General features: G+C 40.9%; 3 protein-coding genes and 1 pseudogene across 3 annotated transcripts in view; 2 read left to right on the forward strand and 2 right to left on the reverse strand.

Moving 5' to 3' along the window:
• Nucleotides 1-7466: 7466 nt before the first annotated feature.
• Nucleotides 7467-15406, reverse strand: LOC129860112 (gastrula zinc finger protein XlCGF17.1-like). The gene is made up of 2 exons (XM_055930431.1): nucleotides 15340-15406; nucleotides 7467-9351 (listed from the first exon to the last, which is right to left on the reverse strand). The coding sequence occupies exons 1-2, from the start codon at nucleotides 15404-15406 to the stop codon at nucleotides 8435-8437; spliced, it is 984 nt and encodes a 327-aa protein (XP_055786406.1). The 3' UTR covers nucleotides 7467-8434.
• A 12545-nt stretch (nucleotides 15407-27951) lies between these two features.
• On the reverse strand, nucleotides 27952-70630 carry LOC129860113 (gastrula zinc finger protein XlCGF17.1-like). Its single transcript, XM_055930432.1, has 2 exons — nucleotides 70590-70630; nucleotides 27952-28959 (listed from the first exon to the last, which is right to left on the reverse strand). The coding sequence occupies exons 1-2, from the start codon at nucleotides 70628-70630 to the stop codon at nucleotides 28158-28160; spliced, it is 843 nt and encodes a 280-aa protein (XP_055786407.1). The 3' UTR covers nucleotides 27952-28157.
• An 18049-nt stretch (nucleotides 70631-88679) lies between these two features.
• LOC129860114 (oocyte zinc finger protein XlCOF7.1-like) lies at nucleotides 88680-90725 on the forward strand (annotated as a pseudogene).
• A 45282-nt stretch (nucleotides 90726-136007) lies between these two features.
• Nucleotides 136008-144179, forward strand: part of LOC129860179 (zinc finger protein 271-like) — a 9866-nt gene continuing 1694 nt past the window's right edge. The window contains exons 1-2 of the mRNA XM_055930557.1: nucleotides 136008-136237; nucleotides 143780-144179. The exon at nucleotides 143780-144179 is cut by the window's right edge and continues 1694 nt beyond it. Coding sequence (XP_055786532.1) covers nucleotides 136135-136237; nucleotides 143780-144179 — 503 coding nt within the window. The 5' untranslated portion in view covers nucleotides 136008-136134. The remainder of the gene's footprint in view (nucleotides 136238-143779) is intronic.

Below are 144179 nucleotides of genomic sequence, written 5' to 3' on the forward strand. Positions count from 1 at the left end.
AATAAACTAGAGGGTAGCTTAATTTGTCTGATATTCTGTAATAATGGTATGGGAATAATGCATTTTTTGTCACCTCCTTGTCTGAAGGACAAGTGGATAAACAGATTCATGTCAAGCCCTGCATGTTTTTTTTTTCAAAAGTCTCATGGAATGTAGGCCTACATCGAACACTCATTGGCTGCTACTTTCGGCTGAATGATAGAACAGCTATGTCCATGTTAAAATGTTATGGGATGCATTTTCTCCATTGTTTTTGATGGTAGGCCACTCTGGTAGGCCCATATTATGATCAAATAGTCACAGTTGCCTACTGGGACACGGTTAAAACTGTAACTTAAAGTGAGTACAGCCTCTGTGCTCACAGTAAACAGGCACTGGAAGTTGAACAGAATTTTCACAAGACCTGAAATTTGCTCAGTGGAATTGGTTGACACAATTACCAGGACGTGTGCTCCGGGCATGTGCTGACTAACTGGTAGGTGTCTTCACTGACATTTTCAACATGTCCCCGATTGAGTCTGTAATACCAACATGTTTCAAGCAGACCACCATAGTCCCTGTGCCCAAGAACACTAAGGCAACCTGCCTAAATGACTACAGACCCGTAGCACTCACGTCCGCAGCCATGAAGTGCTTTGAAAGGCTGGTAAGCTCACATCAATACCATCATCCCAGAAACCCTAGACCCCCTCCAATTTGCATACCGCCCCAACAGATCTACAGATGATGCAATCTCTATTGCACTCCACACTGCCCTTTCCCACCTGGACAAAAGGAACACCTATGTGAGAATGCTAATAACTGACTACATCTCACCATTCAACACAAAAGTGTCCTCAAAGCTCATCAATAAGCTAAGGACCCTGGGACTAAACACCTCCCTTTGCAACTGGATCCTGGACTTCCTGACGGGCCACCCCCAGGTGATAAGGGTAGGTAACAACACATCCGTCACGCTGATCCTCAACACAGGGGCCCCTCAGGGGTGAGTCCCCTCCTGTACTCCCTGTTCACTCATGACTGCATGGCCAGGCACGACTCCAACATCATCATTAAGTTTGCCAATGACACAACAGTGGTAGGCCTGATCACCGACAACGACGAGACAGCCTTTAGGGAGGAGGTCAGAGACCTGGCCGTGTGGTGCCAGGACAACAACCTCTCCCTTAACGTGATCAATACAAAGGAGATGTTTGTGGACTACAGGAAAAAGGGGACCGAGCACGCCCCCATTCTCATCGACAGGGCTGCAGTGGAGTAGGTTGAGAGCTTCAAGTTCCTTGGTGTCTACATCACCAACAAACTAACATGGTCCAAGCACACCAAGACAGTCGTGAAGATGGCACGACAAAACCTATTCCCCCTCAGGAGACTGAAAAGATTTGTCATGGGTCCTCAGATCCTCAAAAGGTTCTACAGCTGCACCATCAAGAGCATCCTGACTGGTTGCATCACTGCGTGGTCGGCAACTGCTCAGTCTCCGACCGCAAGGCACTCTAGAGGGTAGTGTGAACAACGGCCCAGTACATCACTGGGGCCAAGCTTCCTGCCATCCAGGACCTCTATACCAGGCGGTGTCAGAGGAAGGCCGTAAAAATGGTCAAAGACTCCAGCCACCCTAGTCATAGACTGTTCTCTCTGCTACCGCACGGCAAGTGGTACCAGGGCACCAAGTCTAGGTTCAAGAGGCTGTCATGTAAAAACGTAAGAGGTGAAAATGGACAAACTAAAGAATGTGCAATGTGTAGGCCCACTGAGTGTACATTCTGAACCTATGTTGAAGTCCGTAGGTCACATGACCAAGGAGCTATTTAAATGTGAAAGTTAAAAAAAATCCTGTAAAATTGAGTGAGATGAAAATGGACAAACTAAAGGGTGTGCAATGTGTAGGCCCACTGAGTGTACATTCTGAACCTTGGTTGAAGTCAGTAGGTCACATGACCAAGGAGCTATTGAAATTCTATAGTAAAAAAAAGTTTTACTTTGTTTACGCTCCCTAACTAATTCAACTAGGAATACAAAATGCTGCTCACATTTAGACATGTTAATTAGCTTTGGAAAGTGAATTAATGTCCAAATCGTGAAAATAAGACCTGTGCAATGTTGTGCACAATTTTTCCAACATCATGACACTTATTTGGAGTCTGTGGCTCAAGTGGTTTGAAAGCGTGAATATAAGTCGAATATCCAACTTGAAACTGTCTTTACCTCGGTCACTGTGGTCACTGCATGCCTGCACTTTAATCCGTTTAATCCGGATTAAATATCAGGAGTTGTGAAAAACTGAGTTTAAATGTATTTGGCTAAGGTCTATGTAAACTTCCGACTTCAACTCTATATAGAGTATTTCACTTCAAACAGTTTATTTCATTTAATTATACACAAGAGAAAAGAGGTTGCCCAGCATAAATTCATGTACAAACATTATTTTTAATTACATTCTTGTCATTTAGCAGACTTACAGGACAAATAAGGGTTATTTGCCCTGCTCCAGGGCACAATGACAGATTTTTCACCTAGTCAGCTCGTGATTCAAACCAGCAACCTTTCAGTTACTGGCCCAACACTCTTAAACGCTAGGCTACCTGCCACCAGATCAATTAACTTCAATACAGTTATTCAAATACATTCATCATCAATGACTAAAATAATGAATATAGTATTAAAATACAATTTAATAAACACAAGTAGTTGATTCATAGCTTGTTTATAATTAAACAAAAGTTGTTTAGTAATAAAATAATCCACCCAAACTAATGCTAAAAACTGATCATTACATCATCTTTATATGATATACACAGAGTGTACAAAATAGGGATGCACAATTATCGTTGAGCATATAGGAATCGGACGATATTAGCTAAAAATGACAACATCGCCCGATGTCTAATTTAACACCGATGTGCAAAACCGATGTTAATGCTGACATGCATACCTATATAACGTAGGTAGATGACGTAATGACGCCACGAAAAATACAGCACTACACAGAACAAAAGCAGAAAATTCTAAGCGCACACTTCCAACAACTAAACAAGTTCAAGTCAAGCAGTCATTTGAAAAGAGTAAGAAAATTTCAAAGAGACAACTCAAAGGCGAAATCCATTAACGCCAAGATAATGGAATTCATTACCCTTGACAATCAACCGTCGTGGATGACGTTGGCTGGTCGAGCCCCACAGTATTTTTCAGATGGTGCCCTACCGGAGTTACACAGTATTGTTAAAACGCATATCTATGGGCGTCACTGCTATTAGCTTCACAACTGATATTTGGACCAGCGATGACAGCCCCATGAGCATACCGAGTCTGACAGCACAGTGGATTTCGTACTGAGGAAAGCCGTATTGCATGTTCAATAATGTGCTGGTTCTCATACCGCTGCTGCCATTTCAACGGTGTTTGAAACATAAACACACTCCTAGCGCCATTAGAACAACTGCGCCTGCAGCAGACGTGATACCCTCTGTCATGACATTGAAACCCCTGCTCAACAAAACCACAGACTGTGGGGTTAACTTACAAAAGTACTCGATGCTGTGAACAAGGGATTTGGTGGCATTCTCTCTGAGCCTCTTTACTGTGTCGCCATCATGTTCGATGCTAGGTACAAGGACCGCTACTTCGATGCAGACAAGAAACAGGGTTTACGTGACATGTTACATAAACAGCTGGACAAGATGGAAATGGACACAGTGAAAGTGCGCATGAGGAAGAGAGGCTACGGACAGACAGAGCTGAAACTTCACTGCTTGACATGTATGATGAAATCCTGGTTGAGAATGAAAGACTGAACAACAAAACAGCACAGCAAGTGAAAGAAATAGGTTTTGATTATGTTTTACTGGTAATGGGGACATACGTAAATGCCAACAAAATAACTTGTTGGTCGTGTGGTGTGTGTAACCTTTACTTAACTAGGCAAATTAGTTAAGAACAAATTCTTATTTACAATAACGACCTACCCCGGTCTACGCTGGGCCAATTGTGTCCTATGGGACTCAATCACGTCCGGATCTGATACAGCCTGGATTCAAACCAGGGACTGTAGTGACATGCCGCGTCCGTGTGTGTTTTAACTATTTAACCGTATAAGAATGCTCAAAAGGCCGTTAACATTTTAAATATCGGTATCGGTCTTTTGGCAAGGAAAATATTGGATATCGTATTGGCCAAAAAATTCATATCGGTACATCCCTAGTACAAAATATTTGAAACACCTTCCTAATATTGAGTCGCACCCCCCTTTGTCCTCAGAACAGCCTCAATTAATCGGGGCAAGGACTGTCCAAGGTGTTGTGTGTTCCACAGGGATGCTGGCCCATGTTGACTCCAATGCTTCCTACAATTGTTGGCTGCGAATGGATCTACTCCGAATAGCTCGTTCCATCTCCTCCCACAGATGGACAAAGAAGTAATGTTCTTGGAACCATTCCTGGACAAACCTTGTGGCATAAGACATAATCCTGCTGAAAGAATCCATTTGCAGATGGATACACTGCTGCCATGAAGGGATGCTTTCAAACATTACTTAACTTTTATCAAGGGGCCCAATGTGTGCCCTGAAAACACACCCCACACCACCGGCCTGCCACATGGCATTGATGCATGCAGTGGTGTAAAGTACTGAAGTAAAAATAATTTAGAAGAACTATTTAAGTAGTTTTTGGGGGGTTCTGTACTTTACTATTTACAGTGGGGAGAACAAGTATTGGATACACTGCCGATTTTGCAGGTTTTCCTACTTACAAGGCATGTAGAGGTCTGTAATTTTTTATCATAGGTACACTTCAACTGTGAGAGACTTAATTTGCATTTTATTGCATGACATAAGTATTTGATATAGAAAAGCAGAACTTAATATTTGGTACAGAAACCTTTGTTTGCAATTACAGAGATCATACATTTCCTGTAGTTCTTGACCAGGTTTGCACACACTGCAGCAGGGATTTTGACCCACTCCTCCTACCTTCTCCAGATCCTTCAGGTTTCGGGACTTTCAGCTCCCTCCAAAGATTTTCTATTGGGTTCAGGTCTGGAGACTGGCTAGGCCACTTGTTACGTTCCCCAGTTTCTGTGTTGTAGTTTGTATTTGAGTGTGTGTGTTTCAGGAGATGGCTTCCTGAAATTCTCACCAAGCAGCTGATTGGTCGGCCCCAATTGATGATTGGAGAGCTGACCCCGCACCCTCGTCAAGACGCAGCTGTTTCTAATTACCCATTCCGTCTGAAGCTATATAAAAGCCAGTGTTCTGTTGTTCAGAAGAGAGAGATCATTGCAGGCTGAGGAGATTGCAGAAATATTGATTGTGATTCAGAGAGATCATGGCTGAGGGTTATAGCATGTTGGTCGTTGGTATGTACTGTGTTAGTTGTTGCTGCGAGCAGTTGGTATGTTCTGTGTGAGATTGTTGCTCAGAGCTTATTTGATGTCCTTTTGTTTCTTAGTTTGTTTGAGTAATTGTTTCATTTGTTCCCAGGGGGGAAGGGGAAGGCACCTAGGGAGTGCTTAGGCAAGAGGCCCGTGGGCATACATATACCCGTAGTATATTCAATGTCTAGGCACACTAGGTAAGACCTGGACGGACCACCCCCTGTATTTTGGTTAGTGCACCAGGTGGTGCTAAGTTAGGTGGGTAGGCAGGTTAGATATTTACTTTCTTTGCTTTGGTTCCGTCCAGCCCCTTTTCCCCATATTACCATGTAAAAGGAATAAAGTCCTAGTAAACGGTCAATTCTGCTTTTGTGTCATCCTTACTCGCACCTACAGCCCATACCTATTTCACTTCACGGTGTTGAGTTGCAGCAGGGTGTTGCGTTCCCTCTTCACAGAGGCGTGCGTAACACCACTCCAGGATCTTGAGATTCTTCTACGGAGCCGCTCCTTAGTTGCCCTGGCTGTGTGTTTCGGGTCGTTGTCATGCTGGAAGACCCAGCCACAACCCATCTTCAATGCTCTTACTGAGGGAAGGAGGTTGTTGGCCAAGATCTCGCGATACATGGCTCCATCCATCCTCCCCTCAATACGGTGCAGTCGTCCTGTCCCCTTTGCAGAAAAGCATCCCCAAAGAATGATGTTTCCACCTCCATGCTTCAAGGTTAGGATGGTGTTCTTGGGGTTGTACTCATCCTTCTTCCTCCAAACACGGCGAGTGGAGTTTAGACCAAAAAGCTCTATTTTTATCTCATCAGACCACATGTCCTTCTCCCATTCCTCCTCTGGATCATCCAGATGGTCATTGGCAAACTTCAGACGGGCCTGGACATGCGCTGGCTTGAGCAGGGGGACCTTGCATGTGCTGCAGGATTTTAATCCATGACGGCGTAGTGTGTTACTAATGGTTTTCTTTGAGACTGTGGTCCCAGCTCTCTTCAGGTCATTGACCAGGTCCTGCTGTGTAGTTCTGGGCTGATCCCTCACCTTCCTCATGATCCCCCACAAGGCGAGATCTTGCATGGAGCCCGAGACCGAGGGTGATTGACCGTCATCTTGAACTTCTTCCATTTTCTAATAATTGCGCCAACAGTTGTTGCCTTCTCACCAAGCTGCTTGCTTATTGTACTGTAGCCCATCCCAGCCTTGTGCGGGTCTACAATTTTATCCCTGATGTCCTTACACAGCTCTGGTCTTGGACATTGTGGAGAGGTTGGAGTCTGTTTGAGTGTGTGGACAGGTGTCTTTTATACAGGTAACGAGTTCAAACAGGTGTAGTTAATACAGGTAATGAGTGGAGAACAGGAGGGCTTCTTAAAGAAAAACTAACAGGTCTGTGAGAGCTGGAATTCTTACTGGTTGGTAGGTGATCAAATACTTATGTCATGCAATAAAATGCAAATTAATTACTTAAAAATCATACAATGTGATTTTCTGGATTTTTGTTTTAGATTCCATCTTTCACAGTTGAAGTGTACCTATGATAAACATTACAGACCTCTACATGCTTTGTAAGTAGGAAAATCGGCAGTGTATCAAGTACTTGTTCTCCCCACTGTATATTTTTGACAACTTTTACTTTTATTTCACTAAATTCCTAGAGAAAATAATACTTTTAACTCCATACATTTTCCCTGACACCCAAAAGTACTCAACGTCATGTTTTATTATTAGCAGGACAGAAAATTGTCCAATTCACGCACTTATCAAGATAAACTCCCTGGTCATCCCTACTGCCTCTGATCTGGCAGACTCACTAAACACAAATGCTTTGCTTGTAAATGGTGTTGGAGTGTGCCCCTGGTTATCCGTAATATAAAAAATAACACACACAATTGTGCCATCTGGTTTGCTTAATAAGGATCATACACTTAAAAAAAAAATCACCTTATACGACATACCCAAATCTAACTGCTTGTAGCTCAGCACCTGAAGCAAGGATATGCAAGGATATGCGTATTCTTGATACCATTTGAAGTTTGTGAAAATGTGAAATTAATGTAGGAGAATAACACAACACATTAGGTAAAAGATAATAGAAACAAAATACCTGTAATTTTCTTTTTCGTCCTTGAAATGCAAGAGAAAGGCCATACTTTCAGATAGGAGTCTAGGTGTAATTTAGATTTTGGCCACCAGATGGCAGCAGCAGTGTGCAAAGGTTCTGACTGATCCAGTAAAGAATTACATTACTGCACTGTATCAAGTCTGCCAGGAGGTTCCCCAAATGTGCTGAATTGGTCAATTGATACATTTAAGTACAAAATTATAGAGAACATACAAAAATGATAGGGTAATAAAACATTTAAGTTTACACACTGCCAGGAATGTCATACATAATGGATCATTAGCTTATACACAAACTTTCACACATCTAGATGGCTGGGCAGGGTGGGTGTGGTGCCAGAGACAGAAGGGGTTCAAAATGTAGAACACAGTTCCTACATTTGAACATAAAAATAGATTTTAGCAAATTAAACTATATTACATTTTATCTCTGGGACCCTCAGGATGACAAATCAGAGCAAGATTACTGAACATAAGTACATTACTGACCTTCAGAGGTGAATGTATTAAACCAGTTGCCATGATAAAAGTTGTGCACTCTACTCAAACAATAACATGGTATTTTTTCACTGTAATAGCTACTGTAAATTGGACACTGCAGTTTGATAAAAAATAATTTAAGCTTTCTGCCCATATAAAGACATGTCTATGTCCTGGAAAGTTGGCTGTTGTATACAACATAATTGTAGTCACATTGGAGCACGTTAGCAACAACTGTCCCGGTTAAGGGACACCCATCACGTAGAGGTTCATTTAAGGAATTTTAAATGATTCACTTTTACTTTTGATACTAAGGTATATTTACAACCAAATACCTTAGACTTTTACTTGAGTTACTCTTGCCAAATTAAGAGCAGAAGTAAGGCTTCTCTCCTGTGTCTGTTCTCTGATGACCTTTTAGCTCAGCTGTTTTAAAACATTTTCTACAGTCAGATCAGTGGTTAGGCTTCTCTCCTTTATGTTTACCTTGGTGTCTTTTTAAGTGGCACATTTGAGAGAAACTCTTTCCACAGTCAGAGCAGGAGTAAGGCTTCTCTCCTGTGTGTGTTCTCTGGTGAACTTTTAGCTCAGCTGATGTTGTGAAGCATTTTACACAGTCAGAGCAGGAGTAAGGCTTCATTCCTGTATGTATACGTTCATGTGTTTTTAAGTTGCACAGTAGAGAGATACTCTTTCCACAGTCAGAGCAGGAGTAAGGCTTCTCGCCTGTGTGTGTTCTCTGATGGACTTTTAGCTCAGTTGATGTTGTGAAGCATTTTACACAGTCAGAGCAGGAGTAAGGTTTCACTCCTGTATGTATACGTTCATGGGTTTTTAAGTTGCCCAGTTGAGAGAAAATCTTCCCACAGTCAGAGCAGGAATAAGGCTTCACTCCTGTATGTATAAGTTCATGTGCTTTTAAAAAACCCTGTCGAGAGAAACTCTTCCCACAGTCAGAGCAGGAGAAAGGCTTCTCTCCAGTGTGCACTCTCTGATGAAGTTTTAGCTCAGTTGATGTTGTGTAGCATTTTACACAGTCAGAGCAGGAGTACGGCTTCACTCCTGTATGTATATGTTCATGTCTTTTTAAGTGGCCCAGTCGAGAGAAAATCTTCCCACAGTCAGGGCAGGAGTAAGGCTTCTCTCCAGTGTGCACTCTCTGATGAACTGTCAGATTCCCTGATGTTGTGAATCTCTTCCCACAGTCAGTACAGGAATACGGATTCTCTCCTGTGTGTATTTTTAGGTGTATTTTTAGCTTTGATAGAATTGGGAAAATCTCATCACAATGTGGGCAGCGGTGAGACCTCTTAGCTCCATGATCTTCCTGCTGTTTCTCTCTGGATATAGAGAATGTCTCAACATGGTCTCCTGTGTGAACAACATCAGAAGAACCAGTCAGTTGGTGTGATATACATGTCAATCAAATCGATATTATGAAGCCCTTTTTACATCAGCAGATGTCAAAGTGGTTTACAGAAACCCAGCCTAAAACCCCAAAGAGCAAGCAATGCTGATGTAGAAGAAAAACTCTCTAGAAAGCAGAAAGGTAGAGAGGAACCAGGCCCAGAGGGATGGCCAGTCCTCTTCTGTCTGTACCGGGTGACATATGTATTCATATCAGTAGGCTGTACATCACAAAAGGGAATTAAACTATTGTAAAAGTGGATAAGAGTCCTCCACTCACTATCACAAGGGTTAGTAACTACACAGACTCATTTCATAGAACTTTAAAACACTGGCAGTTTGTCTACTTCACCTCTTCAGTCTACTCTCTGATCACTCCAGATAGCCCAGTGAATAAAACAAATGCTGGCAATACTGGTGCCAGTCTCAGTAGCATGAAATAACATCTACCTTCTCATTGAAACAGTTCTACAGCAACTTTTCATGCACAGTGGGAAGTTGGAATGAACAACAAACAGATAGAACCTGATCTTACCATGAGAAACAGATTTCTCAATCTTCTCCTCCTCTTCTTCATCTTTAATGTTGGCATTCAGCTCCATTGTTTGACTGCAGTCTTCCAGCTTCACTGATGCCATCTCTGGATCCTGCAGTGCAAACTGGGCTCCACTGTCACAATCAGGACCCAGTGACTGTAGGTTTGGACTCAGTGTGGAAGGAGAGAGGCAGGCTGGGTTTGTCCCCACTGTGGATGATACCGGCTTCAGACTTAATTCTAGTCGTCCTATAGTAACAACGAGAAACAGAAAAAAAAAGTTATTGTCTTGACAGTTCAGGCACTTTCTTTACTCTCAAAAATATATATTATATTTCTTCTTGTTCAATTATCTAATTCAGTGCTTAACTTGGACTGAAATAGGTGCCGGTACTGTTTATATTTAGGGGCAGGAGCTCCACAATACTGTTGAGCTAATATTCTATAAGAGGAACATGAGCTCAAACACTAGAAATATGAGGTGGCGGTAATCAGCTCCTGTCCAATCTCCTGTCCATCTCATTTCAAAAGATGAAGTAGGTAACAAAACATTAATTCATTCAAATTGGACAAAGTACACGCTTAAAATTAGTCTACACAACGTAAATGAACAAAACCTATAGTAGATTTCCCAAATGACACAAAATATTTAGTACAAATGTTGCAGTATGTTTTAGGCAGCACTATGACCTATTTTCCTGAATAGCCTCGTCTTCACTGTATTTCACATCAAAAACCAATCACATTTCCCGTTCACACCATAATTTACAGATAAATATAGAAACTGAACGTGTCTGAATATTACTACACATGATAATCATTGCATTCAGCTTCAAAACGGTAGTGCGACTGTGAAATTGTCTCTGCACCAGCACTGAAGTCTGTTGACGCAGATAGAATGGGCGCCACCATGTTACCAGCTTGTGAATTTCAGTGCTCTCACAGAACTAAAATGAGATTCACTTTCTCTGATCTCTCTCCCTCTCTGTGCTGTTATAGACATGAGCCAGCAACTCATCTCTCCAGCATTGCACTTCATCATTTATTTTTTGATAGAATAAGAGCTGAGAGAAGTTGTTTTTAATTGATCTCAGTGTCAAAGTAGTCTGTTATTTTTGTCATTTGTGAGGTATTAAAAAAGATTCTGCAAAAGTCTCCAGTCATCTAAAATGATGTAGAATTGCATGAAATCCATTTACAAAAGGCCACATTTTTCCCGACTCTGGGCTACAATAAATGTACTCCATGTGTTCAACTTCTGCAAGCGGAGCCACACCACTGCGCTATGCCAGTACGCTAAAGCCATGATAATGCATGCAATGCTTTATTATAAAGGTATTTTATTTAATATGTGCTCTGGTTCCTCAGACCCCCTCTCTCAGGCTCACATTTGGTTCCAGCACCTCCCAATTTACAAATGAAGCACTGGAAAAGTGGGTAGCTGCTGCCTCCCCTGGGACACATCTCCATTGCCTGGAGTTCATCAGGCTGTTGATTGTGGCCTGTGGAATGTTGTCCCACTCCTCTTCAATGGCTGTGCAAAATTCCCAGATATTGGCGGGAACTGGAACAAGCTGTCATACACATCGATGCAGACCATCCCAAACATGCTCAAAGGGTGACATTTACATTTACATTTAAGTCATTTAGCAGACGCTCTTATCCAGAGCGACTTACAAGTTGGTGCATCCACCTTATGACGTTAGGTGACATGTCTGGTGAGTATGCAGGCCATGGAAGAACTGGGACATGTTCAGCATTTTCAATTGTGTACAGATCCTTGCGACATGGGGCTGTGCATTGTCATGATGAAACATGAGGTGATTGCGGCGGATGAATAGCAGGACAACGGCCCTCAGGATCTTGTCATGACATCTCTGTGCATTCACAGGTGTGCCAAGCTTGTAGCGTCATACTCAAGCTTCAAGGCTGTAATCGCTGTCAAAGGTGCTACAACAAAGTACTGAGTAAAGGGTCTAAATACTTATGTAAATGTGATATTTCCGTATTTGTGGTTTTTAGAATGTGATTATTATAAATTTGGTAAAATTTCTAAAAACCTGTTTTTGCGTTCTCATTATGGGGTATTGTGTGTAGATTGGTGGGGGACAGAAACAATTTAATATATTTTATAATAAGGCTGTAACGTAACAAAATTTGGAAAAAGTCAAGGGGTCTGAATAATTTCCCAACGCACTATATGCTGAATCCTTTCAGCAAGGTTGCTTCCCCTCCTCTCTAAGGAGTGTTTTACTCTCATTCTGAAGCCTGATAAATCCCCAACAAAATGTGAAAGTTACAGACCAATTTCCCTTCTGAACTCCGACTCAAGAAAGTGCTAAAGCCTTGGCCAAGAGATTGGATAGACTGCTCCCATATCTAATACACCAAGACCAAAATAGCTTCGTGAAAAACCATCAAGGTTTTCACAATGTGAAGAGAGTACTAAACACAGTGCACATGTCAAGTGTCCCCTGAGGGTTTGGCCGGGGTAGGCAGTCAGTGTAAATAAGAATTTGTTCTTAACCGACTTGCCTAGTTAAATAAAAGGTTAAATAAAAAATTAAATAAACACTGCAGAAATGTTTTGGTACCCTCCCCCAGACCTGTGCCTCGACATAATCCTTTCACGGAGCTCTACGGACAAATGTGTCTGAATAATTGTATACATGTAGAAAACCAATAATCATTACATTTAGCTTCAAAAAAGCATGAAAAATGTCTCTCTGCTGCACCCACACTGCCTGCACTGAAGTTTGTTGACGCAGACCGACTGGGCGCTGCCATTTTACCAGCTTGTGAATTTTTCCTTTCATGGAGCTCTACGGACAATTCCTTCGACCTCATGGCCTGGTTTTTGCTCTGACATGCACTGTGTCAACTTTTGACATTATATAGACAGGTGCGTGCTTTTCCAAATCATGTTCAATCAATTGAATTTACCACAGGTTGACAACAATCAAGTTGTAGAAACATATCTAATGGAAACAGGATGCAACTGAACTTAATGTCGAGTCTCCTAGCAAAGGGTCTGAATACCTAAGTAAATAAGGTATTTCTGTTTGGGCTTTTTTATGTATAAAATGTGAAAACACTTCTAAAAACCTGTTTGCGTTGACATTATGGGATATTGTGTGTAGATTCATGAGGAACATTTTTAATTTAATCCATTTTAGAATAAGGCTGTAATGTAACAAAACGTGGAAAAAGTCAAGGGGTCTAAATACTTTCCGAATGGAAGAGGGGAAACCTAGTCAGTTGTACAAATGAATGTATTCAACTGAAATGTGTCTTCCGCATTTACCCCAACCCCTCTGAATCAGAGAGGTGCAGGTGGGCTGCCATAACCAACATCCACATCTCCGGTGCCGAGGGAACAGTGGGTTACCTGCCTTGCTCAGGGGCAGAACGATCAATTTTTACCTTGTCAGCTCTGGGATTTGATCCAGCAGCCTTTCAGTTACTGGCCAAATCTCTAACCACTAGGCTACCTGTACGTATTCATGTGAGAAGGTTGTGCAATACAAAAGGGGAATAAAAAAACTATTAAAGTATCTCATAAGTCATGAAAATTATGAGGTATAACATCAACTCAACATCACAAGAGATAGTAACTACACACTCATTCTACTGCAATGTGTCATGCACAGTGGGAAGTTGGAACAAACAACAAACTTAGTTAGTTAGAACCTGCTCTTACCATGAGAAACAGATTTCCCAATCTTCTCCTCCTCTTCTTCATCTTTAATGTTGACATTCAGCTCCAGTGTTTGACTGCAATCTTCCAGCTTCACTGATACCATCTCTGGATCCTGCTGTAAAAACTGGCCTCCACTGTCATTATCAGGACCCAGTGACTGTAGGTTTGGACTCAGAGTGGAAGGAGAGAGGCAGGCTGGGTTTGTCCTCCCTGAGTCGGAAAGTGGTATAAGAGAAATGGACACAAACATTGTCTTAAGTTCTGGCACTTTCTTTATTCTCTAAAAATATATTCAATTTTTTCTTGTTCAATTATCTAATTCAGTGGTTGACTTGGACTGAAATATTTGTCGATACTCATTTTGGGTGCCGGTACTGTTTACATTTAGGTGCAGGAGCTCCACAATACTTTTGAGCTAATATTTAACCTGTAGTAGAAACATTTATAAATGCCTCAAAAAACATTTAGTACAAGGTTACAGTGTGTTTTAGGCAGCACTACGTGCTATTTTCTTTAACCTTGCATTCAATGTTTTACTTCAAAAACCATTTGTATGTCCTGGTCACACCATAGTAACATTTATAGATAAAGACAGAAACAACTGAATGTTTCTGAATATTATGACACAATATTATGACACACAAAACAGATAATCATTACATTTTGTTTCAAAACAGCAGTGCAACCGTAAAATTGTCTCTCTGATGCATCCACACTGCCTGCACTGAAGTCTGTTGATGCAGATCGAGTGGGCGCCGCCATTTTACTAGCTTGTGAATTTTTCCTTTCATGGAGCTCTACAGACAATTCCTTCAACCTCATGGCTTGGTTTTTGCTCTGACATGCACTGTCAAATGTGGGACCTTATATAGACAGGTGTGTGCCTTTCCAAATCATGTCCAATCAACTGAATTTACCACAGGTTGACAACAATCAAGTTGTAGAAACATCTCAAGGATGGTCAATGGAAACAGGATGCACCTGAGCTCAATGTCAAGTCTCATAGCAAAGAGTCTGAATACTTATGGAAATAAGTTATTTCTGTTTTAAATATTTTATAAATGTGAAAACAATTCTAAAACCCTTTTTTTGCTTTGTCATTATGGTGTGTGTGTAGATTGAAAAACATTTATTTAATCAATTTTTTAGGAAAAGGCTGTAATGTAACAAAACGTGGAAAAAGTCATGGGGTCTAAATACTTTGCGAATGCACTGTATGTATTCATATCAGTAGGCTGGTACTGTATGTATTCATATCAGTAGGCTGGTACTGTATGTATTCATATGAGTAGGCTGGTACTGTATGTATTCACATCAATAGGCTGGTACTGTATGTATTCATATAAATATGCTGTACAATACAATAGAGGAATAAAACTATTCTAAAAGTATCTCATAAGTCATGAAAATGATGAGCCATATCATCCTCCACTCACTATCACAAGGGTTAGAAACTACACAGACTCACTTCATAGAACTTTAAAACACTGGCAGTTTGTCTCCATCACTTATTTAGTCTACTCTCTGAACACTCCAGATAGACCAGTTAATAAAACAAATGCTGACAATACTGGTGTCCTACCATGCAAGTCTGAGTAGCATGAAATAACATCTACCTTCTCATTGAAACTGTTCATCATGAAACAGTTCCACTGCAACTTTTCATGCACAGTGGAAACGAATGACACAAACATAGTTAGATACAACCTGCTTTTACCATGACTAACAGACTTCCCAATCTTCTCCTCCTCTTCTTCATCTTTAATGTCAACATTCAGCTCCATTGTTTGACTGCAGTCTTCCAGCTTCACTGATGCCATCTCTGGATCCTGCAGTGCAAACTGGGCTCCACTGTCACAATCAGGACCCAGTTACTGTAGGTTTGGACTCAGTGTGGAAGGAGAGAGGCAGGTTGGGTCTGTCCTCAGTGTTGATGTTACCGGCTTCAGACTTGACCCGAGTCGGCCTGTAGTAATAAAGAGAAACAGACACACAAGTCATTGTCTTCTCAGTTCTGGCACTTTCTTTACTCTCAAAAAATATTGTTTATATTTAGGTGCAGGAGCGCCACAATACTTTCAGGTACTTTTATTGAAGTGACGGTACTGAGCTCCGGTGAGCTCCTGTCCAAGTCAAGCACTGATCTCATTTCAATAGATCTGGTAGCTCAGCATTGACAACAAAACATGAATTCATTCACATTAGACAAAGTTTACGCTTTAAATCAGGCTACACAACTTAATCTATGGTAGATTTCCTGAATTCACATAAATGCATAAATGACTCAAAAAACATTTAGTACAAGGTTGTAGTATGTTTTAGGCAGCACTATGTACTATTTACCTGAATAACCTTGTCTTCACTGTATTGTTCCAATCAAAAACCAAAAGGATTTCCGTTCACACAATAGTAATATTTATAGACAACGATAACTTAAAGTGTCTGAATATTAGTACACATGTAGAAAACTGATAACCATTACATTAAGCTTTAAAACAGTAGTGCAACCGTGAAATGGTCTCTCTCTGCTGCACCCTCACTGCCTGCACTGAAGTCTGTTGACACAAACCGAGTGGCGCCGCCATTTTAACAGCTCGTGAATTTTACACAAAACTAATAAATTGTAAAACGAATTCAGAAATCTCAAGTAAATATATTCTTTATGAAATGACCTTGAGAAAACGATGTACATCCACTCAGACAAACCCCAAAGGCTCTAACTATGTAACTTGTAAAATAGTTAACGTTATCACGTTCTTCACTCGGCTTCACACACAAATAACACATCACACCTTTACCAAACGTGATAATACATTAACGGATGTATTACCTAAAATGGTATGACATGTTCTTTCGATATTAGAAAGTTTAAACGTGCTATTACATACCTGTAGTAATAAACAGGTAAACGAATGTTTTCTTCCTGACTGCACCGTTCTGGCGCTTTCTTTACACTGAAGAATGTTTCGCTTCTGTCCGGAACTTCCTGTTCCCCCACTAACACCGTCCGTGCATTCCGGGATCCTTGGGATGGCCCTACCCCATTACATGAGAAGGGGTCGCTGCCTCCTCCGGGACACATCTCTTTTGCATAGAGTTGATCAAGCTGTTGATTGTGGCCTGTGGAATGTTGTCCCATCCCAGCTAGCACAGTGGATCTGGGCCGATTCCGGCTGAGAGTCGCGGCACTCCGCTGAGTCAGACTCGGCCTACGTCTTGTGGCCCGAGTCTTGGCCGCACTAAGCAGTATTACCTATGGCTGGGTTTGCGGGGATTGAGCTCGGGCGGATTCCGGTGTGAGTTATCTGGCCCAAATGTATTACTTGGGACTCGGGCCATATTTTCTCATTGTTTCTGTGATAAAAAAAATACTATTTAACATTTTCATTAAATTATTTAAGAGTCCTGTTTAAGTTATATTTGAGTATTTTGATACTTTGTGCAAGACAATTGATAAGCATTAAGTGTCCCGAGTGGCGCGTTACTAGTAGTAACTGCGTTACTACAGATGGTAGTACAACTTCCGGCGCCGAACAGGATGGCTGCCTCGCTTCGCGTTCCTTGGAAAATATGCAGTATTTTGTTTTTCTATGTGTTATTTCTTACATTGGTACCCCGGGTGATCTTAAGTTTCATTACATACAGCCGGGAGGAACTACTGAATATACGATTAACGTCAACTAACCACCCTTCCTACCAGGAATATGACTTTCCCGAAACGGATCCAGTGTCTTGCCTTCCACCCAATACAATGGACCTGATCCCAGCCGGCGAAGCTACACGACGCCGAAAAAGGGGCAAACGTAGCGGTCTCCTGGTCAGGCTTCGGAGACGAGCACATCGCGCTCCACTCCCTAGCATACTACTCGCCAATGTCCAGTCTCTTGAGAATAAGGTCGATGAAATCCGAGCACGGGTAACATTCGAGAGAGACATCAGGGATTGCAACGTGCTCTGCTTCACGGAAACATGGCTAACTGAAAAGACGCTAACGGAGTCGGTGCAGCCAGCTGGTTTCTTCACGCATCGCGCAGACAGAAACATACATCTTTCTGGTAAGAAGAGGGGCGGGGGGGTATGCCTCATGATTAACGAGACTTGGTGTGACCATCATAACAACACTCAGGAACTAAAGTCATTCTGTTCACCTGATCTAGAACTCCTCACAATCAAATGTAGACCGCATTATCTACCAAGGGAATTCACTTCGGTCATAATCACAGCCGTATATATTCCCCCCCAAGCAGACACATCGATGGCCCTGAACGAACTCTATCTGACTCTCTGTAAACTGGAAACCACACACCCTGAGGCTGCATTCATCGTAGCTGGGGATTTTAACAAGGCTAATCTAAAAACAAAACTCCCTAAATTCTATCAGCACATCGATTGTCCGACCAGGGCTGGCAGAACTCTGGACCATTGTTATACTAACTTCCGCGACGCATATAAGGCCCTCCCCCGCCCTCCTTTCGGAAAAGCTGACCACGACTCCATTTTGTTGATTCCAGCCTACAAACAGAAATTAAAACTACAAGCTCCCGCGCTCAGGTCTGTTCAACGCTGGTCCGACCAATCTGAATCCACGCTTCAAGACTGCTTTGATCACGCGGATTGGAATATGTTCCGCACGGCGTCCAACAACAACAATGATGAATATGCAGATTCGGTGAGCGAGTTCATTAGGAAGTGCATTGACGATGTCGTACCCAGAGCAACGATTAAAACATTCCCAAACCAGAAACCGTGGATTAACGGCAGCATTCGCGTGAAACTGAAAGCGCGAACCACTGCTTTTAACCAGGGCAAGGTGACCGGAAACATGACCGAATACACACAGTGTAGCTATTCTCTCCGCAAGGCTATCAAACAGGCTAAGTCCCAGTACAGAGACAAAATTGAATCGCAATTCAACAGCTCAGACACAAGGGGTATGTGGCAGGGTCTACAGTCTATCACGGATTACAAAAAGAAAAGCAGCCCCGTCGCGGATCAGGATGTCTTGCTCCCAGACAGGCTAAATACCTTTTTTGCCCGCTTTGAGGATAATACAGTGCCACTGACACGGCCCACTACCAAAACCTGCGGGCTCTCCTTCACTGCAGCCGAGGTGAGTAAAACATTTAAACGTGTTAACCCTCGCAAGGCTGCAGGCCCAGACGGCATTCCCAGCCGCGTCCTCAGAGCATGCGCAGACCAGCTGGCTGGTGTGTTTACGGACATATTCAATCAATCCTTAGCCCAGTCTGCTGTTCCCACATGCTTCAAGAGGGCCACCATTGTTCCTGTTCCCAAGAAAGCTAAGGTAACTGAGCTAAACGACTACCGCCCCGTAGCACTCACTTCCGTCATCATGAAGTGCTTTGAGAGACTAGTCAAGGACCATATCACCTCCACCCTACCGGACACCCTAGACCCACTCCAATTTGCTTACCGACCCAATAGGTCCACAGACGACGCAATCGCAACCACACTGCACACTGCCCTAACCCATCTGGACAAGAGGAATACCTATGTGAGAATGCTGTTCATCGACTACAGCTCAGCATTTAACACCATAGTACCCTCCAAACTCGTCATCAAGCTCGAGACCCTGGGCCTCGACCCCGCCCTGTGCAACTGGGTCCTGGACTTCCTGACGGGCCGCCCCCAGGTGGTGAGGGTAGGTAACAACATCTCCACCCCGCTGATCCTCAACACTGGGGCCCCACAAGGGTGCGTTCTGAGCCCTCTCCTGTACTCCCTGTTCACCCACGACTGCGTGGCCATGCACGCCTCCAACTCAATCATCAAGTTTGCGGACGACACTACAGTGGTAGGCTTGATTACCAACAACGACGAGACGGCCTACAGGGAGGAGGTGAGGGCCCTCGGAGTGTGGTGTCAGGAAAATAACCTCACACTCAACGTCAACAAAACAAAGGAGATGATTGTGGACTTCAGGAAACAGCAGAGGGAGCTCCCCCCTATCCACATCGACGGGTCAGTAGTGGAGAAGGTGGAAAGTTTTAAGTTCCTCGGTGTACACATCACGGACAAACTGAATTGGTCCACCCACACAGACAGCGTTGTGAAGAACGCTGGAGGCTGAAGAAATTCGGCTTGTCACCAAAAGCACTCACAAACTTCTACAGATGCACAATCGAGAGCATCCTGTCGGGCTGTATCACCGCCTGGTACGGCAACTGCTCCGCACACAACCGTAAGGCTCTCCAGAGGGTAGTGAGGTCGGCAGAACGCATCACCCGGGGCAAACTACCTGCCCTCCAGGACACCTACACCACCCGATGTCACAGGAAGGCCATAAAGATCATCAAGGACAACAACCACCCAAGCCACTACCTGTTCACCCCGCTATCATCCAGAAGGCGAGGTCAGTACAGGTGCATCCAAGCAGGGACCGAGAGACTGAAAAACAGCTTCTATCTCAAGGCCATCAGACTGTTAAACAGCCACCACTAACATTTAGCGGCCGCTGCCAACAAACTGACTCAGCTCCAGCCACCTTAAAAATGGGAATTGATGGAAATTATGTAAAAATGTACCACCAGCCACTTTAAACAATGCCACCTAATATAATGTTTACATACCCTACATTACACATCTCTTATGTATATGTATATACTGTACTCTATATCATCTACTGCATCTTGCCATCTTATGTAATACATGGACCACTAGCCACTTTAAACTATGCCACTTTATGTTTACATACCCTACAGTACTCATCTCATAGGTATATACCGTACTCTATACCATCTACTGCACCTTGCCTATGCCGTCTGTACCATCACTCATTCATATATCTTTATGTACATATTCTTTATCCCTTTACACTTGCGTGTATAAGGTAGTAGTTGCGGAATTGTTAGGTTAGATTACTTGTTGTTATTACTGCATTGTCGGAACTAGAAGCACAAGCATTTCGCTACACTCGCATTAACATCTGCTAACCATGTGTATGTGACTAATAAATTTGATTTGATTTGATTTGGTAGTTCGATGACGGTGTTGTGCCGAAAATCTGCCCACTGCCAGAATATATACAGTTTTGAACTTCAAACAGTTTATTTCATTTAATTACACACGAGGAAAAAGGTGGTTGCCCATCATAAATTCATGTACAAACATTTTTCATTTAGCAGATGCTCTTATCCAGAGCGACTTACAGAACAAATAAGGGTTATTTGCCTTGCTCAAGGGCACAATGCCACATTTTCACTTAGTCGGCTTGGGATTCAAACCAGCGACCTTTCAGTTACTGGCCCAACACTCTTAACCGCTAGGCTACCTGCCACCAGATCAATTAACTTCCAATATAATTATTCAAATACATTCATCAATGACTAAAATAATGAATCAAGTATTAAAAGTCAGTTTAATGTGGACAAAATGGCGCCGTAGAGAGAACACTGTGTTTCAGCGAGCTCCCGTGGCATTCGTACATTTATATTTTTACATTAATCTCCTAGCTTGAAAAAGTTATAAGTTATCCTACAATTATCCTACAAGTTATCCTACAATGAGTCTTGACGGCTATTTCTCAAAAATCTCCGACAACATGCCCAACAGAACTAAGAACTCGACCAAAACCACCATCCCTGTAGATGTGCAGGAGGAGCTAGCTAACGTTAGCGACGCTAACACTATTGCGGATCCAGGCACAATGGACCTAGTGATTCAAAGGATGACAGATAACATTACTAAAGTGATCGATGTTAAGATATAAACGGTCTTGGAAGCAATAGCAGGCCATTCAGCTGAACTACAGAGGGTTGTCAAGCGTGTGGATGAGGCGGAAGGAAGAATTGCTACTGTGGAAACTTCAACTACATCTATGGACACTAAGATAAAAGCACTCGAGAAACAGGTGCGCGAAATGGCGGAGCACATTGACGACTTGGATAATCGAGGACGAAGATGCAATATCCGTGTTGTGGGACTCCCGGAAAACTCTGAAGGGACGCGTTCAGTAAAATTCTTTGAGGAATGGATCACTGGCTACCTACAAATGGACACTAAGGCTGGTCGTGTGAAGCTGGAGCCCATCGCTCTCAAGCACCGATACCTGGTCCCAACCAGTGGTTATAAAGTTCCACAACTTCACCGACCAGCAGCGCGTCATGGATGCGGCTAGAAACATCGGTTATTCTGACTGTAGTCAACGTAAAGGTCCAAAGGTCTCATTCTTCAATGATTATTCCACAGCGGTTGTACGAAGACGCAAAGCGTTTGATGAGGTGAAAGCTCGACTCAAGACAATGAAGATGGACAACGCACTGCTGTACCCGGCCACATTGAAGATTATGGTCAACGGATCGCCTAAAAAACTCTACACACCTGAAGAGGCTGCTGCGTTTGTTGACTCTCTCGGGTAAATAACTGTAAACTGCTCCTCTGCAGCATTGGATAACTTTTTTTTATTTTTTATTTTTTTATCTGATCATGAAACAGTGGTGTGAGTTCTCACGTGTTCCTGTTCAGTAATATTCGTATCTTTATTATTTTTCTTGCCAAAGTAACTGCCACTATAGCTCAGACTGAGATATGTGTGAATCTATATTGGTGCCCAGGCTTGGTTTAAGGTGGAAGAGCCTCAATCTTCTTCTATTGATTTTAATTTCCATTTATATAAAGGATGAGGCTATTGGGTGGCAATGCGGACTTAAGAGTCTACATTGGAAAGTTGAAATCCCCTGCATGTTAGCTAGTGGGAAAACCCCCTTTTGGATCTTTACATGTTCACATGTTGGGTATAGTTTCAGTTCAGGGTTCATATCGTTTGTTTATGCTCGGTGAGATAGAGGAGAGTTCAACACATGGAAAAAGGTACCACCCCATTTTTACAGTAGGATTCAGTCTGGATATTGAATGGTCAAAGTGCAATGGCAGGTAACAAACTTTGTGTATGTACATGGAACATTAGAGGGAGCCATAACCCCATTAAAAGGAAGAAGGTACTGTCTTTTTTGAAAAAATAAAATATTGATATTGCCCTGTTGCAAGAAACTCATTTGGATGATAAGGAGCATCTGAAATTGCAACAAGGGCGGTTTGGTCAAGTGTTTTTCTCATCATTTACATCCAGAAGTAGAGGTGTAGCAATTCTTGTGAAAAAGAACCTACCCCTTAAGGTGTTGAATAGTGTGAAAGATAAATTTGGTCGCATTGTTATAATTAATGGTACTTTACAAGGGCAGAACATTTCCATAATGAATATTTACTTCCCCCCCTGCCCAACCCCCTGATTTCTAGGTATTTCTAGACTTTTCAGAATTAAACTCAGACACTGCAGTGGTTGGAGGAGATTTTAATTGTTTGTTAAACCCCCTTATTGATAAGTTTCCCAGCGGTATAGCTTCACTCTCTCCTCGAGCTAAGTCACTTAAAGCTATTTGTGATGATCTGGGGTATGCTGATGTTTGGAGAACTTTTCATCCCTTCAACAGAGTTCACTTTTTTCTCTGCACTGGATGTCAGACTAGAATAGATTACTTTTTTATGCCCAGGATGTCTTTGCAGTCTGTTTTATCCACTAGGATAGGAAGCATAGTCATATCTGATCATGCGGAGGTGATCCTGGACATAAAACTCAATGGGGCATTCAATCTGTCAAGACATTGGAGGTTGAATACAACCATTCTTAAAGACCATACATTCACATATTTTATCACAGCGTTTAAAGCTAACTCTCAATCAACAGATAACCCCTCGCTCCTTTGGGAAACCTGTAAAGCGTACGCCAGGGGTCTGATTATGTCATACACAGCCACTAAGAGGTGGAAAAAGCGTGAAAAGCAAAAAACGTTAGAGGGTGAATTAGGAACTAAAGGACTACATTAAAACTTCCACTCCTGCCCGAATATAGGAAATATCAGTCCTTAGATTAACGTTGGACTCTCCTAACACAGGACGCTGAAAAGAAAATGAGATTTGTCAGGCAAAAGCTATATGAACATGGCGATAAGCCAGGAAAGTACTTGGCGTACCTAGCTAAAAAGAGAGCTGACACAGTCAATTGCTACTATTACTGATCCTGATGGCAATCATTTATATGAAAATAAATTGATAAATGACTCATTTAAGAAATTCTATGCAAATCTTTATGCCTCAGAACTGACAAATGACGCACCCAAATTAATGGAGAACTTATTTTCTAAGATTGAGCTCCCTACTATCTCCGAAGAACAGAGGTCTCTCCTTAATGCCCATATTACAGAGGAAGAGATAATATTCACAATTAAGAATCTGCACAATGGTAAGGCCCCAGGACCAGACGGGTTTTGTAGTGAGTTCTATAAAGAGTTCCATGGCCTGATCCTTGAGCCATTGCGTGATATGTTTAACCACTGATTTTCAAATGACCAGCTCCCTCAAACGCTGAGAGAAGCCAACATATCACTTATTCTCAAAAAGGGAAAATGTCCAGAGTCTTTTTCCTCGTACAAACCCATTTCCCTTCTGAATGTGGATAGAAAATTGCTTTCTAAAATTCTAGCCACAAGATTAGAGGACTCACTGCCACTAATTGTGAAAGGAGACCAAACTGGCTTCATTAAGGGCTGTAAGTCATGCAACAATGTCAGGCGGCTTCTTAATGTAATTCAAGCCTACCAACGAAGTGCTATGGATGGTCTTGTGCTCTCCCTAGATGCTGAGAAAGCATTTGATCGTGTGGAGTGGTCTTACCTATTCTTTGCTCTAAATAAATTTGGTCTAGGGGACAACTTTATAAAATGGGTGAAAGTTTTATATGATGATCCTCAGGCTGCTGTCCTTACTAATGGGCTAAGGTCAAATAGCTTCTCTATACACAGAGGTACCAGACAGGGCTGTCCTTTGTCCCCTCTCCTATTTGCACTAGTTATGGAACCACTGGCCCGAGGCCATCAGGGTAACGCCTGCTATACAGGGGCTGCTCATTAATGATGTTCACCATAAAATAAGCTTGTATGCTGATGATGTCCTGATATTCATCTTTAGTCCCGAGACTTCAATTACATTTCTTAATTGGCAACCCTGATATGTCTGTCATTGAAATAATGTTTTTTCCCCCACAAATGATGCTTTAAGGTCCTTTTCTGCTGTCGACACACAGAGGGTGAAACAAGTGTGGAAGAAAGTATTGTCTGTTACTATTGACGAAGAGATGTTTGAGGACATTTGGAGATATGCAAAAACAATATGTAATCGTACTAGAGCAATCTAATTAAGAATAATACACAGATTGCATATATCCCCAAATCGCAGACATGCTTTTAGCCCCTCTTCCCCTCAGTGTCTTAAATGTAAAACTGATACAGGCACCCTAACACATTGTTTATGGTCATGTACCAAAATACAAAGATACTGGTCTGGTGTTCTGCAAGAAATTGAAAAGATCCTAGGGGTTGATCTAGAATTAGACCCAGTTTCTTTACTGTTAGGTCTCCCTAGTAGGCATGTTACTTCTGTGGGTAAGAGGAGGCTTTACAACATCCTGACCTTCGCAGCGAGGAAAAACATCCTTTTATAGTGGATTAGTGACAAGGTTCCTTCTATTAAAGATTGGCATAAAATACTATTTAAATGGGTGCCACTGGAATATCTGACATGTACATTGCATTCTAAAACAGATCAGTTCTACAAAGTATGGGAACCCTATCTAAATTACCTAGAACCTGAGGTATCAGCTATTATGCTGCAAGGATTCTCTTTGAATGGTGGTGATCTATGTATTTCAGAATTACACTGTAATTCACTTTTATGGGTGAAAATTGTGAAATTCCAATAAAAATACTGTTACAAAGTCAATTTAATAAACTATTAGTTGATTCAAAGCTTGTTTATCATTAAACAAAAGTTGTTTAGTAATAAAATAATCCACCCAAACTAATGTGAAAAACTGATCATTACACCATATCAGTTAAGAACAAAATTCTTATTTACAATGACGGCCTACCCCGGGCTACACTGGGCCAATTGTGCGCAGCCCTATGCGACTCTCAATCACGTCCGGATGTGATACAGCCTGGATTCAAACCAGGGACTGTAGTGACACCTCTTGCAGACCGCTGCGTCCGTGTGTGTGTTAACTATTTAACTGTACTAGAATGCTTAAAAGGCCGCTAAAATGTTAAATATCGGTATCGGTCTTTTGGCAAGGAAAATATCAGATATCATATTGGCCAAAAATGCCATATCGGTGCATCCCTAGTACAAAATATTTGAAAGACCTTCTTAATATTGAGTTGCACCCCCCTTTGTCCTCAGAACAGCCTCAATTCTTCGGGCATGGACTGTCCCAGGTGTCGAGTGCGTTCCAAAGGGATGCTGGTCCATGTTGACTCCAATGCTTCCTACAATTGTGTCAAGTTGGCTGCGAATGGATCTACTCCGAATAGCTCGTTCCATCTCCTCCCACAGATGGACAAAGAAGTAATGTTCTTGGAACCATTCCTGGACAAACCTTGTGGCATAAGACATAATCCTGCTGAAAGAATCCATTTGCAGGTGGATACACTGCTGCCATTAAGGGATCCTTTCAAACATTTCTCAACTTTTATCAAGGGGCCCAATTTGTGCCCTGAAAACACACCCCAACCATCACACCACCAGCCTGCAATGCTGACACACGGCGTGGATGCATGCAGTGGTGTAAAGTACTTAAATAGTTATTTAAATCATTTTTACTTAAGTAGTATCTGTACTTTACTATTTATATTTGACAACTTTTACTTTTATTTCACTAAATTCCTAGAGTAAATAATACTTTTTAATCCATACATTTTCCCTGACACACAAAAGTACTCATTACATTTTTTATGATTAGCAGGACAGAAAATGGTCCAATTCACGCACTTATCAAGATAACATCCCTGGTCATCCCTACTGCCTCTGATTTGGCGGACTCACCAAACACAAATGCTTTGCTTGTAAATGGTGTTGGAGTGTGTAAATGGTGTTGGAGTGTGTAAATGGTGTTGGAGTGTGTAAATGGTGTTGGAGTGTGTAAATGGTGTTGGAGTGTGTAAATGGTGTTGGAGTGTGTAAATGGTGTTGGAGCCCCTGGTTATCCGTAATATAAAAAATAAAACACAATTGTGCTGTCTGGTTTGCTTAAAAACTTCTTAAGGATCGTACACCTTTTAAAATTTTGGCCTAAAACGACATACCCAAATCTAACTGCTTGTAGCTCAGCACCTGAAGCAAGGATATGCATATTCTTGATACCATTTGAAGTTTGTGGAAATGTGAAATTAATGTAGGAGAATAACACATTAGATCTGGTAAAAGATTATACAAACACAAAAACATGTGTTTTTCTTTTTCTTCTTTGAAATGCAAGAGAAAGGCCATACAGCCAGCAGCATACCACCCTGCATACCACTGCTGGCTTGCTTCTGAAGCTAAGCAGGGTTGGTCCTGGTCAGTCCCTGGATGGGAGACCAGATGCTGCTGGAAGTGGTGTTGGAGGGCCAGTAGGAGACACTCTTTTCTCTGGTCTAAAAAAATATCCCAATGCCCCAGGGCACTGTGTAGGGGGACTTTAAAACGGGTGTCCTGACTCTCTGAGGTCATTAAAGATCCCATGGCACTTATTGTAAGAGTAGGGGTGTTATTCCCAATATGGCCCTCAAACCATCATGATCACCTAATAACCCCCAGTTTACAATTGGCTCTATGTGTAATTTAGATTTTGGCCACCAGATTGCAGCAGTGTGCAAAGGTTCTGACTGATCCAGTGAAGAATTACATTACTGCACTGTCAAGTCTGCCAGGAGGTTCCCCAAATGTGCTGAATTGGTCAATTGATACATTTAAGTACAAAACTATAGAGAACATACAAAAATGCTATGGTAATAAAACATTTATGTTTACACACTGCCAGGAATGTCATACATGATGGATCATTAGCTTATACACTAACTTTCACACATCTAGATGGCTGGGCAGGGTGGGTGTGGTGCCAGAGCCAGCAGGTGTTCCAAATGTAGAACCCAGTTCCTACATTTGAATATTAAAATAGATTTTAGCAAATTAAACTATGCTACATTTTATCTCTGGGACCCTCAGGATGACAAATCAGAGCAAGATTACTGAATGCAAGTACATTATTGACCTTCAGAGGTGAATGTATTAAACCAGTTGCCATGATAAAAGTTGTTGTGCACTCTCCTCAAACAATAGCATGGTGTTTTTTCACTGTAATAGCTACTGTTAAAGTGGACACTGCAGAAGATTAACACGAATTTAAGCTTTCTGCCTATATAAAGACATGTCTATGTCCTGGAAAGTTGGCTGTTGTATACAACATCATTTTAGTCACATTGGAGCACGTTATCAACAACCGTCCCGGTTAGAGGTTAATTTAAGGAATTTGAAATTATTCACCTTTACTTTTGATACTAAGGTATATTTACAACCAAATACCTTTAGACTTTTACTTGAGTTACTCTTGTCAAATTAAGAGGAGTAGTAAGGCTTCTCTCCTGTGTCTGTTCTCTAACGACATTTTAGCTCAGCTGTTGTTTTAAAACATTTTCTACAGTCAGATCAGTGGTAAGGCTTCTCTCCTTTATGTTTACCTTGGTGTCTTTTTAAGTGGCACAATTGAGAGAAACTCTTTCCACAGTCAGAGCAGGAGTAAGGCTTCTCTCCTGTGTGTGTTCTCTGATGGACTTTTAGCTCAGTTGATGTTGTGAAGCATTTTACACAGTCAGAGCAGGAGTAAGGCTTCTCTCCTGTGTGTGTTCTCTGATGGACTTTTTGCTCAGTTGATGTTGTGAAGCATTTTACACAGTCAGAGCAGGAGTAAGGCTTCACTCCTGTATGTATACGTTCATGTGTTTTTAAGTTGCCCAGTTGAGAGAACATCTTCCCACAGTCAGAGCAGGAATAAGGCTTCACTCCTGTATGTATAAGTTCATGTGCTTTTAAAAAACCCTGTCGAGAGAAACTCTTCCCACAGTCAGAGCAGGAGTAAGGCTTCTCTACAGTGTGCACTCTCTGATGAAGTTCTAGCTCAGTTGGTGTTGTGTAGCATTTTACACAGTCAGAGCAAGAGTAAGGCTTCACTCCTGTATGTATATGTTCATGTCTTTTTAAGTGGCCCAGTCGAGAGAAAATCTTTCCACAGTCAGGGCAGGAGTAAGGCTTCTTTCCAGTGTGCACTCTCTGATGAACTGTCAGAGTCCTTGATGTTGTGAATCTCTTCCCACAGTCAGTACAGGAATACGGATTCTCTCCTGTGTGTATTTTTAGGTGTATTTTTAGCTTTGATAGAATTTGGAAAATCTCATCACAATGTGGGCAGTGGTGAAACCTCTTAGCTCCAAGATCTTCCTGCTGTTTCTCTCTGGATGTAGAGAATGTCTCAACATGGTCTCCTGTGTGAACAACATCAGAAGAACCAATCAGTTGGTGTGATATACATGTCAATCAAATCGATATTATGAAGCCCTTTTTACATCAGCAGATGTCAAAGTCCATTACATAAACCCAGCCTAAAATCCCCAAAGAGCAAGCAATGCAGATGTAGAAGAAAAAAATGCCCTAGAAAGCAGAAACGGAAGAAAGAAAGGTAGAGAGGAACCAGGCCCTGAGGGATGGCCAGTCCTCTTCTGTCTGTACCCGGTGACATATGTATTCATATCAGTAGGCTGTACAACACAAAAGGGGAATTAAACTATTCTAAAAGTGAGTAGGAGTCCTCCACTCACTATCACAAGGGTTAGTAACTACAAGGACTCCTTTCATAGAACTTTAAAACACTGGCAGTGTGTCTACTTCACTTCTTTAGTCTACTCTCTGATCACGCCAGACAGCCCAGTGGATAAAACAAATGCTGGCAATACTGGTGTCAAACCATGCAAGTGTCAGTAGCATGAAATAATTTCTACCTTCTCATTGAAACAGTTCATCATGAAATAGTTCTACTGCAACTTTTCATACACAGTGGGACGTTGGAATGAATAACACAAGCTTAGTTAGATACAACCTGCTTTTACCATGACTAACAGATTTCCCAATCTTCTCCTCCTCTTCTTCATCTTTAATGTTGACATTCAGTTCCAGTGTTTGACTGCAGTCTTCCAGCTTCACTGATGCCATCTCTGGATCCTGCAGTGCATACTGGGCTCCACTGTCACAATCAGGACCCAGTGACTGTAGGTTTGGACTCAGTGTGGAAGGAGAGAGGCAGGCTGGGTTTGTCCTCACTGTGGATGATACCGGCTTCAGACTTAATTCTAGTCGTCCTGTAGTAACAACGAGTAACAGACAAAAAATTATTGTCTTGACAGTTCAGGCACTTTCTTTACTCTCAAAAATATATATTATATTTATTTTTGTTCAATTATTTAATTCAGTGCTTGACTTGGACTGAAATAGGTGCCAGTACTGTTCATATTTAGGTGCAGCAGCTCCACAATTCTGTTAATATTAGCTAAAATTCTATAAGAGGAACATGAGCTCAAACACTAGAAATATGAGGTGGCGGTAATCAGCTCCTGTCCATCTCATTTCAAAAGATGAAGTAGGTAACAAAACATTTATTCATTCAAATTGGACAAAGTACACGCTTTAAAATTAGTCTACACAACGTAAATGAACAAAACCTATAGTAGATTTCCCAAATTCATAAATGACTCAAACCATTTAGTACAAGGTTGCAGTATGTTTTAGGCAGCATTATGTACTATTTTCCTGAGTAACTGTCTTCACTGTATTTCACATCAAAAACCTGGGGCTGTGCATTGTCATGCTGAAACATGAGGTGATGGCGGCGGATGAATAGCAAGACAACGGCCCTCAGGATCTTGTCATGGTATCTCTGTGCATTCACAGGTGTGCCAAGCTTGTAGCGTCATACTCAAGCTTCAAGGCTGTAATCGCTGTCAAAGGTGCTTCCACAAAGTACTGAGTAAAGGGTCTAAATACTTATGTAAATTCCATATTTGTAATATTTATAAATTTGGTAAAACTTCTAGAAACCTGTTTTTGCGTTCTCATTATGGGGTATTGTGTGTAGATTGGTGGGGGACAGAAACAATTTAATATATTTCATAATAAGGCTGTAACGTAACAAAATGTGGAAAAAGTTAAGGGGTCTGAATAATTTCCCAATGCACTGTGTGCTGAATCCTTTCAGCAAGGTTGCTTCCCCTCCTCTCTAAGGAGTGTTTTACTCTCATTCTGAAGCCTGATAAATCCCCAACAAAGTGTAAAAGTTCAGACCGATTTCCCTTCTGAACTCCCACTCAAGAATTAGTGCTAAAGCCTTGGCCAAGAGATTGGATAGACTGCTCCCATATCTAATACACCAAGACCAAAATGGCTACGTGAAAAACCATGAAGGTTTTCACAATGTGTGGAGAGTACTAAACATAGTGCACATGTCAAGGGTCCCCCGATACTGCCATACTCTCACTTGATGCAGAAAAAGCATTCCATAGAGTTGAGTGGTCGTATTTCAAGTGCTTAAGAGATTTGGGAACTATATACTGACCCCACTACAGATGTTGCCACTAACAACTTGATTTCACAACCTTTTAAGATTTTTCGGGGCACGAGACAAGGATGTCCAGACAGTCCAGGACTCTTTCTTTTAGTTATATCAAATCAAGTTTATTTTATATAGCCCTTCGTACATCAGCTAATATCTCGAAGTGCTGTACAGAAACCCAGCCTAAAACCCCAAACAGCAAGCAATGCAGGTGTAGAAGCACGGTGGCTAGGAAAAACTCCCTAGAAAGGCCAAAACCTAGGAAGAAACCTAGAGAGGAACCAGGCTATGAGGGGTGGCCAGTCCTCTTCTGGCTGTGCCGGGTGGAGATTATAACAGAACTATGCCAAGATGTTCAAAATGTTCATAAGTGACAAGCATGGTCAAATAATAATCATGAATAATTTTCAGTTGGCTTTTCATAGCCGATCATTAAGAGTTGAAAACAGCAGGTCTGGGACAGGTGGCGGTTCCATAACCGCAGGCAGAACAGTTGAAACTGGAATAGCAGCAAGGCCAGGTGGAACCCTTTACCATTGCAGTAAGGGCCCAACCGTCAATTAGTGGAATTAAAACCGATTTTGAACATTGAGTGGACCTGTATGGTGATGATACCCTCTTATTCCTAACAGATCTAAAGAACTCTTCCTTCTCCAATTTAATTAATAACTGGTCAGTTTTTTGGGTTTAAAGTTAATAAAACCAAATCTTCCATCCTTTTCCTCAACAAGAAAGATACTGAATCCAGTTGTACAGCATCTATTTGTGAATACAGAATAAGGTTTCACATATCTTGGTATTAAAAATCACACCAGAAATTAGCTCCCTGAGCTCAACAAATTATGAACCCATGGTAACGAATGCAATATAATCCATCAACAGATGGACATCATTGCTTGTATCTATTATTGGTAGAATAAATAGCATTAAGATGAATATTCTGCTCAAATTCCTTCGTCTATTTCAATCAATTCCTCTGGCTCCACCAAAATAAAATAGTAGGTCTGTAATTGTTGATTGTCCTAATTGGAACTAATAAATGTGTAAAAAAAATAAAAACAATGAATGATGGAGGCCACTGTTTTCTTGGGGACCTTCACCGCTTCAAGGGGCTCCCGAGCGGCGCTGCGGTCTAAGGCACTGCATCTCAGTGCTAGAGGCATCACTACTGACACTGGTTCGATTCCAGGCTGTATCTCAACCGGCAGTGATCGGGAGTCCCATAGGGGGGCGCACAATTGACCCAGCATCGTCCGGGTTAGGTTTTGGCCGGGGTAGGCAGTCAGTGTAAATAAGAATTTGTTCTTAACCGACTTGCCTAGTTAAATAAAAGGTTAAATAAAAAACTAATAAAAACTGCAGGAATGTTTTGGTACCCTCCCCCTAGATCGGTGCCTCCACATAATCCTTTCATGGAGCTCTACGGACAAATGTGTCTGAATAATTGTACACATGTAGAAAACCAATAATCATTACATTTAGCGTCAAAACAGCAGTAAAAATGTCTCACTGCTGCACCCGCACTGCCGGCACTGAAGTCCGTTGACGCAGACCGACTGGGCGCTGCCATTTTACCAGCTTGTGAATTTTTCCTTTCATGGAGCTCTACGGACAATTCCTTCAACCTCATGGCTTGGTTTTTGTTCTGACATGCACTGTCAACTGTGGGACCTTATATAGACAGTTGTGTGCTTTTCCAAATCATGTCCAATCAATTGAATTTACCACAGGTTGACAACAATCAAGTTGTAGAAACATATCTAATGGAAACAGGATGCACCTGAGCTTAATGTCGAGTCTCATAGCAAAAGGTCTGAATACTTATGTAAATAAGGTATTTCTGTTTGGGGTTTTTTAAGTATAAAATGTGAAAACATTTCTAAAAACCTGTTTGCGTTGACATTATGGGGTATTGTGTGTAGATTGATGAGGAACAATTTTTAATTTAATACATTTTAGAATAAGGCTGTAATGTAACAAAACGTGGAAAAAGTCAAGGGGTCTAAATACTTTCCTAATGGGAGAGGGGATACCTAGTCAGTTGCACAAATTAATGCATTCAACTGAAATGTGTCTTCCGCATTTAACCCAACCCCTCTGAATCAGAGAGGTGCTGGTGGGCTGCCATAATCGACATCCCCGGCGCCGAGGGAACAGTGGGTTAACTGCCTTGCTCAGGGGCAGAACGATCGATTATTACCTCGTCAGCTCTGGGATTCGATCCAGCAGCCTTTCAGTTACTGGCAAAAACTCTAACTACTAGGCTACCTGTACGTTTTCATGTAAAAAGGTTGTGCAATACAAAAGGGGAATAAAAAAACTATTAAAGAATCTCATAAGTCATGAAAATGAGGTGTATCATCAACTCAACATCACAAGGGTTAGTAACTACACACTCATTCTACTGCAACTTATCATGCACAGTGGGAAGTTGGAACGAACAACAAACAAGGTTAGATAGAACCTGCTCCTACCATGAGAAACAGATTTCCCAATCTCCTCCTCCTCTTCTTCATCTTTAATGTTGACATTCAGCTCCAGTGTTTGACTGCAGTCTTCCAGCTTCACTGATGCCATCTCTGGATCCTGCAGTGCAAACTGGGCTCCACTGTCACAATCAGGACCCAGTGACTGTAGGTTTGGACTCAGTGTGGAAGGAGAGAGGCAGGCTGGGTTTGTCCTCGCTGTTGATGTTACCGGCCTCATACCTGAGTCGGAAAGTGGTATAAGAGAAATGGACACAAACATTATTGTCTTAAGTTCTGGCACTTTCTTTATTCCCTAAAAAAATATTATATTTATTCTTGTTCAATTATCTATTTCAGTTCTTGACTTGGACTGAAATAGTTGTCGATACACATTTTGGGTGCCGCTACTGTTTACATTTAGGTGGAGGAGAATCACAATACTTTTGAGACAATACTTAACCTGTAGTAGATAAACGCATAAATGACTCAAAAACCATTTAGACCAAGGTTAGTTTGTTTTAGGCATCACTATGTGCTATTTTCCTTAACCTTGTATTCACTGTTTTACTTCAAAAACCAATTTTATGTCCTGTTCACACCATAGTAACATTTATAGATAAAGACAGAAACAACTGAATGTGTCTGAATATTATGACACATGTAGAAAACAGATAATCATTACATTTGGTTTCAAAACAGTAGTTCAACCGTAAAATTGTCTCCCTCTGCTGCATCCACACTGCCTGCACTGAAGTTTGTTGATGCAGATCGAGTGGGTGCCGCCATTTTACTAGCTTGTGAATTTTTCCTTTCATGGAGCTCTACGGACAATTCCTTCAACCTCATGGCTTGGTTTTTGCTCTGACATGCACTGTCAAATGTGGGACCTTATATAGACAGGTGTGTGCCTTTCCAAATCATGTCCAATCAACGGAATTTACCACAGGTTGACAATCAAGTTGTAGAAACATCTCAAGGATGATCAATGGAAACAAGATGCACCTGAGCTCAATGTCAAGTCTCCTAGCAGAGAGTCTGAATACTTATGTAAATAAGTTATTTCTGTTAAATATTTTATAAATGTGAAAACAATTCTAAAAACCTGTTTTTGCTTTGTCATTATGGCTTATTGTGTGTAGATTGATGAGAAACATTTATTTAACCCATTTTACAATAAGGCTGTAATGTAACAAAATGGGGAAAAAGTCATGGGGACTAAATACTTTGCGAATGCACTGTATGTATTCATATCAGTAGGCTGGTACCGTATGTATTCATATCAGTAGGCTGGTACCGTATGTATTCATATCAGTAGGCTGGTACCGTATGTATTCATATCAGTAGGCTGGTACCGTATGTATTCATATCATTAGGCTGGTACCGTATGTATTCATATCAGTAGGCTGGTACCGTATGTATTCATATCAGTAGGCGGGTACTGTATGTATTCATATCAGTAGGCGGGTACTGTATGTATTCATATCAGTAGACTGGTACTGTATGTATTCATATCAGTAGACTGGTACTGTATGTATTCATATCAGAAGGCTGGTAATGTATGTATTCATATCAGTAGGCTGGTACTGTATGTATTCATATCAGAAGGCTGGTACTGTATGTATTTATATCAGAAGGCTGGTACTGTATGTATTCATATCAGTAGGCGGGTACTGTATGTATTCATATCAGTAGGCTGGTACTGTATGTATTTATATCAGTAGACTGGTACTGTATGTATTCATATCAGTAGGCTGGTACTGTATGTATTTATATCAGTAGGCTGGTACTGTATGTATTTATATCAGTAGGCTGGTACTGTATGTATTTATATCAGTAGGCTGGAACTGTATGTATTCATATCAGTAGGCTGGTACTGTATGTATTCACATCAATAGGCTGGTACTGTATGTATTTATATCAGTAGGCTGGAACTGTATGTATTCATATCAGTAGGCTGGTACTGTATGTATTTATATCAGTAGGCTGGAACTGTATGTATTCATATCAGTAGGCTGGTACTGTATGTATTCACATCAATAGGCTGTACAATACAAAAGGGGAATAAAACATTTCTAAAAGTATCTCATAAGTCATGAAAATTATGAGCCATATCATCCTCCACTCACTATCACAAGGGTTAGAAACTACACAGACTCACTTCATAGAACTTTAAAACACTGGTAGTTTGTCTACTTCACTTATTTAGTCTCCTCTCTGAACACTCCAAATAGCTCAATGAATAAAACAATAGCTGGCAATACTGGTGTCAAACCATGCAAGTGTCAGTAGCATGAAATAACATCTACCTTCTCATTGAAACTGTTCATCATGAAACAGTTCTACTGCAACTTTTCATACACAGTGGGGAGTTGGAATGAATAACACAAACTTAGTTAGATACAACCTGCTTTTACCATGACTAACACATTTCCCAATCTTCTCCTCCTCTTCTTCAACTTTAATGTTGACATTCAGCTCCATTGTTTGACTGCAGTCTTCCAGCTTCACTGATGCCATCTCTGGATCCTGCAGTGCAAACTGGGCTCCACTGTCACAATCAGGACCCAGTGACTGTTGGTTTGGATTCAGTGTGGAAGGAGAGAGGCAGGCTGGGTTTGTCCTCACTGTGGATGATACCGGCTTCAGACTTAATTCTAGTCGTCCTATAATAACAACGAGAAACAGAAGGAAAAAAAGTTATTGTCTTGACAGTTCAGGCACTTTCTTTACTCTCAAAAATATAGATTATATTTCTTCTTGTTCAATTGTCTAATTCACCACATGACTTGGACTGAAATAGGTGCCGGTACTGTTTATATTTAGGTGCAGCAGCTCCACAATACTGTTGAGCTAATATTCTATAAGAGGAACATGAGCTCAAACACTAGAAATATGAGGTGGCGGTAATCAGCTCCTGTCCATCTCATTTCAAAAGACGAAGTAGGTAACAAAACATTAATTCATTCAAATTGGACAAAGTACACGCTTTAAAATTAGTCTACACAACGTAAATGAACTTAACATATAGTAGATTTCCCAAATGCATAAATGACTCAAAAACCATTTAGTACAAGATTGCAGTTTGTTTTAGGCAGCATTATGTACTTTTTTCCTGAATAACCTTTTCTTCAATGTATTTCACATCAAAAACCAATCGCATTTCCTGTTCACAACATCATTTACAGATAAATATAGAAACTGAATGTGTCTGAATATTACTACACATGATAATCATTGCATTCAGCTTCAAAACTGTAGTGCGACCGTGAAATTGTCTCTGCACCAGCACTGAAGTCTGTTGACGCAGATAGAATGGGCGCCACCATGTTACCAGCTTGTGAATTTCACACAAAACCAATAACATGCTAAACAAACTCAAATCTCAAATAGATTTTTTATTAAATTACCTTGAAGAAATTATGTATATCCATTCAGACAAATCTAGTTTCTAGTTGTGTGACTTAAAATAGTTTCACGTTCACTTGGTTTGACACACAAATAACAAACCATTACCAAACGTGATTATACCTTAACGGATTTGTTACCTAGCATGGTATGACATGTTGTTTTGATATTAGAAAGTTTATACCTGCTTTTACAAACCTGTAGTAATAAATAGAAACGGACACAAAAGGTTATCTTCTTGACTGCACTGATCTGGCGCTTTCTTTATTCTGAAGAATGTTGTGTGCCTGCCCAGAACTTCCTGTTCCCCCGCTACCACAGTGCAGCCACAGATAGAACAATGAGACAGATATTTCACCAGAAGTATAAATGTGAAGCATCCGCTTAGCGTTTCCACTCACTGCCAAATATGGTAGTGAGAGGAAGCCCACTGGCCAGCAGTGGGAGAAGATGGAACGAGATGGATTTTGGCCGACATTCTGCAAATGTTCTAATCTATGAAACATCTGATCTTAATACAGTTTTCTGTTCCCAGAACTAAAATCTGTTATGAACAGTGGACCAAGTTTTGTAGACTTTACCCTTTGCAAAAGTTTTAAATAATCACGTTATTTAGAAGGAACGCTGAGGCGAATTGAGTTATTGCACACAAGTTCTTCACAGAGGCATTCCCTAACAGAAATATGCAGGATGTGTGCTAGAATGCCCCAATAGGAGCTCGGGATTGGCACTGCCCACTATGACTCATCTGTTCCCATTGGAAATGACCAACTGTGGTCTATCTTGGTTTAGTTATAAAAAATCTTTGGTGCAACCGTCCATGCATTCAGGGATCCTTGGGACGGCCCTACCCCATAATATGAAAAGGTCGGTGCTTAATTTGAGCCGGATCCAACCGCACCTCTCAGTTTTGTGGCATGAAAAATAATTTACACTGTTTGCAATGTAAAAATCCTAATAAAACCAGAGTAATTACATTTGGATTCCTGTGCAATTGTCATGCCTCCTAAAAAACCTAATGTGAAAACGTGCCTGATATTCTAAGAATTGATTCATGTTGGGCCGTCCCAGGTTTATGGTTTGTGCAACATTGTAGCCTATTTAGACCAAGGCGTGGCCATTGCTGTGGTGAGAGAGAAGCACGCCTGTATCTCTCACAGAACTAAAATGAGATTCACTTTCTATGATCTCTCTCCCTCTCTGTGCTGTTATAGACATGAGCCGGCAACTCATCTCTCCAGCATTGCACTTCTTCATTTATCTCCTAATAGAATAATAGCTGTGGGAAGTGTGTTGAGGAGCTGCAGCACTCTGCAGTCTGTTCAGAAAGAAATGAAATAATTCCCAATACTACACCAGGAGTATTTAGCTACAGAGGATCAATAGCTAATTTAAATAAAATAGCCTAGCTGTGGATTGTGTGTAGCCAAATCACAAGGCATGACTACAGTCAGGAACATGTGGCAAATCTGTCAGTGAACAGCATGCAGCCAAAACAGGTCTTCAGCAATATTTCTAATACAGTTGCTGGAAAACACAGGTTGTAAAGCAAATGGATCCTGCTGAAAAGAAAATACTAGTCTGTATGTTACCAAGTTATCTTCGAAATAGGCCTTGGGTTTAAAGTTAATAAAACCAAATCTTCCATCCTTTTCCTCAACAAGAAAGATACTGAATCCAGTTGTACAGCATCTATTTGTAAATACAGAATAAGGTTTCACATATCTTGGTATTAAAAATCACACCAGACATTAGCTCCTTGAGCTCAACAAATTATGAACCCATGGTAACGAATGCAATATAATCCATCAACAGATGGACATCATTGCTTGTATCTATTATTGGTAGAATAAATAGCATTAAGATTAATATTCTGCCCAAATTCCTTCGTCTATTTCAATCAATTCCTCTGGCTACACCAAAATAAAATAGTATGTCTGTAATTGTTGATTGTCCTAATTGGAACTAATAAATGTGTAAGAAAAATAAAAACAATGAATGATGGAGGCCACTGTGTTCTTGGGGACCTTCAACACTTCAAGGGGCTCCCGAGTGGCGCAGCGGTCGAAGGCACTGCATCTCAGTGCTAGAGGCATCACTACAGACACTGGTTCGATTCCAGGCTGTATCTCAACCGGCAGTGATCGGGAGTCCCATAGGGCAGCGCACAATCGTCCGGGTTAGGTTTTGGCCGGGGTAGGCAGTTAGTGTAAATAAGGATTTGTTCTTAACCGACTTGCCTAGTTAAATAAAAGGTTAAATAAAAAACGAATTAACACTGCAGTAATGTTTTGGTACCCTCCCCCAGACCTGTGCCTCGACATAATCCTTTCATGGAGCTCTACGGACAAATGTGTCTGAATAATTGTACACATGTAGAAAACCAATAATCATTACATTTAGCTTCAAAACAGCAGTGCAACCGTAAAATTGTCTCTCTGCGGCACCCCAACTGCCTGCACTGAAGTCTGTTGACGCAGACCGACTGGGCGCTGCCATTTTACCAGCTTGTGAATTTTTCCTTTCATGGAGCTCTACGGACAATTCCTTCGACCTCATGGCTCGGTTTTTGCTCTGACATGCACTGTCAACTGTGGGACCTTATATAGACAGGTGTGTGCTTTTCCAAATAATGTATTTGTATCAGGTATATCTGTTTTTTTTTTTTTTTTACAGTATAAAATGTGAAAACACTTCTAAAAACCTGTTTGCTTTGTCATTATGGGGTATTGTGTGTAGATTGATGAGGAACAATTTTTATTTAATCCATTTTAGAATAAGGTTGTAATGTAACAAAACGTGGAAGAAGTCAAGGTCTAAATACTTTCCGAATGGGAGAGGGGGATACCTAGTCAGTTGTACAAATGAATGCATTCAACTGAAATGTGTCTTCCACATTTAACCCAACCTCTGAATCAGAGAGGTGCGGGGGGCTGCCATAATCGACATCCCCGGCGCCGAGGGAACAGTGGGTTAACTGCCTTGCTCAGGGGCAGAACGACCCATTTTTAACTTGTCAGCTCTGGGATTCGATCCAGCAGCCTTTCAGTTACTTGCCAACTCTCTAACCACTAGGCTACCTGTACGTATTCATGTAAGAAGGCTGTGCAATACAAAAGGGGAATAAAAAATGATTAAACTATCTCATAAGTCATGAAAATTATGAGGTGTATCATCAGCTCAACATCACAAGGGTTAGTAACTACATACTCATTCTACTGCAATGTATCATGCACAGTGGGAAGTTGGAAAAAACAACAAACTTAGTTAGATAGAACCTGCTCTTACCATGAGAAACAGATTTCCCAATCTTCTCCTCCTCTTCTTCATCTTTAATGTTGACATTTAGCTCCAGTGTTTGACTGCAGTCTTCCAGCTTCACTGATGCCATCTCTGGATCCTGCTGTAAAAACCTCCCTGAGTCGGAAAGTGGTATAAGAGAAACGGACACAAACATTATTGTCTTAAGTTCTGGCACTTTATTCTCTAAAAATATTTTCTATTTTTTCTTGTTCAATTATCTAATTCAGTTCTTGACTTGGACTGAAATATTTGCCGATAAACATTTTGGGTGCCGGTATGGTTTATATTTAGGTGCAGGAGCTCCACAATACTTTTGAGCTAATACTTAACCTGTAGTAGAAAAATGCATAAATGACTCAAAAACCATTTAGTACAAGGTTAGTTAGTTTTAGGCAGCACTATGTGCTATTTTCCTTAACTTCTCTGATCTACGGATCCCGGATACGGGTTTGAATTCGACAACATACGGTGATCGCCACAAATAGTCATATTAAACATTCCTGAAAATACAAGTGTCTCACAGGCTTCAAAAGCCTAGAATCTTGCTAATCCAACTGCGTTGTCAGGTTTAAAAAAGGATTTACTGCGAAAGAATACGATGCGATTATCTGAGCACAGAGCCCCATACCAAACTACTTTTTCAACCAGCACAGGCGTAACAAAATCACAGATTGCATTGAAATAAATTGTTTACCTTTGAAGATCTTGCTCTGTTTGCAATCCCAAGGCTCATTGTTACACAATGAATTGTCTTTTGTTCGGTTAAATCCATTTTTATAGCCTAACACGAAACATTTTGTGAACGCTTATCTCATTGAATTCCGTGTCATTCAATTTGACGAAACATTCGACGTAAATACACACACTAAACGTGACTTTATCCAGTCATGTTTGGTTTCATTTCAATCAACTGGTTGTTTGTAACACAACCAAACTTGATGGGTCATTTCGCGGGACATATTGACCGAAAGAAACCGATTGGAAGACAACAAGTAATGAGCTCATTGTGCACCAATTATATGACCGCTGTTTCGTTGATTGATTGTATTTTAACCCAATGACCACTGATCGTCTTGAAATCTAGCTGGGTAGATTGCTCATTGGCTGAGGTAAACGGCAATATCTAATGGTTCTTTGTTGGAAGACCAACCCATATAGTGAACTCCGGCGTAACGAAGGTCTTTCGCCATTGCATTTTCATACTGGAAGGAGCCAAGCTTATTACGCACAGCAGTATTTCGGTAACTTGCATCTTCAGCTGTTTATTTATCCAACATCATGGCGAAAAAGTCAGGGAAAGCTAAATCTAAGACGAGATATACGAATGTAGACAAAATTATAGAGGAAATTGATCGTGAAAGTGAAACATATGCTTTTGGAAGACGACTCAGTTAACGACCATGACTCAAATGGAAGCATATTTTTTGCACGGAGAGGACATTGTTTTGGACTGGTAAGTTCTTCTCATGCTAATGCCGTTGTTTGAAATTAATAATATAAAATATTATTTGTGATTGTTTTTACATTTTATTTTCAATATATAAAAATGTAATGAAATGTGTAAAGTACACATTGGCTATACTTCCTCCAGCGGCATGCATCCTCAGTCTACATATTATGGATTAGAGGGAGCATGGTCGAGATGCGTGTGTCTACCGCCAACGTGTCCATCCCCCTCTGAAGCTGGTTCATCCAGCTGGACCCCTGCTGTCTCTGGCTCCACACCTCCCGGGCCATCTAGAGGTAAACTGTTCATATTTACTCGAGGGCTAAATAAATAGATTTGATAGAGGACTGAGGGTCTTCCAAATATTGAAAGTGTGTAAATAGTTACCCATGTTATTTTGTAAATGTATATATTTTTTCTTCATATTTCCCCCCCCATTTTTCCCCCTCCGTTAGAATACCATTTTGGTATTTTGTATATAGTTATTTGTTTCAAAATGTATACCTTCACCAATTTGGCCACTTGGGTACATTTGGGCTACTTGTGTGGGACACCTGGGCGACTTCATGAAAAATGTCATGTAGCACACTCATTTTGGAAGTTATCGTTCTGAAACTTTGCACAAGTACTGTTCCCCTCTTATGTTTTTCACTGAAATTGTCCCCATATTCATATCTGAATGTTTGTTTTATCTTGTTCATTTGAAAGATGATGATACAACAATTAAAAAGAAAAAACGTATTGTTTTTTCATTGTATTATCTAAACCAGATCTATTGTGTTACATTCTCCTACATTCAATTCACATTTACACAAACTTCAGAGTGTTTTCTTTCAAAGGGTACCAAGAATATGCATATCCTTGCTCCTGGGCCTGAGCTAGAGGCAGTTAGATTTGGGTATGTCTTCAGGCGGAAATTGAAAGAAGGGGGGGGGGGGGGGGGGGGGGTAGTTATAAGAGGTTTTAACCTTGTATTCACTGTTTTACTTCAAAAACCAATTGTATGTCCTGTTCACACCATAGTAACATTTATAGATAAAATAGAAACAACTGAATGTGTCTGAATATTATGAAACATGTAGAAAACAGATAATCATTACATTTGGTTTCAAAACAGCAGTGCAACTGTGAACTTGTCTCTCTCTGCTGCATCCACACTGTCTGCACTGAAGTTTGTTGATGCAGATCGAGTGGGCGCCGCCATTTTACTAGCTTGTGAATTTTTCCTTTCATGGAGCTCTACGGACAACTCCTTCAACCTCATGGCTTGGTTTTTGCTCTGACATGCACTGTCAAATGTGGGACCTTATATAGACAGGTGTGTGCCTTTCCAAATCATGTCCAATCAATTGAATTTACCACAGGTTGACAACAATCAAGTTGTAGAAACATATCCAATGGAAACAGGATGCACCTGAGCTCAATGTCAAGTCTCCTAGCAAAGAGTCTGAATACTTATGTAAATAAGGTATTTCTGTTTTAAATATTATATAAAATGTGAAAACAATTCTAAAAGCCTTTTTAACCCTTTGTCATTATGGCGTATTGTGTGTAGATTGATGAGAAACATTTATTTAATCCATTTTACAATAAGGCTGTAACGTAACAAAATGTGGAAAAAGTCATGGGGTCTAAATACTTTGCGAATGCACTGTATGTATTCATATCAGTAGCCGGTTACTGTATGCATTCATATCAGTAGGCTGGTACTGTATGCATTCATATCAGTAGCCGGTTACTGTATGTATTCATATCAGTAGCCGGTTACTGTATGTATTCATATCAGTAGCCGGTTACTGTATGTATTCATACGAGTAGGCTGGTACTGTATGTATTCATACGAGTAGGCTGGTACTGTATGTATTCATACGAGTAGGCTGGTACTGTATGTATTCATACGAGTAGGCTGGTACTGTATGTATTCATACGAGTAGGCTGGTACTATGTATTCATATGAGTAGGCTGGTACTGTATGTATTCATATGAGTAGGCTGGTACTGTATGTATTCATATCAGTAGGCTGGTACTATGTATTCATATGAGTAGGCTGGTACTGTATGTATTCATATGAGTAGGCTGGTACTGTATGTATTCATATGAGTAGGCTGGTACTGTATGTATTCAAATAAGTAACTGTGCAATACAAAGGGGAATAAACCAATTATAATACAAATACAATAAAACTCTCATAAATCATGAAAGTTATGACCTATATCATCCTCCACTCACTATCACAAGGGTTAGAAACTACACAGACTCACTTCCTAGAACTTTAAAACACTGGCAGTTTGTCTACTCTCTGATCACTCCAGATAGACCAGTTAATAAAACAAATGCTGACCATACTGGTGTCAAACCATGCAAGTGTGAGTAGCATGAAATAACATCTACCTTCTCATTGAAACAGTTCATCATGAAACAGTTCTACTGCAACTTTTCATGCACAGCGGGAAGATGGAATGAATAACACAAACTTAGTTAGATACAACCTGCTTTTACCATGACTAAAAGATTTCCCAATCTTCTCCTCCTCTTCTTCATCTTTAATGATGACATTCAGCTCCAGTGTTTGACTGCAGTCTTCCAGCTTCACTGATGCAATCTCTGGATCCTGCAGTGCAAACTGGGCTCCACTGTCACAATCAGGACCCAGTGACTGTAGGTTTGGAAGGAGTGTGGAAGGAGAGAGGCAGGATGGGTCTGTCCTCACTGTTAATGTTACCGGCTTCAGACTTGACCTGAGTCGGCCTGTAGTAATAAAGAGAAACAGACACACAAGTCATTGTCTTCTCAGTTCTGGCAATTCCTTTACTCTCAAAAAAATATTGTTTATATTTAGTTGCAGGATCGCCACAATACATTGAACTAATATTCTATAAGAGGTACTTGAGCTCAAACAGTAGAAATTTGAGGTGACGATACTCAGCTCCGGTGAGCTCCTGTCCAAGTCAAGCACTGATCTAATTTCAATAGAATTCATGAATTCATTCACATTAGACACAGTTTACGCTTTAAATCAGGCTACACAACTTAAGCGCACTTAATCTATGGTAGATTTCCTGAATTCACATAAATGCATAAATGACAAAAACATTTAGTACAAGGTCGCAGTATGTTTTAGGCAGCACTATGTACTATTTACCTGAATAACCTTGTCTTCACTGTATTATTCCAATCAAAAACCAAAAGGATTTCCGTTCACACCATAGTAATATTTATAGACAACGATAACTTTGTGTCTGAATATTAGTACACATGTAGAAAACTGATAATCATTACATTCAGCTTCAAAACAGTAGTGCAACCGTGAAATGGTCTCTCTCTGCTGCACCCTCACTGCCTGCACTGAAGTCTGTTGACACAAACCGAGTGGCGCCGCCATTTTACCAGCTCGTGAATTTTACACAAAACTAATAACATGTCAAACGAATTCAGAAATCTCAAGTAAATATATTCTTTATGAAATGACCTTGAGAAAACGATGTACACCCACTCAGACAAACCACAAAGGCTCCAACTATGTAACTTGTAAAATAATTATCGTTATCACGTTCACTCGGCTTGACACAAAAATAACACATCAAACCTTTACCAAACGTGATAATACCTTAACGGATGTATTACCTAAAATGGTATGACATGTTCTCCCGATATTAGAATGTTTAAACGTGCTATTACATCCCTGTAGTAATAAATATAAAACTACACGAATGTTATCTTCTTGACTGCACCGTTCTGGCGCTTTCTTTACACAGAAGAATGGTGCGCATCTGTCCGGAACTTCCTGTTCCCCCACTAACACGGTCCGTGCATTCCGGGATCCTTAGGATGGCCCTACCCCATTACATGAGATGGGGTCGCTGCCTCCTCCGGGACACATCTCTTTTGCATAGAGTTGATCCAGCTGTTGATTGTGGAATGTTGTACCATCCCAGCTAGCACATTGGGGCTACTCTCTGGCAGATGATTACACGGGCTGCTTTATATAATTAACATTTCATTATTCCATTTTTTTTCTCCATATTTTCTCATTGTTTCTGTGATCAAAAAATACTATTTAACATTTTAATTAAATTATTTAAGAGTCCTGTTTAAGTTTTATTTTAGTATTTTGATACTTTGTGCAAGGCAATTGATAAGCATTAATTCTTGTCAATAGGGGGGCGCTGTTTTCACTTTGGAAAAAATCGTGCCCAAACTGTCTCGCAATAACGCAAGCTGTTTGTTATGGTAAAGTTATTTTTAAAGATCTAACACGGCGGTTGCATTAAGAACCAGTGTATCTTTCATTTGCTGTACAACATGTATTTTTTAGTAAAGTTTATGATGAGTTCTTTGGTCAGATTAGGTGAATGTCCAAAATAGCTCCGGACATTCTGGTGAATCGATGCTACATATTCACAATGTATAACCACGGTTTGCAGCTCTAAATATGCACATTTTCGAACAAAACATAAGTGTATTGTATAACCTGATGTTATAAGACTGTCATCTGATGAAGTTGGTCAAGGTTAGTGATTAAATTTTATATCTTTTGCTGTTTTTTGCGAATGCTATCTATGCGGTGAATAAATGCGGTTGTGTGTTTGGCTATTGTGGTAAGCTAATAAAATGCTATATTGTGTTTTCGCTGTAAAACACTTTAAAAAAATCGGAAATATTGGCTGGATTCACAAGATGTTTATCTTTCATTTGCTGTACACCATGTATTTTTCATAAATGTTTTATGATGAGTATTTAGGTATTTCACGTCGCTCTCTGGAATTATTCTGGCTGCTTTGGTGATATTTTTGATGGTAGCTGCAATGTAAAACTATGATTTATACCTCAAATATGCAAATTTTCGAACAAAACATAAATTTATTGTATAACATGTTATAAGACTGTCATCTGATGAAGTTGTTTCTTGGTTAGTGACTAATTATATCTCTATTTGGTCGGTTTTGTGATCGCTACCTATGCGGTAGAAAAATTGTGAAAATATGCGGTTGAGTCTTTGGCTATTGTGGTTAGCTAATAGAAATACATAGTGTTTTCGCTGTAAAACATTTTAAAAATCGGAAATGATGGCTGGATTCACAAGATGTTTATCTTTCATTTGCTGTATTGGACTTGTGATTTCATGTTATTTATATGCTATTATTTACTTGTGGCGCTATGCTAGGCTATGCTAGTCAGCTTTTACTGATGAGGATGCTCCCGGAACCAGGATGGGTGTTAAGTAAAGGTTAAAAACTTTTTGGATGGAGTGTCCCGAGTGGCGCGTTACTACAGATGGTAGTTCGATGACGGTGTTGTGCCGAAAATCTGCCCCCTGACAGAATATATACCAGAATATATAGTTTTTAACTTCAAACAGTTATTTCATTTAATTACACACGAGGAATGCCGATCATAAATTCATGTACAAACATTTTTCATAACATTCTTGTCATTTAGCAGATGTTCTTACCCAGAGCGATTTACAGGACAAATAAGGGTTAAATGCCTTGCTCACGGGCACAATGACAGATTTTTCACCTAATCGGCTTGGGATTCAAACCAGCAACCTTTCAGTTACTGGCCCAACACTCTTAACCGCTAGGCTACCTGCCGCCAGATCAATTAATTTCAATACAGTTATTCAAATATATTCATCATCAATGAATAAAATAATGAATATAGTATTAAAATACAATTTAATAAACACAAGTAGTTGATTCATAGCTTGTTTATTATTAAACAAAAGTTGTTTAGTAATAAAATAATCCACCCAAACTAATGCTAAAAACTGATCATTACACCATCTTTATGATATACACGGAGTGTACAAAATAGGGATGCACAATATATCGTTGAGCATATCGGAATCGGACGATATTAGCTAAAAATGCCAACATCGGCAGATGTCTGATTTAATGCAGATGAGCAAAACTGATGTCAAAGCCGACATGCATACCTATATAACGTAGGTAGATGACGTAATGACGCCACGAAAAATACAGCGCTACACAGAACAAAAGCAGAAAAATACTAAGCGCACACTTCCAACAACTAAACAAGTTCAAGTCAAGCAGTCATTTGAAAGAGTAAGAACATTTCAGAGAGACAACTCAAAGGCGAAATCCATTAACGCCAAGATAATGGAATTCATTGCCCTTGACATATCATACGTCCTCTGTCGTGGATGACGCCGACTGGTCGAGCCCCGGAAAGAAATAGGTTTTGATTATGTTTTACTGGTAATGGGGACATACGTAAATGCCAACAAAATAACTTTTTGGTCGGTGTGGTGTGTGTAACCTTTACTTAACTAGGCAAATCAGTTAAGAACAAAATTCTCATTAACAATGACGGCCTACCCCGGACGACACTGGGCAATTTGTGCGCTGCCCTATGGGACTCTCAATCACATCCGGATTTGATACAGCCGGGATTCAAACCAGGGACTGCAGTGACGCCTCTTGCAGACCGCAGCGTCCGTGTGTGTGTGTGTTAACTATTTAACTGTACTAGAATGCTTAAAAGGCCGCTAAAATGTTAAATATCGGTTATCGGTCTTTTGGCAAGGAAAATATCAGATATCATATTGGCCAAAAATGCTATATCGGTGCATCACTAGTACAAAATATTTGAAACACCTTCCTAATATTGAGTTGCACCCCCCTTTGTCCTCAGAACAGCCTCAATTCGTCGGGTCATGGACTGTCCAAGGTGTCGAGTGCGTTCCACAGGGATGCTGGCCCATGTTGACTCCAATGCTTCCTACAATTGTGTCAAGTTGGCTGCGAATGGACCTACTCCGAATAGCTCGTTCCATCTCCTCCCACAGATGGACAAAGAAGTAATGTTCTTGGAACCATTCCTGGACAAACCTTGTGGCATAAGACATAATCCTGCTGAAAGAATCCATTTGCAGATGGATACACTGCTGCCATTAAGGGATGCTTTCAAACTTTTATCAAGGGGCCCAATTTGTGCCCTGAAAAAACACCCCACACCTTCACACCACCAGCCTGCAATGCTGACACACAGCATGGATGCATGCAGTGGTGTAAAGTACTTAAATAGTTATTTAAATCATTTTTACTTAAGTAGTATCTGTACTTTACTATTTATATTTTTGACAACTTTTACTTTTATTTCACTAAATTCCAAGAGTAAATAATACTTTTTAATCCATACATTTCCCCTGACACACAAAAGTACTCATTACATTTTTTATGATTAGCAGGACAGAAAATGGTCCAATTCACGCACTTATCAAGATAACATCCCTGGTCATCCCTACTGCCTCTGATCTGGTGGACTCACTGAACACAAATGCTTTGCTTGTAAATGGTGTTGGAGTGTGCCTCTGGTTATCCGTAATATAAAAAATAAAACACAATTGTGCTGTCTGGTTTGCTTAAAAACTTCTTAAGGATCGTACACCTTTTAAAATTTTGGCCTAAATCGACATACCCAAATCTAACTGCTTGTAGCTCAGCACCTGAAGCAAGGATACGCATATTCTTGATACCATTTGAAGATTGTGGAAATGTGAAATTAATGTAGGAGAATAACACATTAGATCTGGTAAAAGATAATACAAACAAAAAAAACTGTTTTTCTTTTTCATCTTTGAAATGCAAGAGAAAGGCCATACTTTCAGATAGGAGTCTAGGTGTAATTTAGATTTTGGCCACCAGATGGCAGCACTGTATGCAAAGGTTCTGACTGAACCAGTGAAGAATTACATTACTGCACTGTATCAAGTCTGCCAGGAGTTTCCCCAAATGTGCTGAATTGGTCAATTGATACATTTAAGTACAAAACTATAGAGAACATACAAAAATGCTATGGTAATAAACCATTTAAGTTTACACACTGCCAGGAATGTCATACATGATGGATCATTAGCTTACACACTAACTTTCACACATCTAGATGGCTGGGCAGGGTGGGTGTGGTGCCAGAGACAGCAGGGGTTAAAAATGTAGAACCCAGCTCCTACATTTGAACATAAAAATAGATTTTAGCAAATTAAACTATGCAACATTTTATCTCTGGGACCCTCAGGATGACAAATCAGAGCAAGATGACTGAATGTAGGTACATATATATGCCCATATAAAGTCATGTCTATGTCCTGGAAAGTTGGCTGTTGTATACAACATAATTTTAGTCACATTGGCGCACGTTAGCAACAACCGTCCTGGTTAAGGGACACAAATCGCGTAGAGATTCATTTAAGGAATTTGAAATTATTCACTTTTACTTTTGATACTAAAGTATATTTACAACCAAATACCTTAGACTTTTACTTGAGTTACTTTTGCCAAATTAAGAGAAGAAGTAAGGTTTCTCTCCTGTGTCTGTTCTCTGATGACCTTTTAGCTCAGCTGTTGTTTTAAAACATTTTGTGCAGTCAGATCAGTGGTTAGGCTTCTCTCCTTTATGTTTACCTTGGTGTCTTTTTAAGTGGCACGATTGAGAGAAACTCTTTCCACAGTCAGAGCAGGAGTAAGGCTTCTCTCCTGTGTGTGTTCTCTGATGGACTTTTAGCTCAGTTAATGTTGTGAAGCATTTTACACAGTCAGAGCAGGAGTAAGGTTTCTCTCCTGTGTGTGTTCTCTGATGGATTTTTTGCTCAGTTGATGTTGTGAAGCATTTTACACAGTTGGAGCAGGAGTAAGGCTTCACTCCTGTATGTATACGTTCATGTCTTTTTAAGTGGCCCAGTTGAGAGAAAATCTTCCCACAGTAAGAGCAGGAATAAGGCTTCAGTCCTGTATGGATAAGTTCATGTGCTTTTAAAAAACCCTGTCGAGAGAAACTCTTCCCACAGTCAGAGCAGGAGTAAGGCTTCTCTCCAGTGTGCACTCTCTGGTGAAGTTTTAGCTCAGATGATGTTGTGTAGCATTTTACACAGTCACAGCAGGAGTAAGGCTTCACTCCTGTATGTATATGTTCATGTCTTTTTAAGTGGCGCAGTCGAGAGAAAATCTTTCCACAGTCAGGGCAGGAGTAAGGCTTCTCTCCAGGGTGCACTCTCTGATGAACTGTCAGAGCCCTTGATGTTGTGAATCTCTTCCCACAGTCAGTACAGGAATACGGATTCTCTCCTGTGTGTATTTTTAGGTGTATTTTTAGCTTTGATAGAATTGGGAAAAACTCATCACAATGTGGGCAGAGGTGAGACCTCTTAGTTCCATGATTTTCCTGCTGTTTCTCTCTGGATGTAGAGAATGTCTCAAAATGGTGTCCTGTGTGAACAATATCAGAAGAACCAGTCAGTTGGTGTGATATACATGTCAATCAAATGTATATTATGAAGCCCTTTTTACATCAGCAAATGTCAAAGTGCTGAACAGAAACCCAGCCTAAAATCCCCAAAGAGTAAGCAATGCTGATGTAGAAGCACAGTGGCCAGGAAAAACTCCCTAGAAAGCAGAATCCTTGGAAGAAAGGCAGAGAGGAACCAGGCCCCTTCTGTCTGTACCGGGTGACATATGTATTCATATCAGTAGGCTGTACAATACAGGGGAATAAAACTATTCTAAAAGTGGGTAAGAGATTAAAGCTAAAAAGGGGCGTGTCATCCTCCACTCACTATCACAAGGGTTAGTAACTACACAGACTCACTTCATATCATCCTCCACTCACCATCACAAGGGTTAGTAACTACACAGACTCACTTCATATCATCCTCCACTCACCATCACAAGGGTTAGTAACTACACAGACTCACTTCATATCATTCTCCACTCACTATCACAAGGGTTAGTAACTACACAGACTCATTTCATAGAACCCTAAAACACTGTCAATTTGTCTACTTCACTTCTTTAGTCTACTCTCTGAGCACTCCAGATAGACCAGTGGATAAAACAAACGCTGACAATACTGGTGTCAAACCATACAAGTCTCAGTAGCATGAAATAACATCTACCTTCTCATTGAAACAGTTCATCATGAAACAGTTCTACTGTAACTTTTCCTGCACAATGAAAAGTTGGAACAAACAACTAACTTAGACAGAACCTGCTCTTACCATGAGAAACAGATTTCCCAATCTTCTCCCCCTCTTCTTCATCTTTAATGATGACATTCAGCTCCAGTGTTTGACTGCAGTCTTCCAGCTTCACTGATGCCATCTCTGGACCCTGCAGTGCAAACTGGGCTCCACTGTCACAATCAGGACCCAGTGACTGTAGGTTTGGACTCAGTGTGGAAGGAGAGAGGCAGGCTGGGTTTGTCCTCACTGTTGATGTTACCGGCCTCATACCTGAGTCGGAAAGTGGTATAAGAGAAACAGACACAAACATTATTGTCTTACGTTCTGGCACTTTCTTTATTCTCAAAAAATATATTCAATTTTTTCTTGTTCAATTATCTAATTCAGTGCCTGAGGAGAGAGGCAGGCTGGGTTTGTCCTCACTGTGGATGTTACCGGCTTCAGACTTAATTCTAGTCGTCCTATAGTAACAACGAGTAACAGACAAAGTTATTGTCTTGACAGTTCAGCCACTTTCTTTACTCTCAAAAATATATATTATATTTCTTCTTGTTCAATTATCTAATTCAGTGCTTGACTTGGACTGAAATAGGTGCCGGTACTGTTTATATTTAGGTGCAGCAGCTCCACAATACTGTTGAGCTAATATTCTATAAGAGGAACATGAGCTCAAACACTAGAAATATGAGGTGGCGGTAATCATCTCCTGTCCATCTCATTTCAAAAGATGAGGTAGGTAACAAAACATGAATTCATTCAAATTGGACAAAGTACACGCTTTAAAATTATTCCACACAACGTAAATTAACCTAACCTATAGTAGATTTTGCCTGGAGTTCATCAGGCTGTTGATTGTGGCCTGTGGAATGTTGTCCCACTCCTCTTCATTGGCTGTGCGAAATTCCTGTATATTGGCGGGAACTGGAACAAGCCGTCGTACACGTCAATCCAGACCATCCAAAACATGCTCAAAGGGTGACATGTCTGGTGAGTATGCAGGCCATGGAAGAACTGGGACATGTTTAGCATTTTCAATTGTGTACAGATCCTTGCGACATGGGGCTGTGCATTGTCATGCTGAAACATGAGGTGATTGCGGCGGATGAATAGCAGGACAACGGCCCTCAGGATCTTGTCATGACATCTCTGTGCATTCACAGGTGTGCCAAGCTTGTAGCGTCATACTCAAGCTTCAAGGCTGTAATCGCTGTCAAAGGTGCTACAACAAAGTACTGAGTAAAGGGTCTGAATACTTATGTAAATGTGATATTTCCGTATTTGTGATTTTTATAAAATTTGGTAAAATTTCTAAAAACCTGTTTTTGCTTTGTCATTATGGGATAGTGTGTGTAGATTGGTGGGGGACAGAAACAATTTAATATATTTTATAATAAGGCTGTAACGTAACAAAATGTGGAAAAGGTCAAGGGGTCTGAATAATTTCCCAACGCCCTGTATGCTGATTCCTTTCAGCAAGGTTGCTTCCCCTCCTCTCTAAGGAGTGTTTTACTCTCATTCTGAAGCCTGATAAATCCCCAACAAAATGTAAACGTTAGACCGATATCCCTTCTGAACTCCGACTCAAGAATGAGTGCTAAAGCCTTGGCCAAGAGATTGGATAGACTGCTCCCATATCTAATACACCAAGACCAAAATGGCTTCGTGAAAACCATCAAGGTTTTCACATTGTGAGGAGAGTACTAAACATAGTGCACATGTCAAGGGTCCCCTGATACTGGCATTTACTCACTTGATGCAGAGAAGGCATTCCATAGAGTTGAGTGGTCAATTTCAAGTACTTAACTTCTTGTGGCTGCAGGGGCAGTATTGAGTAGCTTGGATGAAAGGTACACAGAGGTGCCCAGAGTAAATGGCCTGCTCCTCAGTCATAGTTGCTAATATATGCATATTATTATTAGTATTGGATAGAAAACACTCTGAAGTTTCTAAAACTGTTTGAATTATGTCTGAGTACAACAGAACTCATATGGCAGGCAAAAGCCGGAGAAAAAATCCAAACAGGAAGTGGAAATTATTAGGCTGGTCGATTTTCAACCAAGATCCCATTGAAATCACAGCGAGATATTAATGAGTTTTCACTTCCTACGGCTTCCACTAGATGTCAACAGTCTGTAGAACTTTGTCTGATGCCTCTACTGTGAAGGGGTGCCGAATGAGAGAGAAATGTGTCAAGTCTGCCATGACCTGACCATGCTTTCACCATGCCCGTTCACATAACAGGGAGCTCTGTTCCATCGCTCATCTGAAGTCAATGTAATTCTCCGGTTGGAACGTTATTTAAGATGTTAACAACATTCTAAAGATTGATTCAATACATCGTTTGACATGTTTCTACTGAGTGTTACGGAACTTTTGGACATTGTCAGGTTTTAGGGAACGCGCTTCGTGACTTTGGAATTGTTTACCAAACGCGCTAACAAAATTAGATAATTGGACATAAATAACGGACATTAACGAACAAATCAAGCATTTATTGTGGACCTGGGATTCCTGGGAGTGCATTCTGATGAAGATCATCAAAGGTAAGGAAACGTTTATCATGTAATTTCTGGTTTCTGGTGAGTCCAACATGGCGGCTAATTTGGCTATTGTTCTGAGCTCCGTCTCAGATTATTGCATGGTTTGCTTTTTCCGTAAAGTTTTTTTGAAATCTGACACAGCGGTTGCATTAAGAAGAGGAATATCTATAATTCCATGTGTATAACTTGTATTATCATCTACATTTATGATGAGTATTTCTGTTGCAACGATGTGGCTATGCAAAATCACTGGATGTTTTTGGAACTAGTGAATGTAACATGCCAATGTAAACTCAGATTTTTTTATATAAATATGAACTTTATCAAACAAAACATACAAGTATTGTGTAACATGAAGTCCTAGTGTCATCTGATGAAGATCATCAAAGGTCAGTGATTAATTTTCTCTATTTGTGCTTTTTGTGACTCCTATCTTTGGCTGGAAAAATGGCTGTGCTTATTGTGTTTTGGTGTGACCTAACAATCGTTTGTGGTGCTTTCGCTGAAAAGCATATTTGAAATCGGACACTTTGGTGGGATTAACAACAAGATTACCTTTAAAAATGGTATAAGACACATGTATGTCTGAGGAATTGTAATTATGAGATTTCTGTTTTTTGAATTTGGCGCCTTGCACTTTCACAGGCTGTTGTCATATCATCCCATTAACGAGATTGCAGCCATAAGAAGTTAAGAGATTTGAGAACTACTTCTGTTAAACGGATTAAGAGATAATATACCGACCCCACTACAGATGTTGCCACTAACAACTTGATTTCACAACCTTTTAAGATTTTTCGGGGCACGAGAAAAGGATGTCCAGACAGTCCAGGGCTCTTTCTTTTTCTTTTAGAACCCTTTGCCATTGCAGTAAGGGCCCACCCGTCAATTAGTGGAATTAAAACATTGAGTGGCCCTGTATACTGATGATACCCTCTTATTCCTAACAGATCTAAAGAACTCTTCCCTCTACAATTTAATTAATAACTGGTCAGTTTTTTGGGTTTAAAGTTGATAAAACCAAATCTTCCATCCTTTTCCTCAACAAGCAAGATACTGAATCCAGTTGTACAGCATCTATTTGTGAATACAGAACAAAGTTTCACATATCTTGGTATTAAAATCACAACAACTCAACAAATTATGAACGCATGGTAACGAATGTAACATAATACATAAACAGATGAACATTACTGCTTGTATCTATTATTGGTATAATAAATATCATTAAGATTAATATTCTGCCCAAATTCCTCTGGCTGCAACAATATAAATAAAGTACTTCTGTAATTGTTGATTGTCCTAATTGGAACTAATAAATATGTGTAAAAAAATTAAATAATAATGAATGATGGAGGCCACTGTGTTCTTGGAGACCTTCAACGCTTCAAGGGGCTCCCGAATGGCGTAGCGGTCGAAGGCACTGCATCTCAGTGCTAGAGGCGTCACTACAGACACTGGTTCGATTCCAGGCTGTATCACAACCGGCCGTGATTGGGAGTCCCATAGGGCGGCGCACAATGGAACCAGTGTCTTCCGGGTTAGGCAGTCATTGTAAATAAGAATTTGTTCTTAACCGACTTGCCTAGTTAAACAAAAGGTTCAATAAAAAATGTAATAAAACACTGCAGAAATGTTTTGGTACCCTCCCCCAGACCTGTGCCTCGACATAATCCTTTCATGGAGCTCTACGGACAAATGTGTCTGAATAATTGTACACATGTAGAAAACCAATAATCATTACATTTAACGTCAAAACAGTAGTGCAACCGTAAAAGTGTCTCCCTCTGCTGCACCCACACTGCCTGCACTGAAGTCCGTTGACGCAGACCGACTGGGCGCTGCCATTTTACCAGCTTGTGAATTTTTCCTTTCATGGAGCTCTACGGACAATTCCTTCGACCTCATGGCTTGGTTTTTGCTCTGACGTGCACTGTCAACTGTGGGACCTTATATAGACAGGTGTGAGCCTTTCCAAATCATGTACAATCATTTGAATTTACCACATGTTTACAACATTCAAGTTGTAGAAACTTATCTAATGGAAACAGGATGCATCTGAGCTTAATGTCGAGTCTCATAGCACATTTAACCCAACCTCTGAATCAGAGAGGTGCTGGTGGGCTGCCATAATCAACATCCTATTACAGGGGCTGAGTCACTGGCTTACTGGTGCTCTTTCATGCCGTCCCTAGGAGGGGTGCGTCACTTGAGTGGGTTGAGTTACTGACGTGATCTTCCTGTCTGGGTTGGCGCCCCCCCTTGGTTTGTGCTGTGGTGGAGATCTTTGTGGGCTATACTCGGCCTTGTCTCAGGATTGTAAGTTGGTGGTTGAAGATATCCCTCTAGTGGTGTGGGGGCTGTGCTTTGGCAGAGTGGGTGGGGTTATATCCTTCCTGTTTGGCCCTGTCCGGGGGTATCATCGGATGGGGCCACAGTGTCTCCTGACCCCTCCTGTCTCAGCCTCCAGTATTTATGCTGCAGTAGTTTATGTGTCGGGGGGCTAGGGTCAGTTGGTTATACCTGGATTACTTCTCCTATCTTATCCAGTGTCCTGTGTGAATTTAAGTATGCTCTCTCTAATTCTCTCGTTCTATCTTTCTTTCTCTCTCTCGGAGAACCTGAGCCCTAGGACCATACGTCACGGCAAACCGGGCATGATGACTCCTTGCTGTCCCCAGTCCACCTGGCCTTGCTGCTGTTCCAGTTTCAACTGTTCTGCCTGCGGTTATGGAACCCCTACCTGTCCCAGACCTGCTGTTTTCAATTCTTAACGATCGGCTATGAAAAGCCAACTGACATTTATTCCTGATTATTATTTGACCATGCTTGTCATTTATGAACATTTTGAAAATCTTGGCTCTCTCTAATTCTCTCCTTCTCTCTCTCTTTCTCTCTCTCGGAGGACCTGAGCCCTGGGACCGTGCGTCGGGGCTGCCGGGCGTGATGGCTCCTTGCTGTCCCCAGTCCACCTGGCCTTGCTGCTATTCCAGTTTCAGCTGTTCTGCCTGCGGTTATGGAACCGCCACCTGTCCCGGACCTGCTATTTTCAACTCTTGATGATCGGCTATGAAAAGCCAACTGAAAATTATTCATGATTATTATTTGACCATGCTTGTCACTTATGAACATTTTGAATATCTTGGCATAGTTCTGTTATAATCTCCACCCAGCACAGCCAGAAGAGGACTGGCCACCCCTCATAGCCTGGTTCCTCTCTAGGTTTCTTCCTAGGTTTTGGCCTTTCTAGGGAGTTTTTCCTAGCCACCGTGCTTCTACACCTGCATTGCTTGCTGTTTGGGGTTTTAGGGGTGTCTGTACAGCACTTCGAGATATTAGCTGATGTACGAAGGGCTATATAAAATAAACTTGATTTGATGATTTGATCTCCGGCGCCGAGGGAACAGTGGGTTAAATGCCTTGCTCAGGGGCAGAACGACCAATTTTTTTACTTGTCAGCTCTGGGATTCGATCCAGCAGCCTTTCATTTACTTGCCAACTCTCTAACCACTAGGCTACCTGTACGTATTCATGTAAGAAGGCTGTGCAACACAAAAGGGGAATAAAGAACGATTAAAGCATCTCATAAGTCATGAAAATGATGAGGTGTATCATCAACTCAACATCACAAGGGTTAGTAACTACACACTCATTCTACTGCAACGTATCATGCACAGTGGGAAGTTGGAACGAACAACAAACTTAGATAGAACCTGCTCTTACCATGAGAAACAGATTTCCCAATCTTCTCCTCCTCTTCTTCATCTTTAATGTTGACATTCAGCTCCAGTGTTTGACTGCAGTCTTCCAGCTTCACTGATGCTATCTCTGGATCCTGCAGTGCAAACTGGCCTCCACTGTCATTATCAGGACCCAGTGACTGTAGTTTTGAACTCAGTGTGGAAGGAGAGAGGCAGGCTGGGTTTGTCCTCACTGTTGATGTTACCGGCCTCATACCTGAGTCGGCAAGTGGTATAAGAGAAACGGACACAAACATTATTGTCTTAAGTTCTGGCACTTTCTTTATTCTCTAAAAATATATTCTATTTTTTCTTGTTCAATTATCTAATTCAGTTCTTGACTTGGACTGAAATAGTTGCCGATACTCATTTTGGGTGCCGGTACTGTTTACATTTAGGTGCAGGAGAATCACAATACTTTTGAGCTAATACTTAACCTATAGTAGATAAATGCATAAATGACTCAAAAAACATTTAGTACAAGGTTACAGTATGTATCCGGCAGCACTACGCGCTATTTTTCTTAACCTTGTATTCACTGTATTACTTCAAAAACCAATTGTATTTCCTGTTCACACCATAGTAACATTTATAGATAAAGACAGAAACAACTGAATGTGTCTGAATATTATGACACATGTAGAAAACAGATAATCATTACATTTGGTTTCAAAACAGTAGTGCAACCGTAAAATGGTCTCTCTCTGCTGCATCCACACTGCCTGCACTGAAGTCCGTTACTGCAGATCGAGTGGGCGCCGCCATTTTACTAGCTTGTGAATTTTTCCTTTCATGGAGCTCTACAGATTCCTTCGACCTCATAGATTGGTTTTTGCTCTGACATGCACTGTCAAACATGGGACCCTATATAGACAGGTGTGTGCCTTTCCAAATCATCTCCAATCAATTGAATTTACCACAGGTTGACAACATTCAATAGAAATATCTCAAGGATGATCAATGGAAACAGGATGCACCTGAGCTCAATGTCAAGTCTCCTAGTAAAGAGTCTGAATACTTATGTAAATAAGGTATTTCTGTTTTAAAAATTAGATAAATGTGAAAACATTTCTAAAAACCTGTTTTTGCTTCGTCATTATGGGCATTGTGTGTAGATTGATGAGGAACATTTATTTAATCAATTTTATAATAAGGCTGTAACGTAACAAAATGTGGAAAAAGTCAAGGGGTCTAAATACTTTGCGAATGCACTGTATGTATTCATATCAGTAGGTGGTTACTGTATGTATTCGTATCAGTAGGCTGGTACTGTATGTATTCATATCAGTAGGCTGGTACTGTATGTATTCATATCAGTAGGTGGTTACTGTATGTATTCGTATCAGTAGGTGGTTACTGTATGTATTCGTATCAGTAGGTGGTTACTGTATGTATTTGTATCAGTAGGCTGGTACTGTATGTATTTGTATCAGTAGGCTGGTACTGTATGTATTCGTATCAGTAGGCTGGTACTGTATGTATTCATATCAGTAGGCTGGTACCGTATGTATTCATATCAGTAGACTGGTACCGTATGTATTCATATCAGTAGGCTGGTACCGTATGTATTCATATCAGTAGGCTGGTACCGTATATATTCATATCAGTAGGCTGGTACCGTATGTATTCATATCAGTAGACTGGTACCGTATGTATTCATATCAGTAGACTGGTACTGTATGTATTCATATCAGTAGACTGGTACTGTATGTATTCATATCAGTAGGCTGGTACTGTATGTATTCATATCAGTAGGCTGGTACTGTATGTATTCATATCAGTAGGCTGGTACTGTATGTATTCATATCAGTAGGCTGGTACTGTATGTATTCATATCAGTAGGTGGTTACTGTATGTATTCATATCAGTAGGTGGTTACTGTATGTATTCGTATCAGTAGGTGGTTATTGTATGTATTCGTATCAGTAGGTGGTTACTGTATGTATTCGTATCAGTAGGCTGGTACTGTATGTATTCATATCAGTAGGCTGGTACTGTGTGTATTCATATCAGTAGGCTGGTACTGTATGTATTCGTATCAGTAGGCTGGTACTGTATGTATTCATATCAGTAGTCTGGTACTGTATGTATTCATATCAGTAGACTGGTACTGTATGTATTCATATCAGTAGGCTGGTACTGTATGTATTCATATCAGTAGACTGGTACTGTATGTATTCATATCAGTAGGTGGTTACTGTATGTATTCATATCAGTAGGCTGGTACTGTATGTATTCATATCAGTAGGTGGTTACTGTATGTATTCATATCAGTAGGCTGGTACTGTATGTATACATATCAGTAGGCTGGTACTGTATGTATTCATATCAGTAGGCTGGTACTGTATGTATTCATATCAGTAGGCTGGTACTGTATGTATTCATATCAGTAGGCTGGTACTGTATGTATTCATATCAGTAGGCTGGTACTGTATGTATTCATATCAGTAGGCTGATACTGTATGTATTCATATCAGTAGACTGGTACTGTATGTATTCATATCAGTAGGCTGGTACTGTATGTATTCATATCAGTAGGCTGGTACTGTATGTATTCATATCAGTAGGCTGGTACTGTATGTATTCATATCAGTAGCCTGGTACTGTATGTATTCATATCAGTAGGCTGGTACTGTATGTATTCATATCAGTAGGCTGGTACTGTATGTATTCATATCAGTAGCCTGGTACTGTATGTATTCATATCAGTAGGCTGTACAATACAAAAGGACAATAAAACTATTCTAAAAGTATCTCATAAATCATGAAAATGATGAGCCATATCATCCTCCACTCACTATCACAAGGGTTAGTAACTACACAGACTCACTTCATAGAACTTTAAAACACTAGCAGTTTGTCTACTTCACTTATTTAGTCTCCTCTCTGAACACTCCAGATAGCTCAGTGAATAAAACAATAGCTGGCAATACTGGTGTCAAACCATGCAAGTGTCAGTAGCATGAAATAACATCTACCTTCTCATTGAAACTGTTCATCATGAAACAGACTCACTTCATAGAACTTTAAAACACTGACAGATGGACTCCCGGGTGGCGCAGTGGTCTAGGGCACTGCATCGCAGCGCTAGCTGTGCCACCAGAGATTCTGGGTTTGCGCCCAGGCTCTGTCGCAGCCGGCCGCCACCGGGAGGTCCGTGGGGCGACGCACAATTGGCCTAGCGTCGTCCGGGTTAGGGAGGGTTTGGCCGGTAGGGATATCCTTGTCCCGTCGTGCACCAGGGACTCCTGTGGCGGGCCGGGCGCAGTGCACGCTAACCAAGGTCGCCAGGTGCACGGTGTTTCCTCCGACACATTGGTGCGGCTGGCTTCCGGGTTGTATGCGCGCTGTGTTAAGAAGCAGTGCGGCTTGGTTGGGTTGTGTTTCGGAGGACGCATGGCTTTCGACCTTCGTCTCTCCCGAGCCCGTACTGGAGTTGTAGCGATGAGACAAGATAGTAATTACTAACAATTGGATACCACGAAATTGGGGAGAAAAAGGGTTTGTTTTTTATTTATTTTTATAATAAAAATAAACACTGACAGATTGTCTACTTCACTTTAGTCTACTCTCTGAACACTCCAGATAGCTCAGTGAATAAAACAAACGCTGGCCATACTGGTGTCAAACCATGCAAGTCTCAGTAGCATGAAATAACATCTATCTTCTCATTGAAACAGTTCAGCTGTAACTTTTCATGCACAGTGGGAAGTTGGAATGAATAACACAAACTTAGTTAGATAGAACCTGTGCTTACCATGAGAAACAGATTCCCCAATCTTCTCCTCCTCTTCTTCATCTTTAATGTCGACATTCAGCTCCAGTGTTTGACTACAGTCTTCCAGCTTCACTGATGCCATCTCTGGATCCTGCAGTGCAAACTGGGCTCCAATGTCACAATCAGGACCCAGTGACTGTAGGTTTGGACTCAGTGTGGAAGGAGAGAGGCAGGCTGGGTCTGACCTCACTGTTGATGTTACCGGCCTCAGATGTAATTCTGGTCGGCCTGTAGTAATGAAGAGAAACGGACACAAAAGTTATTGTCTTCTCAGTTCTGGTACTTTCTTTACTCTCAAAAAATATTGTTTATATTTAGGGGCAGGAGCGCCACAATACTTTGAGCTAATATTCTATGACAGGTACTTTTATTGAAGTGACGGTACTCAGCTCCAGTGAGCTCCTGTCCAAGTCAAGCACTGATCTCATTTCAATAGATCTGGCAGCTCAACATTGACAACAAAACATGAATTCATTCACATTAGACAACGTTTACGCTTTAAATCAGCTCTTAATCTATGGTAGATTTCCTGAATTCACATAAATGCATAAATGACTCAAAAACCATTTATAACCAGGTTACAGTATGTTTTAGGCAGCACTATGTACTATTTTCCTGAATAACCTTGTCTTCACTGTATTATTCAAATTAAAAACCAAAAGGATTTCCGTTCACACCATAGTAATATTTATAGACAAAGATAACTTAGTGTCTGAATTAGTACACATTTAGAAAACTGATAATCATTACTTTCAGCTTTAAAACAGTAGTGGAACTGTGAAATGGTCTCTCTCTGCTGCACCCTCACTGCCTGTACTGAAGTCTGTTGACGCAAACCGAGGGGCGACGCCATTTTACCAGCTCGTGAATTTCACACAAAACTAATAACTTGTAAAACGAATTCAGAAATCTCAAGACAATATATTCTTTATGAAATTACCTTGAGAAAACGATGTTTATCCACTCAGACAAACCCCAAAGGCTCTAACTACGTAACTTGTAAAATAGTTATCGTTATCACGTTCTTCACTCGGCTTGACACAAAAATAACACATCAAACCTTTACCCAACGTGATAATACCTTAACGGATGTATTACCTAAAATTATATGACATGTTCTTTCGATATTAGAAAGTTTAAACGTGCTATTACATACCTGCACCGTTCTGGCGCTTTCTTTACACTGGAGAATGGTGCGCTTCTGTCCGGAACTTCCTGTTCCCCCACTAACACCGTCCGTGCATTCCGGGATCCTTGGGATAGCCCTACCCCATTACATGAGATGGGGTCGCTGCCTCCTCCGGGACATCGCTTTTGCATAGAGTTGATCAAGCTGTTGATTGTGGAATGTTGTCCCATCCCAGCAAGCACAGTGGATCTGGGCGGATTCCGGCTGAGAGTCGCGGCACTCCGCTGAGAGTCAGACTCGGCCGACGTCATGTGGCCCGAGTCTTGGCCGCTTTAGGCAGTATTACTTATGGCTGGGATGCCGGGATTGAGCTCGGGCGGATTCCGGTGTGAGTTATCTGGCCCAAATGTATTGCTTGGGTCTCTGGCCGATTGTGGCTACTCTCTGGCAGATGATTACACTGGCTGCTTTATATAGTTAACATTTCATTATGAATTTATTTGTTCATATTTTATCATTGTTTCTGTGATCAAAAAAATAATATTTAACATTTAAATTAAAATATTTAAGAGTCTTATATAGTTTTATATACACCATCCCAGCAGTGCAAAAACTAGGGAAGGAAGTCCATTTTCTTATAAATATAAGTTTGCACGTTGCTTCTCCGAGCATGGTCTTGGTATAGCCTAGGCCTATAGTATAGTCTATGGAACATGTTGGATTCTAACTTGAAATAGACTTATTCCTGTCACTAGAAGGCTACTTTATTGCACTTTGGGAAAGTTACTGTGAGGCAAGTACAGAACGTGTCCAGACATGTTCTGGCTGTGTATTAATAAGGATGGAGGTAAAGGGCAACAGGCTCAGTTCCTGACAAGTCAGGTTAGTTTCTGTGGAAGGAGGGCAAGCAGAGATGTGGAACTTCAACATGGAGATGAGGACAACAGTTGAAGAGAGAAGAAACCTCTGGGAGGAGGTCCGGAGGGGCCCACCCCAACGACACTAACCACAGTCCTATCTCACACACCTCTCCGCTCACGCTGCTCTGGACAGGCAGGGCCATGACAATGCCAGTAAAAAGAACAGACTTAGGTCCTCTGAGAAATAGACTGGTTGTTTATCTTAGAGGTGGTGAGTGGTGAATCAGCCTAGATGGAAGGTATAAATATGTCAGTATGTGACGTGTATGTTGTATTTGCAGCTGACGTGTCGAGTAGGTTGAATAAATCTGGTGTGTGCTTTTACTAGTTGTCAATCTGAGTTTCTACTCTGTTCGTTCAGAATTTAACAATCCTTTTATTGAGACCACACGTGGCACACTTGATATTGCGGACCCAGCAGAGAATCAGGGAGGAGGGGCGTCATGAGATATAATAAGCAACTAATTCTCAAACCCTGAGCAGTATGACAATTGATTGATTACAAATTACATGACACTTCCTGAACTTAATTTGAAAAAATACTAAACCCTTCCCTTGACTGAAATATAAAAAGTATGACAATCCCTCATTTTCCTCCCGGGTAACAATTGTGTAAGTTTCACCTCTCCCTAAGCAACTTATGTTTAATGATTTACATACTTTGAAACTACTACATGTGTTTATTACATTGTCTTTTAAAACTAGATGTATTATTTTCGTCCTTGATGATGAAGAATGTGTTTGGATAACTGCATTGAACTTGATTTGATCTGCTAATGAAAAATAAATATTCTACATTCTACTGCTCAGCCTATGGGTTATCTATACAGAAAATGTTTTTGTTTAATTGATAGCATGACAAATATTTTAAATGTCTATGTATCTAATCAATACATGTCACTACACCTCTACATGCCAATTAGCTAGCCCCCAGTATGTTCTACAATACATACAAATAGATGTTTTGCAGTATAAAGGGCATGTTTTCATAAATCATTTAAAAGTGTTTTCTATGGTGCCAAAGTCCAGGGACAATATTACTACCACAATTCAAGTATGATCCACTTACTATTGGGGAATGGAACCAGAGAGGAAGCTTGTGTTACCCTTTTCATACCACATTGTTCAGAGTGGAAGAGCTGTGAACTCTCCTGTGATGGCCCACATCAACCACAACCTTTCCTAGTGTGTTAGTAAGCAGCACAGCATTTTAGGAAGCCATTGTTCAAAATGTGTTCATACATACACTAACAATGGGAGGAGGGGGTGTGGCATGCACAGGGGAGGACCAGGAGGTTGAGCTCAGACTTCTATTTCAGACTAGGATCCTATTTAGAGTTTCCAGATTACTAGTGAGTACAAACCCAGCCTGCCTCTCTCCTTCCACACTGAGTACAAACCTACAGACACTGGGTCCTGATTGTGACAGTGGAGCCCAGTTTGCACTGCAGGATCCAGAGATGGCATCAGTGAAGCTGGAAGACTACAGTCAAACACTGGAGCTAAATGTCAACATTAAAGATGAAGAAGAGGAGGAGAACATTGGGAAATATTTTATTCATGGTAAAACCAGGTTCTAGATGCTATTCATAAATTAAACCTCCATAAATTATGACCCAGTCATGAATTCTGACATTACACATCCCTGAAGAACTTCCAACTGCACAAATGTAGTTATGAAAGTTCAATCAGTAAGGCTGGTCTGAATGGATCGTCACTTCACTCATCTAGTAAACTCTATGGTGCAGTTTTGTGGACATAGATTAAGGCTAATCCTATAACAAATGTGCACTTTTAAACTGTATTAGTATAATTGGCTTTTCTCAGACATGGTTTAAAATAGTCTGACTTGCCCTAGTCTAGATTTTAAGTCAGGATGATTTAATCTAGATCTAAGCAGTAGGGAACCATGAGGGCCTTCGGAGAAGAATAAGGCTTGATAAAAATGTATATACATTTTTTATAAAATTTCGTTTTAATTTGTATTTCATCTTTACAATAATTTTAATAATTTTCTGATTTCATCTCTTCAGTTTGTGTTGGAAAGAGAAGGGTTATTAATTAAGAGAAAAAAATATCCAATCAGGATATTCTTTGGTGGAGTCTGGGTAGAAAAATCTAGCTAGCTCAGCCAGCCATTGGCTAGAGTCATGGGTAACAGCATATATGGAGTGTGTCTGAAAGTGGGCATGTTGACAGAAGTGGGAAGATCAACAGAAGTGGCATATGGAAAGTGAATCAGCTATTTGATAAGATTTGTTGCCACTCAAGACCGTTTTGTGTGGCTGATTTGATTGTTGCACGAACAGTTGATTGTTTGACAACTGTAGCATTTTAGCTAAGCAAAACGCTGACCCTTTTCCTAACCTTAACCTCATCATCCTAACCTGCCACGTTAATTATCCTAACCATTTTCCTAACCTTAACTTCATTATCCTAACCGGCCACGTGAATTATCTTAACCTGCTATGTTAATTATCCCAACCTGCTAGGTTAGTTCTCTTAACCTGCTATGTAAACGTTAAGCTGACCAGCATGCACCTGGCTATGGCTGGTCTAACCAATAATGGAGTGAAGATGTTTCACTCATCACTGTTGATCCACCCACTGATGTTATGCTGTGTTAACCAATACTTGATTGGCTAGGCCTTCAGAAACTGAACAGAAGGCCTCTGCTATTCAACTGTATTAGCGCAGAATTTTAGAGAGACAAGAGAAAATAATCAGTTGGGCAAGCAATAGTTTTCCCAATGTTAACTCTAGTAACTTTAGTTTGCTTGTGTTGTGGTAGTAGTGTGACAATGGCGGTTGCAGCAGCTGTTATAAACTTCAAGGTGGATGTTGTTGCTAACAAATGATCATGTTGTTGTTTGTTTACAAATGATCATCTGGTGAGTGGCATCGTTTTTTGTTGTAGCTCCTTGCTGTTCGCTATCTCTTTGAAAAGAATGACTATACAAAAGGCTAGGAAGTATTTGAAGTTAATCATATCAGTAATGTTAATAAATCTTATCAGAGCTGTAGCTCCGCCCACCGGTGAAGTGGTGCAGAGCATGCTGGGTGATCTCCAGCTCAGAGAAGATCAGCTGGAGAGAAGTGAAGTGAGAGACAGTTCCAGCCGTCCTTGTGTTTTCCCACCAGTTAGCTTTCATTGTGTTTGTCAAGGCCAGTCCTTGTTGATATGGAAGTACATATTTCCCATCTTTCAAGTGTTTATGTCTGAAGATGCACTCTGCTACGATAATGTCATATTTAGGTTAATGCTAATTAAGTTAGTAGTTTATAATGCAAGCTAACTTAGCTATTGTGAGCTGGCTAGCTCTGTTTTGGTTGTCATATCATTACGAACATTTAACCCTGTATTTGTGTAGGATAATGTCTCAAAGTGTGTCACTTATATGCCCTGTAATTGTATAGGTGTATGGTGCATATGGGTATATTTGGTATTACATTGTATTTCACTGTAGAGGTATTCAGGTTCATTGTGCTGTTGTAGCTCTGTACTGAAGATGATGGTGCTGTGCTTTGTAGAAAACGTGCAGCGGCACCACTTTGATCTCAAATGAGTGCAGTCACAGTCACGTTGTATTGCACTGTATGGTCCTGTATAGCATTACGTCATCATAGTCATGTTCTAGCCATGCATATTGTTTATAAGAGATGCGAATTGGAGATTTTATTCAGTTATTCACTAGTGTATCTTGATGTATTTCTTTATTTGCAGACACACACACACTTTGTTTGAGGCAAGTTGCCAGACCACTAAGTTCCTTAGCCCATCCATACTACGTACACTGTGCGGTGCTGTTCTATGCCTGTACATCTTCAGCATTATTAAACCCCTTCAACTGGAATCCTACCTGTCTGTCATCTGTGCCCTTACCAGCACACGGGAGAGAAATACATAAAGCAGAACCTAACCTAAAGAATACACATATTCTCTGGCAAATGCCAAACGTCCTGCACGGTGTTGGGCTGTAAGCACAACCCCCACCTGTGGACGTCGGGCCCTCATACCACCCTCATGGAGTCTGTTTCTGACCGTTTGAGCAGACACATGCACATTTGTGGCCTGCTGGAGGTCATTTTGCAGGGCTCTGGCAGTGCCCCTCCTTGCACAAAGGCGGAGGTAGCGGTCCTGCTGCTGGGTTGTTGCCCTCCTACGGCCTCCTCCACGTCTCCTGATGTACTGGCCTGTCTCCTGGTAGCGCCTCCATGCTCTGGACACTACGCTGACAGACACAGCAAATCTTCTTGCCACAGCTCGCATTGATGTGCCATCCTGGATGAGCTGCACTACCTGAGCCACTTGTGTGGGTTGTAGACTCCGTCTCATGCTACCACTAGAGTGAAAGCACCGCCAGCATTCAAAAGTGACCAAACATCAGCCAGGAAGCATAGGAACTGAGAAGTGGTCTGTGGTCACCACCTGCAGAACCACTCCTTTATTGGGGGTGTCTTGCTAATTGCCTATAATTTCCACCTTTTGTCTATTCCATTTGCACAACAGCATATGGAATTTATTGTCAATCAGTGTTGCTTCCTAAGTGGACAGTTTGATTTCACAGAAGTGTGATTGACTTGGAGTTACATTGTGTTGTTTAAGTGTTCCCTTTATTTTTTTGAGCAGTGTATCTTACAAGGAGGGTTTGAATTTTGACCTTTCAGTAGTCATTAGAAGTTATGTAATCTTATTGTGTTACTTAAAAACATTTTTTTGTTTGTTTATTTAGCAAATATTTTCTTGATTTCTTGAACTGCATTGTTGGTTAAGGGTCTTTAAGTATGCCTTTCACGGCATACAGTACACCATACAGTACACCTGTTGTATTCGGCGCATGTGACAAATACAATTTGATTTGAGTGATATACTGTATGCTTCATTGAGGTTGGCTATTTAGCAATGGTAATCATCTTTACCTCAGGGATGGAACGTAAGTCAGAGAAAATAATTGAGGCAGCTGCAGAGAAGTATCTGGGTATTTAACTTCAGAAGAGTTACATTGTGTGTTGAGTGGTGGTGTCCCATCCTCCCAGGCCGTTGGCATAGTGCAGGAGCAGATAGGGTCAAAGTAGTGGAATGGGGTAGTGGGTTTTTAATGATTGTAGAGTTAGTTGGGTGTTTTTTTTTTTAACGTTTTTGCTTTTCCCGTTTTCCCATTTTGTATCATAAAGTGTAATGGGTTTATATTATAGTCCAGTTGGGGGCGGTAATGCTATATATTCTATTCCAACCGCTGTTAAACTCCAAAGCAGAGGAAGAAGTAGTTCCGGGGAAGCGCGCTCCATTCTTCAGATAACGAAAGCGCTAGAACTGTGCTGTGAAGACGGTAACCCTTGTGTACACTATTACAGGTATGTAATAGCACGTTTAAACTTTCTAATGTCGAAAGACCACGTCATAACATGTTAGGTAACACATCCGTCAAGGTATTACCACGTTTTGTAAAGGTTGTGTGTGGTATTTATGTCAAAACGAGTGAGTGAAAAACGTGAAACTATTTTGCAAGTCACGTAGCTAGATAACTTTTTTTTCTTTTTGAACGTGTATCGTTCAAATGTAAATTAATAAAGAGTCAATGTATTTGAGATGTTATTGGCTTTGTGTAAAAATCTAAAAAGTCTCAGGAGTTGGTAAAATGGCGGTGCACACTGTCTGCGTTTAATGATATGACGTACAATAGAACCACATCAATCAAATTGTAATCAGTCAAGAAAAAACACGTGCAAATGTGTACCTTATACGATAATCAATGCTTTTCTCCAAAACAACTGCCATTTACACAACTTTCTAATGATGATATAGAAATACTAGTTCAGTATTTACATTTTACCAGTACCGGTGCATGGGAAGTCACTGCAGAAGCCAAGCCCCAAAAAACAAACTAAAACATATAACAACCTATGTGTGTGTGTAACAGTATAACTTTAGAGAGCAAGGGGCAACACTACTTCTAGGCTTCAGAGCAAGTGACTGTAATATTTGTGTTGTGGAGAAAAGTTTTCGTTTAGTCAAAACCTCTCGTGCTCTACAGTTCCCGGGCACACTAGTGCGCATGTGCATTTCCTATTAGGTGTAGTAACGTAACACTGTCGTAATACATCACTGCTTAGTAACAGCATAGTAACTAATATAAACAGATGTAGATCCCAGATACTACACTTGTATCTTATACGATAATCAATGCTTTTCTCCAAAACAACTGCCATTTACACACCTTTCTAATGGTGATATAGAAAAACTATTTTGTAAGGATTGATAATCTGAAATCAGAATAGAAATAAATTTTTACCTGTATAGGTGCAAGGGAAGTCAATGCAGAAGCCAAGCCAAACCACCATGATATATAGGCCTCAGGCCTGAGACAATAAGAAGACACAGTGGCAGAATACATTCAACCACACATTTGTTTTCATTACATAACAGGAGAGCAACATCTGTCGGGTGAAGTCTACAAAACATATTGTGTGTAACAAACAGTTACATTACCTAAAGCAAGGTCATGTTTCTGACATTTTGTCACTACTAAACAACTCGATTTAGAACCACAGTGTTACTGCAAGTTGCAAAGAAAACAGGAGCTGCCTCCACTATTCCAGCACCATTTCAACTTCAACATCATCTAATCACCTCTGCTTAGTCTAATACAGTGACCACAAAAAGATACCAAAAACTAGTTAGTCCAATCAACATAAGCTAAATATGATATGGCTGTCAATGGTACTGATTTCTATGTGTGTGTATGCATGCAAGTAGAAAAAATATGTCTCACCTTACTTGTAGAGAAACACCAATGCCATCCTCCTTGTTCATGTTGCCTAAACGGTCTATGACTGTCGTTAGTCTAACTTAATTTCATGGGAAACAATGCGCCAGGCCAGCTAGGTAACATTAGCATACTACATCTAGCTACATGTTGAACTTCCATCCTCTCAGGCCAGGGGCGCAATGTATGGTTGGATCAGAATCACCGTTATAATCATTGGCCAGTACGGAGAATTAAGTAAAGCCGCAAGTCAAAATCCCTATCTCCATCCATAGCTAAAATCGTCCCTTTTCTAAGTTAGCCAACTATCCACCAGAGGACAACACAATGAGATGCAACAATTCAAGATTTTTTCTGTCAGTTATGTTTGGCAACAGGTGTTGCTCTCGGTTTGCTCAAGAAAACAATAGTTAGATTTATCGAATCGGGTTAAGTGCTGTGCATAATGAATGGGCTACATGCAGCCTATCAACTTTCACAGTGAATGCTTTTGTTTATATGTTTTGTGTTTATGAATTGAATATTACCAAATGCATCAGTAAAAAATATTGAGCCAATTTAATGCAACTTTTGCTGTTAATAGAAGCAGCAGCAGCATACAACTGACCTAAAGGTTTGTAAATGATTAACTTTCTCACCCATAGGCTTAAAGTGCATCTGGAGTGCAATTGAACTGTTTAGCTCACATCTGAAGGCTGAGGGGCATTTAGGACGTACTGCGGATCGCTAAAATATGCCAACGATTATGATCACACTTTCTCAGTTCAAATATTAGGGTGACACTAAAGGATAGATGGTTTAGAAACCAAGCTGGAGTTATCAGTGTGGCCCTATCACCTGGACATGTTGAAATAGTGTATCTTCACTCCTAGAATAAAATCCTCCAGGCTTGCATCATAACTGCCAATTTATTGGGGTAAAATAAAGAATTACAGGGACAGTTTGGGGGAAAATAAAGAATTACAGGGGCAGTTTGGGGGGAGGGGGATAATCCCGTCCGACTCATCCTCTGGAATAACAGACATTCTGGAGTAATAATTGCATAAGGTTCTCTAGCCATGCACACATGTGTCACGTAAAGAGAGCAAGGGTTGAGGGATAGGGAATGTTTTTCCTAAACAAATGAGGGATTTTGTGTACAGAACTTTAGCTGGAAATTAGCTTTGAAACTGGAAAATGTTCTCTCCACCAACAAGAGGGGTGTGTGATTATATATATATTTGATTTGTAATAAATCTGCGAACATTTCTCAACCTGTTTTTGCTTTGTGATTATGGGTTATTGTGTGTAGATTGATGAGGGGGAAAAACATATTTAATCCATTTTAGAATAAGGCTGTCACGTAACAAAATGTGGAAAAAGACTAGTGTCATGGATCTTAGGAAAACTCCCTTGGTCAGAAGATTCTATCGCCAATAAGTACTAAAGCAGTTAGCATCTCTGAATGGGGTAGCAGTGCAGGTGTACTAAAGCAGTTAGCATCTCTGAATGGGGTAGCAGTGCAGGTGTACTAAAGCAGTTAGCATCTCTGAATGGGGTAGCAGTGCAGGTGTACTAAAGCAGTTAGCATCTCTGAATGGGGTAGCAGTGCAGGTGTACTAAAGCAGTTAGCATCTCTGAATGGGGTAGCAGTGCAGGTGTACTAAAGCAGTTAGCATCTCTGAATGGGGTAGCAGTGCAGGTGTACTAAAGCAGTTAGCATCTCTGAATGGGGTAGCAGTGCAGGTGTACTAAAGCAGTTAGCATCTCTGAATGGGGTAGCAGTGCAGGTGTACTAAAGCAGTTAGCATCTCTGAATGGGGTAGCAGTGCAGGTGTACTAAAGCAGTTAGCATCTCTGAATGGGGTAGCAGTGCAGGTGTACTAAAGCAGTTAGCATCTCTGAATGGGGTAGCAGTGCAGGTGTACTAAAGCAGTTAGCATCTCTGAATGGGGTAGCAGTGCAGGTGTACTAAAGCAGTTAGCATCTCTGAATGGGGTAGCAGTGCAGGTGTACTAAAGCAGTTAGCATCTCTGAATGGGGTAGCAGTGCAGGTGTACTAAAGCAGTTAGCATCTCTGAATGGGGTAGCAGTGCAGGTGTACTAAAGCAGTTAGCATCTCTGAATGGGGTAGCAGTGCAGGTGTACTAAAGCAGTTAGCATCTCTGAATGGGGTAGCAGTGCAGGTGTACTAAAGCAGTTAGCATCTCTGAATGGGGTAGCAGTGCGGGTGTACTAAAGCAGTTAGCATCTCTGAATGGGGTTGCAGTGCGGGTGTACTAAAGCAGTTAGCATCTCTGAATGGGGTAGCAGTGCGGGTGTACTAAAGCAGTTAGCATCTCTGAATGGGGTAGCAGTGCGGGTGTACTAAAGCAGTTAGCATCTCTGAATGGGGTAGCAGTGCGGGTGTACTAAAGCAGTTAGCATCTCTGAATGGGGTAGCAGTGCAGATGTACTAAAGCAGTTAGCATCTCTGAATGGGGTAGCAGTGCAGGTGTACTAAAGCAGTTAGCATCTCTGAATGGGGTAGAAGTGCAGGTGTACTAAAGCAGTTAGCATCTCTGAATGGGGTAGCAGTGCAGGTGTACTAAAGCAGTTAGCGTCTCTGAATGGGGTAGCAGTGCGGGTGTACTAAAGCAGTTAGCATCTCTGAATGGGGTAGCAGTGCGGGTGTACTAAAGCAGTTAGCATCTCTGAATGGGGTAGCAGTGCGGGTGTACTGAAGCAGTTAGCATCTCTGAATGGGGTAGCAGTGCGGGTGTACTAAAGCAGTTAGCATCTCTGAATGGGGTAGCAGTGCAGGTGTACTAAAGCAGTTAGCATCTCTGAATGGGGTAGCAGTGCAGATGTACTAAAGCAGTTAGCATCTCTGAATGGGGTAGCAGTGCAGGTGTACTAAAGCAGTTAGCATCTCTGAATGGGGTAGAAGTGCAGGTGTACTAAAGCAGTTAGCATCTCTGAATGGGGTAGCAGTGCAGGTGTACTAAAGCAGTTAGCGTCTCTGAATGGGGTAGCAGTGCAGGTGCATGAGTGAGAGACAATTTCACGGTCGCACTACTATTTTGAAGCTGAATGTAATGATTATCAGTTTCTACATGTGTACTAATATTAAGACACATTCAGTTGTTTCAATCTTTATCTATAATTGTTACTATGGTGTGAATGGGAAATACAATTGGCAGTGGTGTAAAGTAACTAAGTAAAAATACTTTGAAGTAATGCTTAAAGGAGACGTTTTCTTTTTTATAAATGGCATGTTATGGTTACGTGCACTTATGTTGTGTAATTTAATGTATGTACTTTGTCTAATGTGAATGAATTAATGTTTTGTTGTCAATGCTTAGCTACCTGATCTATTGTAATTACATAATTGACTTAAAAAATATATTTTTATAGAATAAAGTGACAGAACTGTCAAGACAATAACTTGTGTTCGTTTCTCTTTTTACTACAGGCCAACTCCGATTAAGTCTGAGGCCAGTGACATCAATAGTGAGGACAGACCCAGCCTGCCTCTCTCCTTCCACACTGAGTAGAAACCTACAGTCACTGGGTCCTGATTGTGACAGTGGAGCCCAGTTTGCACCGCAGGATCCAGAGATGGCATCAGTGAAGCTGGAAGACTGCAGTCAAACACTGGAGCTGAATGTCAACATTAAAGATGAAGAGGAGGAGAAATCGGTTTCTCTTAGTAAGCACAGGTTTTTTTCTAAGTTTGTGTTCATTCCAACTTCCCACTGTGCATGAAAGGTGCAGTAGAACTGTTTCATGATGAACTGTTTCAATGAGAAGGTAGATGTTATTTCATGCCACTGAGACTTGCATGGTTTGACACTGATGTAGTTACTAACCCTTGTGATAGTGAGTGGAGGATGACACGCCCCTTTTTAGCTTTCAACTCTTACCCACTTTTAGAATAGTTTTATTCCCCTTTTGTATTGCACAGCCTACTTATGTGAATACATAGTGCATTCAGAAAGTATTCAGACCCCTTGACTTTTTCCACATTTTGTTACGTTACGGCCTTATTCTAAAAATGATTAAATAAAAAGTTCCTCAATCTGCACACAATACCCCATAATGACAAAGCAAACAGTTTTTTAAAGAAATGTTTGCACATTTATTAAAAATTAAAAACAGAAATACCTTATTTACATAAGTATTCAGACCCATTGCTATGGGACTCAACCTTAAACTCAGGTGCATCCTGTTTCCATTGATCATCCTTGAGATGTTTCCACAACTTGATTGAGAGTCCACCTGTGGTGAATTACATTGATTGGACAAGATTTAGAAAGGCACACACCCGTCTATATAAGGTCCCACATTTGACAGTGCATGTCAGAGAAAAAACCAAGCCATGAGGTCGAAGGAATTGTCCGTAGAGCTCCATGAAAGGATTATGTTGAGGCACGGATCTGGGGAAGGGTACCAGGACATTTCCAATAATTAAAAAGTGTAATGTGCAGTTGTAGATAATGCAGATTACGCTTAGACTACAGCCAAAATTCACATAAAAATAGAGAATATACAGTTTTACAGTACCAATATTTCTGGCTTCTACAATATCACTGGTTTGCAAAACTCACAAAACAGATCCCAAATATTATGAAACTCTGGGGCTTTCTTTTTCACTATATAAGTACAATTTTCAAGAGCCAGGCTTGACGTTAATTATTTTAACCAATGACCAAGTGAGGGGGAACTGACATACTTCCAGTGGAGAGCAATTGAACGTCTAGCTTGTAATAGCCAGAGGTCAACCATTGTCTTTTCTCTCCTATGTAAAGAGATTCTCTGGGTAAAGATTTAGGAGGCATAGTTTAGGGATTAGTGGTATTGGGGTAGAGGTCATCTCAGAGATATAGCGCAGTACTGAGCTCCAAAACATTTGTATCTCAGCACATTCCTCCAGGCAATGATACAAGGTGTGTAAATGCGTGTTACATTTAACACACCAGGTCTGAGGTATTAGGGTCAAATTTGTGGAGCTCAAGAAGGGTGATATTTTCCCATATAATGACGTGTGTGTATATATATATATATATATATATATATATATATAATATTTTCCCTTAACACACATTAACAGAGAGTGTTTCTAAAGTGGTCAGAGGAGGTTGTAGGGCTGATTTGTTATAGACTGGAAAAGCTTCTCAAGTTAAATCTTCCCTTTAGTTCTTCAAACGACATGAGACCCTTTATTTTTATTGTATAAGTCTTTTCTTTAAACCAGTCCATAACTTAAAAAAATATATATATATATATTTTTTAACCTTTATTTAACTAGGCAAGTCAGTTTTAAGAACAAATTCTTATTTTCAATGATGGCCTAGTAACAGTGGGTTAACTGTGTCATGACGTTGCCCTCTTTGGTTACAGCAAGCCCCACCCCCCCTCTCCCTGCCCCCTACAACTAGGCTGCTGTGGTCAGAGAGAGGTCGTAAATTCCTGGAGATTATCTCCTCATGGCCACAGTATAGAGAGGGAGTTTTCATAGAAGAGAACAAAGGAATTTCTTTCACCTCACAGAACTTGAGGTCCGAACAACATTTACGTTCCGGAGAAGGTATAAAAGATCGGTGAAGAATCCAGCTACAAACTGGTCCATTTGTTACAACTTGGGGAAGGTCATGGGAGACGGTGCGGCCACATTACCATAACGCTGTTTATATAATAGCCTCAGATATGAGGTTTACATCTAATTGTTGTATAAGATGAATGAGTGAGGATGATACTGTTTGTAAAATTGTGTAATGTGATTTTGGACTGTTTAATGAAGGAAACTCCAATTCCCTTTTGAGTTTAACTAAATCAGAGGACCGCCCATGGGCCCAGTTAGGGTCAGGCATCCTGGGACAAGCCCTTTTCTGCAATTCCAAATAAAACCCCAACTTTGAGAAACTATCACCAGACCATGTTTTTCTCCATTACGGGAGGACAAAGGTTGCAGACAATTGCTGAATCTTTTAACCATACCACGTGGTTAAACTCTTAGACTATCGATACCGACAGAATAAGAACAAGTCTTTGATATTAATTACTGGTCTTCAGCTAGGAATTCGGTATCATTGAAGGCGAAGAACGACAACCACCGAAACATCCATTCTACAACAAATGAATGAATGTCACTCTGAACAATCCATTCTAACCACGACACAGAGAGAAAGAGAGAGAGTACGGAAACTCTCCAACAGAAACTAACTTTTCAACAGTGATCAGGACGACACTGAGCGTAAATATATATATTGATTGCAATTGTTCCCGAATGAGTGAGCGTTCATGTGCAAAGGATTAGTATTTCAATTGTTATAATTATCAACTCTGTAGTGACTTCTCAGGTGAACCCCACTCCCCCTTCTGTCTAACAAGCCGCCATGCCGGTTTAGCCCACTAGGACACATTCTCCTATCATTTCTTGTAACCATTTTTACTTATTTTGTTTGTTTATGCATTTCTGTGAATTACTTAGTTAAATCATTTATTTACTAAGACAATTGATGTAAGGATGACTCATAGTGAAGACTGGTTTCTTGCAGATAACCAACAATTTATGACGTTTGGAATGAGACTAACGTGAGGTAAAGTAAATAATTCATTAATTAAGAAGACTAATTGATCAGATATGAAAATATCTGAAAAGTAATTTTTGGAAAATTATAACTTTGTAATCTGAATATTTTCATTGGTGCCCCGACTTCCTAGTTAATTACAGTTACATGATTAATCAGTTTAATTGCGTAATAATAATTACAGAGTTATTTGATAAATAAGTCTTCAGTTTAATGATGCCAAAGACACGACAACTGCCTTGTTCAGGGGTAGAATAACAGATTTTTTTTACCTTGTCAGTTCGGAGATTCGATCTTGCAACCTTTCGGTTACGAGTCCAACGCTCTAACCACTAGGCTACCTGCCACCCCAACAATACCTGTCATTGTCCATTCTTTAAACCAGTCCATTACTTTAACAATACCCTTTCTTGTCCATTATTTAAACCCCTAGTCAATTTTACCAGGTGTGAAATTGTCATTACACCAAATTTGTGTAAAACTGGATAATATGCCCAGATATTTCACCCAGATATTGCTGTACTTTGTGCCATATAGTTGGTTTTTTTAACAAAGGGATTAATTGTATTCTTCTTTAGTTTCTTAAAGGGAGCAGAGTTGTTTTTATTTGTATTTTTATTTAACCTTTATTTAACTAGGCAAGTCAGAACAAATTCTTATTTTCAATGATGGCCTAGGAACAGTGGGTTAACTGCCTTGTTCAGGGGCAGAACGACAATTTTTACCTTCTCAGCTCGGAGATTCGATCTAGCAACCTTTCGGTTACTGGCCCAACGCTCTAACCATCCAAAGTTAAGCCTTTTGTGAATAGCATTTCAGTCTGCAGCCAGGGTAAGTATGGTTTCTTGGGGAACCAAAACATTGCAGCCCTAATTTGTGCAGCCAAGTAATACCACTTTAGGTTTGGATGTTGCAACCCCCCTCTGTCATAGGCCAAATAAAGAAGAGAAAGTCTAAGCCTTTGTTTTCTGTTGCTCCAGGTATCTTTCAGATCTTTGGGGAAATAAAGTTGGTGGAGCCAGAGGAATTGATTGAAATAGATAAAGACATTTGGGCAGAATATTCATCTTAATGATATTTATTCTACCAATAGTAGATACAAGCAGTAATGTACATCTGTTGATGGATTATGTTATACTCGTTACCATGGGTTCATAATTTGTTGAGCTCAAGGAGCTCATTTCTGGTGTGATTTTTAATACCAAGATATGTGAAACCATGTTCTGTATTCACAAATGGATGCTGTACAACTGGATTCAGTATCTTGCTTGTTGAGGAAAAGGATGGAAGATTTGGTTTTATTATTAACTTAATTATGTTATTAATTACATTTACAAATCCAAGATGGTAGCCAATCAGTCTGTCCGTTTGAATGTGATCCTTGAAATCAGAGTTATGTTTTAATGACCCTGATCCTGTTTACAGAACCAAATACTTTTGATGTGAAGGTGGATGCTGTATGTAACAAATATTATTTTTAGATCTCAGTCTCTATTTTTCGAAATGTACTTGTACAAAGATTTCGAATTGAGAGGCCTTTATTTTTTTTCTACACCTTTCTGGAGTTGGAACTTGCCGAATCAGGAGCGTCTGTCTGCGCGCAAGGCCTGCTACGCCAGCGCTGGTGCGCACTGAAGGTTAGGAGCGGAGAAGCGGTTATCGGATTGGAAAACCTGATGCACCTTGGGCCGTGGGAAAATCTACGTTCTGCACAACAGTCTACTGGTTGTTGCACACCTGTGCTGAAATACCTCAAATCTGGCATTCTGTATCTGTTACTGTGCCTGCTCTTTACTCAATGCCATCCTGGATTAAATAGGCTGGATGATCAATGGGTCAGTGAATTATCTTCGCTTTATGCCCTACAATTTGCAAACACTCCGACGAGACCATCATGTCAATACCACCAGGAACTTGGTCTCTCTCTGCATTTGTACCACTCTCAAATGCAACTGGACTTACACATGATGGCATACTTCCAAAATCTCAAACTATTGATTTACTTTTTTTTCTGTGTCAAAAGACTGTTCATTTTATTGACAATGGTGCTGGCTCTGCCAAGTCCTCACGCATTGGGCAACTGAGATATATTGTTATGCTTTTACTGTTGATCTCTGGTAATGTGCGACCAAACCCTGGGCCGGTAGATACCATGCAATCTCTACCGACTCCCTATGATTTTAAAAACAGAGAAGGTTTTATCCTCTTACATGTTAATGTTATTTCCAAAAATAGACATGATTAGAGTACGGGCCAAAACGACAAATGCTGACATGGTTTTATCAGAAACTTGGCTCAAGAAATCTGTGTCAAATAACTGGATTTCTATTTATATGTCGTGTCTTTGCTATCATTAAATTGAAGACTTATAGTTTTTATCAAAGATTCCTGTAATTAGGGATTACGTGATCAACTGAGTAATAACGTAACTAATTAACTATGAATTCGAGGGCACCAGGGAAAGTAGTCAGATTACAAAGTTATAATTTCCCAATATAACCTTTCAGATATTTTCATATCTGATCAATAGTCTTCTGATTAACGTGAGGTAAAAATAAATAAATCATTAGTCTCATTCCAAACGTCGTAAATTGTTGGTTATCTGCACGAACCCAGTCTTCACTATGAGTCATCCATACATCAATTGTCTTAAATCACTTATTTATTACTAACTAATTAATTCACAGAAATGCATAAACAAACAAACAAACTTAAAAACAGTTACATGAAATGATGGGAGAAATATGCCCTAGTGGGCTGAACCGGCATGGCGGCTTGTTAGACAAAGGAAAAATTGGCGTTCGACCAAGAAGTCACTACAGAGTTCATAATTATAACAATTGACATGCTAATCCTTTACACATGAACGCTCACTCATTCGGGAACAATTGCAATCAATATATATATATTTACGCTCATTGTGTGTCGTCTTGATCGTTGGAGAGAAGTTAGTTTTGGTTGGAGTTCCTTCTGTCTCGGTTATTGTGGTTAGTTCAGTGACATTCGTTATAGAATGGATGTTTCGGCGGTTGTCTTTCTTCGCGTTCAATGATACCGAATTCCTAGCTGCAGACTAGTAGTCAATATCAAAGACTTGTTCTTATTCGTCTAAGAGTTTAACCACGTGGTATGGTTAAAGATTCAGCAATGGTACTTAACCTTCGTTCTCCCCATGGAGGATAAACATGGTCTAATGGTAATTTCTCAGAGTTGGCTTTTATTCAGATAGCAGGAAGGGGCTGTCCTTGGATGTCTGACCCGTACTGGGCTCAGGGGCGGTCCTTGGATTTAGTTCAAATACAAAAGGGATTTGTATTTTTCTTCATTAAACAGTCCAAACTCATATTACACAATTATACAAACAGTATCATACTCAGTCATTCATTTTATACAACAAACAGATGTAAACCTCATATCTGAGGTTATTATATAAACAGCGGTATGGTAATGTAGCCACCCCGTCTCTCATGAGTTTCCCACATGGGGACAAATGGACATGTTAATAGCTGGGATCTTCACCGATCTTTAATACTTTTTCCGGAACATGAAATCTGTTCGTACCTCAAGTTCTGTGAGGTGGAAGAAACCTCTTTGTCCTGAAAGTTTACCCTCTCTCTAATACTGTTTAGCCATGAGGAGATTCTCAGGAATTTACGACGTCTCTCTGTGATCACAGCATGGGTTGAAGGAGGAAAGGGAGAGGCAGGGAGAGGGGGATGGGGTTTGCAATACCCAAGCAGGCAACGTCATGACAGATGGGTACATGGTTTTTAGAGCTGATCGGATGAGTAAAGGAGGAGGGGTTGCAATTTTATGTTAAATCTGAGTTTAACACCTCTGAAATTCTCTCGATTACCAAAGCCAAACATTTTGAATTGCTTGCGGATAAAGTGAAAGTATGTAAGGACTCCCACATCACTGTAGTCGGCTGCTACAGACCGGCTTCGGGAGACACACTAAACTCTTTCTGATGTCCTGCACAAGTTAAATGACTCTGAATTCATTCTTTTGGGAGATTTGAACTGGAACATGCTTACATCTGTATCAGACTTATTTAAAGAACTGTGTGACTCTCTAGATCTCGCTCAATTAATTAATGTGCCGACCAGACCGAATCCCAGAGCACCTAACAAATCAACTCTATTGGACATTGTTCTAACGAATACCCCTCACAAATACACATCAACTGGGATATTCTGTAATGTCAGTGATCACTGTGCTATTGCTTGTGTTAGAAATACAAACATGACCAAAGCCAAACCCCATTATGTTTAGAAAATACATTTTAGACAGTTTGATGAGCAAGCCTTCTTACATGATCTGTACCGTAATATTGACAGAGTAAGTCTGATTCCCGATGTTGACACTGCCTGGGACTATTTTTATATGACATTTGTGTCCATTTGTGATAAGCCTGCCCCTGTGAAGAAATGTAGAATCAGTGGAAGGGACACTCCCTGGTTTTCAGAAAACTTGGCACAATGAATTAGAATGCGAAATATATCTTGGAGTCAAACTAGACATACAAAAGCTCCTGTTGACTGGGCCTCCTTCAGAGCGCTAAGAAACACATGCACAGGTTTGATCAGGAAGTCCAAATCAGATTACTATTTAAATGTAGTCACAGAGAACCTAAACAACCCTACCAAGTTCTGGAAGCTAAACAATCAGTGTCAGGTTCTAATGTATCCTCTGACCTTCCTGACCATTTAATGATGGATTCTAATGATGTGAAAGATAAAGCCCATATTGTAGGGGTTTTAACAAGCACTTCATATATGCTGGTTCAGTTTTTGATAATGGTGGGGCCCAGGCCTCTAATGTAAGCTCTGTTACAGTCAACTATGATATAGGCCCTCATGTGAACCATTTTATCTTTGAGCCTGTTTCTTATACTGATGTCTATAAAGCACTAAAGGCCATAGACACTAAAAAGTCTGCAGGTCCAGACAACCTGGACTCTTACCTCCTTAAAGATAGCAGCCGGTATTATTACTGAACCTGTGGCTCACATTTTCAACTTGAGTCTCTTGACCAATTCCATACCCAGCATTTGGATATCAGCTTATGTCCTCCCACTGCTAAAGGGTGGAGATCCCTCAGATGCTAATAACTATCGTCCTATCTCCAAACTCCCTATCCTGGCCAAAGTCTATGAATCCCTAGTGAACTCACAGTTAAAAAGCTTCTTCATTGAAAAGAACATACTGAGCGGGGTTCAGTCTGGCTTTTCTGTTTGTGAGTTTATCAAAGGCCTTTGATTCAGTTGACCATGAATTGTTGCTAGCTAGACTCAGAGACAATGGTCTCTGTGAAGGGGCACTAAATTAGTTTAGGAATTATCTTTCTGACAGAACACTGTGTATATACTGACAATCACAAGTCAAGCTTTCTTGAGATTAATAGAAGTGTCCCAGGGTTCCATTTTAGCTCCAGTGTTCTCAATTTTTATTAATGATTTGGGAAATGGGATGCAACCAGCAAAGTTACATCTATTTGCAGATGATACAGTCATATATTCATGTGCTTCTCTGGTTCAGGCTGTTGAAGAGCTCCAGACTGCTTTTCAGTCACTGCAGGCCTCCCTTTATGGTCTCAAACTGGTCTTGAATGTACAAAAAACGAAATTCATGACCTTTCCCAGAGCTAGAACTCTGCCAGAGAAGGTTAGCATTGTCACATCTGCTGGCTTATCCATTGAAAAAAAGTGTCATCCTACAAATACCTAGGTATTTGGTTGGATGACAAGTTGTCCTTCAAAGTTCATGTGGATAATCTTGTGACAAAGCTGCTTAAATTTTCTCTCTGTTGTTGATTATGGTGACTTGTTGTATATGCATGCAGCCTCCTCTGTCTTACAGAAACTGGACTCTGTTTATCATGCATCCTTGCACTTTATTACAAATGCCAAGTCACTCACCCACCATTGCACCTTGTACTAAATAGTAGATTGGACCTCACTTTATATGCACAGAAATATATATTTATATGTGTTCATCTACAAAGCCCTTTTGGGTAAACTCCCTCTTTACCTCTGTAGTATGGTCTCCTTCACCACCAGCAGTTACCATACCCAGTCTGCTAGGTGGTTGCTACTCAAAGTCCCCAGGACATTCACAGTATTAGGCAAGACTACTTTCTCTTCTTGTGCACCAGAGTCATGGAATAGTCTACAATCCATGCTTCAACTAGATATGTTAGATCCACTGAATGAATTTAAAATATTGATGGGATGCTTTTTTGGGGGGGCTGGATCATGTTGTTGTATGTTTTTAATTATGTAATGTATTGATTGTTGCTGCCTTCTTGGCCAGGTCTCCCTTGAAAAAGAGACTCTGGGTCTCAATAGGCTTTTCCTGGTTAAATAAAGGTTAAATAAAAACATTAGAGAGGGAAGAGTTCTTTAGATCTGTTAGGAATAAGAGGGTATCATCAGCATACAGGGCCACTCGATGTTCGAAATCTGATGTTTTAATTCCACTAATTGACGGTTGAGCCCTTACTGCAATGGCAAAGGATTTTATAGCTAAAAGAAAGAGCCCTGGACTGGCCGGACATCCTTGTCTCATCCCCCTAAAAAGCAGAAAAAATTGTGAAAACAAGTTGTTAGTTGCAACTTCTGCAGTGGGGTCTGTATATCATATCTTAATCCATTTACCGAAGTAGTTCCCAAATCTCTTAAGCACTTGAAATAAGACCACTCAACTCTATGGAATGCCTTCTCTGCATCAAGTGAGAGTATGGCAGTATCGGGGGACCCTTGACATGTGCACTATGTTTAGTACTCTCCTCACATTGTGAAAACCTTGAGGGTTTTTCACAAAGCCATTTTGGTCTTTGTGTATTAGATATGGGAGCACTCTGTCCAATATCCTGGCTAAGGCTTCAGCACTAATTCTTGAGTCGGATTTCAGAAGAGAAATCGGTCTAACTTTCACATTTTGTTGGATTTATCAGGCTTCAGAATGAGAGTAAAACACTCCTTAGAGAGGAGGGGAAGCAACCTTGCTGAAAGGATTCAGCACACAGTGCATTGGAAAATTATTCAGACCCCTTGACTTTTTCCACATTTTGTTACGTTACAGCCTTATTATAAAATATATTAAATCGTTTTTTCCCTCATCAATCTACACACTACCCCATAATGACAAAGCAAGCACAGGTTTTTAGAAATTTTAACAAAATTATACAACTTTAAAAAAAATCAATGTTATATTACATTTACATAAGTATTCAGACCCTTTACTCAGTACTTTGTTGAAGCACCTTTTGGCAGTAATTACAGACTCGAGTCTTCTTGTGTATGACGCTACAAGCTTGACACACCTGTATTTTGGGAGTTTCTCCCATTATTCTCTGCAGATCCTCTCAAGCTCTGTCAGGTTAGATGGGGAGTGTCGCCACACAGCTATTTTCTGGTCTCTCCAGAGATGTTCAAGTCTGGGCTCTGACTGAGCCACTCAAGGACATTCAGAGACTTGTCCCGAAGCCACTTCTGCGTTGTTTTGGCTGTGTATTTAGGGTCGTTGTCCTGTTGGAAGGTGAACCTTCGCCACAGTCAGAGTTCCTGAGCACTCTGGAGCAGGTTTTCATCAAGGATCTCTCTGTATTTTGCTCCTTTCATCTTTTCACTCGATCCTGATTAGTCCCCCAGTCACCTCCCTGACCAAGGTCCTTCTCCCCCGATATCACAGTTTGGCCAGGTGGCCAGCTGAAAAATTCTCTCTAGAAAAATTATTGGTGGTTCCAAACTTTTTTCATTTAAGAATGATTGAGGCCTTTCGATCATATCCTTGGACTAAAATGATTGAGACACACATGCAATTCTAACATCATGTGCAAAGGGCCTTTGGGTAACGTAGCACATATTCAACGGTATCGCTTTTTCTACACAGGCTGTTAATTTCTGATCTTTGATACTTTCTTGGTTTATTAAGGTATCATGGTATATACAGTCGTATGAAAAAGTTTGGGCACCCCTCTGAGGCTGCATAATAATTTACTCTGTCGTCACAGAAAATGATCACAGTGGCATGCCATTCATTTTCTAATAAAAGCTGAGTACTGGGGTATTGTCCAGACAAAGATTTTTAGTGTAGCAATATTAAGTTGTATGAAATTAAATCACATGTGAAAAATAGGCTATGCAAAAATGTGGGCACCCTTGTCATTCTGTTGATTTGAATACCTGTAACTACTTAGCACTGATTAATTGTAACACACAATTGGTTTGGTGAGCTCATTAAGCCTTGAACTTCATAGACAAGTGCATCCAATCATGAGAAAAGGTATTTAAGGTGGCCAATTGCAAGTTGTTGTTCTCTTTGACTCTCCTCTGAAGAGTGGCAACATGGGGGCCTCAAAACAACTCTCAAATGACCTGAAAACAAAGATTGTTCAACATTATGGTTTAGAGGAAGGCTACAAAAAGCTATCGCAGAGATTTAAGCTGTCAGTGTCCACTGTGAGGAACATAGTGAGGAAATGGAAGACCACAGACACAGTTCTTGTTAAGGCCAGAAGTGGCAGGCCAAGTAAAATATCGGAGAGGCAAAGGCGAAGGATGGTGAGAATGGTCAAAAACAGCCCACAGATTTCGCCCTATTATAAAAGGCATTGAAATCAGTGGTATGCTGATTTTATCATTTAAAAAAATGGTTTGTCCTCAGTTTTAGAAACTTTTGAGTTTTTTTTATCCAAAACTACCAATTATATGCTTATCCTAGCTTCTGGGCCTGAGTAGCAGGCAGTTTACTTTGGGCACGCTTTTCATCCGGACGTCAAAATACCGCCTTGGATAGACAACACTCTGAAGGTTCTAAAACTGTTAAAATATTGTCTGTGGGTATAACAGAACTGATTTGACAGGTGAAACCCCGAGGACAATCCATCCAGGATTTTTTTTTGAGGTCATTGGACTTTTCAATGCTTTTCTATGGGAAAGTCTAATAATTAGGACCCAGATTGCAGTTTCTATGGCTTCCACTAGATGTCAACCATCTTTAGAAATTGTTTCATGCTTGTTTTTTGAAAACTGAAGAAGTATTCTTATTCTTTCGATGTATCCCTCAGAAGGACTCTAGTCTTTTGGCGCGCGTGAATGCGTGCGCGCTCCTCGTTCTTTTCTCCGGTATTGAACACAGTATATTCCGTCTTAAATTGTATCGATTATTTACATATTAGGGTACCTGAGTTTGGATTAGAAACGTTGTTTGGACAAAGTTTACAGGTAACCTTTTAGATTCCTTTGTAGGCATGTTAGGAGAGTTGGAACAGGTGTGTTTCAGAATCAAACACGCCAAATAAACGGACATCTTTGGGATATAAAGGACTTTATCGAACAAAACGACCATTCATTGTGTAACTGGGACCCTTTGGGCCTCAGATGATCAAATGCTATTCTTTCGCCGTAAAGTCTTTTGTAAATCGGGACAAAGCGGTTGAATTACCAAGATTCTAAGCTAAAGAATGGTGTATAACACTTGTATTTTCATGAATGTTTAATATTACTACTTTTGTATTTTGAATTTCGCACTCTGCAATTTCCCCTGATGTTGTCGAGGTGGGACGCTAGCGTCCCAATGATCCGTAAGAAGTTAAGATCAGATGTTTCATCGATTAGAACATTTGCAGAATGTCGGCCAAAATCTATATTCTCCCACTGCCAGCCATATTTGTTGGTGAGTGGAAACGCTAAGCAGATGCTTCACATTCCTACATCCAGTGAAATATCTGTCTCATTGTTCTATCTGTGGCTGCACTGTGGTAGTGGGAGAACAGTAAGTTCCAGGCAGGCACGCACCATTCTTCAGAATAAAGAAAGAGCCAGAACTGTGACGTCAAGAACCTTTGTGTTGGTTTCTATGTATTACTACAGGTATGTAATAGCAGGTTTAAACTTCCTATTATCGAAAGAACATGGCATACCATGCTAGGTAACATCCGTTAAGGTATTATCACGTTTGGTAAAGGTTTGATGTGTTGTGTTGTGTCAAACTGAGTGAAGAACGTGAAACTATTTTACAAGTCACATAGCTAACGTTAGATACTTTGGGTTTTGTGGTGGCATATTTCTGCTTTACCAAATGAGGAGAGTTAAACTTCACACACCAGTCAGAGTAATACTTAAACTACATCTTTAATAATAAGAGCTTTGCAATAGCCTTTGACTTTCAATGATGCGCTATCTCTAATGAACCATTGAAAAGTCACAACAGAAAAGTACAAAGATCTTTTATAGGCAAGATACACCCCTCTCAACTTACATGACGAACCACAGATCTTAGGAACAGTTCACAAAGAAAGACTTTTACTTGAGAGAGAGGAGTATCCCATAGCCAGATAGCATTCGCTATAAATTATCGTTCAGTTTGGTCCCTAAGATGAGGTTCTAATCTCGTTCCTGGTACTTCATAGCACAAAAACATTACCTCATGTTATCTGTAATGCTCTTTAGGTTTTATCATCTAAAGACATCGTAAATCTCCTCTGTCAGTGCTATCTCATAGAGGCCCATCCTCAGTGGAACACACACAATAGTTAACAGAATACTCTATTCTGTCAAATAAAACAACCATTATAATGCAATACAAGCATTATAACAATCTTGCAATTTTCCACGACAGTTTGTCTGAGGAAATTATGTACATCCATTCAATCTATTTATTTAAGATTTCTGAGTTTGTTTAGCATGTTATTGGTTTTGTGTAAAATTCACAAGCTGGTAAAATGGAGCTGTTCACTCTGTCTGCGTCAACAGACTTCAGTGCAGGCAGTGCTGGTGCAGAGAGACAATTTCACGGTCACACTAGTTTTAAAGCTGAATGTAATGATTATCAGTTTTCTACATGTGTACTAATATTCAGACACATTAAGATGTTTCTATATTTATCTATAAATGTTACTATGGTGTGAATGTGAAATACAATTGGTTTTTCATTGAAATAATACAGCAAAGACAAGGTTATTCAGGAAAATAGTACATAGTGCTGCCTAAAACATATACTGCAACTTTGTACTAAATGGTTTTTAGTCATTTATGAAAATTTGGGAAACTCTACTAGAGGTTAAGTGCACTTTGTGTAGACTAATTTAAAGCAGGTACTTTGTCTAATTGTAATGAATTCATGCTTTGTTCTAGATGCTTATCTACCTGATCTATTGAAATAAGATCAGTGCTTCACTTGGACAGAATATTAACAGTATTTTGGAGCTCCTGCACCTAAAAATGAGTACCAGCACCTATTTCAGTCCAAGTCAAGCACTGAAATAGATCATTTAACTAGAATAAATATATATATTTTTAGAATAAAGTGCCAGAACTGTCAAGACAACTTTCTGTCTGTTTCTCAATGTTACTACAGGACAACTAGAATTAAGTCTGAGGCCGGTAACATCAACAGTGAGGACATACCCAGCCTGCCTCTCTCCTTCCACACTGAGTCCAAACCTACAGTCACTGAGTCCTGATTGTGACAGTGGAGCCCAGTTTGCACTGCAGGATCCAGAGATGACATCAGTGAAGCTGGAAGACTGCAGTCAAACAATGGAGCTGAATGTCAGCATTAAAGACGAAGAAGATAAGATTGGGAAATCACTTTCTCAAGGTAAGAGAATAACAATATTGTGCAATGCTGTCATCAAGGCAAAGGGTGGCTATTTGAAGAATCTCAATTATAATGTCTTTTGATTTGTTTAACACTTTTTTGGTTAATACATGATTCCATGTGTGTGTTTTGATGTCTTCACTATTATACAATGTAGAAAATAGTAAAAATAAAGAAAAACCCTTGAATGAGTAGGTGTTCTAAAACTTTTGACCTGTAGTGTATATCACACAACTGACTGGTTCTTCTGATGTTGTTCACACAGGAGACCATGTTGAGACATTCTCTACATTCAGAGAGAAACAGCAGGAAGATCACAGAGCTAAGAGGTCTCACCACTGCCCACATTGTGAGGAGATTTTCCCAATTCTATCAAAGCTAAAAATACACCTAAAAATACACACAGGAGAGAATCCGTATTCCTGTACTGACTGTGGGAAGAGATTCACAACATCAAGATCTCTGACAGTTCATCAGAGAGTGCACCCTGGAGAGAAGCCTTACTCCTGCCCTGACTGTGGAAAGATTTACTCTCGACTGGGCCACTTAAAAAGACATGAACGTATGCACACAGGAGCGAAGCCTTACTCCTGCTCTGACTGTGGAAAGAGTTTCTCTAAACTGTACAACTTAAAAACACATGAACGTGTACATACAGGAGAGAAGCCTTTCTCCTGCTCTGACTGTGAAAAATGCTTCAAAAGATCAACTGCTCTAAAAGTTCATCAGAGAACACACACAGGAGAAAAGCCTTACTCCTGCTCTGACTGTGGAAAGAGTTTCTCTCAACTGGGTGACTTAAAAATACATGAACGTATACATACAGGAGAGAAGCCGTACTCCTGCTCTGACTGTGATAAATGCTTCAAAACATCAACTGAGCAAAAAGTTCATCAGAGAACACACACAGGAGAGAAGCCTTACTCCTGCTCTGACTGTGAAAAATGCTTCAAAACATCAACTGAGCAAAAAGTTCATCAGAGAAATCACACAGGAGAGAAGCCTTACTCCTGCTTTTACTGTGAAAAATGCTTCAAAACATCAACTAACCTAAAGGTTCATCAGAGAACACACACAGGAGAGAAGCCTTACTCCTGCTCTGACTGTGAAAAATGCTTCAAAAGATCAACTGCTCTAAAAGTTCATCAGAGAAATCACACAGGAGAAAAGCCTTACACCTGCTCTGACTGTGGAAAGAGTTTCTCTCAACTGGGCGACTTAAAAACACATGAATTTATACACACAGGAGTGAAGCCTTACTCCTGCTCTGACTGTGAAAAATGCTTCAAAACATCAACTGAGCAAAAAGTTCATCAGAGAACACACACAGGAGAGAAGCCTTACTCCTGCTCTGACTGTGGAAAGAGGTTCTCTCAACTGGGCCACTTAAATAGACACGAACGTATACATACAGGAGTGAAGCCTTACTCCTGCTCTGACTGTGGAAAGAGTTTCTCTCAACTGGGCGAATTAAAAACACATGAACGTGTACATACAGGAGAGAAGCCTTACTCCTGCTTTTACTGTGAAAAATGCTTCAAAACATCATCTGATCAAAAAGTTCATCAGAGAACACATACAAGAGAGAAGCCTTACTCCTGCTCTGACTGTGGAAAGAGTTTCTCTAAACTGGGGGACTTAAAAACACATGAACGTATGCATACAGGAGTGAAGACTTAATCCTGCTCTGATTGTGTAAAATGTTTCACAGCATCAACTGACCTAAAAGTTTGTCAGAACACACACTGGAGAGAGGCCTTACTCCTGCTCTTATTGTGGCAAGAGTTTCTCCCGATTGGGAAATGTAAAGACACACCAACGGATACACACTTGACCGAAGCCTTATCAAAGCACTGACTGTGAGAAGATATTCTACAGATTGGGCCATTTAAAAAGACACCAATGTATACATAAGAGAGAAGCCTCATCAGTTCTCTCAGACCAGCTAAGATTAGACACTCCACTTCATTCTCATGTCATTAAATAATTGCCAACATTGAATTGGATCAAATTAAGCATAGAACACTATTGTGAAAAAAAAAAAAAAACATTAAGGACACCTGCTCTTTCCATGAGACAGACCAGGTGGGCTAAGGAATGAAAACCCTGGACACTGGAAAATTTGGAAAACTGTTGCCTGGTCTGATGAATCCCAGTTCCTGCTGTTTCACACTGATGGGACGGCTAAGGTATTTAGGAAACCACGAGTACATGCATCCAGTGGTGGAAAAAATACCTAACTGTCATACTTCAGTGAATTTAATGATACCTTAATAAAAAATGACTCATGTAAAAGTGAGTCACCCAGTAAAATACTACTTCAGTCAAAGTCTAAAAGCTTTTGGATGTAAATATACTTATGTATCAAAAGTAAAAGTAATTGCTAAAATATACTTCTTCAAAAGTAAAAGTATGAATAATTTCAAATTCCTTAAATTAAGCAAACCAGACTGCACAACTGTTTTTTTATATTACGGATAGCCAGGGGCTCACTCCAACACTCAGACATAATTTACGAATGAAGCATTTGTGTTTAGTGAGTCCGCCAGATCAGAGGCAGTAGGGATGACCAGGGATGTTATCTTGATAAGTGCGTGAATTGGACCACTTTCTGTCCTGCTAATCCTAAACAATGTAACGAGTACTTTTGGGTGTCAGGGAAAATGTATGGAGTAAAAAGTACATTATTTTCTTTAGGAATTTAGTGAAATAAAAGTTGTCAACAATATAAATAGTAAAGTACAGAAACTACTAAAGTAGTTCTTTAAATAATTTTTACCTAAGTACTTTACACCACTGCCTGCATCCATGCCGTATATCAGCATTGCAGGCTGGTGGTGTGATGGCTGGGGTGTGTTTTCAGGGAACACATTGGGCCCCTTGATAAAAGTTGAGCAATGCTTGAATGCCACAGGATATTGTGAGAGCAAAATTGCAAGATTATGTTATAGTTTAATTTTATCAAATGGTTGTTTTATGCAACAGAATAGAGGGTTCTTATAACTCTATGGTTTCTGTGTGAACTGAAAATGGGCCTCTGGGAGATTTAACACTGACAGAAGATTTACGTTGTCTTGGGTTGATAAACCTAACAAGACCGCATTCCATAGCATGAGTTAATGTTTCTGTCCTTAGGTACCAGGGGGAGATGGCTCCAGTGTGGAGTTGGGGGGCCAGACCCTGGTTTCTACACAATGAGAAATTAGTATCTTTCATACGAATCCTTACCTTGTGGCCCATTCCATAAATCTGTTGTTTGTCATGAACATCCAAGAGGATGGACTTTGCTATAAAATGCTGTGGCTTATTCCTGCTGGTTGGGCTCTCAACGAATCACCTACGGGAAGGGTCATTGACAAGCTCCATTACTGCAGTAATTAAATAAAGTTTGATTGTTTTGAAGAAATGTATAAGTCTCTCCTTTTGATTACAATAATTCCACCACAATATCTAAACATCATTGCCAATCAGGTGCATCCCTTCATGGCGGCAGTGTATCCATCTGCAAATTATTTTTTTCAGCAGGATTATGCATTATGCCACAAGTCTTGTCCAGGAATGGTTCCAAGAACATTACAGTGAATTCAGCTCACTGAATTCCCTGTAATTGTCCATCTGTGGGAGGAGATGGAACAAGCTATTCGGAGTAGATCCACTCCCAGCCAACTTGACACAATTGTAGGAAGCATTGGAGTCAACATGGACCAGCGTCCCTGTGGAACGCTCTCAACACCTTGGACAGTCCATGCCCGAAGATTTTAGGCTGACATTCTAGATGATTCTGTGTATCGTAAGTTCAAATAAAGTTCACATAATAATTTCTCAAATTTGAAAATTTGATGAAATTATAGCCTATTTGGTAATGACAGTCATGACACTTTTTTAAACTGGTGCATTAAATATTTTTAAAGACTTTTGGAAGTATAATACATAGAAGAATGTCAAAAGTCTGGGTGTGAGAATGCTTTAGAAAATGAAATAAAACATTTTAAAAGCTGAAAAAATAGTGAGGTTATTTAGTATCTACTTAATGGATGTGAAATAAACAAATCTAAATTAAAGTCTTCAAGACTATTTTACATAATCAACTGGGCATTAGGCTGGGTTTGTCCTAACTGTCAACTCTGGATAGGATCCCAGTCCTAAATAGAAGTCTGGTCTGCCCCTGTGGAAGCCCCACCCCCTCCCATTGTACTGTATGTATGAACACATTTTCAACAATGGCTTCCTAAAATGCTGTGGTGCTTACTAACACAATAGGAAAGGTTGTGGTAGACATGGGTCATCACAGGAGAGTTCACAGCTCTTTCACTCTAAACATTCATATCAATGACTCACCCTCAAATGGACCACACCACCAGAGTTCTAGAAGACTATTTACATAATCAACTGGGCATTACAACAGCCTGACCCTCAATATAGTCTTGGGTATATATTGAGCTCTAACAAAGGGGTGTGGAAAAGGTCTGTTGAAATGAATACTGTAGTGGTGTGAGAAAGGTAACGCAAGCTTCCTCTCTGGTTCCATCCCCCAATAGTAACTGGGTCATTATTTACATTTACATTTAAGTCATTTAGCAGACGCTCTTATCCAGAGCGACTTACAAATTGGTGCATTCACCTTATGACATTTAGTGGAACAGCCACTTTACAATAGTGCATCTAAATCTTTTAAGGGGGGGGGGGTGAGAAGGATTACTTTATCCTATCCTAGGTATTCCTTAAAGAGGTGGGGTTTCAGGTGTCTCCGGAAGGTGGTGATTGACTCCGCTGTCCTGGCGTCGTGAGGGAGTTTGTTCCACCATTGGGGGGCCAGAGCAGCGAACAGTTTTGACTGGGCTGAGCGGGAACTGTACTTCCTCAGTGGTAGGGAGGCGAGCAGGCCAGAGGTGGATGAACGCAGTGCCCTTGTTTGGGTGTAGGGCCTGATCAGAGCCTGGAGGTACTGAGGTGCCGTTCCCCTCACAGCTCCGTAGGCAAGCACCATGGTCTTGTAGCGGATGCGAGCTTCAACTGGAAGCCAGTGGAGAGAGCGGAGGAGCGGGGTGACGTGAGAGAACTTGGGAAGGTTGAACACCAGACGGGCTGCGGCGTTCTGGATGAGTTGTAGGGGTTTAATGGCACAGGCAGGGAGCCCAGCCAACAGCGAGTTGCAGTAATCCAGACGGGAGATGACAAGTGCCTGGATTAGGACCTGCGCCGCTTCCTGTGTGAGGCAGGGTCGTACTCTGCGGATGTTGTAGAGCATGAACCTACAGGAACGGGCCACCGCCTTGATGTTAGTTGAGAACGACAGGGTGTTGTCCAGGATCACGCCAAGGTTCTTAGCGCTCTGGGAGGAGGACACAATGGAGTTGTCAACCGTGATGGCGAGATCATGGAACGGGCAGTCCTTCCCCGGGAGGAAGAGCAGCTCCGTCTTGCCGAGGTTCAGCTTGAGGTGGTGATCCGTCATCCACACTGATATGTCTGCCAGACATGCAGAGATGCGATTCGCCACCTGGTCATCAGAAGGGGGAAAGGAGAAGATTAGTTGTGTGTCGTCTGCATAGCAATGATAGGAGAGACCATGTGAGGTTATGACAGAGCCAAGTGACTTGGTGTATAGCGAGAATAGGAGAGGGCCTAGAACAGAGCCCTGGGGGACACCAGTGGTGAGAGCACGTGGTGAGGAGACAGATTCTCGCCACGCCACCTGGTAGGAGCGACCTGTCAGGTAGGACGCAATCCAAGCGTGGGCCGCGCCGGAGATGCCCAACTCGGAGAGGGTGGAGAGGAGGATCTGATGGTTCACAGTATCGAAGGCAGCCGATAGGTCTAGAAGGATGAGAGCAGAGGAGAGAGAGTTAGCTTTAGCAGTGCGGAGCGCCTCCGTGATACAGAGAAGAGCAGTCTCAGTTGAATGACTAGTCTTGAAACCTGACTGATTTGGATCAAGAAGGTCATTCTGAGAGAGATAGCGGGAGAGCTGGCCAAGGACGGCACGTTCAAGAGTTTTGGAGAGAAAAGAAAGAAGGGATACTGGTCTGTAGTTGTTGACATCGGAGGGATCGAGTGTAGGTTTTTTCAGAAGGGGTGCAACTCTCGCTCTCTTGAAGACGGAAGGGACGTAGCCAGCGGTCAGGGATGAGTTGATGAGCGAGGTGAGGTAAGGGAGAAGGTCTCCGGAAATGGTCTGGAGAAGAGAGGAGGGGATAGGGTCAAGCGGGCAGGTTGTTGGGTGGCCGGCCGTCACAAGACGCGAGATTTCATCTGGAGAGAGAGGGGAGAAAGAGGTCAGAGCACAGGGTAGGGCAGTGTGAGCAGAACCAGCGGTGTCGTTTGACTTAGCAAACGAGGATCGGATGTCGTCGACCTTCTTTTCAAAATGGTTGACGAAGTCATCTGCAGAGAGGGAGGAGGGGGGGGGAGGGGGAGGAGGATTCAGGAGGGAGGAGAAGGTGGCAAAGAGCTTCCTAGGGTTAGAGGCAGATGCTTGGAATTTAGAGTGGTAGAAAGTGGCTTTAGCAGCAGAGACAGAAGAGGAAAATGTAGAGAGGAGGGAGTGAAAGGATGCCAGGTCCGCAGGGAGGCGAGTTTTCCTCCATTTCCGCTCGGCTGCCCGGAGCCCTGTTCTGTGAGCTCGCAATGAGTCGTCGAGCCACGGAGCGGGAGGGGAGGACCGAGCCGGCCTGGAGGATAGGGGACATAGAGAATCAAAGGATGCAGAAAGGGAGGAGAGGAGGGTTGAGGAGGCAGAATCAGGAGATAGGTTGGAGAAGGTTTGAGCAGAGGGAAGAGATGATAGGATGGAAGAGGAGAGGGTAGCGGGGGAGAGAGAGCGAAGGTTGGGACGGCGCGATACCATCCGAGTAGGGGCAGTGTGGGAAGTGTTGGATGAGAGCGAGAGGGAAAAGGATACAAGGTAGTGGTCGGAGACTTGGAGGGGAGTTGCAATGAGGTTAGTGGAAGAACAGCATCTAGTAAAGATGAGGTCGAGCGTATTGCCTGCCTTGTGAGTAGGGGGGGAAGGTGAGAGGGTGAGGTCAAAAGAGGAGAGGAGTGGAAAGAAGGAGGCAGAGAGGAATGAGTCAAAGGTAGACGTGGGGAGGTTAAAGTCGCCCAGAACTGTGAGAGGTGAGCCGTCCTCAGGAAAGGAGCTTATCAAGGCATCAAGCTCATTGATGAACTCTCCGAGGGAACCTGGAGGGCGATAAATGATAAGGATGTTAAGCTTGAAAGGGCTGGTAACTGTGACAGCATGGAATTCAAAGGAGGCGATAGACAGATGGGTAAGGGGAGAAAGAGAGAATGACCACTTGGGAGAGATGAGGATCCCGGTGCCACCACCCCGCTGACCAGAAGCTCTCGGGGTGTGCGAGAACACGTGGGCGGACGAAGAGAGAGCAGTAGGAGTAGCAGTGTTATCTGTGGTGATCCATGTTTCCGTCAGTGCCAAGAAGTCGAGGGACTGGAGGGAGGCATAGGCTGAGATGAACTCTGCCTTGTTGGCCGCAGATCGGCAGTTCCAGAGGCTACCGGAGACCTGGAACTCCACGTGGGTCGTGCGTGCTGGGACCACCAGATTAGGGTGGCCGCGGCCACGCGGTGTGGAGCGTTTGTATGGTCTGTGCAGAGAGGAGAGAACAGGGATAGACAGACACATAGTTGACAGGCTACAGAAGAGACTAAGCTAATGCAAAGGAGATTGGAATGACAAGTGGACTACGCGTCTCGGATGTTCAGAAAGTTAAGCTTACGTAGCAAGAATCTTATTGACTAGAATGATTAAGATGATACAGTACTGCTGAAGTAGGCTAGCTGGCAGTGGCTGCGTTGTTGACTTTGTAGGCTAGCTGGCAGTGGCTGCGTTGTTGACACTACACTAATCAAGTCGTTCCGTTGAGTGTAATAGTTTCTACAGTGCTGCTATTCGGGGGCTAGCTGGCTAGCTAGCAGTGTTGATTACGTTACGTTGCGTTAAAAGAACGACAGTAGCTGGCTAGCTAACCTAGAAAATCGCTCTAGACTACACAATTATCTTTGATACAAAGACGGCTATGTAGCTAGCTGTGTAGCTAGCTACGATCAAACAAATCCAACCGTTGTACTGTAATGAAATGAAATGAAAATGTGATACTACCTGTGGAGCGAAGCGGAATGCGACCGGGTTGTTGAGTGCGGAAGTTCTATTCGGTAGACGTTGGCTAGCTGTTGGCTAGCTAGCAGTGTCTCCTATGTTAAGGACGACAAATAGCTGGCTAGCTAACCTCGGTAAATTAAGATAATCACTCTAAAACTACACACTCTAAACTACACAATTATCTTGGATACGAAGACAGCAAAGACAACTATGTAGCTAGCTAACACTACACTAATCAAGTCGTTCAGTTGAGTGTAATAGTTGCTACAGTGCTGCTATTCGGTAGACGGTGGACGTTTGCTAGCTGGCTAGCTGCTGGGCAGATAGCAGTGTAGACTGCGTTAGGACGACGTAATACGATAATTACGCAATTATTTTTGATACAAAGACGGCTATGTAGCTAGCTAAGAAGAAATTGCTAAGATTAGACAAATCAAACCGTTGTACTATAATTGAATGTAATGAAATGTAATGAAAAGTTATACTACCTGCGGACCAACCCGCAAATGCGACCGCTCGCTCCAACCCGGAACAATTATTGGATTGCAGGAGTAATACTGTTTCTGGACTTTGGTACCTTTATAAAACACTTCTTTAATAAGAAAACACATGCCCTTTATACTGATTAACATCTATTTGTATGCGTTGTAGACATTACTGGTGGCTAACGAATGGGCTTGTCACCGTGGTGATGTGTAGAGGTGTAGTGACATATTTTGAGTAGATAAATATATATTCTTTAGAATTCCATGAAGTAAACAAAGACATTCAGTAGATCAATAAAGCTGCAGTACTGTATCTGGTCTCAAAGCTGATGGAAAACCATGTCAGTGCTGAGGTCAAATGAATTGCTGATTTAAATTTCCTGTTTCAGCTTCATACAAAGAGGAATTATTTAGCTTAAACCCATTTTTAGTATTTAATGATAGAGAAGAGATTGAGCAGCACAAATTCATTCAAGTCTAACTTTATTTTATATTGTCAGGTCAATGGAGTAATTCAATGACATTCATAATAAAATACAATTTAATAAACATGTAGTAATTTCATAGCCTGTGCATCAATAGTAAAATATGTATCTACCCAAACTAGTGGTGAAAACTGATCATCACACCATCTCTGATACATGTAGTGTCTACCAGCTCATTCTCACAGAAAACTGAAAACAGCATTTCCTATCCACCCTCCCCCCAGATCATTGTGAGAACTAATACAATGACCATGGGCGATTTCTTCCTTCACCCTCATACCGGAAAGAAAATGTATGTCAGGGGTTGAATTTCCTGTAAAACAACATTTGTGGTATATTTCCTGGCCATGTAGTTATTATTTTGGAAAGTATAATACTCCGAATAACTCCTGCCACAGATGAACAATTGGATTGAGATCTGGTGACTCGGCAGGCCACTGCAGTAAGCTGAATTCACTGTCATGTTCTTGGAACCATTCCTGGACAAACCTTGTGGCATAATCCTGCAAAAAAAATCTATTTACAGATGGATACACTGCTGCCAGGAAGGAATGCACCTGATTGGCAATGATGTTTAGATATCCTGTGGTTTTCAAACGTTGCTCCACTTTTATCAAGGGGCCCAATATGTGCTGTGAAAACACACTCCACACCATCACCACCAGCCTGTAATGATGACACACAGCATGGATACATGTACTCATGGTTTCCTCCATACCCTAGTCCTCCCATCAGCATGAAACAGCAGGAACAGGGATTCATCAGACCAGGCAATGTTGTTCAAATTCATTCTGCAGTGTCCAGTCTTTTCATTCCTTAGACCACTGCAACTGCAGTCTTGTTTTCTGCTGAAAGCTAATGGGGATCCATAATGAATCCATGATAAAAACTACATTAAGGATTATAGCTTTCACCTGGTCTGTCTATGTCATGGAAAGAGCAGGCGTCCTACCAGCTCATTCCCACGGGAAACTGCAGAGGGAAGCAGTACCATCCAGTCAACCATCAGACTCCATTGTGAGACGCCTCACAGAGGATATTCAACCCTAAGGGCAAATCCAAGGTAATCTCAATATCTTTACAGTAGAAGCTAACAAAACACACCAAAACTGACAAGGTGCACACTGATCAGTAAAGAGAGGCTAACATTCTGTAACTCTCCCTTTCCTCTGCACGGTTCTCTCACAGTGAGAAACTATAGGATTACAATAGTGTTTTACGCTTTCTTCATTTGATCCAATTCAACGTTGCCAATTATTTTATGAGATAATGAAGTGGAGTGCATAATCTTAGCTGGTCTGAGACAACTGATGAGGCTTCTCTCCTTTATGTATACATTGGTGTCTTTTTAAATGGCCCAATCTGTAGAATCTCTTCTCACAGTCAGTGCAGTGATAAGGCTTCTCTCCTGTGTGTATACGTTCATGTCGTTTTAAGTGGCACAGTAGAGAGAAACTTGATGCACAGTCAGCGCTGATGTAAGGATTCTCTCCTATGTGTGTTGTCATGACTTTGCCCTCTTTGGGTACAGCAAGCCCCATCCCCCTCTCCCTGCCCCCTACAACTAGGCTGCTGTGGTCAGAGAGAGGTCGTAAATTCATGGCCACAGTATAGAGAGGGAGTTTTCATAGAAGAGAACAAAGGAATTTCTTCCACCTCACAGAACTTGAGGTCCGAACAACATTTACGTTCCGGAGAAGGTATAAAAGATCGGTGAAGAGTCCAGCTACGAACTGGTCCGTTTGTTACAACTTGGGGAAGGTCATGGGAGACGGTGCGGCCACATTACCATAACGCTGTTTATATAATAGCCTCAGATATGAGGTTTACATCTAATTGTTGTATAAGATGAATGAGTGAGGATGATACAGTTTGTAAAATTGTGTAATGTGATTTTGGACTGTTTAATGAAGGAAACTCCAATTCCCTTTTTAGTTTAACTAAATCAGAGGCCCGCCCATGAGCCCAGTTAGGGTCAGGCATCCTGGGACAGGCCCTTTTCTGCAACTCCCGAATAAAACCCCCACCGTGAGAATTTCTCACCAGACCATGTTTCTCTCAATCACGAGAGGACAAAGGTGGCAGACCAGCTTACCTTGATAACGAGAGGGCCAAGTTGAGTAGATGGTTGAATCTTTTAACCATACCACGTGGTTAAACTCTTAGACTATCGATACCGACAGAATAAGAACAAGTCTTTGATATTAATTACTAGTCTGCAGCTAGGAATTCGGTATCATTGAACGCAAAGACCGACAACCGCCGAAACATCTATCCATAACGACATGAATGAATGTCCCTCTGAACTATCCATTCTAACCACGACAGAGAGGGCGGACAAACTCTCCAACAGAAACAAACTTTTCAACAGAGATCCCGACGACACACTGAGCGTAAATATGTATATTGATTGCAATTGTTCCCGAATGAGTGAGCGTTCATGTGCAAAGGATTAGCATTTCAATTGTTATAATTATCAACTGTGTGTTGTCATCTCAGTCGACCCCCACTTCCCTTTTGTACACCAAGCCGCGATGCCGGTTTATCCCACTAGGGAAACTCCATTATCATTTCCTTGTAACTATCTACTGTTTCTTTATGCATTTCTGTGAATTACTTAGTTAGTAAATAAATGATTTAAGACAATTGATGTATGGATGACTCAGTGAAGGCTGGGTTCGTGCAGATAATTTACGACATTTGGAATGAGACTAACGTGAGGTAAAATAAAGAAGAATTCATTAATCAGAAGACTATTGAGCAGATATGAAAATATCTGAAAAGTTCTATTAGGAAAATTATAACTTTGTAATCTGAATATTTTCCTTGGTGCCCCGACTTCCTAGTTAATTACAGTTACATGATTCATCAGTTTAATTGCGTAATAATAATTACAGAGAGTCATTTGATAAAGATTCATCTTCAGTTTAATGATGCCAAAGACACGACAGTGTTCTCTGATGACCTTTTAGCTCATCTGTTGTTTTAAAACATTTTCCACAGTCAGATCAGTGGTCCTTTATGTTTACCTTGGTGTCTTTTTAAGGTGCCCAGTCGAGAAAAACTCTTTCCACAGTCAGAGCAGGAGTAAGGCTTCTCTCCTGTGTGTATCCGTTCATGCACTCTCTGATGAACGATCAGAACCTTTAATGTTGTGAAATTCTTCCCACAGTCAGTACAGGAATACAGATTCTCTCCTGTGTATATTTTTAGGTGTATTTTTTAGCTTTGATAGAAATGGGAAAATCTCTTCACAATGTGGGCAGTGATGAGACCTCTTAGCTCTATGACCTTCCTGCTGTTGCTCTCTGGATGTAGAGAATGTGTCAACATGGTTTCCTGTGTGAACAACATCAGAAGAACTAGTCAGTGTGTGTGACATACAGTACCAGTCTAACGTTTACTCATTCAAGGGTTTTTCTTAATTTTTACCATTTTCTACATTGTAGAATAAGTGAAGACATCAAAGACATCATGTAGTAACCAAAAAAAGTGTTAAACAAATCAAAATATATTTTAGATTCTTCAAAAGTAGCCACCCTTTGCCTTGATGACAGCTTTTCACACTTGGCATTCTCTCAACCAGCTTCACCTGGAAGGCTTTTCCAACAGTCTTGAAGGAGCTCCCACATATGCTGAGCACTTGTTGGCTGCATTTCCTTCACTCTGCGGTCCAACTCATCCCAAACCATCTCAATTGGGTTGAGGTCGGGGGATTGTGCCAGGTCATCTGATGCAGAACTCCATCACTCTCATTCTAAGTCAAATAGCCCTTACACAGCCTGCATGGGTGTTTTGGGTCATTGTCCTGTTGAAAAACAAATTAGTCCCACTAAGCCCATACCAGATGGGATGGCATATCACTGCAGACTAATGTGGTAACCATGCTGGTTAAGTGTGTGTTGAATTCTAAATAAATCACTGAGTGTTACCAGCAAAGCACCCCACCATCACACCTCCATGCTTCACAGTGGGAACCACACATGCAGAGATCATCCATTCACTTACTCTGCGTCTCACAAAGACAAAGCGGTTGGAACCAAAAATCTCAATTTGGACTAATCACACCAAAATACAGATTTCCCCCGGTCTAATGTCCATTGCTTGTGTTTTTTGGTCCAAGCAAGTCTCTTCTTATTGGTGTCCTTTAGTAGTGGTTTATTTGCATCAATTCGACCATGAAGGCCTGATTCACGCAGTCTCCTCTGAACAGTTGATGTTGATGTGTATGTTACTTGAACTCTGAAGCATTTATTTGGGATGAAATTTCTAAGGCTGGTAACTCTAATGAACTTCTCCTCTGCAGCAGAAGTAACTCTTGATCTTCCTTTCCTGTGGCAGTCCTCGTGAGAGTCAGTTTCATCATAGCGCTTGATGGTTTTTGCAACTGCGCTTGAAGAAACTTTCAAAGTTCTATCAAATGTTCCGCATTGATTGACTTTCATGTCTTAAAGTAATGGAGTGTCATTTCTCTTTGTTTATTTGAGCTGTTCTTGCCATATGGCCTTGCTCTTTTACCAAATAGGGCTATCTTCGGTATACCACCCCTACCTTGCCACGACACAACTGATTGGCTAAAACGCACTAAGGATAGATATTCCACAAATTAACTTTTAACAAGGCACACCTGTTAATTGAAATGCATTCCAGGTGACATCCTCATGAAGCAGGTTAAGAGTGTGCAAAGCTGTTATCAAGGCAAAGGGTGTCTACTTTGAAGATTCTCACTTTTTTGGTTACTACATGATTACATATGTGTTACTTAAAGTTTGTTTTCACTTATATTACAATGTAGAAAATAGTAAAAAAAATAAAGAAAACCCTGGAATAAGTAGGTGTCCAAATCTTTGACTGGTACTGTCCATGTCAATCAAATTTATTTTATAAACCCATTTTACATCAGCAGTTGTCACAAAGTGCTTAACAGAAACCCAGCCTAAAACCCCAAAGAGCAACCTATGCAGATGTGGAAGCACAGTGGTCAGGAAAAACTCCCTAGAAAGCAGGAACCTTGGAGGAAACGCAGAGAGGAACCAGGCCCAAAGGGGTGGCCAGTCCTCTTCTGGCTGTACCGGGTGACATATGTATTCATATCAGTAGGCTGTACAATACAAAAGGGGAATAAAACTACTCTAAAAAGGGGCAAAAGTCATAAATAAGCCATATCCTCCACTCACTATCACAAGAGTTAGTAACTACACAGACTCATTTCATATCATCCTCCACTCACTATCACAAGGGTTAGTAACTACACAGACTCATTTCATATTATCCTCCACTCACTATCACAAGGGTTAGTAACTACACAAACTAATTTCATAGAACTGTACAACACTGGCAGTTTGTCTACTTCACTTCTTTAGTCTATACTCTGATCACTCCAGATAGCCCAGTGAATAAAACAAATGCTGGCAATGCTGGTGTCAAACCATGCAAGTCTCAGTAGCATGAAATAACATCTACCTTCTCATTGAAACAGTTCATCATGAAACAGTTCTACTGCAACTTTTCATACACAGTGGGAAGTTGTAACGAACAACAAAATTAGATAGAACCTGCTCTTACCATGATTAACAGATTTCCCAATCTTCTTCTCTTCTTCTTCATCTTTAATGATGACATTCAGCTCCAGTGTTTGACTGCAGTCTTCCAGCTTCACTGATGCCATCTCTGGACCCTGCAGTGCAAACTGGGCTCCACTGTTACAATCAGGACCCAGTGAATGAATGTAGGTTTGGACATAGTCTGGAATGAGACAGGGAGGCTAGGTTTGTCCTCACTATTGATGTTACCGGCCTCAGACTTAATTCTAGTCGTCCTGTAGTAACAATGACAAACAGAAACAAAAAGTTATTGTCTTGACATTTCTGGCACGTTCTTTGTTCTCTAAAAATATATTATATTTCTTCTTGTTCAATTATCTGATTCAGTACTTGACTTGGACTGAAATAGGTACCGGTACTGTTTATATTTAGGTGCAGGAGCTCCACAATATTGTTAAGCTAATATTCTATAAGAGGAACATGAGATCAAACAGTAGACATTTGAGGTGCCGGTACTCAGCTCCGGTGAGCTCCTGTCCAAGTCAAGCACTGATCTCATTTCAAAAGATCTGGTAGCTAAACATTGACAACAAAACATGACTTAATTCAAATTAGACAAAGTACCTGCTTTAAATTCGTCTACACAACGTAAGTGCACTTAAACTATAGTAGACTCACGGGAAATACAATTGGTTTTTGATTGAAATAACACAGCGAAGACAAGGTTATTCAGGAAAATAGTACATAGTGCTGCTTAAAACAAACTGCAACCTTGTACTGAATGTTTGAATCATTTCGGCATTTATGTGAATTTGGGAAATGATTCAAACATTCAGTACAAGGTTGCAGTTTGTTTTAAGCAGCACTATGTACTATTTTCCTGAATAACCTTGTCTTCGCTGTGTTATTTCAATCAAAAACCAATTGTATTTCCCGTTCACACCATAGTAACATTCATAAAGATAGAAGAAACACCTGAATGTGTCTGAATATTAGAACACGTGATCATCATTACATTAAGCTTCAAAACTGTAGTGCGACCATGAAATTGTCTCTCTGCACCAGCACTGAAGCCCATTGGCGCCAGACAGAGTGGACAGCGCCATTTTACCAGCTCGTGAATTTTACACCAAACCAATAACATGCTAAATGAACTCTGAAATCTCAAATAAATGTATTCTTTATTAAATTATCTTGAGGAAATGATGTACATCCATTCAGACAAACCCAAAGCTTCTAGCTATGTGACTTGTAAAATAGTTGATCACAATCATCTGGTTTGACTCAAAAATAAAACATCAAACCTTTACCAAACGTGATGATACCTTAACGGATGTTACCTAGCATGGTATGACATGTTCCTTCGATAATAGGAAGTTTAAACCTGCTATTACATACCTGTAGTAATAAATAGAAACCGACACAAAAGGTTATCTTCTTAACATTACAGTTCTGGCGTTTCTTTATTCTGAAGAATGGTGTGTGCCTGCCTGGAACTTCCTGTTCCCCCACTACCACAGTGCAGCCACAGATTGAACAATGAGACAGATGTTTCACCGGATGTATAGATGTGAGGCATCCGCTTAGTGTTTCCACTGAGAGGAAGCCCACTGGCAGGCAGTAGGAGAAGATGGAACTAGATGGATTTTGACCGACATTCTGCAAATGTTTCATTCTGTGAAACACCTGATCTTAATACAGTTTTCTGTTCCCAGAACTAAAATCTGTTATGAACAGAGTGGACCAAGTTTTGTAGACTTCACCCTTTGCAAAAGTTTTAAATAATTGCGTTATTTAGAAGGAACGTAAAGGCAAATTGAGTTATTGCACACTAGCGATTCACAGAGGAGTTCCCTAACAGAAATATGCAGATGTGTTGTAGAACGCACCAATAGGATATCGCTGACTCGTGCTTGGCTCTGCCCACTATGACTCATCTGTTCCCATTGGAAACGACCAGCTGTGGTCTATCTTGGATTAGTTATAAAAAGTGCAACCATCCATGCATTCAGGGATTCTTGGGATGGCCCTACCCCATTATATGAGAAGGGCGGTGCTTAATTTGAGCCAGAACCTCCAGCACCTCTAAGTTTTGTAGTCTTTCGTTCCAGAACCCATTTGCCAGGATCGGGTAGCCTACCACTTGTGACATTTTTTGTCCACTGTTTGCAATGTAAAAATCCTAATAAAAGCAATCAGAGTAATTACATTTGGATTCCTCTGTAATTGTCATGCCCCAAAAAAACGTAATGTGAAAACGTGCCTGATATTCTAAGAATGTATAAATGTTCGGCTGTCCCAGGTTTATGGTTTATGCAATTTAAATAATAATATAAATCATTTAAATAATAATATCCAAATTGATTCGTTTTCTAAATGAGACACTGTAAACTTTTTCCAAACTAACCTAGATGAAGCAACTTCTCAGGTTAAGTAAAGTTTAATCCCCAAATAGCCTATACAGGTTTGATTTATCATTAAATTGATCAATCTGTAAAATGTAAAATTCAGTAACCCCGCCTCCAGCGGGAATCCCATGTGGCTTCGGCCTTAGGGAGAAGTGTACCATAGTGGTCAATGTTCCCTACATTTGATCTACTGTTTACACGTATGATATCCAATCAATGGAGATTGTATGGATTATCGTCTCATTCATCGTCTCATTCAATTTAATAAGTTAAATTGTTGAACATACCTTAATGTTCTTCCAATCAAATGAGACCCTTTTAAACTTCTCATATTAACCTGGATGAAGCAACCTCTCAGGCTAATTAAAGTTTAATACCCAGATAGCCTACCCAGGTATGATTAATCATTGGCATTGATTAATTAATTAAATTTGCAAATTCATTCACGGTGTAACGATTCTCATCTGGTGCAGGAGAAGAGGACCAAAATGCAGCGTGGTAAATGTTCGTCATATGTTAATTGCAAACTGAACACTACACAAAAATAACAACGATGAGAAAACAAAACAGTTATGCGCGGTGAAACAGACACTAAACAGAAAATAAACACCCACACCTAAAATGGGGAAAACAGGCTACCTAAGTATGATTCTCAATCAGAGACAACGATCGACAGCTGCCTCTGATTGAGAACCATACCAGGCCAAACACAGAAATACAACAACATAGAAAAAGGAACATAGACTACCCACCCCAACTCATGCCCTGACCAAACTAACACAAAGACATAAAAAAGGAACTAAGGTCAGAACGTGACACACGTCCAACTTCCACATTACTGGTATGGTACTGATGGTTCGTCAACATCTATAAATAGATTAAACTTGTCTTTGCAGCTTCCAACGAATTCCAAACCGAAAATTTGAAGAAAAAAAATAGGAAAACTTTTCCTCTAAATGTTTCTAATAATGTGCAAGCTATCAAAGGAGATGGTCACCACTCCTCCGCTAATTAATGAACCTCCACCCATAAAAGGATTGATCTCTGACCTCAGCAGCGATACCAACCCTAATTATGCCAGTAGCGAACACTCTCCAAAATCAACCATCAAACACAGGCTTTGTGACGGTTCTCTCCACTTTAGCACTTATGCATCGCCATCAAAGGTTGGCATCGGTCCAATACCACAGTGCACAGCTGAAGCACGTGCAAGACATGGCTAACATGAGGGGACAGGTTGAGAGAACTGAGCAACTATTGACAAAAGCAGGAAATGAAAACATTCTGCTAGTCGAGGAACTGCGTTTGAAATCTGAACAATTAAAAGTAATTGCAAATACTTATGACGATGAACGAGCACAAACTCCAACAAAGTCGTTGTCTCCTGGAACAACTCGATTTAGCCAAAACTAAATACGATGTAGTCCACTCCAAACTAGATAAATCTGTCGAGTTATCTACAAACAGGAGCGCGCAATTTGATAACATGCAGGCAGTTTTGTTGAACGTTACTCAATGTAACAATGTTCTACTCCAAATTCTGCAGACCAAAGACGATCAGTTAATGAACACAATCACTAAGTTGGATGACAAATCAGCAGAACTCATTGAAGTCGCTGACCAAATGAATTTTGAGAGAACTCGGGTGATGTAGATGGAAATGTTGATTTCTAAGCAACCGGAAGAAATCTCATCACTGAATCTCTCGCTCCGTACTCAAGACCTCTATCTGCACACCATGACAGATAAGTTTGAGACCAAAAGGAGCAAGTACGACACTCACGTGTATAAAATCAGTACTCTAAGCGCTCAAGTGGACACTGCAATGCAGCAGAATACCACTCTTAGGTACCATCTGGAGGAAGTCCAGAATGGTCACGCTCTACAGTGTGACTATCCATCGAAGCAACCGGAGTCCGGTACTCAAAAGGAGTGAAGACGATAGTTGTCAGACATCGCTTCCCTCAAGTGTCCCTCAGTCTTCTCCTCTTGGCCATTCGGCGCTGAGTAATATGGCGCCTCTTGGCCAACAAAGCCAAAGCTTCTCCTCTTGGCCTTTCGGCCACAATTTACCCACAGGAAGAAGCCAACCCTCTCCGCCCGCTTGACGCTGAATATCTTGACAAACTCGTCAAGAATTTCCCCACCTTTGACCCCGTTCCAGGTCAGCCAAACGATACTGAGATGTTCCTAGCTGACATAGAGGATGCGTTGGGTGGCTACCCAAACGCTACAGATTCTGACAGGGTTTACCTGTTGAAGCGAACGTCGAATAGACACGTGACGAGGTTCATTCGTCTACAACAGCAACACGTGCTAAATGACTACGCTAAACTTGCCACAGCTTTGAAATTAGAATTCAGTGGTTCTGCGACTCGCAAACACGATAGCTCACTGGCTAACACGGTCAAACAAGCTCGGAACGAACACCCACAAGCTTACTATCATAGGCTTCGTTCAGCTTACTTTGGCCTACTCACTGAAACATGAATGGAAGAGCTGTTACCATTAAAACAAATGTTTCTGTCGAACATGTATCCCACCTTCATTACCTACTTGGGCCCTGCAGCCCACGTTTGCTTGCCTATCTTACAACTCAGAGAGCTTGCAAGCACAGCTTTTGAGCCATCAAAAGCTCGCAACGCTAAGAGCCCTGACCACTCGGTTTTGAAGTTTGACCAGGGGCACTCACTCCAGTTAGAGGGTGGATTATCAGGTACTGGAACGTTGAGAGATGACGCACAACAATGGTTTCTACCACGAAACCACGAATCCAATAACCACCGCGGTCGAAATAACTGTAAAGTACGTCGCCATCAAAACGACTACCGCAACAATCGACCTGTTCGCTTCGTTCCTGCACCCAACCGACACAGAGTGTTAGAGCACAAGGGTAACAAAGGGTTGAAGGACGATCAAAACGTAGACCAATGTTCTCCAGAAGTTCCACTACGTGAAGAATTAAAGCGAGAAACATTTGAGAAAAGGGTAAAAGTTAAGTCACAAGGACTAGACGGGGAATAACCGGACACCAGGTCCGCAGGAATTAACACCCATAGCAAGGATGTTAAAATTCTAATTTCTCCCGCTCCCATTCGAGACCCTATCCAGGGCCCGCTTGATCAAGAAACAAGCCCACGGGCTTTGTCTATAGACTCTGATACAAAGGTTGCGAAGAAAAAGGTTAAACGCTTCGTTAAAGCCAAGCCCACTCAAAATCTGAAAAGTCGATCTGCTTCCACCTTGAACAGAAATTACACATCACGTCGTTAGGAACGACCACTCCACTTTGTGGGGAATATGTCCACTAAACACTAATCGAAACGCCCATACCTGGAAACAGTCCTGGAGGACTGCTTAACTTGTCATGTACTCCCATTGATGGATTGGAAAACCAACCAGGTATGGTCACAGGCTACAGTGCCTTCTCCACTGACCACACTGTCAACCCCTAACGCTAGCTGCAACGCAGTCATTCACGAGGGGTATCTGTCAAAAGCACCCCTTGGGAAAAAGACGTTTAGAAACCTCGTGGTGCCGAATCCGATCCAAGGAGATATTACGATATCTCGACACATTCCATCAGCCAATTTGATTGACCATTCTTTTCATGACTTCGAGCCAGCTGTCTCTGTGAAAGAGAAACTTCCCTCCTCCTTGCAGTCGTGCAAGACGGTAGTTGAGATGAACTTCTCTTGCCCTTCGGACACTTCCGCAAGCACTGCGGCCGTCTCAGCAAGAAAAACATTGATGCGCAGAGTATACTCTGCTTCCGATGATACACCTTCCCCTTTGTGGGGGACTGTCACCCCTTACAATGACAGTAATGGCGTCAGTCCAGCAACTGACCCGATGACTCCCACTGGTGAAACACTTTGCGATATCACAGACCAATATCCTCGTCTCAGTTCGCAGGTACTGAAGAGGTTACCACACGTGGTGGTGACTGACAGACCTCGACAGCCACTGAGCATTTTGAAGCACAAACACCAGGAGATTTGGTTGAAAGGTTACAGCCATTCTCATAATAACGCGGCCACTGACAACTTGTACATAGGGTCCGAACTTTTCATTTGCGCCTCGGATACCAACACCAACCGCTGGTGGGGGGGTCCCGAGACACAAACGGGGGGAATAGTAGCCCAGACCCACGATGAGCCTTATCGAGGCCGGTGGCGGGGGGTCAAGACTACGGACAGCATCGTACGAGGCCGCCAGAGCATAAATCAAATCTAGTTGTAAAGTCCCCTTTGAGAACAGCGAGGAGCAGACAGGCCCCTAGACGGGGATTATCTTAGAAGACACCTAAGATAGTACTGAGGTGTACCACACTGGTCGTAAAGGAAGTCCAGTGGACTTGTCCACCTCCAAAACAAATGGCAACAATAATCATTCCTTGCCATGTGTAGTAGCCACTACAAGACAACTAGTAAAATGCTCTAATCATGTATTCCTGTAGGATAACATTTCAGAATAAATCGGTAGGACAACTGGTCCCCTTGAGTACCAGTACCAATACCACAGTCAGTCCAGCAACACTCAGTAAGAGAATTAGTAACCTCACAAGTTAAATTGCTATTAATAATAGCAACATAGGAGTCACTCAGAGTGCAACACGGGGAAGGGAATCTCCATTGCACTCTTCCAATGGTTAACACACATGCCACTAATAAATAGAACCCTCCATTCAGGAGAAAAGTTATTAGAAGTCATGAACCATGATCACACCGCGTACGACTGGTCCAATACTTAGAGTACTTCCGTCGTGAAGTTAGTTCCTCCGTGGATAACATAGCTATGAAGTAAACTTCTTCATACCTACCGCCACTACAATAGTGGAAGACAGTGACTGGTAGTAAAAACCACTACAGACTCCCTCGACACCAATTCTGACTGACCTCCAGGCATTGACCTGAAAATCACCTAACTACTTCAGACTCATTCTGAACAAGTTGTAATCTGCCAGGATACTTGGTTTCCTTCCTTTGACATGTGCACTTGTGTAAGCATAAACGCACATGCACAACGGAACATCCAATTAGGATTTATGCTAGGATCACTTAAGGGTCCAAGCAAAATACCAGCCTTAGTAAAGTTTAACATTTATTTTGAGGCCTTTGACCCTACAGCTACAGCACTCACCAGTTTTCTTCCCAGAAGTCCATAGGTCATCCCTGTAGACTGCCCAAAACTAGTGCCTTACAGCTGTAGACTTATCATATAGTTATCAACTTAGGATAGTGCCTAAGCAACACACCAAGTAGGAAAGCCCTAGATATAACATTAGAAAATGTCATGATAGGGTCATTTTACCAAGACCATGGATATATATAGAATACAGTCCAATTAGATGATTAAGGTGGCATAACTATATTTTGTTTTGTTTATGCTTTCATTCATTTTGTTTCATTTTCTTCGGCACTTAGAAAGTGATAGAGCCATAAACAACTCCCCCATACAACCATCAGTTAGTGCCACAACGCCGCTCGTTTGGGAGGAAATGCAATGATATATTTCATGAGTGTGTGTGCATTGTTAACATCTGCCTAAGTTACTGCCCAGATCTTCCAGTCTGGACGACCAGACGACGGGTCCGGAACGGCAATCCCAATCTGGACATCCGCTGCCCAGCCATGGAGCGGACTTCTTCATTTGCAGACACCCTACCCAGGTCGGCCACCAGAGGGGGGACTGCAACAGCGATCACCAACTGGACATCTGCTTCCCAGCCTTGGAGCGGACTTCTTCATTCGCAGAAACCCTACCCGGGTCGACCACCAGAGGGGGGGACTGCAACAGCGATCACCAACTGGACATCTGCTGCCCTGCCTTGGTGCGGACTTCTTCATTCGCAGAATCCCTACCCGGGTCGACCACCAGAGGGAGACCACAACGATGGTTCACAACCAGGACAACCCACGGTCATTTTTATGTTGGTTTGCAACGTGCAGGTTAATCGCAAGATTGAACCCAACATGGGAGGACTGTCATGACGTTGGCCCGTGGGTAAGGTTTATGACCCCCCATAAATACCTTTCTCTCTTGACTCTACCGAAGGACTCTTGAAAAGCCTTTGTTAAACATAGAGAGTCGGGGAACATCAAAAGGTGGGGGGAAAGGAACCATATTTCAGTAATCCAACCAGTTGAAAATATGCGTTGGTACTTAATGAATATGATGTCAATTCGGGTGTGTCATCTGAGACATTCTTATTAATGATAGAATGACATAAACTGTATCTTGGAAAGTCTACACATTATAGTTATCAGATTCACATGGAATTGTTGTGCAATTTAAATGTTGAAATATGAAACTATTTGTGAAAAGAGTAATTTTAGCTTCCAAATGAGAGAATTGGGTTTTCATAAGGTTAAGCCCTGCTCACTCAGTGAAGAGACATTGGTTGTAAACTATGAACCATGCCCTCTCTCCTACCACTATATAAAGCCTATATAATGTAACTTCCTGATGTCAAAAGGGTTCAGATCACCTAAAGAACTGAGCTCTGGTTGAACAGCAAGAACCTAACACAATTGGCATCAAATTTCAATGTGATGGTGACGACCTCCACGCGTCTGAAACGATGAATTTTGACTAAACCTTTTTTATTTTTTTACCCCTTTTTCTCACCAATTTCGTGGTATCCAATTGGTAGTAGTTACAGTCTTGTCTCATCGCTGCAACTCCCGTACGGACTAGGGAGAGGCGAAGGTTGAGAGCAATGCGTCCTCCGAAACACAACCCAACCTAGCCGCACTGCTTCTTTGACACAACGCACATCCAACCCGGGAAGCCAGCCGCAATGTGTCGGAGGAAACACCGTACACCTGGCGACCTGATTAGCGTGCACTGCGCCCAGCCCGACACAGGAGTCGCTAGTGCACGATGAGACAAGGATATCCCTGCCGGCCAAACCCTCCCTAACCCGGACGACGCTGGGCCAATTGTGCGCCGCCCCATGGGCATCCCGGTCGCGGCCAGCTGCAACAGAGCCTGGGCTCGAACATAGAATCTCTGGTGGCACAGCTAGCACTGCGATTTAGTGCCTTAGACCACTGCGCCACCCGGGAGGCTCAATTTCGACTATACCAGCCAGAATATAGCATGAGCATATAGAATGGCAACTTGATATGAACTTTGAACTCTTATTCCCTCCAGAAGTGATACCTCCTAGCTGCTGTAAACGTGGGCTAGGAAAGGACGGACAAAGGATCTGTCCTAACAAACAACACCACCAGAGACATCCTTCAGAGGACAAGGAAGATCTCTGTTGGGCAACACGGCCAGGATCTACGACCAACCTACCCGAAGCGCAGCTCAGAGTAAATATTTATTGCATTCTCCTTTTTCAAATGGGCGGTAATTTAGAATGCATAAGATACTGTATTTACGATTGCATAGCTTCTCCCTTTGTTCCTCAGTCTTCCCGCTCTTTCACTCAAACCCAACCCCCTTTCCTTTGTGTAACCAGCCGTCATGTCGGCTCCGTCCACCAGGGACATTTTCTGTATGACAATTTGCATTCTGTGTATATGCAATTCTGTGTGAATAGTTAGGTATTTAGTAAATAAATAATTAAACCAAGTTTTATATTGCTGATTCAACTTGTTAGCCAGGGTTCGTGAAGATAACCAAGAATTTACCACTTTCAGATGAGACTAAACAAGGTGACGATTAGATATTGACTGCTATTGATGTAAAAGATTACTAGGTCTTTAAGAGCATAAATCCTCTTAGCACTAGGGGTCAGATTTTATTTTTTTTTTCAAAATACGTACCCAACGTAAACGGAAATTTTCTCTGGCCCAGATCGTAGAATATGCATATAATTTACAGATTAGGATAGAAAACACTCCAAAGTTTCCAAAACTGTCAAAATGTTGTCTGTGAGAAAAATAATATTTATTCTGCCATTGAAATCGTGAGAAAAAGTAACCCGGAAGTGATATTTAAAAAAAATAAAAAACTTTGTTTCCTGGCCTGTCTAACCTCCATTTAAAGGGGTATCAACCAGATTCTTTTTCCAATGGCTTCCTCAGGCTGTGACCAGGCTTTAGACATAGTTTCAGGCTTTTATTTTGAAAAATGAGCGAGATGTTTCAAAAGAGGTCAAGTGTCCTCCGAATATTTCCTGCGCGCGAGAGAGGGGCTCTCCATTTTCTTTTTCTCTCTTATTGAATAGGTTATGCTCCGGTTGAAATATTATTGATTATGTTTGTTAAAGACAACCTGAGGTTTGATTATAAAAAACATTTGGAATGTTTCTACGACAATTTCGGATACTTTTGGGGATTTGTCGAGCGGAACACGGCTTTTGTTTCCGCGAAATATTGCGCAAACCAAATGGCGGTGTTTTGTGATAAAAGTACATTTATCGAACAAAAATAACATTTGTTGTGTAACTGGGAGTCTCGTGAGTGGAACCACCCGAAGATTATCAAAGGTAAGCGATTAATTTGATTGCTTTTCTTACTTTCGTGACCATGCTAGCCAAGCTAATATAAGGCTAAACTGTTATAGCATAGAAAGCTACACTCACAAAAGCTTGGATTTCTTTCGCTGTAAAATATATTTTCTAAATCTGACACGATAGGTGGATTAACAACAAGCTAAGCTGTGTTTTGGTATATTTCACTTGTGATTGCATGATTATAAATATTTTTAGTAATATTTTTTAATCTGATACGTTTGGAAATTTCCGTCTTCCTTTCAGGACCGGAATGAGGTTGTCGTTTTTTTCATCATGACGCACAACCCAAATGGCGTTAGTTTGTGATAAAAGTAATATTTATCGAACAAAAAGAAGATTTGGTGTGTAACTGGGAGTCTCGTGAGTGGAAACGTCCGAAGATTATCTAAGGTAAGCGATGAATTTTATTGTTTTTCACACTTCGTGACTATGCTAATTTGGGGTTAGCTGATGTAGCATTGAAAACTACACTCACAAAAGCTTAGATTTCTTTCGCTGTAAAATATATTTTCAAAATCTGACACCATAGGTGGATTAACAACAAGCTAAGCTGTGTTTTGGTATATTTCACTTGTGATTGCATGATTATAAATATTTTTTGTAATATTATTTGACTGTGGCGCTATGCTATTCAGCGTTGCTGATGACAATTATCCCGGTACCGGGATGGGTGGTTCAGAAAGGCTGACTTGCCTAGTTAAATAAAAAATCTAATGATAATTTACCTTTTAAGATTCTGTGAAAGTCTCCAGTCATCTAAAATGTAGAGTTGCATGAAATCCATTTACAAAAGGCCACATTTTTCCCGGACTCTAGGCTACAATAAATGTACTCCATGTGTGCAAATTCTGCAAGCGGCTCCACACCACTGCTCTATGCCAGTACGCTAAAGCCATGATTATGCATGCAATGCTTTATTATAAAAGGTATTTTATTTAATGTGTTCTGGTACCTCAGAGACCCCCAGGTCACCACCTCTTGGGATCACTTCTCGTTCCGGCACTTCCCAACTTACACATTAACCACAGGAGAAGTGGGTATCTCCTTTACATAGAGTTCATCAGGCTGTTGATTGTAGCCTGTGGAATGTTGTCCCACTCCTCTTCAATTGCTGTGTGAAATTCCTGGATATTGGCAGGAACTGGAACAAGCTGTCGTACACATCGATCCCAAACATGCTCAAAGGGTGACATGTCTGAGTATGCAGGCCATGGAAGAACTGGGACATGTTCAGCATTTTAATTTGTGTACAGATCCTTGCGACATGGGGCTGTGCATTGTCATGCTGAAACATGAGGTGACGGCGGCAGATGAATGGCAGGACAATGGGCCTCAGGATCTTGTCATGGTTTCTCTGTGCATTCAAATTGCCATCATTAAATGCAATTGTGTTGGTTGTCTGTTTCTTATGCCTGCCCATATGATAACCCTGATACCACCATGGGGCACTCTGTTAACAACATTGACATCAGCAAACAGCCCGCCCACAACGCCATACACGGCAGTCTGCAGATGCCGAGGCTGGTTGGGCATACTGCCAAATTCTCAAAAACAACGTTGGAGGCGGCATAAGGTAGAGAAATTCACATTAAATTATCTGGCAACAGCTCTGGTGGAAATTCCTGCAGTCAGCTTGCCAATTGCATGCTCCCTCAAAACTTCAGACATCTGTGGCATTGTGTTGTGAAAAAAACAGCACATTTGAGGGGCATTTTTGAATTTATTAGAGATCAACATAAGCTGCTGCCAAGCACTTACTCAGCTACTCTTGTCTCCAGCACAAGGTGCACCTGTGTAATGATAATCATGCTATTTAATCAGCTTCTTGATATGCCACACCTGTCAGATGGATGGATTATCTTGGCAAAGGACAAATGCTCACTAACAGGGATGTAAACAAATGTGTGCACAAAATTTGACAGAAATAAGTCTGGAACATTTCTGGGATCTTTTATTTCACCTCATGAAACATGGGACCAACACTTTACATGTTGTAACAACAGTGTAAACAGTATTGTTTTTTTGTTTTTTTATCATACAAATTATCAATAACGAAATGTACAGCCTGCTTTTCTGTTCTAATCAGGTTCCTACACAGGCTCAGAAGGATCCTGTAAGAGCGGAACATTTTCTGGCGACAGTAGTCCTTGTAGTCTTGGAGGCCCAAAAACTTCTCAGTTGCAGATATGATGTCCAACTTCTTGGACCTCTTGTGCAGTACAATTAATAACTGTGGTTATAAATACTAAAATATCCACCTTCACAATAAGTGAATCCAGAAAACTTGATTGGCGTACAACATTTGCAACTGGTTGTGGTGCATCCACCTCCATATCTTCTATAGAACTGTGGCCTCTTGTCCCTATAACTCTCTTAAATACACTGAGGTTGGAGTCATTAAAACTCATTTATCAACCACTCCACAAATTTCTTGTCAACAAACTATAGAGTTGGCAAGTCGGTTAGGACATCTACTTTGTGCATGACACAAGTAATTGTTCCAACAATCGTTTACAGACAGATTATTTCACTTATAATTCACTATATCACAATTCCAGTGGGTCAGAAGTTTACATACACTAAGTTGACTGTGCCTTTAAACCGCTTGGAAAATTCCAGAAAATTATGTCATGACTTTAGAAGCTTCTGATAGGCTAATTGACATTTGAGTCAATTGGAGATGTACCTGTGGATCCATTTCAAGGCCTACCTTCAAACTTAGTGCCTCTTTGCTTGACATCATGGGAAAATAAAAAGAAATAAGCCAAGATGTCAGAAAAAAAATTGTAGACCTCTGGTTCATCCTTGGGAGCAATTTCCAAACACCTGAAGGTAACACGTTCATCTGTACAAAAAAATAGTACGCAAGTTTAAACACCATGGGACCACGCAGCCATCACACCGTTCAGGAAGGAGACGCGTTCTGTCTCCTAGAGATGAACATACTTTGGTGCGAAAAGTGCAAATCAATCCCAGAACAACAGCAAAGGACACTGTGAAGATGCTGGAGGAAACAGGTACGAAAGTATCTATAGCCACAGTAAAACGAGTCCTATATCGACATAACCTGAAAGGCCGCTCAGCAAGGAAGAAGCCACTGCTCCAAAACCGCCATAAAAAAAATCCAGACTACGGTTTGCAACTGCACATGAGGACAAAGATCATACTTTTTGGAGAAATGTCCTCTGGTCTGATGAAATAAAAATAGAACTGTTAGGACATAATGAACATCGTTATGTTTGGAGGAAAAAGGGGGAGGCTTGTAAGTCGAAGAACACCATCCCAACTGTGAAGCACGGGGTGGCAGCATCATGTTGTGGGGGTGGTTTCCAAGCATACTTCCAAAATTGTAGCAAAATGACTTATGCACAACAAAGACAAGGTATTGGAGTGGCCATCACAAAGCCCTGACCTCAATCCTATAGAAAATTTGTGGGCAGAACTGAAAAAGCATGTGCGAGCATGGAGGCCTACAAACCTGACTCCATTACACCAGCTCTGTCAGGAGGAATGGTCCAAAATTCACCCAACTTATTGTGGGAAGCTTGTGGAAGGCTACCCAAAACGTTTGACCCAAGTTAAACAATTTAAAGGCAACGCAACCAAATACTAATTGAGTGTATGTAAACTTCTGACCCACTGCGAATGTGATGAAAAATAAAAGCTGAAATAAATAATTCTCTCTACTATTATTCTGACATTTCACATTCTTAAAATAAAGTGGTGATCCTACCTGACCTAAGACAGGGAATTTTTACGAGGATTAAAAGTCAGGAATTGTGAAAAACTGTCTTTAAATGTATTTAGCTAAGGTGTATGTAAACTTCCGATTTCAACTGTAGGAGATTAGCTGTACAGTCCTGATCCTTGAAACCTCAACCTCTTGCGTTGCATCGGGTTTTACACGAACTCTGTTATGGGGTATCTTTTATATCCCAGCTTTACATAGGGTGGTAGATACTCTTCATCAAACATCAATAATAGATATGAACGTAATAATTAGAAACGGAGACAAAAAGCATCGTCTTCAAAGAACATATTCTGAACAATGGTGCGCGGCCATAGAGATAGATAGAGGACTCATCTTTGTATCTGTGTCATTATAGCGACTGTGACAGAATATGCAGCAGCATTGAGGGGATTCGATGAATCTTACCTGGCCTCCCGGATAGGTGTGTTTTGCACGGGGTGAAAGTTGATGGCATTCGTTTTATTTTTGGCCAGGTGCCACATTCAAAGCCCACAACGAAGTCAGCTCCAAACAAAAGTGGTGTAATTAAGCACTTGGAGTAATGAGTAGGATTCAGTGTTTTCACATGAAAAAGTTATTGATTTTGATAAAAAGCTTTATCTGCCTTCCCAATGAAACCTGGATGAAAAAATTTGAACAAATATTTGATGGAAAAGAGATGTTTCTGGATGATGCACCTTGTTGACAAAATGACCGAAAGGCACAGATTGCTGTTGCTATTTGAGAAGGGCGCTAATCCCTTGCCACATTTGCCTCTTCACCGTTTACATCACGGGCCATAGACCGGTGCCCCGTGACTCAGCATAATCGAATCCTCCCATTCTCCATTTGAAGTACTACATTTTCTTCTTCACAATTGGCTGGAGATGACTCCAACAGGGTCAGGAGGGATCAGCCAATGAAATGGGAAGTACCACCCAGTTGACTACATTAAAATGGTGGAAGCCAGCAATGTATTGAGTTATAATAAGAACTAGAAACAGCCTCCAAGATGGCTGACCGTTGTTTTAAATGTAATCTACTCACGGTCAGATACACCTATTCAAGGAGGCTGACATCTTGCTAGTTCCGGTTTCAGGAGCCCATTAGTAAATGCCAGTGACGGTCTGTACCATTTAAGATAAGGGAGGACAGTTATTTTTTTAATGAGCATGGCCTCATTTCTATAACAGCATATTGGATGACTATCATTCATATGCCATTCATCCAACTCAATGTAACATCGAAAGGTTTAGGCTACTACATGATACTCTAATTGTCCCTATACCCATCAAGAGGTTGCTACAACCTAGCCTATGAATGAAAGTTTACAACGTTTACAACAGGTCGAGAGAAATTTGAGTAATCAAGGTGACATTGACACATTCAATACCATCTTGCACACGTTTTCCTGCATCTAGCTGATCTAGGGTGTAATCATTATTCCAACAGTTGCAAACAAGAGTTTCTACTGGACAAATTCCGGTATGTTTATCCCAGTTTCGTTTCGTTTGCTTCAATTTAAGGAACGTTTTTCAACAGAATCGGCGGAATGAATACACCCCTGATCACACACAAACACAGTTCACTTTCAAAGCAGCCACATACAAACAGCAGATCCTGGAACATCCATTCACTTCAGTCAGTCTGTCTCATCTTCCAATGTCAGGAATCCATCACATTGAAGGAGCAGGTCCTGGATGAGAGTGCGTGAGTGATTTCCATTGTTTTTCCTTCTGCGTGCGGAACAAGCTCTTCCATGTAATAGCATGAAAATAAACGTTAATAACTTTAGCTGTGATTTGTGTGGGGGGGGGGGGGGGGGGGGGGGGAATCGGTCTTGAAGACAAGTCATCAACAAATTCCATTGATATGTTTGGCACAAAGGTGATAACGAAACTGTCTTTTTTGGAATTTTTAAAATTGCCTTCTCTGGGGGCGTCTATTGGAAGTATCTTTCTGGAAAGGTGGCATCCTATGACGGTGCCACGTTGAACGTCACTGAGCTCTTCAGTAAGGCCATTCTACTGCCAATGTTGTCTATGGAGATTGCATGGTTGTGTGCCTCGATTTTATACACCTGTCAGCAACGGGTGTGGTTAAAATAGCCGAATCCACTCATTTGAAGGGGTGTCCACATAGTTTTGGTGATGTAGTGTATAAACAGTAGCCTATAGACCTATATAAATGTTGAAATATGTTTTATTGTCAATCAAGTGAGTTCTGTTTTGCTACTTGTAGGCTATTGTCTGTAATGTGTCTCAATGGACACTGAGTGTACAAATCATTAGAAACACCTTAATACTGAGTTGCACCCCCTTTTGCCCTCAGAACAGCCTCAATTCATCGGGGCATGGACTCTACAAGGTGTCCAAAGTGTTCCACAGGGATGCTGTCCCTTATTGACTCCAATGCTTCCCACACTTGTGTCAATTTGGCTGGTAGTTGGCTGAATTCACTGTCATGTTCATGGAACCATTCCTGGACAATCCCAGCTTTGTGGCATGGAGCATTATCCTGCTGAAAAAAATATATTTGTCACATCTGCTCCTGCTACGCCCTCTGGTGTTCATCCGGTGTCTCCTTGACCTGCAGTTACTCTCCCTGTACTCTCTCTCTCTCTCCCTCTCTGATTGTGTGGTTGGAGACAGGTGTGCTGGAGTCAGAGTGGATCCCTACCAGCTGCAACTCGTCCATAAATCAAGACCTCTACATATACCCATTCCTGCCACCTCCACTCTGCCAGATTGTAATCTCTGCTCAGTCAATTATCATTCTAGCCTTTTGTCTATTTTCAAGATCCTGTTGCTCTGCTGTGTCAATTTGTTTTCCTGGCTTACACAATTTTTTTGTTCTCTCCTTGCAGTTACCGCTCTGTCTCTGTCTCCTGTTCCACATCTCACCACCAGCCACCTTGCTCTGGATGTCACTCACAACCATTACCTTGGATTCTCCTCAGGACCTGTTCCCCTGTTCTACTCAGCCAACTCCAAACTCACTCCTGGTTTTTGCAACTCATTTGAGCTACCCCGGTTCTGCACTCCCCATTTCTCTGTGTTCAATAAACATTTTGGTGCATTCATCACGGTGTCATGACTGTCCTGCTCGGCTCAGGTTGCCAATGACCACAATCCTGCAGAGAGATTTCATCCCCACCAGAGGAGAAGGGATCTCAAGGGATAGGAAGATGTGGAGTTTTATGACCCCTCACGCCCATGGTAAATCTTAGGCAACAGACAAAATTCCGTTGTCCTCTCACTATGGAGAACCAGCCTCAGAACATTAAACATGCAATAAAGGGACTTTGGAACAATGGTTTCTGTCAGCCACAATGGTGGTCATGACGATAGATGGAATATGAAAATCCATGTCATTTTGTTTTGTGATTAAAGGTTAATAGATGACGTTACTACGAAAACATTGTAACTTTAAGAATTTTCCTAGTATATGCTTAATGTTTATACATTGTATGTTGGGTGGAAAATGTCCAAATCAAAGAAAATGTTTTGGTAAAGATGAAATGTGAAGTTAGTTGTCTAAAATTGGATTTGAGTCAAATCTAGACCTTGCCTCTGGGCCTTGGTACGCCCAGAGAATTGCCCTAAAGGCGGTTACGCCCACATCTGACCGGAGGGTATAAGACCTGTGAGTTAAGAATTAACATATCAGACTAAGTGACCCGAGCTGCAGCCAAGGTCTAAAAAGTCAACGAACCCAAAACGCAACACAAGGTTGAAGACAAAGAAATCATTTTCCTACCCATGCTACGGATGAGTAGCTGTGTCTAAGCGGGTGAATTCAAGCCGGACCACCTAGCCTCCACTCTCCATCGAATCGTGGTATCTACGCTGTTTCATTCCTACACTGTGAGCTCTGAGCTACAGAGCTGTCTGTCCTCAGAAGACCCCTTTCAGAGCAAGGGCGAGGAATCAGACCACTAAGCCTAAAGGACACTGACATTGTGAGGACAACCAGAGAGTTGCGCCGGAGAAGTGTGTCATTGAGAAGCCTAAACGACCCACGCGGAGCTTCCCATCTAAGACCTCCAATACGTAATTACATCATTATATTCTGACCCATAAGAGCGGCAGTTCGGGGCAAGGCTAGGGTTAAAATAAGCATAGCTGACAAATGCACCCAAATGTATATTTCTCTCGTGTACTTTCTCTTTTTCTCTCTATTTTTTAAATCCCCATTTTGGGTAAAACACGCCATAGTGTGTTGGCCCATTATACTAAGTTCTAATCAATAGCCTAGACTGTGTTTTGTGTATGTGTATCTTTTATCATCATTTTAGCTTTCTAGTAAATAAATAATCAACTAAAATTGGTGTGGTACGAACTCATTGGTGGGACCCGGGTTTGTGCAGATTCCCGGATTATGCGACGTTCAGAATGAGACTGTAGAGGAAATTGATTGATTAGCGACTGTTGTAAAATCGATATTCTGATATTCTTTGAGTTCATTTGGGAAATAGAAACTCAATAAAACTAATTTTCCCATGGTGCCCCAGGTTAATGAGTTAATAATTGCTTGATTCATTTAATCACACATGTAGAAACCTTTAATCATTCGATGAGCAACAGTCGTCACATAAACTAATACAATGTCACAACACCGGCTTCCTCTTCTGAGGCTGCTCTTGGGTTCCCCCCCTTCGCTTTTTGTAACACTATTTGCAGATGGATAAACTGCTGCCATGAAGGGATGCACCTGATTGGCAATGATGTTTAGATATCCTGTGGTTTTCAAACGTTGCACCACTTTTATCAAGGGGCCCAATATGTGCTGTGAAAACACACCCCACACCATCACCACCAGCCTGCAATGTTGACACGAGGCATGATGGATGCATGTATTCATGTGGTTTTCAAGACGGCGCCGATATACATGGACGCCCTGTTCCTTGCTGCTAAGCAACTTTGTAGTATTTATTTTTTGGGGGGAGGGGTATTACCTACAGCTGAAAATAACTTTGGTTATTGGATCGGTGGTCACTCACCAGCATTTCAACCTGAAATACAACTTTCCTGAATTGGATCCTTCCCAAGACACTGTCTGCAGATGAAGAGGTCCCAGTGACGGTCCAAGAGACTGTCTGCAGATGAAGAGGTCCCAGTGACGGTCCAAGAGACTGTCTGCAGATGAAGAGGTCCCAGTGACGGTCCAAGAGACTGTCTGCAGATGAAGAGGTCCCAGTGACGGGCCAAGAGACTGTCTGCAGATGAAGAGGTCCCAGTGAAGGTCCAAGAGACTGTCTGCAGATGAAGAGGTCCCAGTGAAGGTCTAAGAGACTGTCTGCAGATGAAGAGCTCACAGTGAAGGCCCAAGAGACTGTCTGCAGATGAAGAGGTCCCAGTGAAGGCCCAAGAGACTGTCTGCAGATGAAGAGGTCCCAGTGAAGGTCCAAGAGACTGTCTGCAGATGAAGAGGTCCCAGTGACAGTCCAAGAGACTGTCTGCAGCTGAAGAGGTCCCAGTGAAGGTCTAAGAGACTGTCTGCAGATGAAGAGGTCCCAGTGAAGGTCCAAGAGACTATCTGCAGATGAAGAGGTCCCAGTCACGGTTCAAGAGACTGCAGGCACATCCTTGTGTGCCATAGGATTTGTGTGTACTTATGTTAGCACATGTTGTACACAACAATACAGTTACAATTCACACACAATGTAGGCTACAAACGTATTACAACTGTAGCAGGCCAATCCTGCTCCTGGAGGTCTGCTGGGTGTGCAGGCTTCTCTTCCCACCCTGCACTAACACACCTGATACAAACGTATCAATCCTAATGACTTAATAATAATGTGTATTATTGTTGGGCTGGAATAGAAGTCTGCTCACCCAGTAGAGCAGGGAGTGGATCAAGGTTGGCCACCTCTGGTATGGATATTTTAGTTTTTCTAAAAATGATGCTTTGGTAATAATAGCATACTTACTAAGATGTCTAACATTTACAAACAATTTAGCTTATTTGTACATTGAAATTATATGTTGATTCATTCCATTTTTATTAATTGTTTAAACTGGATTTAAACTTGTTTTAATTGTAACGTAAAAACATTATTCAAGATGAACTAGTACCAATGTTCATTCATTACAGATCAGAATTATACAATAAAAAGGTGTGAAGGGGATCTGTCTCTAATTTGTCTGATTCTGTGTTGCGGTCTCAAATGAACATGACCTTTTTGTCCAGTTTTTGTCCAAGGTAATAATTACCTTGGTGATCTTGGGCACAAGGACTATGGTGGTCTGTTTGAAACATGTAGGTATTACAGACTCAGTCAGGGACAGGTTGAAAATGTCAGTGAAGACACTTGCCAGTTGGTCAGCACATGCTCTGAGTGCACGTCCAGGTAATCCGTCTGGCCCTGCGGCCTTGTTAATGTTGACCTGTTTCAAGATCTTACTTAACGGGGACTGTCTAATTTCTAACATTTTTTACAATATTGTAACTATTCAGAGATGCAGAGAATGAAGTTGGGTTACTTCTAAGGAACTTTGGCTGACTCCTATGTCATCATCTCCAACATGTGATCTTCCATTTTAGAGCTTTGCTTTGGTGTGGATTGAGGCCTATACATTCATATCAGTTGTGTTCCCCCGTTGTATTCAGCTTTCCTTATTTCTATTGTGGATTGTGTTTATGTACGCCAGTGGAAAGTCTACAAAACTGAGCAAACCAGCCTATGTATTGAATACATGGAATTGGATTGTGATGATACCGATGAATGAATCATACACACAATGTGCTAATGTTTATTTTTTCTTCATTTTTTATCAGGAATCAAATTTGATGTGTATGAAATTGTTTGGTGAAATATGCATAAAAAGGAGAGTAATTGCCCATAATTCTGCACGTTTGTATCGTTGTACTTCCAGTTTTGATCATCATCATTTAGTGACTGCAAAGAACATTTATGGATCTACTGGGATTTTTAAAAGACAGACTAACTTTCTGTTTTGTCTGCTTGCACTCCAGAAATAAGTATAGTTGTGTCAATCTTTCTGCAGGCAGTCGACTGCTTTTGATGAATGGATTTGCAATTTTGATGGTATTATATTTTCTTATGAATGTTATGTTTTTTTAAAAGACAACTACATTTTCAAAAAGCATTTACTGTTTTGCAAAAGTTGTGTGTTTTGAAAATCAACAACATTGTTCCAAAAACTTTTTGTAGCCGATTGAGAGAAACTTTAATACATAAAGAAAGTTGCTCCCTGATTAAATAGTACAAGAGTACACCCTGCTGGACAAAAAAGCTTACTGCACCTGGTATTCCCAGGCAGCGTACCATCCAAATGGGAGGGTGCAATTAAACACTATCAATGTTTAATTTATGGATAGTGTTATTTTTAGAGTGAAATTTCTCAAGTCTAAAGAAATAGGATGAATTCTGTTCTCCCTCCTCAATCCATTTTTTCCTAGATCTAATAAAGGCTCCTTCTGCTTTTAATCTATATATAGTATCCAGTTTATTTTGTAACTCAATTAGTTCCATCTTCTCCTCCCCCGAGAGGCCGGCAGGGGACCTCTGAGAAAGGGAAGTTATCTTAATGATCACCTTTTCCTCCTCAGCTCTTCTGGTCTTAGCAAGATTACTACCATATTTTCTAAGGTATTTGGACACCTCAAATTTAAAGAGCTCCCAGTTCTTGCAATAAGATTTTTCTTCACAAGCCCTTTCCCAAAAGTGTGAGAGCAGATCTTTAACCTCAAATTTAACTATATCATTATCACTATATCATATCACTATATCACTATATCATTATTAAGCTATTTAGCTTCCAGTAGGATGCTCTGCCAAGGTTAGTATCAGGGGTAAATATTTTGATATCAATGTACTTCTCTCATTGACTTGTCAAACCCAGGCTTGGTCTGCTTCGCAAGCGTTCTCTGAAGTCTCGCGTTGTTACGACTCTGGGTTTAGAAACTGGTAGTGGGGGAACAGGAAGTTCCGCGCAGGCGCACATCGTTCTTCATAATAAAGGAAACGCCAGAATTGTGCAGTCGAGACGACAGCTTCTGTGTCCGTTTCAAATGTATTACTACTGGTATGTAATAGCACGTTCTAATATCGAAAGGACATGTCATAACATGCTAGGTAATAAATACGTCAAGTTATTATCACGTTTTGATAAAGGTTTTATGTGCTATTTTTATGTCAAACCGCATGAGTGAACGTGATTCATTTTCTACAAGTCAAATAGAGACTTTGGTTTAGTCCGAGTGGATGTATATCACTTCGTCAAGGTAATTTCATTAAGGATCCATTTATTTTCCATTTCTGGGTTCGTTTTACATGTCGTTTTTGGTTTTGTGTAAAATTCACTAGATGGTAAAATGGCGGTCTCCACTCGGTCTGCATCAACGCACATCAGTTCAGGCAGTGAGGGTGCAGCAGAGAGACCATTTTACGGTTGCACTACTGTTTTGGAGCTAAATGTAATGATTATCAGTTTTCTACATGTGAACTAATATTCAGAGACATTCAGTTGTTTCTGTCTATCAATAAATGTTACTATGGTGTGAACGGAAATACTGTTGGTTTTTGATTGGAATAATACAGTGAAGACAAGTTTATTCAGGAAAATAGTACATAGTGCTGTTTTAAACATACTGCAACCTTGTACTAAATGTTTGAGGCATTTATATGAATTCAGGAAATCTACTATAGATTAAGTGCATTTAAGTTGTGTAGCCTCATTTAAAGTATATACTTTGTCTAATGTGAATTAATTAATGTTTTGTTGTCTGTGCTAAGCTACCAGATCTATTGAAATGAGATCAGTGCTTGACTTGGACAGGAGCTCACCGGAGCTGAGTACCGTCTCCTCAAATGCAAATGTCTACTGTTTGAGCTCATGTTCCTCTTATAGAATATTAGCTCAACAGTATTGTGGAGCTCCTGCACCTAAATATAAACCATATTTTTAGAGAATAAAGAAAGTCTTGACAGTTCTGGCACTAACTTTTGTGTCCGTTTCTCTTTATTACTACTGGCTGACTCAGATTAAGTCTGAGGCCGGTAATATCAACAGTGAGGACAAACCCAGCCTGCCTCTCTCCTTCCACACTGAGTACAAACCTACAGTCACTGCGTCCTGATTGTGACAGTGGAGCCCAGTTTGTACTGCAGGATCCAGAAATGGCATCAGTGAAGCTGGAAGACTGCAGTCAACCACTGGAGCTGAATGGTAACATCAAAGATGAAGAAGAGGAGGAGGAGATTGGGACGTCTGTTTCTCATGGTAAGAGCAGGTTCTATCTAACTAAGTTGGTGTTATTCGTTCCAACTTCCCACTGTGCATGAAAAGTTGCTGTAGAACTGTTTTATTTATTTTATTTCACCTTTATTTAACCAGGTAGTCCAGTTGAGAACAAGTTCTCATTTACAACTGCGACCTGGCCAAGATAAAGCAAAGCAGTTCGACAAAATCAACAACACAGAGTTACACATGGGATAAACAAACGTACAGTCAATAACACAATAGATACATCTATATGCAGTGTGTGCAAATGTAAGATTAGGGAGGTAAGGCAATAAATTGGCCATAGTGGCGAAATAATTACAATTTAGCATTAACACTGGAGTGATGGATGTGCAGATGATGATGTGCAAGTAGAGATACTGAGGTGCTAAAGAGCAAAAATAAATAACAATATGGGGATGAGGTAGTTGGTTGGGCTATTTACAGATGGGCTGTGTACAGGTACAGTGATCGGTAAGCTGCTCTGACAGCAGATGCTTAAAGTTAGTGAGGGAGATACAGTTGAAGTCAGAAGTTTACATACACCTTAGCCAAATTCATTTAAACTCAGTTTTTCACAATTCCTGACATTTAATCATAGTCAAAATTCCCTGTCTTAGGTCAGTTAGGATCAATATTTTATTTTAAAATGTGAAATTGTCAGAATAATAGTAGAGAGAATTTGTTATTTCAGCTTTTATTTCTTTCATCGCATTCCCAGTGGGTCAGAAGTTTACATACACTCAATTAGTATTTGGTAGCATTGCCTTTAACTTCTTAGGGCTAGGGGGCAGTATTCGGAATTTTGGAGAGCTGGCGTGCCCAAAGTAAAATGCCTGTCACTCAGGCCCAGAAGCTAGGATATGCATATAATTTGGTAGATTGAAGTTTCCAAAACTGTTAAAATAATGTCTGTGAGTATAACAAAACTGATATGGCAGGCAAAAACCAGAGGAGAATCGATCCAGATTTTTTTTTGGGACCTCACCACCCATTATAATGACTGACGGTTTCTTTTGATTTTCCAATGATGTCCATCAGAGGCATTGAGTTTGAAGGTAGGCCTTGAAATACATCCACAGGTACACCTCCAATTGACTCAAATGATGTCAATTAGCCTATCAGAAGCTTCTAAAGCTTTAACATAATTTTCAGGGAATTTTCCAAGCTGTTTAAATGCACAGTCAACTTAGTGTATGTAAATTTCTGACCCACTGGAATTTTGATTAAGTGAATTCTGTCTAAACAATTGTTGGAAAAATTACTTGTGTCATGCACAAAGTAGATGTCCTAACCGACTTGCCAAAACTATAGTTTGTTAACAAGAAATTTGTGGAGTGGTTGTTATTAAACAAGTTTTAATGACTCCAACCTAAGTGTATTTAAACTTCCGACTTTAACTGTAAGTCTCCAGCTTCAGTGATTTTTGCAATTCGTTCCAGTCATTGGCAGCAGAAAACTGGAAGGACAGGTGGCCAAATGAGGAGTTGGCTTTGGGGATGACCAGTGAAATATACCTGCTGGAGCGCTTGCTACGGGTGGGTGTTGCTATGGTGACCAGTGAGCTGAGATAAGGTGGGCCTTTACCTAGCAAAGACTTATAGATTACCTGGAGCCAATGGGTTTGGTCACCGATAAGAAGCGAGGGCCAGCCATCGAGAGCATACAGGTCGCAGTGGTGGGTAGTATATGGGGCTTTGGTGACAAAACAGATGGCACTGTGATAGACTACATCCAATTTGCTGTGTAGAGTGTTGGAGGCTATTTTGTAAATGAAGTCGCCGAAGTCAAGGATCTGTAGGATAGTCAGTTTTACGACGGTGTGTCTGGCAGCATGAGTGAAGGAGGCTTTGTTGCGAAATAGGAAGCCGATTCTAGATTTAATTTTGGTTTGGAGATGCTTAATGTGAGTCTGGAAGGAGAGTTTTCAGTCCAGCAAGACACCAATGTATATGTAGTTGTCCACATATTCTAAGTCAGAACCGTCCAGAGTAGTGATGCTAGTCGGGCCGGTGGGCGGGTGCGGTTAGCGATCGGTTGAAGAGCATGCATTTTGTTTTACTAGCATTTAAGAGCATTTGGAGGCCACGGAAGGAGTGTTGTATGGCATTGAAGCTCGTCTGGAGGTTAGTTAACACAGTGTCCAAAGAAGGGCCACATGTATACAAAATGGTGTCGTCTGCGTAGACGGAGAAAAGAGTCAGCCCGAGAATTGAACCCTGTGGCACCACCATAGAGACTGCCAGAGGACTGGACAACAGGCCCTCCAATTTGACACACTGAACACTATCAGAGAAGTAGTTGGTGAACCAGGCAAGGCAGTCATTTGAGAAACCAAGGCTGTTGAGTCTGCCGATAAGAATGCGGTGATTGACAGTCGAAAGCCTTGGCCAGGTCGATGAAGACGGCTGCACAGTACTGTCTTTTATCGATGGCAGTTATGATATCGTTTAGGACCTTGAGCGTTGCTGAGGTGCACCCGTGACCAACTCGGAAACCAGATTGCATAGCGGAGAAGGTACGGTGGGATTCTAAATGGTTGGTGATCTGTTTAGTTTCTAACCCTTGTGATAGTGAGTGGAGGATGATATAGGTCATAATTTTCATTACTTATTAGATACTTTTAGAATAGTTTTATTCCCCTTTTGTATTGCACAGCCTACTGATGTGAATACATACAGTACCAGCCTACTGATATGTATACATACAGTACCAGCCTACTGATATGTATACATACAGTACCAGCCTACTGATATGAATACATACAGTACCAGCCTACTGATATGAATACATACAGTACCAGCCTACTGATATGTATACATACAGTACCAGCCTACTGATATGTATACATACAGTACCAGCCTACTGATATGTATACATACAGTACCAGCCTACTGATATGAATACATACAGTACCAGCCTACTGATATGAATACATACAGTACCAGCCTACTGATATGAATACATACAGTACCAGCCTACTGATATGAATACATACAGTACCCGCCTACTGATATGAATACATACAGTACCAGCCTACTGATATGAATACATACAGTACCGGACTACTGATATGAATACAGTACCCGCCTACTGATATGAATACATACAGTACCAGCCTACTGATATGAATACATACAGTACCAGCCTACTGATATGAATACATACAGTACCAGCCTACTGATATGAATACATACAGTACCAGCCTACTGATATGAATACATACAGTACCAGCCTACTGATATGAATACATACAGTACCAGCCTACTGATATGAATACATACAGTACCAGCCTACTGATATGAATACATACAGTACCCGCCTACTGATATGAATACATACAGTACCCGCCTACTGATATGAATACATACAGTACCCGCCTACTGATATGAATACATACAGTACCAGCCTACTGATATGAATACATACAGTACCAGCCTACTGATATGAATACATACAGTACCAGCCTACTGATATGTATACATACAGTACCAGCCTACTGATATGTATACATACAGTACCAGCCTACTGATATGTATACATACAGTACCAGCCTACTGATATGAATACATACAGTACCAGCCTACTGATATGAATACATACAGTACCAGCCTACTGATATGAATACATACAGTACCAGCCTACTGATATGAATACATACAGTACCCGCCTACTGATATGAATACATACAGTACCAGCCTACTGATATGAATACATACAGTACCGGACTACTGATATGAATACAGTACCCGCCTACTGATATGAATACATACAGTACCAGCCTACTGATATGAATACATACAGTACCAGCCTACTGATATGAATACATACAGTACCAGCCTACTGATATGAATACATACAGTACCAGCCTACTGATATGAATACATACAGTACCAGCCTACTGATATGAATACATACAGTACCAGCCTACTGATATGAATACATACAGTACCAGCCTACTGATATGAATACATACAGTACCCGCCTACTGATATGAATACATACAGTACCCGCCTACTGATATGAATACATACAGTACCCGCCTACTGATATGAATACATACAGTACCAGCCTACTGATATGAATACATACAGTACCCGCCTACTGATATGAATACATACAGTACCCGCCTACTGATATGAATACATACAGTACCCGCCTACTGATATGAATACATACAGTACCCCCCTACTGATATGAATACATACAGTACCCGCCTACTGATATGAATACATACAGTACCAGCCTACTGATATGAATACATACAGTACCAGCCTACTGATATGAATACATACAGTACCAGCCTACTGATATGAATACATACAGTACCAGCCTACTGATATGAATACATACAGTACCCGCCTACTGATATGAATACATACAGTACCAGCCTACTGATATGAATACATACAGTACCCGCCTACTGATATGAATACATACAGTACCAGCCTACTGATATGAATACATACAGTACCAGCCTACTGATATGAATACATACAGTACCAGCCTACTGATATGAATACATACAGTACCAGCCTACTGATATGAATACATACAGTACCAGCCTACTGATATGAATACATACAGTGCATTCAGAAAGTGTTAAGACCCCTTGACTTTTTCCACATTTTGTTACGTTACAGCCTTTTTCTAAAATTGTTTTTAAATTAAAAACGTTCCTCATCAATCTACACACAATACCCATAATGACAAAGCAAACACTTGTCGTCTTCAAATTCAGTTAATTTTGAGATTATGTCAGAAATAAAAGACAAGAAGGGTAGATTTATACTTGTTAAATGTAAACTGGATAACAAGGAAGTTACATTATTTAATGCACAAAATCGGACAGCACAAATCAAAATAGGAAAATGAGTCTAGTTGCTGAAAAGATCAATAGGATACTGCAAGATCTAGGACTGCTCGATGTATGGCGTGACACCCACAAGACAGATAAGCAATATACTTTTTACTCAGCCCGCCACACTGAATACTCCAGGTTAGACTACTTTGTCATGTACAATGCAGATAGACACAGGCTTAAGGATTGTAGGATCGGGCAGAGCGACTTATCAGATCATAATGGAGTTTACCTTACTCTACACCTTGATAGCAAACCAAGAAATACTATATGGAGACTTAATACAAGCATGCTGAATGAGCCAGCATTCAAGGAATCAATAAAGACAGAATTGAACATCTATCTGGAGAATAATGATAATGGGGAAGTATCTCCTGCTACATTGTGGGATGCAGCTAAGGCGGTTATTAGAGGAAAGATCAAAGCCACATCATCTCTCAAGAAAAAGGTGAAAGCACAGAATCTGCTGAAATTATAGGAAACCCTAAGAAACTTAGAACGATCTCATAGTCAATACAAAGACCCTCTTCTATTACGAGAGATCCAAAAGGTAAAACAGGAAATTGACCAGATTTATAGGGACGAAGTAGAGAAAAAGCTCAGGTTCCTGAAACAACGACTAGCACGGAGACTCAGGAAACAACAAGCACATACCATTTTCAAAATAAAAGACCCCAAAACAAAGAAGATCACATGCAAATTAGATGAAATACAGAATGCATTTGAATCATATTACACAAACCAGAGAAGGCAGATGCACAGACAATAGAGCATTTTTTTAAACTCACTCGATCTCCCCTCAATTGTGACAGAGCAAAATGATAGACTACCTTTAGAAATATCCACCGAAGAAATTAATAAACAATATCTCAACTAAAAGTAAACAAGTCACCAGGCACTGATGGCTTCCCTTCAGAATGGTTCAAGACCTTCAGAGAACAACTAACACCTCTACTTAAGGCCTGTTTTAACTGGACTCTGAGGGAGGGGGGGTCTTCCACCATCGTGGGGAGAAGCCATCATATCTGTAATCCCAAAAGAGGGTAACGATAAGGAATGCAGTTCATATAGACCTATCGCAATCCTTAACATGGATTATAAACTATATGCATCAATAATAGCCAAACGAGTGGAGAACATAATCCCTGAATTGATTGACGGTGATCAAACTGGTTTCATACAAAATAGGCAAACACAGGACAATATAAGGAGAACACTACATGTCATGGACCACATTACTCAGAATAAGACAAGTGCAATATTAAATCAGACTAGATGCAGAAAAAGCATTTGATTCAGTGGGATGGGATTATCTATTCCAAGTTATGGAAATATTTGGTTTCAATAAAGAAGTGATACAGTGCATCAAAACACTGTATTCATACCTAAGTAAATAACATAAAAAGATTTTTACAGATACCTACAAGTTTGACAATATTTCTTAAGGGAGATAAAAGCGATTGACCCTCGAGCACCTCAAAAATTAATCCAAGTATTCACAAATGCATACAATTTGGGGAGTAACAAAAAAACGATTTCAAATCTCTACTTGGGTATTCAATCCTCAAAGAAACATTCTACAAACTATATTAAAAAGAAATGGGAGGAGGAACTTAACATTGAAATAACTGATGAAACATGGTTGAACATATTAGAGACTCAACAAAGCTCCACCAACTCAAGGTCATGGAGAGAATTCTGTTGGAAGAATGTTATACGTTTCTTCATAACACCTAAACTGAAATCAAAACAGACTGGCTCCCTACAACCTTGTTGGAGAGAATGCTGTCTACTGAGGGTGGATCACTCTCATATCTTTTGGACCTGCCCCGCAATCGAAACTTACTGAGGAGAAATAAGATCTAACATTGGAAAAATAATGGGATTTGACATAGAACAAACATTCATTTCTTTGTACTCGGGTGAAATACCTGATAACTTAAACAATAGAGAAAAGTACCTCTTGAAGGTCCTAATGGCAGCCAGTAAAAAGGCTATCACTGGGAAATGGCTACAAAAAGACCCTCCCACAGTGACACAATGGATAGACATTGCTAAAGAAATACACCACATGGAGCGTTTGACCTTTGCTTTAACTTCTTACGGCTGAGATCCCATTAACGGGATCGATATGACAACAGCCAGTGAAAGTGCAGGGCGCCAAATTCAAAACAACAGAAATCTCATAATTAGAATTCCTCAGACATACAAGTATTTTACACCGTTTTAAAGATACACTTCTTGTTAATCCCACCACAGTGTCCGATTTCAAATAGGCTTTTCGGCGAAAGCACCACAAACGATTATGTTAGGTCAGAGCCAAGTCACAGAAAAACACAGCCATTTTTCCAGCCAAAGAGAGGAGTCACAAAAATCAGAAATAGAGATAGAATTAATCACTAACCTTTGATGATCTTCATCAGATGACACCCATAGGACTTCATGTTACACAATACATGTATGTTTTGTTCGATAAAGTTCATATTTATATCCAAAAATCTTAGTTTACATTGGCGCGTTATGTTCAGTAATGTCTTGCCTCCAAAACATCCGGTGATTTTGCAGAGAGCCACATAAATTTACAGAAATACTCAAAATAAACATTGATAAAAGATACAAGTATTAAACATGGAACTTTAGATAAACTTCTCCTTAATGCAACCGCTGTCAGATTTCTAAAAAACTTTATGGAAAAAGCACACCATGCTATTATCTGAGTACAGCGCTCAGAGCCCAAATAAGCCATAAAGATATCCACCATTTTTTGGAGTCAACAGAAGTCAGAAATAGCATTATAAATATTCACTTACCTTTGATGATCTTCATCAGAATGCACTCCCATGAATCCCAGTTCCACAATAAATGTTTGTTTTGTTTGATGTAGTCCATCATTTATGTCCAAATACCTTCATTTTGTTCGCGCGTTCAGTCCAGTAATCCACATTCATGCCGCGCAGGTCAGACGAAAAGTCAAACAATTCCATTACAGTTCATAGAAACATGTCAAACGATGTATAGAATCAATCTTTCGGATGTTTTTAATATAAATCTTCAATAATGTTTCAACCGGAGAATTCCTTTGTATTCAGAAATGCGATGGAAAGCAGGTCGCTCTCACGTGAGCGTGCATGTTCAGCTCGTGCCAGACACCTGACTCAAAGAGCTCTCCTTCCCTCATTCTTCACAGTAGAAGCATCAAACAAGGTTATAAAGACTGTTGACATCTAGTGGAAGCCTTAGGAAGTGCAAAATGACCAATATCCCACTGTATATTGGATAGGCAAACCTACAAACCTCAGATTACCCACTTCCTAGTTGGATTTTTTCTCAGGTTTTTGCCTGCCATATGAGTTCTGTTATACTCACAGACATCATTCAAACAGTTTTAGAAACTTCAGAGGGGTTTCTATCCAAATATACTAATAATATGCATATCTTAGCCTCTGAGCCTGAGTAGCAGGCAGTTTACTCTGGGCTCCTTTTCATCCAAGCTACTCAATACTGCCACCCAGCCTTAAGAACACAAGAGGAGAGAGGTCAGGAATACTGGGAGAAATGGGTTTGGTACTTGAAAAAGGTCTAATTTAATGATATGTAACTAATATGATGAAGGTATGACGTGCACTGTAACTGCCAGATCTTTTTTGTTGTCATTTTACTTTATTCGTTGTGTTACTCAATAAAAACAAAGTAAAAAAAAAAAAAAGGTATTGTGGAGCTCCTGCACCTAAATATAAAGAGTACCGGTACCCAAAATGAGTATCGGCAACTATTTCAGTCCAAGTCAAGCACTGAATTAGATAACTGAACAAGAAAAAATAGAATATATTTAATAGAGAATAAAGAAAGTTTCAGAACTGTCAAGAAAATAACTTTTGTGTCTGTTTCTCTTGTATTACTTGCCGACTCAGGTATGAGGCCGGTAACATCAACAGAGAGGACAAACCCAGCCTGCCTCTCTCCTTCCACACTGAGTCCAAACCTACAGTCACTGGGTCCTGATTGTGACAGTGGAGCCCAGTTTGCACTGCAAGATCCAGAGATGGCATCAGTGAAGCTGGAAGACTGCAGTGAAACACTGGAGCTGAATGTCAACATTAAAGATGAAGAAGAGGAGGAGAAGATTGGGAAATCTGTTAATCATGGTAAGAGCAGGTTCTATCTAATTTTGTTGTTCGTTACAACTTCCCACTGTGTATGAAAAGTTGCAGTAGAACTGTTTCATGATGAACTGTTTCAATGAGAAGGTAGATGTTATTTCATTCTACTGAGACTTGCATGGTTTGACACCAGTATTGCCAGCATTTGTTTTATTCACTGGGCGATCTGGAGTGCTCAGAGATTAGACTGAAGAAGTGAAGTTGACAAACTGCCAGTGTTTTAAAGTTCTATGAAATGAGTCTGTGTAGTTTCTAACCCTTGTGATAGTGAGTGGAGGATGATATAGGTCATCATTTTCTTATGACTTATTAGATAGTTTTATTCTCCTTTTGTATTGCGCAGCCTACATATATGAATATGTACAGATAGCCTAGTGGTTGGAGAGTTGGGCCAGTAAACGAAAGGTTGCTGGATCGAATCCCTGAGCTGACAAGGTAAAAATAAACTCGGCAAAAAAAGAAACAGCCTCTTACTGTCAACTGCGTTTATTTTCAGCAAATATTTGTATGTAAAATAACAAGATTCAACAACTGAGACAAGTTCCACAGACATGTGACTAACATAAATGGAATAATGTAAAAAAGTAACAGTCAGTATCTGGTGTGACCACCAGCTGCATTAAGTACTGCAGTGCATCTCCTCCTCATGGACTGCACCAGATTTGGTGCAAAATTCAGCCTTCAACTCGACGAGACCACAGACGTTTCCAATCTAAGCCAGCTTGCTGTATTCGTGCGCTATGTGAAAGACGACGTGATAAAGGAAGATTTTTTATTTTGTAAGCCTCTTACAACAACAACTAAGGCAGCCGATGTGAAGAAACTTGTGGATGACTTCTTCAAAGACAACAATCTTTCGTGGGATATGGTTTCTGCAGTTTGTTCGGACGGAGCTCCAGTCATGCTGGGAAGAAAGTCTGGTTTTGGTGCGCTAGTGAAAGCCGATGCACCACACATCATTGTTACGCATTGTATTCTGCACAGGCATGCGTTGGCAACAAAAACCTTGCCTCCAAAACTGGCAGAAGTATTAAAAATTGTAGTGGAATGCGTGAACTATGTGCGAACTAGTGCTCTGAGGCACCGCATCTTCAGTGAGCTGTGTAAAGAAATGGGCTCTGAATTCGAGGTACTTCTGTACCATTCTAACGTTTGGTGGTTATCCCGGGGACAGGTGCTGAATCGTGTTTTTGCCGTGCGTGTGGAATTAGCCCTGTTTTTGCAAGAGCACCAACATTGTCATGCAGATTGCTTCAAAAATTCTGAGTTCATTCTCATTTTAGCGTACATGGCTGATATCTTCGCAGCTCTCAATCATCTCAATCAAAAGATGCAGGGCGGTGGAGTCAACATCATCGAAGCGGAGGAAAACCTGAAGACTTTTCAAAAAAAGCTACCGTTATGGAAACGACGAACAGAGAATGATAACTTCGCAAACTTTCCCCTGCTGGACGACTGTGTAAGTAAGATCGAAGATGTATCTGGAATCGGAGACATTTCTGTACCCGCGGAACTGAAGCAAGCAATTGCTACGCACTTAGATGAGCTTGCAAAGTCTCTCGACGGATACTTCCATACAAGAGAGTCATATCCAGCATGGGTGAGACAGCCGTTCACGTTTAGTGTTGAGACAACAGATGTCAATGATGAATACCTCGATGAAATCATTGAAATTCAGCAGAGCCAGGTTCAACAGCAACTCTTCAGAACAACAACGCTTTCAACGTTTTGGTGTCAACAAATGGTAACGTACCCTGTTATTGCTAAGAAAGCTCTGGAGATTTTCATACCGTTTGTTACAACATATCTTTGCGAGCAATTCTTTTCGAGGATGCTGGACATAAAAACGAAGAAAAGGAACAGACTTTGTTGCGAAAATGACATGAGTGGCACTTGCCAAGGTGAAGCTGCGCATTTCTGAACTGGTCTCTGAAAGGCAACAGCAGAAGTCACACTGATTTGCAGTAAATATTCATTATTATGTTTTTGTTTTTGTGTGAAAATCATGTTTTGATGATTTTGTTCTTTGAATACACGGTGTTGATGTTGATGCACGGTTCATTTTGTGCACCAGTAAAATATATACATATGTTTTGAATTTGAAAAAATCATATTTTATTTTTCCAATTAAGAAGGGTTCGGTGAATGCGCATATGAAACTGGTGGGGTTCAGTACCTCCAACAAGGTTAAGAACCACTGACCTAGGTAGATCAGTGCACTAGCGGTACAGTTGAAGTCAGAAGTTTCTATACACTTAGGTTGGAGTCATTTAAAACTCGATTTTCAACCACTCCACAAATTTCTTGTTAACAAACTATAGTTTTGGAAAGTCGGTTAGGACATCTACTTTGTGCATGACACAAGTAATTTTTCCAGCAATTGTTTACAGAAAGATTATTTCACTTATAATTCACTGTATCATAATTCCAGTGGGTCAGAAGTTTACACTTAAGTTGACTGTGCCTTTAAACAGCTTAGAAAATTCCAGAAAATGATGTCATGGCTTTAGAAGCTTCCGATTGTCTAATTGACATAATTTGAGTCAATTGGAGGTGTACCTGTGGATGTATTTCAAGGCCTACCTTCAAACCCAGTGCCTCTTTGCTTGACATCATGGGAACATCAAAAGAAATCAGCCAAGACCTCAGATTCTTTTTTTGTAGACCTCAAAAAGTCTGGTTCATCCTTGGGAGCAATTTCCAAACGCCTGAAGGTACCACATTCATCTGTACAAACAATAGTACGCAAGTATAAACACCATGGGACCACACAGCCGTCATACCGCTCAGGAAGGAGACGCGTTCTGTCTCCTAGAGATGAACATACTTTGGTGCGAAAAGTGCAAATCAATCCCAGAACAACAGCAAAGGACCTTGTGAAGATGCTGGAGGAAACGGGTACAAAAGTATCTACATCCACAGTAAAACAAGTCCTATATCGACATAACCTGAAAGGCCGCTGAGCAAGGAAGAAGCCACTGCTCCAAAACCACCATTAAAAAAAGCCAGACTACGGTTTGCAACTGCACATGGGGACAAAGATCATACTTTTTGGAGAAATGTCCTCTGGTCTGATGAAACAAAAATAGAACTGTTTGGCCATGATGACCATCGTTATGTTTGGAGGAAAAAGGGGGAGGCTTGCAAGCCAAAGAACACCATCCCAACCTTGAAGCACGAGGGTGGCAGCACATGCTGCAGGAGGGACTGGTGCACAAAATAGATGGCATCATGAGGATGGAAAATTATGTGGATATACTGAAGCAACATCTCAAGACATCAGTCAGGAAGTTAAAGCTTAGTCGCAAATGGGTCTTCCAAATGGACAATGACCCCAAACATACTTCCAAAGTTGTGGCTAAATGGCTTAAGGACAACAAAGTCAAGGTATTGGAGTGGCCATCACAAAGCCCTGACCTCAATCCTATAGAAAATTTGTGGGCAGAACTGAAAAAGCATGCGCGAGCAAGGAGGCCTACAAACCTGACTCAGTTACACCAGCTCTGTCAGGAGGAATGGGCCAAAATTCGCCCAACTTATTGTGGGAAGCTTGTGGAAGGCTACCTGAAACGTTTGACCCAAGTTAAACAATTTAAAGGCAATGCTACCAAATACTAATTGAGTGTATGTAAACTTCTGACACACTGGGAATGTGATGAAAAATAAAAGCTGAAATAAATAATTATCTGCTATTATTCCACATTCTTAAAATAAAGTGGTGATCCTAACTGACCTAAGACAGGGAATTTTTACTAGGATTAAATGTCAGGAATTGTGAAAAACTGAGTTTAAATGTATTTGGCTAAGGTGTATGCAAACTTCCAACTTCAACTGTAGTCTACCTGACCCTGGCAAATGGGTTCCGGAACGAAAGTCTACAAAACCGAGAGGTGCTGGAGGATCCGGCTCAAATTAAGCACCGCCCTTCTCATATAATGGGCTAGGGCCATCCCAAGGATCCCTGAATGCATGGACGATTGCACCAAAGATAGACAACAACCAGTCGTTTCCGATGGGGAACAGATGAGTCATAGCGGGCAGAGCCAAGCACCAGCTACCGAGATCCAATTGGCGCGTTCTAGCACACATCTGCATATTTCTGTTAGGCAATGCCTCCTCTGTGAAGCGCTTATGTGCATTAACTCAATTCGCCTTTACATTCCTTCTGACCAACGCAATTTAAAAACCCCAAACACTTTTGCAAAGGGTGAAGTCTACAAAACTTGGTCCACTCTGTTCATAACAGATTTTAGTTCTGGGAACAGAAAACTGTATTAAGATCAGATGTTTCATAGATTACAACATTTGCAGAATGTCGGCCAAAATCCATCTCGTTCCATCTTCTCCCACTGCCGGCCAGTGGGCTTCCTCTCACTACCATATTTGGTAGTGAGTGGAAACGCTAAGCGGATTCTTCACATTTATACATCCGGTGAAATATCTGTCTCATTGTTCTATCTGTGGCTGCACTGTGGTAGTGGGGGAACAGGAAGTTCCAGACAGGCACGCACCATTCTTCAGAATAAAGAAAGCGGCAGAACTGTGATGTTAAGAACATTTGTGTCCATTTCTATTTATTACTACAGGTATGTAATAGCAGGTTTAAACGTTCTAATATCAAAAGAACATCAAACGAACATGCCATACCATGCTAGGTAACATCCGTGAAGGTATTATCACGTTTGGTAAAGGTTTGATGTGTTATTTTTGTGTCAAACCAAGTGAAGAACGTGATAACTATTTTGAAAGCCACATAGCTAGAGACTTTGGGTTTGTCTGAGCGGATGTACATCATTTTCTCAAGGTAATTTCATAAATAATCAATTAGAGTTTAGCATGTTATTGGTTTTGTGTAAAATTCACAAGCTGGGAAAACCGTGGCGCCCACTCTGTCTGCGTCAGAGACAATTTTATGTAGTAATATTCAGACACATTCAGTTTCTATCTTTGTCTATAAATGTTACTATGGTGTGAAAGGAAATACAATTGGTTTTTGATATGAAATAATACAATGAAGAAAAGGTTATTCAGGAAAATAGTACATAGTGCTGCCTAAAACATACTGCAACCTTGTACTGAATGGTTTTTGAGTCATTTATTAATTTATGTAAATCCAAGAAATCTACTATAGGTAAAGTTTAATTACGTTGTGTAGCGTGTACTTTGTCTTAATTTGAATGAATTCATGTTTTGTTGTCAATGCTTACCCCTGATCTATTGAAATTAGATGGACAGGAGCTCACTGGAGCTGAGAACCGGAACCTCAAATGTCTACTGTTTGAGCTCATGTTCCTCTTATAGAATATTAGCTCAACAGTATTGTGGAGCTCCTGCATCTAAATATAAATAGTACCGCCCCCAAAATGAGTATCAACAACTATTTCAGTCCAAGTCAAGCACTGAATGAGATAATTGAACAAGAAAAAATATGATGTATTTTAATAGAGAATAAAGAACGTGCCCATAACTTTTTATCTGTTTCTCATTGCTACAGGACGACTAGAATTAAGTCTGAGGCCGGTAACGTCAATAGTGAGGACAAACCCAGCCTGCCTCTCTCCTTCCACACTAACTCCAAACCTACAGTCACTGGGTCCTGATTGTGACAGTGGAGCCCAGTTTGCACTGCAGGATCCAGAGATGCCATCAGTGAAGCTGGAAGACTGCAGTCAAACACTGGAGCTGAATGTCATCATTAAAGATGAAGAGGAGGAGAAGATTGGGAATTCTGTTTCTCATGGTAAGAACAGGTTCTATCTAAGTTTGTTTTTCATTCCAACTTCCCAATGTGTATGAAAAGTTGCATGAGAAGGTAGATATTATTTCATGCTACTCAGACTTGCATACCAGCATTGCCAGCAAGTGTTTTATTCACTGGGCTGTCTGGAGTGCTCAGAGTGTAGACTAAAGAGGTGAAGTAGACAAACTGCCATTGTTTTAAAGTTCTATGAAATTACTCTCCTTTTTTTACCTTTATTTATCTAGGCAAGTCAGTTAACCTCTCTACGCTAGGTGGGACGCTACCGTCCTACCAGGCCAACATCCGGTGAAATTGCAGAGAGCCAAATTCAAATGACAGAAATATTCATGAAAATACAAGTGTTATATATCGGCTTAAAGATTAACTTCTTGTTAATCCAGCCGCTTTGTCAGATTTCAAAAAGGCTTTACGGCGAAAGCATACCATGTGATTATCTGAGGACAGCGCCCCGCTTACAAAAGCTTACAAACATTTTCCAACCAAGTAGAGGAGTCACAAAAGTCAGAAATAGCGATAAAATTAATCACTTACCTTTGAATATCTTCAACTGGTTGCAATCATAAGGCTCCCAGCTACACAATAAATGGTTGTTTTGTTCGATAAAGTCCCTCTTTATATCCCAAAAACTCTGTTTTGTTGGCGCGTTTTGTTAAGTAATCCGCTGGCTCAAAGGCGGTCAAAATATGCAGACGAATACATCCTAATAGTACCAGTAAAGTTTGTTGAAACATGTCAAACGATGTTTATAACTAATCTTTAAGGTGTCAATTATCTAAATAATCAATAATATTTCAACTGGACAAAAGCGTTTTCAATAGAAAGGAAAAAGAATGAAGAGCGCGCAAACAGTCACCCGCGTAACCCGTACTGCATGACTCCCCAGTCCCCTGACAGAAAGGTCACATTCTTCATTTTTCAGAAAACAAGCCTGAAACCATGTCTAAAGACTGTTGACATCTAGTGGAAGCCATAGGAACTGCAATCTGGGCCCAAATCCATTACATAGTCAATAGGCTGTCAATGGAAAACCACTCACATCAAAAAAAATCCCACTTCCTGGATGGATTTTCCAAGGGTTTTCGCCTGCCATATCAGTTCTGTTATACTCAGACGTTATTTAAACTGTTTTGGAAACTTTTGTGTTTTCTATCCAAATCTACTAATTATATGCATATCCTAGCTTCTGGGCCTGAGTAACAGACAGTTTACTTTTGGCACCTCATTCATCCAAACTTCCGAATACTACCCCCTAGACCGAAGACGTTAAGAACAAATTATTATTTACATTGACGGCCTACCCCCGGCCAAACCCGGACGATCCTGGGTCAATTGTGCGCCACCCTATGGGACTCCCAATCACAGTCAAATGTGATGCAGCCTTGTTACTAACCCTTGTGATAGTGAGTGGAGGATGATATGGCTCATCATTTTCACGACTTTTACCTACTTTTAGAATAGTTTATTCCCTTTTGTATTGTACAGCATACTGATATGAATACGTATGTCATCCGGTGCAGCCAGAAGAGGACTGGCCACCCCTTTGAGCCTGGTTCCTCTCTACGTTTCTTCCTAGGTTCCTTCTTGCTGGGGAGTTTTTCGTGGTCACTTTGCTTCTACACCTGCATTGCTTGCTCTTTGGGGATTGAGGCTGGGTTACTGTAAAGCACTTTGTGACAGCTTCTGATGTAATAATGGCTACATAAAATACATGTGATTGACATGTATATCACACCAACTGACTCTTTCTTCTGATGTTGTTCACACAGGAGACCATGTTGAGACATTCTCTACATCCAGAGAGCAACAGCAGGAAGATCACAGAGCTAAGAGGTCTCACCCCTGCCCACATTGTGAGGAGATTTTCCCATTTTTATCAAAGCTAAAAATACACCTAAAAATACACACAGAAGAGAATCGGTATTCCTATACTGACAGTGGGAAGAGTTTCACAACATCCAAGGATCTGACAGTTCATCAGAGAGTGCACACAAGAGAGAAGACTTACTCCTGCTCTGAGTGTGTAAAATGCTTCACAACATCAACTTGGCTAAAAGTTCATCAGAGAACACACACAGGAGAGAAGCCTTACTCCTGCTCTGATTGTATAAAATGCTTCACAACATCAGCTAAACTAAAAGTTCATCAGAGAACACACACAGGAGAGAA

Source organism: Salvelinus fontinalis, chromosome 7, assembly GCF_029448725.1.
Source record: "Salvelinus fontinalis isolate EN_2023a chromosome 7, ASM2944872v1, whole genome shotgun sequence".
Classification (NCBI taxonomy): domain Eukaryota; kingdom Metazoa; phylum Chordata; class Actinopteri; order Salmoniformes; family Salmonidae; genus Salvelinus; species Salvelinus fontinalis.

What these genes read in the sequence shown, in the direction of transcription:
- LOC129860112 (XM_055930431.1), bottom strand. Translation starts at nt 15,406, where the DNA reads ATGGAGCTGAATGTTGACATTAAAGATGAAGAAGAGGAGGAGAAGATT. An exon ending in TGGGAAGTCTGTTAGTCATG is followed by an intron (nt 9,352 to 15,339) that starts GTAAAAGCAGGT and finishes TTGTTCACACAG; the next exon opens with GAGACCATGTTGAGACATTC.
- LOC129860113 (XM_055930432.1), bottom strand. Translation starts at nt 70,630, where the DNA reads ATGAACAAGGAGGATGGCATTGGTGTTTCTCTACAAGTAAG. An exon ending in GGTGTTTCTCTACAAGTAAG is followed by an intron (nt 28,960 to 70,589) that starts GTGAGACATATT and finishes CTCTACATCCAG; the next exon opens with AGAGAAACAGCAGGAAGATC.